The sequence below is a fragment of the Amphiura filiformis genome, chromosome 15 (genome assembly GCF_039555335.1).
Source record: "Amphiura filiformis chromosome 15, Afil_fr2py, whole genome shotgun sequence".
In the NCBI taxonomy this organism is placed as follows: domain Eukaryota; kingdom Metazoa; phylum Echinodermata; class Ophiuroidea; order Amphilepidida; family Amphiuridae; genus Amphiura; species Amphiura filiformis.
This window is the reverse complement of record NC_092642.1, coordinates 39,847,899-39,956,455: the sequence shown is the minus strand read 5'-3', so window position 1 is coordinate 39,956,455 and position 108,557 is coordinate 39,847,899. Positions and strand designations below refer to the sequence as shown.

Genomic DNA, 108,557 nt, shown 5'->3' with positions numbered 1-108,557 from the left:
CCCAATGCGCTATAGTTTTGAGAAAATGCAAAAATAGGCACAAAATTGGCCAGGGTGTAGTAATCTCTTAAGAACAGCATTGCTGTCTTTTTGCCAACATAACTTGAGCTGTTCATTATATTGTGCAAAGTTGTTTTTGTTCAACTTATACCAAATATGTACATGATCCTGTTAGGGACCTTTTAGAGATCAAGTGTTGCACAATCCATGCAACCAAATTGGATTGAACTAGCCTCAGGTTCAGCAAATTTATATGGTTTGTTTCAAACCATGTTCAACCACGGATCCTTTAAGAAAATGGTTGACTCATGCTGTGGATCTATGCTATCATTGCTATGCAAGTGTTTGATATTGCCAAAGACATTATAATAGACACAAGTTTCAATCCATGCAATTCTGGAAATTTACTATGCAATGTACTTGTAGATTTACAATGTATTTACTATGTAGTTAGCTCACTGTGTATTTTCATGTACATTGTAGGATAGTTTCTACTTAATTTCCCTCTGTTTATAATATTTCATATTATTTTTTTTAATATTTTCTTTTTAATATTTTTTTCAGTGGTTATAATATTTTTGTATTGTATCTGTGCCAGTTTACAGTATTAAACCCTATTGTACTGAAATAATACATTGCACATCAATGCTAAATTTAGTTTTTCATCCATATGTCAAAATCACTTCTACCTATAAACTAATTAGTTTCCTTAAAAACACTGAATAAGTTCATCAGATTTGTAGGTTAACATGGCTGAATAAATTTCTTTTGCACATGACTCACGATTCTCACCATCATGGTCGATAGACATCTTCAGAATGATGGTAGTTGATCCGCACTTACCCACCTGACTGATCCAAATACACCATCTACAGTCAGGATCCGGCAAATCGGAAGTGAGGATCAACCATCATCATTCTGACAATGTCTATTGACCATGAATGATAGACAAAACCGTCAATTGTGAGTAAAATTCTGGTTTTGTGCAAAACAAATTACATACCTGGCATTTGTAACACTCAGCATATGCCTTCCAATGTTCTTGAGGCATACACAGTCAGATACACTTGTTTGCAGAGAAGAACTGCACTTGTTAACATTTTGAGAGCATACACAGCATTATCATGGAGGTGGGATTCTGATTCGCTAATTAAGGTGTCTCACAATCATAATAACGGACCGATAGTCTGAATGGCCAATTACACATCAAATCATTGGTTGGCGCAGAACAATGTTAAGCTCTGCGTATGTTGCTCATTAACAGGGCGTTCGGTTCGATTAAAACAAGAGTGTTGTTCTTTTCTGAAAGCCTGGTGTACCTAGAAATTTGAGCATCTGTGTAGTGTACAATTTTTGTATCAATTAATTTTGTGAATCATACGATTTAATGTAATTTGCATTTTGCTTGCATACATGTATACATGTGTAAGTATCAATGAATTTTGTGAATCATATGGATTTATTTAATTTGATCGTTCCATGCATACATAATCATTCAAGACAAACAATTGATTTTGATTTTAATTGTGTAATTTTTCATCACAAAGACGATCATAGACCTCTTAATGACTACCAGATTCATATTGCTACCACCCCCAGAATTACATTGCTGCCCAGCTACATCAGTGGTACTCTGAGTACATGTGTGGGTACTGTAGAGAACACATTTTGGAACCACGTTTACAGTACACATACTGGCAGGCCTACTGGATAAGGTAAATTGCTGATAGCAATTGATAGGCAAAATTATATCACTCATACATAAATTCTAGACAGTTGATTGGTTGATTACCATTTATCATTTTTACCATCACCCTCTCTGTGTGATAGTCTTTACTATCATAGTGCTCTGCTGTAGTGCGCCTGCGCCAAGCCGTGCGCTGACTCTTGGACTCGCCGATTTAATTATGGGGTAATTTTAGTAATAGAATTTATGCTTGAGTGATATAAAACAAATACTGTCTTAAATTTGTGTAATGGTCGAAATATAATCACTCGGAGAAAGATGTATTGTTCCATTCCACTCGCCGTTCTGGCTCGTGGAATGGAACAATCCATCTTTCACCTCGTGGTTATATTTCGACTATCACACTCATAGACAGTTAATATTTGTATAATGATGCATCCTGGGAATGAAAAGAGCTAAACTTTGCCGTTGCGGGTGACAAATTTGATAGCATTTGAGCCCTTTTCATTTCCAGCATGCATCATGTTTGCCTAACGATTGCTATCAGCAATATATCTTATTGATACTGCACTGGTACCAGCGTTCGAAATAGGGCCGGTCAGCCGGCCATTGGCCTGTAACTTTTTGGATTGGCCGGTAACTTTTCTGACTGGCATCACAGTTGCTGGTCCGGCTGGCCGGTAACTTTTTAAGGTCAAGCTCGGCTGGCCTGTAACTTTTGGAGGCATATTTCGAACACTGACTGGTACTCTAGAGTAGCCACAAAGTAGCTGGGCAGCAGTGTACCACTGTTGTTTGCAGCAATAGGAGGAATCTGGTAGTGTAGTTAAATGGAACATTATATGAGTGTGAATCAAGCTGACTCAATCAGGTGAAGGAGGCAATTATGAAAATTGAGCATTATTTGTCATCAACTTGACCAGTAATCAAGCATGATATTCCTGGAATCTTTAAATCACTAGCCTAATGTCACAAGTGTCACCTTTTGTTTGTTTGTGTCATATTGAGGGATGAGTGACACAAAGACGTTTTCAACTCCATTTTGGCCATTCTGATAAAAATGAGTTTAGAGATGATGGTCCACATTTGCTTATGTAGTTAAGTCTATTTCACTGGCCATTAATTTCAATGGGGTGCTAAATGGAGTTACTTCTATGTGTTTATTGGAAAGTACTTGAGTTATTGAAAATTTTGATATCAAAATCTCATTTTTGCAAAAAAATGGAGTTACGACTTTGTGTCACCGACCCCTATATATATGAATTACATAGCCGACCGTGTAATTACATGTGGGATGGTGATGATTGTGTATGATCCATTGGTGCTGGATGTGAGCAGTCACTAGCACCCAAAGGGTATCCACTAATGTTCTTTATAAATGTGGTTTTGCAGTACTACAATGTACAGCTTCATGTAATTTAGGTATTTCCTCATTGTAATCTCATGTAAAAGTATATTAAAAGTGGTACACAGTACACAAGTCTATGCTAAGTAAGTAGAATTATCAACCATGCTAAATTTCTTTTGTACAACTAGTATCTACAAGCGAAATTGTTGGGACACTGTCTTGACGTTTTAAAGGCATGATGGATGTGAATAGTGAGCAAAGTGGAAAATTCTACTGTGTGTTTATAGGTGTGCCTCTGTCTCGCCCTCCAAGCAATGTTGGGGTAGACAATGTACAGTAAGCAAAAGAATTAAGGTACCAGTTGTGTTCACCCCTGTATATCCTAAATAAAGACAAATATGTCAAAATTAAACACAAGCAGCCGGTGCCTGTACTCTTAAGCACTGATTTAAGACCTTATGTATTGAAATTGGTTGAGGATTAAAGAAACGGTGATCCAAAACCCAATGAAGATACGAAATAAAAAGTTACACTTTTGTGTTCTAATCAACTAAAGCACAGCACTAGTTTTTTGTGCTAATCAATGAAAGCACAGCGCTAGTTCTCTTGTTCTCTTGCAATGTGGCAAACTGCAACTTTTAAATTTGCATCTTCCTTGGGATTTTGGATCATTGTGTCTTTATTTCTTGAACAATTTTAACAAATGAGGTCTTAAATTCAAGCTAAAAGATGCAGCTATTGGCTGCTGGTTCCAATTATGACATATCTGCCGTTGTTTAGGATATACAGGGGTGAACGTAACTGGTACCTTAATTACTTGGGCTTACTGTATAGCACTATCATCTGCCTCTCCATGCAGTCCTAGACATTGTTATAGGGGAGCACGAAATGTATGAAGTGTCTCAACTGTTTTTTGTGTATGATTTTAACTTTTGGTTCGCCTCAAATTCGGTAGTGACATCAATGCTTTTTTGTGGTTGCGCTGAAAGTTTGCCGACAAACATTCCTTGTATGTATGCGTATACTCTCGGCGCATTTAACTTTATGCACACAATGTGAAACTGCTACCAGCAAAATATGCACGTATGTAACTACCAAACTTGAGGCAAACCAATGTATAGGTAGCAAACAAAAGCCAAACTTGTCATATCCACACTTGGTGAGTCCTCAATTGTCTAGCTAGCATCAGATTCAGTACTGTTAATAATTAGATTGGGATGTTATTGTTTTCAACACATTTTTCTTGTACACTGTATTCATAAACCATGTGCCTCCAAGTTTTGACAATTGCAGTACAACCTTTTGTCAGTATGTTATTGTTAGAATATGTTTAGGGTCATTCAGGTCAGGCCTTGTAAGCAAATATGTTGGTAAAACAGAAGGAATTTTTTTAGCCAAGCTTGGATCCATTATAGTTTGCAATAATTACTGTATCACATTTGCTCTATTTAGGTGTACATGTATGATGTTTTGGGAAGAGGCTAATCTTGTGAGAGTCATGTACTTAAATGTGCACATCCATTTATCCATATATCAAAAGGATGCACTTGTTAGCTGCTACATGTGTCTTTTGTTTTACAAAATAGCTAGAAATACCGGACTCATCTCAAGTGGAGGTCACTTCAAATCATCCCCAAGTCACATGGTTTGGGAATGTTCTGTATCCTAAACCATGTGACTTGGAGATGATATTCCTACCTATTATAAGACACATGTAGCAGCCGACAAGTGCCCTTTTCATGTGCGTAAATGGTATAGCTCCTGAACTGTTATTTTGTTGATTAGTCAATTATAATTTGTATTGAATTTCTATAAACTCACGTTAGATTTTTAACAAATCTCCAATGTGTGTCAAAACCAAGTGATATTTACTCGCACAAAACAAATGCCAATCTTGGCATGGAACTCATAAAATCTGGTCCACTTTCCAGGGAGGTTGTTTTCCGGTTGGGAGTAGTCTCTTTTTCAGTCTTTAAAAAATCTATGCCATAACTCAGCATATATACAATGGAAGTGTCCTCACCTTGGTTTGTATGAGTTATACACTAAGCCAAAAATAAATTAAATATTTTTTACAAGGTCATATATCTTACAATCCTGTCCATCAAAATTAACCAAAATTACACACAGGATTACTTCAATACTCTACTCACATGACAGTAACCAAGCAGTTGTCCAACTGACACAACAGCAAAATGCACTGATATGGAACAGCTTCCTGGACCACATTCACAGTCAAATAATTGTCCAAGATCCTTGCACAGTTGATTATTCCCAAAGAGTAAGTGGAATAGTAGTGTGGAACAAGACATGTTTTTTAAAGAAAGTGTGTGGAAAGCAATGACGGTTTTGTAAATTATCATCTGTTCAACAATTCTCACAGATTTCTTGTGCTTGGTGCCAATTATTGGGCTGTGAATGTGGTCCAGGAAGCTGTTCCATATCAGTGCATTTTGCTGTTGTGTCAGTTGGACAACTGCTTGGCATGTGTTTAGAGTAGAGTATTGAGGCAATCCTGTGTGTAATTTTGGTTCCTTTTGATGGACAGGATTTTAAAATATGACCTTGTGAATAATTATAAGTTTTCTTTTTTGGCTTAGTGTATTTTTGCATTTCATATAGTTGACTGTAAATTACCATATGACATGTGAAGGATGCAGAACATGAGACTTTGTAGTTGAAAAGGAATGAATCTTATTAACAATTTTATTGACTCACATTTTGCAAGCTAGTCTTATAAATTCTAAGATGTTTGCAAAGGAACAGTTTCTACCTTGAATATTTGATTGACTCAAGATTTTTCTGAGTTGAGATATTTTATTTTGTCTTGTTGATACTGCACAAAATGCAGTCCCTCAAACAAGCAAGGCTACTCAACTACAATTTTAATGTGTGGTGTTGCCTATCATTTAAGGTGGCTGTGTACTCTCAGACATGCATGTAGTAAAAGTGCAATAACTTTGTAATTATTCGCATAAAACATATAAAAGTATACATTTTTATGAAGGCAAGACATCAATAAATCTTAATATAAATACAGATTTGGGGTAAAAACAACAATTTTGAAGAAAATCACAAAAAGTGAGTTTTTGGCAATATTTGTTAGGTACATCATAACAAAAAACACTCTTTCCAAAATATTTTATTTTGTTTTTAGCTCAATCTTGAGGCTCCATTCCAAAAACGTTTTTTTTATTTTTTGATATTGGCCTTATTTTTGAGATATTGACCATATAAGGCATCAAAATGAACTTTTGAAATTCAAAACGCCTATTTGCACAAAATGATGCCCAAAATCGGAAATAGACCAAAATATAAAAAATGAGAAAACCGTTTCTTGAGTCGATCATGCTTTTTACGATGATCATATTTGCTTACCTATAGATGCTGTATTTATTGAGTTATCGTGTACCTAAATCGTCATTTTACCGAGAAAATGAACATTGAAATAATGGCCGTTGAAGTTTAAAGTGGTCACATTTTGCACTTTCATCGAATCTCACAGGAGAATGCGACAGTTTTCGTTTTTGTAACTTATATTACGTGAACATCGGGTAAATCCACAGCCCCTTGAGAAGTTTGAGCGAAATCCATTCATAACTTGATATTTAAATCGGGGAAAGAACTTGAAAAACCCACATTTTATCAGCTAAAACGGAGCCATTTGACCACTAGGTTTTTGTGAAATCAGTGCTTCCGTGGTGTTTCCATAAGATGCGCCACGCATGCAGATAAGCGTCGCGTATGCGTCAGCGTATTTGTGCGTTAACAAATTGCGCGATACGCAACGCGATGAGTTGTTGGCGTGTGTACCTTGCTGGTACAACAAAGATTTTCTTTCCTTTTCAATTTCAAACACGAGTGGAATAGTGAAATAAAATCCTTAAAATATTGCAGTTGGAGTTTACAAATCTGGATTTTCATTCCTTGTATTTATAAAAAACATAACAAGGTACAAACATATCATAAAAACTCAATTTTGAGAAAGAAACAATGGCTAGAGTACACAGCTGCGTTAATAGAAATTGGATGATTTCATTGTCATTGTAAAAGAATTGAAAGCATTTGAATGATTAACATTGTATTCACATCACACTTACATGTAATCATGTTAAAGGAGTTGAAATGGGAAAAATGGTAAGAGGAACCATGGTAAGACCACATCTACATGTAATGTAGGAAGGGACTTTTGTTATTATTGTTAAAGATATAATAGAATTTTGTTTTAAAGTCTGCAATAATTATGGGTACCAGGGGATGAATTCCAAAATGGTCTGCCAAAAATCACTTGCCCCCTTTTGACTTGCCATAAAATCTTTGCACATACCAAATTTCAAACCTTAAAGTAAATCTAATTATGTGGCCGGGAGTAGTAAATTTGAACATTTTCATACTGTTTGCATTTTAAAAAACACCTTTTAGGGTATAATGTAAAAAGTCACATGAAATCACTTGCTCCCTTTCTACCTGCCAAAATGATTTCCTTCTCTTGCCTTAGACTTAGAAAAATGCTTGCCCCCTCCCAATATTCAACTCTAGAGGTACACATACACATAATTATTGCATAGCCCTACATCTAGGAAGAGATGTGGTTAAAAATAACACAAACAGATAATCCAGACTTGTTGAAGTGAATTAAAGATTTTAAGTTTTTAACCAGAAGTGTAAGTGATATATATTTTTTTTCAAAGTTTGATACTTGTGCAACTTCAAGAAATGGGCTTATTTAACTCAGCATTTATTAGCTATAAATGCGTCTGGCAAATAACTATTGGAACTACATAATTCGGTCACTAAAATCTATCATTTTATCATTTTGAATTTTTACACTAGTGAGGATCAAATGGCAGGTCACAAACTGCTTAATATTTTCAAAAAATCCATAAATTTTGATTCTCTTTTGAGAATAAAAATGTGGACTTCCATGTGTAACCACATTTTGGATATCAAAATCTGTGGTTATAATATGCTATTTAAAAACAATTCCTGAAACCATTTTTGTTTGAAGAGAAGTCATCATTCACATGACTTAATTTATAAAGATGGGATGAAAGTGGCTACTCATACAAATTTTGTAAAAGGAGCGAAAGTATTTGTTTTAAGATGATTAACATTGTATTCACTTGACTTGTATAAGGTGATTAATGATAATAAAGTATAAATTTGGCCTAAAATTCATATTTTGTGAGACTCATTATCATCATTGTATGTAGACTCTTTTAATTCTGAAGGGCACACATTGGTAAGGTTATCTGTGAACTTGACCAATAACTAAGAAAAGCATGGTCTATTCCAGCATACTGCGATAGTTTGATTACAAAAAATGCCATTTGTATTCTCTTCATTAGTGACTTGGTTTCAATTATTGCATTTCGGTAATCCAGCATTTTAGATAGGAATATGAATGGGTTAATTACTAAATTTTGAAATCCATACACCTCGGTCACCCCCTTATGGAAGACATGACCTTAACCCTAACCCTACCCACGTTTTTTTTGCTATCGGAAGGGAAAGAAGAAACAAAAAAGGAGAGAAGGTGAAGAAAGAAGTCACTTGCTACCCCGGGATTGAACCGGGACCCCTCCCATGCCATGCACACGATCACCCACATGTAGCTACCGAGGTTTGGCTGCCCTAGGCAGCAATTCCCTGGGTATATATGACTTGGGCTGATTGCGTCATCAAGTCACATGGAATGCATGCATGCAGAGTGGTCTTAATAGTGAGCTTTAGTGAGACTCAGTTGGGTTAGGGTTAATCTCCCACATAGATACAGTGGGTGTACATTTCAGATGTCATCCATTCAGGTAACCATTTGAAATTCATATTCCCTGATTGAGGGCATGTTTTCCATAGGGGGGTTATGGATTTCAACTGGAATAGCCCAATGGAGATTATCATCCATTCCATATTCATTTGAAGTACTGTAAAAGTAGAAAGTTTTGCGAGGTTTTTATTTTTGCGATTTGACATTAAATTGCAAAATAAAAGCTCGCGAAAATATCCTTTTGCAATTGAGATGCATTTCAATTAATGTAGATACCGTGAAATAAAACTCTTGTGCATTTTCTGAAACTATAAAATCACGAAAATATCTGCACGTAAAAATGTTTACTTTTACAGTAACCAGTACAGGTGCTACTGAGATTAGGCTTATTGACTCTACACTAAGAGGGTTGTGCATATGACGTATCACACAGTAAATATGGCGGATTACTCAAATGCATTCAACAAAAGCATGATTGCAATCTACCACGACAGTTTGTCTCACACAAAAAATGCACTACGATCAAATGGGTTGATGACAACATTTGATTGAATGGACTGCACTGCGCCAAAATACGGTGAAGGACACCGGTTCAAATCCTTTGTTTGGAGCCAATTAATAATTTCATGCACAACCTCGATGCAGTAGTTCTACAGAGAATGGCAGTTCTTTACATTTTGAGAGCATGCACAGCATATACACGAAAATGGGGTTCTGATTGGTTGATTCATTCATCTGAAAATCAAATCATAACAGACCGATAATATGATTGGCTAATTATGCGTCAAAACGTTGGTTGGCACAGATCGATGCTCTTGAAGGTTACACAAAGCTCTGTGTATGTTGTGCATTAACTAAGGCTGGCATTTTCGGTCGGGTAAACGGGTACCCGCCCGAGATTACATTACCCGGGTAGGAAATACCCTACCCGGGTACCGAAATTCAAAAAAAAAAAAAAAAAAATTTTTATTTTTTTTTTTTAAGTTTTTATTTTTCGGTTTTAGTGTCCCTGGACCTAGACCTAAATGCTAGGATCATTCATGGTTGACCTAAAAAAAAAAAAAAAAAAAAAAATTCAAGATATTTTGTATTTTTAATATAAAATTGATAATTTGTATTCATGTCATAGTCTATTAATGATTTCAAAATGCATTGAATTTGAATGCATTTTGAAATCATTAATAGAATATGACATAAAAAAAAATTATAAATTTTCATATTAAAAATACAAAATATCTTGAAATTTTTTTTTTTTTTTTAGGTCAACCATGAATGATCCTAGCATTTAGGTCTAGGTCCAGGACACTATAAAACCGAAAAAATAAAAACTTAAAAAAAATCATTAATAGAATATGACATGAATACAAAGTATCAATTTTCATATTAAAAATACAAAATATCTTGATTTTTTTTTTTTTTTTTTTTTTTTCAATTTCAGGTACCCGGTTACCTTGAAAAATGCGCCGGGTACCGGGTACAAAATTACCGAAAATGCCAGGCCTAGCATTAACAGGGCGCTCGCGTCAATCTGAGCAAGGGATTACCATTCTCTGAAACCAAATACAATTTTCTTTGCTTGAGCTCAGTTGTTTGGCTCAAAATTAAAAGGGGACATTACAATAAAAGCTAATATTTTATGGAAAATATTTTTATGGAAATGTTACCATATGGCTTTAATGAAAGTTTTTATCACTTGTTGGACTGATGTAAAAAGCACTCAATAACATACCAAGGATTCTGGTTTCAAATATGGAAGAAAATACAAAACGGTCTCAACTCAGTATGTGTATAAATTTATTCAGATCCTTCAAAATAATTTACAACTCCTCATCATGTCTAAGTTATGCAAAATATACACAATTAATTTGATGATGCATACATTAAAATATTTCAATCTAATTAAATTTGTTTCAAAGATTTACAAGTTTTATGTGCCACATTTAAGTCAAATTTTTGAAGAAAGTATTCAGCACAAATTATTGATTAAATTTTATACAGTGCATATCTATGACAATATGTTTACTTCTTCCCCAATTGAAAGTTTGCATATTGCATTGTTTCATGAACTAACACATGACATAAAATTGATTCAGTGTTATTTTCTTGGCATTAACACTAGCATCTGGCAGCATCTTTAAAATAAATCCTAGACACTGGTAACCTAACCCTAAGGCTTTCGTATTGCACTTTTCCTAAAATCCTGCCATTTGTGAATATATACATGCGCACATTTAGAAAAGGCACAATGACATATTTTATATTTTATTATCAATAATATATGTTCAGCAAAACTTTGAAAATGTGCCAATTTACAGTGTCAATGAAATTTAATAGTACAGTGATTTAAAAAAAAATGCAATTTCTGATTCATCAAAATGTTTTTGGTGTTGACCATTCTTAGGCAGTTCATTTTAACATGCAATTACCAAAATACCTTGAGATGATCAATCAAGCAAGCCTTTGTGGCCATTTGAGGATAACGTTTCTCTGATTTACAAATAGATCAAGAAGCATACATGTAGAAACCATTCAATCACCAAAATGGCTCCATTTTTGTATGTTCTGTCACCTAAAGACTCCACTTTTTCGTACTCTCACATATCAAGTTTAGCACTTGCAACATATTTTCTCATATGGCAACACCCAAAAGCCTCTTCTGTCTACATATATCACACTACATGACCACTTTCCCTGTGATATCATTTCTACATCTAAAGACTACCTCTGTTTAGTTACACCTATGTCTCATTGAATGCTTCATATACTCGCCTTTCAGGGGTGTAACTAAAACTTTAAGTGTTTTTTTTTGCACAGAACACACTTACAGACACAATGTCTGTTATGTTCAATGTGTATATTGCATTGGACATGACCTGCATCCAACAAGAGAGGAAATTCTATTATATATACATAGATACACATATTTATAGACTCTTAGATAAGAATATAAAATAGAAAGTACACTTAGAATAAGAATGCTTCAATAGAAGATATCAAAACAACATTACAAGTGGTTATAGTCCGTATACCTTCCTCGAGTCGGTCAAGTAAAATCAAAGTTCGAAATTTTCTCAAAAATTATTTTTTAGAAGAATCTAATCTGGCATGCTAGTTGGATTCCTTGCATCATTTCCTTTCTGAAAATGTATACATTTGTATGCTTCTCATCATTACATTTAGAGATACAATAAAAAACAATATCTAAATTACTGAGTCGAGGAAGGTATACAGACTATAGTGTAAGAATGCCTTAGATCCACAATAGCTGCCAGGTTTCTACATGTGGCAGCTTTTGCAAATATAAGCCTCGATATTAGAAAACCCTACCATCGCTGGGATTCAATGGGACTTTTTTTAAACTGAAGTAAAAGTCACTGATGCAACCATAAAGTGACTTCCATTCTATTTCATTTTCGATACAATATTACCACTTTCAGCATTGAAAATCATGTTGGTGAGGCGCTTTTGAATATGATTTTTACCTTGGTTTGTTCATCAAAAAGTAATGATGACCATGATATACCCAAGATTATACCTATAGGAAAAGGGAGATGACATGAGGTCAAACATAGAGATATTGCCTGTGTAAATATGACCAAAATCAGTAAATTAGCAACATGTGTTGATGGAATGAGGGAGTTTTGGAAAAGCACTCATTAAAATGTCATGTATCAAATAAGAAAATGGTACAATGTTTATATGTGACCAGATCTGAACCAATCGGGCTAAAATTTAGGAGAAAAAAAATGTAAAAAAAGATAAGAAAATGGTTATATAAAAGGTCCATAATTAACTTTGCAACAAAGTATCCAAGCAACCTGGGAATTCAACATTAATAAGTGTAGGTTCTGAGTAAATTAGTAATGGTAGTAACTCAATTTTCAAAATGTCTGACTTTGGCCTGATCAGATCACATATTATTATAATCATTTTATATACATCCTTATCTCTGTACCAGGTATTATGAGCCTGTGTATATGGAGTGGACTGTCATGATTGTCACAAGTTTAATGGAATAACAGACTGTATTGTAATCATATACAAGATAACCTATAACAAATATGAATGACAACATTGTGATACTGTATTTGGCAAACCATAAAATGGTCTGTGAGAACCATAATCTTTTAGTGCATCTTTAATTTCATTAATGTTATGTCAAATAAGTTTGAGCAGGAGACCTCACAACCCCATATAGCCACAACTTCCCACAAGCATAACGCTAAGGGAACCAAAATAGCGAACCTGTGTAGTGTTTCTCATCTCAAGTTGAGAGTAACACCATGTTGGATTTCATCATAGCAGATTTGAGTCAATGCATTTACGCCACACTTACGTGATTGTGATGCCAGCGTATGGACAAATCATGCTTCTACGCGTATACGCCTCATGGGATTATGTTTGTGCACGATTTGAATCTGCTACTAAGAAATCTAACGCGGTGTTACTCTCTTAACTTGACGAGGAGACTATAGAATACCTCCAATGAGGACCCAAAATCAAACGATAATTGATATCTTAAAGCATGGGCATCATAATAGATAACAAATGAAGATGTTCAGTGAGCAAGGGCATCAAAATAGAATATGCAGTGCTTATATTTTAGCAGGAGTAATTGACATAACATCAGTGCATCACACACATATTGCAATTAAGTCAAAATTAACTTAAAATCAAAGCTTACCAGGGCATATATATATATGTGATGCGATCAGGCAAAATCAGTCGGAACTCGGAAATATTGATTTTAAGATATAGCCAAACAAAAGAAATATTTCCTTTTGTTACATGTTGTTTTAGAAACTCTTTAATTGCTCATATCTTTGGAACTGGTTGTTCAATTTCAAAGGGGTTTTCTGCAAAATCCAGCTTTGTAAATGCTTTTTACTATCCTATAAGAAACTGAAAATTTGATATTTCCTAGTTCCAACTGATTTTGCTTGATTGCATCACATGTTTCCTTCCATGAATAATGTGCAAATGTGGCAGTCAATGCTCTTACTAGAATACAGGTATTAAATAAATGCAAGTCAAATACAAAATGTGCATTGAATTCAATTTCTTTTAATCAAAATACACCATTGTTGTATTTAATCATCCCTTTCATTTCAAAAGCCCCATCTGTCAGATCCTCACCCCCTGCCTTGCCAATGCCCAAACTGAACTTGCAATGTATGCAGTTTTCTATGAATATAGTCAAGAACCCCTCTCCCTGGCTACACTGAGACTGCGCAGTTGTTATGTGTCCAAATTGACCTTTTGACTTGATTTGTTGTTTTTAGAACTTAAGTGTGCGCCACTAGTTAGTCGCGCTATGTTGTGTAAGTTGCGTGAGAATGTTTTCATAAGTTTGGCACCTTATGAACTGTAATTTATTCAGTCGTCACTACGAGGCATAACACAAGTACATGCGCAGCGTAGATGACTGATGGGGTTCGTCTAATCGCCTCCCTTCATTTGCTAAAGCCTTGTTACCCATTACAATCACAGTCAACTTGTAGAGACAGCTATACAAGGAATTTCAATTGAATGAACGCAGCTTTCACAGCTGTATTTGATCCAACCGCGACCGTATTTCACATATTTCAAACTACAATTGGATACAATACTAAACAATCATGAGTGTGTTGGCATGGTTAGATTCACTTCCGCATTACGCACAAACACCCCCACGCGATGGTGTACATCACAGTGTACACAAGATATTGTCACGCTATGTTAGGCTGTGTTCATGTTCATTCAATTGAAATTTCCACTGTAAGTAAATGACCAGCTTTTTACCCTTATTGGGCTATTTCAGTTGAAATCCATACACCCTCTATGGAAGACATGACCTTAATCTTCTACACAGGGAGTGTGAATTTCAAATCGGGTTACCTGATTGTGTGACTCCATTTGAAATCTACACCCTGCGTGGGAGATTAAGGTCATGTCTTCCAAGTGTCATTTATGACAAATTCATCATTATTTTAAATTGCATTTTACATGTGTATATGGTTCTGTTTGACTTGCATTATGTTTCTGTGCTATGAGAAACTTTCTTGATGGACACTAATTTGTCCATAATATGTTTTTAATTTTTTTATTATTAGTAGTAGTAGTAGTAGTAGTAGTAGTAGTAGTAGTAGTAGTAGTAGTAGTAGTAGTAGTAGTAGTAGTAGTAGTGGCAGTAGTAACAGTAATGGCAAGGGTCTGGCAATGGGGTATGATTGTTTACAATGAAAAGGCACATAAAAGAATGAATTTATGAAGAAAAGTGGAATGAACTGTTGTTGGAATCAGTAATAGCTTTATATTTTAAATCCACAATATTTATAGGCAGTGTAACTTTCTTGTCCTTTTGTGCATCATGTGACTTGCTTGTTATTATACAATATTGTATCAATCATGACAAACTTTAATGACATGGCATTGACAATACAAATTGTAATTTAAAGTAGGCTATATACTACATAAATGTTCCAGAGAATACACCTGAATGGCTACCTGAATGGGTATTTCCATTTATAATCTACACCCCTGTGTGGGAGATCAAGGTTATGTCTTCTTTAGTATGGATTGACCCTTGGTAAAAAGCCTTTGCGAGTTCACCTGAGATGTCGTCATTTGACGTCAGTACGTGTCAGGCCGATGCGCACATTGTTTAGTGAACATTGTTACTGCGCATTGCAAGTTGGTGTGACATCAAATATGATGACAACATCTCAGATGTACTTGCAAAGACTTATGGGATTTACCGAAAAAGGTCAATTTCAATGCAATACAATATTGTGAACAATGTTTCCAAACGTGGGGTACATTTTATTGAACTTTTAACCCTTCGTAGCAACCGTACATAAAATTACGAATACCCAATACTAGACGTAACTTTACGAAGGGTCGTTGTAGTAAATCCCTTTTACTTACAAAGTGTACCATTCATAAGTAACTTTAGTGAAACGGAACTTATGACTTGTCGTAAGTTTCGAACGAATTAAAGACTTTACAAAGTTTCATAAAGTTTAGTGAAGTGGATCCCTGGCAATATATGGTTAAAAGCAATAACATGCTTTTGTGACATAAAAATTATATCATAGTTCCCTATCTAATCATTCAGTTGGCTGGCAAGCTACTACATCCGAACAGTCGAACACTGGAAAGCATACAATGATTGGAATGTCAAGATTGAATAGGAGTTGTAACGAGTCACCAACATTTCAGGCGAGTCATTTGGCCTAATTTTCAAGTTGTGTCCGAGTTACTCGAGTCTCTGAACAAATTCAATGGGTTAAGTCACTGAATATCACTCGAGTCTGTTACATCCATCTACCGTGAGTCACCTCGAGTCATGACTCATTGTATAACTCCATATTTTACATGGAGTCATAACCACTCATTACTACTTCATATTTTACTTCTAGTAACCTCGAGTCATGACTCATTACAACTCCATATTTTACATGGCGTCATAACCACTCATTACTACTTCATATTTTACTTCTAGTAACCTTGAGTCATGACTCATTACAACTCCATATTTTACATGGCGTCATAACCACTCATTACTACTTCATATTTTACTTCTAGTAACCTCGAGTCATGACTCATTACAACTCCATATTTTACATGGCGTCATAACCACTCATTACTACTTCATATTTTACTTCTAGTAACCTCGAGTCATGACTCATTACAACTCCATATTTTACATGGAGTCATAACCACTCATTACTACTTCATATTTTACTTCTAGTAACCTTGAGTCATGACTCATTACAACTCCATATTTATAAAGTGCTTAATTGACAGTGACATCTAATTTTTACTGAAAACCTTTTTTGGTAATTATGAAACTAAAGATTTGATTTTTTTCATTAGAAAATTACAGTTTCTGCAAGATATTCTTGTGAGAAGTAGCAGCACAAACAATATAAATGCCTTGAATTTTCCTTTCCACCTCTCCATCTTGAACCTACATAACATGATTGTCAATGTAAAATTGGGGATGTGCTTTTATAAAACAGTAAATTCTACAAAATTGAGCTAAGAGCCCAGGGCTAGGAGTATAGCCACATTTATAATATAATATCATAGTTGATTGTCATGCATGGAGACCAAAAAGTGTACCTGTATCATTGAACTAAAACCTAAAAATGAATAACAATTGGTGTCCTGAAGCTACAGGTAAATCAAGTATTTCTTGGCCAAACTGGAACATGCGTGTTGCGTCCATGTAGCGTACGAAGCGTGCACGCAATATAAGGCCTGTGTATGCTTTCTTTTGTACCACGCTTTATGCGTGTGTTTATTGTGGAGCCACTAGCGTTCATAGTGTTCGACCTTGGCCAAGAAGTACTTAATTTACCTGGGTCACAAAGGTCAGCACAGCCACATACAGTATGCAAAGCACTTTATCAGCATGATACACTATTGTTGCCATTTAAAATTTTCGGGTATAGTTGTACGTGCTGAGCGTTGTGTCAAAAGCGTGTGACCGGCTGCCTAGTAACCACATTATTATATTGCGTAGCATGATTGGTTTTTTCAAGTTGTGCGTAGTTTACAACATCATGTGTGTGGAATGCTTAAATTCAAATTCAAAAGAATTAAATATGTGACATGATCTGGTCCATGGAGGCCAAAGACGGCAAATGTGAAATTGAGATAAAGGCAAAAATGTGTACATCCATATCAAAAGGATGCACTTGTCGGCTGCTACATATGTGTCTCTTTTTACAGAATTAGCTAGAACAAATACCAGACTCATCTCAAGTGGAGGTGACTTAAAATCATCCCCAAGTCACATGGTTTGAGAATAGACCTAGAATATTTCTAAACCATGTGACTTGGGATGATTTGAAATGACCTTCACTTGAGATGAATCTGGTATATATTCCTAGCTATTAAGAGACACATGTAGCAGCAGACAAGTGCATCCTTTTGATATGGATGTACACAAATATGGAGGAAAAAACAATGAAATACATAAGAAAATACACATAAAAAACTTCAGAACGTTAGAACCAAGTATGTTAGACATTGTGTTTTCAGTATATGATAGCCTAATGTTTATAAGGTAATAATTGTAATAGCTCAATTTTCAAAAAATGTCTCCTTTGGCCTCCATGGACTAGATTGTCTCACACATATATGTGACCATCCACCACGAAGTGGTAGTAAAGTCGGCTCTAGATCATTTTCTGTTTATTGCAGATTTTGAAAGAATTCACTTTCAGCTTCAAAATGACACCTCATCGGACATCTGGAAGTGAAGTTATAGTTCATCAAAGGTCAAATTCCTAGTATATTCAACATAGAAATCCAGTTACTGTTTTTATTTCTATCTCAAAATGGAAAAGGCCGACTTTACAACCAGTTTGTGGTGGATGGACACATATGTAGCAACAATCGTGCACTGAAAACAACCTACCTGTAGGTACACATGTTTTACCTACACCACAAGTGATATGTAAATATGATCAGAATCTAAGATCTCTTTATCAATGTCTGTGTATGTACCACACAAAGGAGGATAACCTTATCACAACCTTTTAACTATCCATTATAACTCTAACCTGCACCATACCTCTAACCATGCTAACCCCACAGAAAAAGAGAAGAAGAATCAAGACTCACCCCCTTTTTTAGTCAAGCATGGGGTACTATTTTTAAGGTATTTGTGCTTTGCATGAAATGTATTCAGAGATAGTCACTGCTTGTGTGTGTGCGTGTGTGTGAGACACTCACCGACTAATGACTATTCATAATTTGAAACAATTTCATGGCGCAATGCACTGGTTGCGTAAAAAGAGCAACGCACAAGCGCATATTTATCATTAGATTTGAGGCAGAATCATTCTGGTTTGTTTCCCGCATGCTGTTGGCATGGATCTGAATACCCCAAACATTCCCCCATACCTTTCCGTAATAGCAGGACAATGCAGATTCTCTTGTTCCATTTCTATGGCTAACCCTACACAAATCCCTGTTTTTAATCTTTACAAAATTTTGCTTGTTGCACTACACATTCTTTTCTTCTGTAAAATTTTTTGTTCACACTTTACCTTTTTTTCCCTACATAAAGTGTAAATATCTGGATAAATATTTGTAATTATTAGCAAAATCTGTGACAAATAATTTGCCTCAATCAGTACCATACTTGACCTAATAAGTGCCCTGGTACTTAAGTCAGTTGTGGGGGGGCTTATTTAAATGTTTATGATCAAAACAAATGGATATTTCCATGCATAAACATTCAAATTGTTTTGTATCTGAAGTCAAAGTCATCATTATCCTTAATAACTGGATGGTTTAAGAAGGTAATTTCTTTACAATCCATTTGTCACTCGAAAAATTATGTAGGGCACTAAATAAGGTCAATTACAGTACTCTACATCAACTTACTTGGAAGTAGAAACTGTGGTATATGCAATCAGGGAATCAAAATTGCCACATAATATTGCACCATATAGAGAGTTACATATAACTCACGATGGTTTGCACTGTGCTAAATGAGTACATATTGCAAAATATATGCATTAAGCGATGAAAATAACAACCTGTTCTACAGGTGGACAGACCTTTCAAGTAGGGTCGGTCGGTCGGGCGAGGTTTTTTTTTTTCTTGAGGCTAAAATTAGCCTGAAACTTTACAAAATTTGAAATTTGAAAAAAAATTTAAAGATTTTTTGCAAACATATTTTCTAAAAATGTTCAGCCAAAATTAATAAAGTTTGGCCCAAAACAGCTAATTTTACATGATTTTTTGCAAAATTAAAAAAAAAAATCACAAAAATGCAAATTCGAGGTCGGTCGGGTCTGTAGAACAGGTTTTTTTCCGTCGCTTTAACATATTAATTTTCAATTATTAACTTTTTAATAACTGCATTATCTGCAACTCAAATTTGCATAGTGCATACTTGTTGTAGGCCATTTTGAACATACCTGATGAACTAATGCTAAATTTGAATACAAAAATAACAAACCTTTCATGCAAAATATTACAAAAAATGTACATCTCTATTTTTTACAATTCTTAGTTGTACTCTAATCACACATATTTGTGATTGTTCTCAATCATCCAGGTAGGGGATGAAATCAGAACTCGACTGGCAGTCGACCGCCAGTTCCGGGCGGCTCCATCTGGTAGCATGGAGCCAATTTCTAGTGCTCTAAACAATGGAACGCAGTTCAACTGCCGGTCAACCGGCGGTCAAGTTTTGATTTCATCCCCAGATAAACAATAAAATTAAATTATGAATCTGTTCATCTGGAGTTACTATTTTTATGCCACAACATTCCTAGGACCTATGATGCAGCAATCAGACAAGTACCTCAACGACTCTCCTGTGACCAGTGGCGTGCCAGAAATTTTTTCGGGGGGAGGGGGTAGACTGGATCCTTCAGTCTTTCAACAACTACGCACGGTCATCGGGTTGTGCTGTTGGTGAAGACTGAACTGTTCTATGCTCCAAATCAGGAGCAGTGAAAATGAATATTTAGTAGAATTTGATTACGCCACTGTTTCAGCGACTATGTATCTCATATCATGCTACTATGGGAATATAAAGACAAACGGAGCCCTGATCTGACACTTTTGAAACCCGACATTTGGCTGATTTGGCTAGCTTTGCTCGCTATACATAAAGCGGGCTTGAAAACAAATAGCTGAGTACCGACGCAGGGAATAAACCTTTCTTGCTTGCAATTTGGTAGCTGATGTTTAAAAAAAAAAATCTGTTGCGTCCGCCATTAGTGGTTTCTACAATTTTTCCATTTTTAAACCAAAATAATGAACTTGCACGATTTTTAGTCATCATGGTGAAACTTATGTGGATTTGTAACACATTGAGGCCATTGCACACCGACAGATCGCAATATTCAACTTGATTTTGAGAAGGAAAGATCGTCACAAAACCCCGCCAGAGCACACACGGGACCACACAGTCATGCAGTAGTGACATGCACCGACTATATGCACAGCACAGCTTCGGTATTCACGGTGGTCATGCATGCATGGTATAAAGCAATGTAAGTATAAAAGCTGAAGTTATTTCAATTATTTTCACGTAGGATATGCATCTTTTACACTAAAACAAGAGCAGTGTCGTGACTCATGACTGATTCAATATTGTAAATGTAATTTGTAGGCAGTCATGACATGACATGCATGACATTAATTTAGATTTACTGGTACCGGTACATGATTTACAATAACAAATACAATCATCATCATGCCCTAGGTACTCCTGCTTTTCATCATGTGTGATGTGTTGTGAATGTTTTCTCGGACACGGACAACGCGGGCGGACAACATGATGTTTGTTTGTTTGGTTAAGGTTGAAAAAATGACTCGTAATAACGACCAATGTGCTGTATTGATTAAATACAATAAACTAATTACATGTAGAATGGCATGCACGCGACTGCCACGAGCCCACGCAGTTGGGCTTAATCATGGGCGTAAGCAATGCTTAAATCAAATGCTAGTTGTGCGTTGCGTAATGCGTGACTGGCGACGCTAAATGTGAATTTATGTGAGAGTGACTGAGTTTGGACTTTATTGATGAGCGCAGTAACAAAAGCCGAATAATTTCCGCCTAAAAAGGCGCTGCGCCCAGCTGTGTATGCAATCCACGATAGACCATGATGAGTCCTGCTCCTGACTATAAAAAGACAGAAGTTTTTTCTGCATTGCGGATTTTCCGCGACAATCTCAGACTTCAGGAAGAAAAACGGAAAAAGCAGTTTTGCTAAAAAAAGAAAAAATGGAACTGAAAAAGCTTAAAAAAGAAAATTGAAAAAAAGGGAGTCTCCGCAATCATAACATTATGCCTTCACGAATCACATGGTTTTATTTAAAACAAACTCATATTGACCATAAAACAAATAAAACCGTCGGCTCTGAACACGCTGATATTCAAAATTCCCGCTTCAAGTCCAATGAGGTACGGTAATGGTTATTTGTGCTCAATTGTTGTCAGCCTTCATTGTCTGGGACGTCATTTGCACTCGACAAATTCAGCGCCCGGGAATTTTGAATATCGTGTGTTGAGAGACGGATGTTTTTATTCGTTTTTATGGTTATGGTCATGGTCACTATGAATTTGTTGAAATAAAACCATGTGATTCGTGCTTGATAATTATTTTTCTTACAAAGGCATTGTGATTACTGGAGACTTAAGTTAAGGTTGGTCTGAACCCTGGAATTATGGAAACTTTCGGGCCTCATAACTGCTAAATTGTTGGTCTAAAGTATATAAAAGTATACATATTTTGAATGGCAAAGACTTGATAAGTTCATCTGTGAGGTCAAATTTGGGCCAAAATGCTCATTTTGGCCCAAAACCTAAAAAACTGTTTTTTGGCCCACTTCTTTTCGTAAGCATCTGATCCTACCAAAAAATTCTTGGGCCAAATTTTTTTTAAATTAATTTTTAAAAACTAGATAAAAATATCTAGGAGCCAATTTTTTGGCCCAAGAATTTTTTTGGTAGGATCAGATGCACGAAAAAGAAGTGGGCCAAAAAACAGTTTTTCGGGATTTTGGGCCAAAAATGAGCATTTTGGCCCAAATTTGACCTCACAGATGAACTTATCAAGTCTTTGCCAAATTCTAAATATGTATACCGGTACTTTTACCTTACTTGGATTTATTTACCGGTACTTTTATATACTTTAGACCAACAATTTAGCAGAACTTTATGAGGCCCAAAAGTTTCCATAATTCCAGGGTTCAGACCAACCTTAAATACCGGTAATAAAAACAGTTTCAAAATTCAACATAATAAATTGTTAATAAACCATCGTTTCGCCCACATAGGTCCTATATTTGATCGTAAGGGTTTTTTTGTGAAAATTTTTTTATCGCAAAATTTACGAAGCGGGAAAAAGCGGAATTTGACATTTTGTAAAGCGGAAAATTTTGGGCTTTTTTTTTTATACATGTAGTTAGTCCTGACTCCCATCTCACACATGATGACCAGCTGATCATAGTTTAGCCTTTAAGGCATGAATGGGCAAAATGCCAAATTACAATATGTGTGTTACACTTCAAATGCACCACCATTGATCTCTTCAACACAACTCACATGCTATACACATCACATGTATATGGATGCAATGATCAAATAATTTGCGGCACTTTTATTTAAAAGGTGCGCAGTAAATCCGCAGTTTACTTTTGTGTGCAAATAAATGGTATGGTAAAACAATTTCCAACAAGAAGAGTCCTTAAAAAGGACAACGTTCCGCTAATGGCCTACTGGTATTGAAAATAAATATATCTTCTCTTTCTTGACTCATGGCAGTGAATTTCAATCATTTTGTAATATAATATACATTACTCCAGTCCATCCAGTACTATACAAGAACACTTTGATGCAAAGCATCAGTGGAGGGCGCTAACTAAGGGGCTGTGCAATAATTATGACCCCCCGGAGGGTAAAATTTCTAAACGGCTCGCCAAAAATCACTTGCCCCCCTCTCGGCCCGCCAAAAATTCTTTGCCCCCCCCCCTGCACATGCCACATTTTTGGGCTCCCAAATTGCAAACCTTAAATGGTCTAGATGTATGTTGCGAGCGCAGCTAGCAGGAAAATTTGCATATTTAAGCGTCTCCATACTGTTTTCTTAAGCCTTTTAGAGTGTTTTATTAAAAAGGCGCCCCATTAATTTCTTGCCCCCCCCCCCAATTTTACCCTCCCCAGGGCTCATAAGTATTGCACAGCCCCTAACTATATTATATTATATATACAGGTAGTAGTATTTCTAATAGATCGTAATAATTGGATAAAGCTTAGTAGTCGCCTGCTCCGCAGCCGACTGATGATGATGAGTATTTTAAAATCACATGAAATATTTTGTTTCGTTTGCTGCTAGTGTGTGCAGCATTAGTTGTGGAGAGTCACTGATTATTATTCCGAGAAAATAAAACTATTGGAACCAGTAATTGGCTCAGTTTTCTAAGTAGTTTAAAAATTGTTGGTTTTTTACATTTGCTCATGTAAAACTATGCACACATGGTATAACACGCAGTTTGCAATCCCAATTGAGCCCAGTTTTCAACTTGCTCTCCTATTAAATTGACAAAAGACAGATGAACAGATTCTCACCTTTCAGGTTTGCAAATGTATAAATGTATGCTATCTATGTCAACAATAGCCCAACAATTTCCCAACAAATGCTCTATGAGTGCAATATCTATAATAGCAAATCATGTGCAAAATGTTCACATTTTAATTGCAACTATCACATTGTCCTTATGCAAGTTATGTTATAAATATGATATCATTATTTTGTTATTAGATATTAGATCTTCAGTCAGTATTGCATTTTGTAAATAATACATTAAAATTAATAAACAGCAAAATTATTTCACTTGGTACCTATCTAGCTATGGGTAAATATATAGGTCATGAGAACTACTGGAGAGCTTTATGGGTTTTTTTAACTGGAGTATTTTCAATATATTGCTGCCTTCGCTTCAAAATAACTTGCCTGTAAGGTCATCAAGTTCAATGAATTGGGCTAGGTTCACTAGCTGATAGATTTAACACAAGTTTGTTAATATACTAGTAAGTTAAAATTATTACGCCCAGTGCATCGCCGGCAAAGACGGTTTACTCCTGCAGTATAATGTTTCAACACCTGAAGTAGTTCGATAAAATCCGCCAAATTATACCCATGTTAATCATTTCACACAAGCAGAAATGATTCATTGTGTACTTATGTAGTGTTTTTCAATACATTAATACATTTATTCAACAACATTTCAAAAAGAAACCAGCAGTTTTAAACTAGTTAGAAAACTGAGCCAATCACTGGCTCCAATAGTTTCATTTCTTGGATGCAAGGTCAGCAACTCTTCACAACTAACACTGCACACACACAGTACACTATTCAAATAGCTAATAACATATACATCTCTGTGCAAGAAACTGAGTAATATTTTAGATAGACTCTTCACTGATCTAGGGTGTTATGATTCCTAACTTTTCAAATGCTAGAAATATTTTAAGGTACTGTTCAGGAGGGTAGGGTGTAAGTGAACCAACAGTTCCTGCGGAACAAAAATATATTTTGAATTGGTACTTAGGCCTCCCATGTAACTCTGGGGCTAGGATTGCAGCATGGAGAAGCCCAAGTTCAGAAACCAGGAGGCAAAGCATGTTTGTTCTTGTAAAACGTTTCTCCAAATTAAGATATTGTTTCTTGAATTTTCCCAACTAGGTGATACCAGTGATGTCAACTTGATGTGAACTGTACAGGTGCAGCAACTGCTTTCAGGAGATGGTGGCTTTTAATCAGAATGTATAGTGATGAACTCAACAGTACTGGACAAGCTGGTATGTACTATGATTAACCAGGGACTGCCTTTTGAGGAGAGTAAGAGCATTGCTCTCTACTGCTCTCCTTAAATCTGATATAAGAGAGTGATGTTTGATTTTCATGCGTGTATTGGGGGGCTTTGGGGGCGGCCAAATTGAAGGGGTCAAGGGGCAGCGAAAGAAGGGCTGGCAAAAAGAATTGGTAAAGAAAAAAAAGGCGGAAAAAATTTAAAAAGTATAAAAAATTAGAAAAAATTACAAGTACTGGGGGTCACTTCCATTGTGGCCTGTACACCATCCGCGATAATAAAAAAATGCAAAAAGGGTAGTTTTTAGGTGGGTAGGCACGATACTGGCGTGTATCGTGTTTAGGTGTCAAAAACATGAAAAATTTGAAAAATGGTAGCAAAATTGCAATTGCTGATACGTTGAAATGAAATTTAAGGGTATGAAATTTGATGCAATGAATAAAATCCCTGTTTAGGCCCGCCTAATTTATGGTGTGAAACAGGTGCGTGTTACCTGTTTAGGGTATCGTTTTAGCCAAGGGTTAGATCCTTGTTTAGGGTGCTTTTCAAAAGTTGATTATCGCGGATGATGTACAGGCCACAATGGGAGTGACCCCCGGGCAAGTACTATACATCAAAATGTGTTGCTATTAGGGTGCTAGTGCTTATAATCCTTTTTTTTTTTGCTCTTCACTTTTTCAAACCACCGAAAAAAAAAAACTGAGGAAGGGACGGCAAAATTGAATTTTCTTCAGCCCCTCCCTCCGGAAGGAGCTCTCAAGTGACATGGAAAGAAAAAATAATCATTGGGCCCTACATACTATCCCTGACTTGGTAACTCGGGTCCAATCTGGTAATTTGGGTCCCGGACTTGGTAACTTGGAACCCGACTAAGTAACTCAGGCCCCCAAGATAGTAACTTCAAGTTCAAGCCCCAAGATACAGGGTTCAAAGGAAATAACTCCCCCCCCCTAAAATTACAAAACATTTCTTACCATAACTTGACATACATTTGGTTGATTTGAAAAATTTAAAAACCTGTGAATAGAAGAATCTTTTTGCTACCCTCCCAATTTTCTTCTTTTTGAAAATCATTTTTTGTTGGTCAAAAATTATCACATTTTCCAAAAATGATGCTTTCAGAAAAAGTTGCACTTTTCAACATCCTATACATGTAATGTACAAAAACGTTCTCGATATCAACGGGATCAATGTAAATTGTTAGTTAATTTGTCTTACAATTTATGTAACCGATTACTCAGTAACCCATGCAATCATCTTTCAGTATAAGACAATGATTCATTGACATGAATTTTGACATACATGTAAATGGGGTTTTCAGTTGGTGTTTCAAAAATGGTAAAATCACTATAGGAGTAGAAATAAGGTTTGCAGTGTGATGCTTATTTCTTTCTTTGGCTAGAAGAGATGAAAAATTTACTTGCAAATTGTAAACGGAAACAGTTGCAAAGATCTATAGCAACGGCTCTCTTGAATAAAGGCGTAATGACAAAGAAAAAATGCCAACAAAGATTGGAGGTTGGAAGTCAGCATTCAGGCAATTAACTGCATGCAGCCAATCTCCTGCCGCCACATCATGAGTGTTACACATTTATCCAAGAATGCCATCATTTAAAATCAAAATGCAAGATGCTTCAACTGACCCAATACAGCTAAATGTTGACCATTTTGGTCAAATTTATGCATGGAGAACTCATTTCTCCTTCATAGTGATTTTATCATTTTTGAACAACTGCTGATTAAAAACTTCAAAGAAAATCTCATTTTACGCCGAAATTAAGTTCAGCAAATCTTTGTTTTGCATTGAATGATGGTTGCATGGGAGCATGAAGGATCAGAGACAAAAATGTGAAGGACAAAACCAAGAATTAAATCAATCTTAACATTAATATCGAGAATGTTTTGTACATAATGTGGTAAAGTGCAACTTTTTCTGAAAGCATCATTTTTGGAAAATGTGTTTATTTTTGACCAAAAGTATTGTTTTTGCAAATGAAACAACATTGGCAGGGTTGACAAACAATTCCTCTATTCACAGCTTTTTGAATTTTCCAATTCAACAAAATAAATGTCAAGTTATGCAAAGAAATGTTTTGTAATTTTAAGGGGGGAGTTATTTCTTTTGAACCCTGTAGTATCTGACTTAGTGGCACGGGCCCCTAATTTATAGTCAGGCCTGAGCTATTAGCAGGTCCCAAGATATTTTTTTCTTTCCATGTCACTTTTGGGGGATCTGTAGGTTGTTAATTTTAAAATCTTGATAAGAAAAACATCTAAATATTTTCAATTGATATTTTGGTTATTTCTTTACAGATGAAATTTGAACTTATTGGAAGGAACCACTTGCAGCAACAAGCTAAAGCAAGAGACAGATCGAGATGAAGATATAGTGATGATGTGTTAAGTAAATGCTCCATAGCAATCACCTGTGCCATATAGAATGTCGGCGCTTCAACTAAGTTCAAGTGACTTTAACTATTGACAGAAAAAGACATTGTCAACATAATGGCTGTTACAGCCTACATGCAGGCCTACGCCTACCTATCAATTAGGTTTGGTGGACTAGCTAGCTGGTAGCCATCGCTTACTGATAATTTGATATTTTACCACAGTGGAACTCATAATTTATAATTATGCTAATGTGGACTACAATTAAGTCAACAAAGCCTGGACACAGTGGTAACTAGGCAAGTTAAAAAAGGCGAGTTAAAAAGAAAGGCGACTTAAAGAAAAGGCAAGTTACCCCCCCACCAGAGATTAGGGATTTTTTCAATTACTCCCATAAAGTAAGCTAAAGGCGAGGTACGACAAAGCCATGAAGTCCGAACGGCGAGTTACAACAACACAATCAAGTCGCTCATGAGTTATGACAACATTATCAAGATAGTTACAGCAATGCCGTTATATGATGACACTATGACAGGGAAATTGCTTTCACTAGTTGAGGTTCATGATGGTGAGAAAAAATCCATTTTACCCTAAATCAGATTGTAATCTTAACTTGCTGATAAGACTTGCCATAACTCGCTGATGGGACTTGCCGTAAATTTTAACTCATCGATGGGACTTGTCATAACTTGTCTGCTGGACTTGCCATAAAAGCTTAGCGCACCGGCGAGACTTCCCGTATTCTCTGCAGGGGCCAGGGGAGTAACTTATCTAACTCGCCATTTTCTTTCAATCTAACTCGCCCATTTTTAACTTGCCATTAATTAGCTGTCCCCTTAGGGACCGTTCACAAACACTTGTAAGGGGGGGCCTGATGCAAAAAGGGGAGGGGCCTGAATTTTTTTTACCCTCCTTAGGGGGCCCTGAAAAAAATGACCACAAATTTTCCTGGAAAAATTGAGTTTATATGCTTTTCTATGGGGTTGACCCATAATTTTCATGTCAAAAATGGGGGCCCTGAAATTTTCGAGGCCTGTAAAGGTGGGGCCCCGAAAAATTTTGCGATAATTTTTTTTGCATCAGGCCCCCCCTTACAAGTGTTTGTGAACGGTCCCTTACCCTGGTAGGCTACATGACTTTTGTATGTGCCCATTTTACAGACTGAATTATAATAATAAATAAATAATTAATAATAATAACCTAGTAGGTTAGACATGTACCTGTATGTATTAAACAGTGGACAATAATTAGACAATGTTAATTTTTAGTGATCCTAGCATACTCTTTTTATATCATTTTTAAGGGCTGGGGTATGAATATGAGCGTTTGGACAGTATTTATTTTGGGACATCAGAGCACATCAGACATATCGAATTGCACTCTGAATACAAAGAATGTCATTCTGATATCAAATAATTTTGATTTTTGAAATTAGCAATTTAATACACATTTTATGGCAAATCATTAAAATTGATATTTTTGATATTTAACAGTACTTGAAGTAAACTTTATAAATCTGATGATTTATACTTAAAGTGTATGTAGGTGGGATGAAAATCGACGATCAATTGAAAATTTGATTGACCTTTCATTATTGAAGATATGGATTTTTTTCCCAAAACACCAAAAAAATGAGGTCTTTTGGGGAAAAAATCCATATCTTCAATATGAAAGGTCAAAATTTTCAATTGACCGTAAACTTTTCCTTCCTGCTACATACACTTTAAGAATATATCATTAGATTTATATAATTTACTTCGAGGACTGTTATATATCAAAAATTTGAAAAAATATCAAATTTTTATAATTTGTCATAAAATATGTATTATATTGTGATTTTCAAAAATGAAAATTATTTGATATCAGAAAGACATGCTTCAGTATTCAGAATGCAATTCGATAGGTCTGAGGTGCTCTCATGTCCCACAAAAATACTGTCGAAACCCAATAAATGCTCATTTTAGATCCCTTAAGTAGATATCCACAAAAGAGGTTTATTCCCAAAATTTCAGTTGATTCCAATCTTGCATTTGTGAGGTATGCATGATTTTGTATACGACACTGATGCTAAGGCTATCTTAATTAAATCCTGTGTCTCAAAGCTTGTGAGAAATTGAAAACCTAATGCGGAATGCTGTGTTTTTTACTGTATTTTTTATGTGTCAGTACAGGATTTCGGACAAGCATTTTGTGCAAAATACAGTATATCCAATGTTGCAAATGTTGGAATAACAGACAAAAAAGTAACTGCTACAAACTATTATTCTTCTCTTTTATTATATTTGTACATTTGTCAGTACAATGTATATCAGTCAGTACAATGTATATCATGTATTATTGAAGTTGTAAATTGTGAAATGAATGTTTCTTGAATTGAATTGAATATATTCGTGTTCAAAAAATCAAAAACTTGAAATCAAATACTAATTTTGAGTTTTATTTTCGCCTTTTGTTTAAAAAATAAAGAGATAAAAAAAAAATTTTTTTGATTTTCAAAGAGGACTACGCGCACGATTTTACTAACGCAGCGGTAGCTTTGAGACACGGATGTAATTAAGATGGCCTTAGACATTATTTGTTTTAATTTTGTACTACAGCCTGTCTCAAAAAATTATCTCCTGTATCAATAAATTCAATTATGTATTTACTAGCGTCTCTCAAAAATAAGTTAACTAAGTAATCTGAATACCAGTTATTTCATGTTAAAAGCAGGGTTTTTTTATTGATTTTTATTTAAAATGCAAATTTTCTTAGTGTATTTTTCCAATTAAAATAAACTGATGCTTGTTTGAATCATATTGACCATATCAAGTTGTAATCCTTTTTTGTGTGTGCTTTGTGCACCATGTCAGTCATGTGATAAAAAAATAAAATGAAAAGAAGTATCATGTACCAGTATCTGTGTGCTTGTTTTCTTTTTTTGTTTAGTCCTTTAGGGACTTACTGGTATCAATATTAGGTGTATTTGTGGGTGATAATTTTCTCAACTAGCGCATTGGTGACAAGTAAGATATGTATATTATAGGGGCAAGGGCTACAACTACTGCACTGGAAATTTTATTTCAACACACTGAACACATACAACAGTTGTGGAGTAACAGTCAAAAATGAAGGAAAACCAATATTTGATCAATAAGTCAATAACTACTTTCCTAGAGTTCCTGAATTTTTAGTGCAGTAATTGTAGTCCTTGCCCCTATAATATACATATCTTGTCACCAATATGCACAATATTTTTTGAGAAAAATGCAAAAATAGGCACAAAATTGGCCAGGGGTGTAGACAGTATCCCCTTAAGAGGGAATCAAACATTATTAAAAAAAAACCTATAAACTTGTAAATATAAGATTTTATATAATTAAACGCGATTTTTCATCAAATGAATGTAAACATTTTGAGCCAAGCAACTGAGTAAACAGTTTCCATCAAAATCAGGTCTCTAGTCAAAATATTAATTGGTTTCTTTTGTGATGCGTTCACATTCACTGCTTGTACAAAAAAGGCATACCAGCAATTTTAAAAACATTTGTGTGCTTGCTGCTATGCCTTTTTTATGTACAAAAATAATAATTTTCATATAAGGCCGTGTAAAATTAATATTTTGGTTCTCGTCCCCTCCCTCCTCAATTTCTGGGATTTGTCAGATTTTTTTTTTTTTTTTTAGATTTTTCAATTTTTTTAGACTTTGGAATGATTTATGAAATCTTCATACATATAAATAAGTTTATTAGAGAACAAGCATCACTTCCAAGTCTTTTTGTGGTACTCTAGGGGTTTATCCCTCAGAATCTTACATTTGAAAAAAAAAAAAGGCCTCAACGATTCCTCGAGCACTGTTGGAGAAGACCGAAAACTACTGACAATGCTAATTTTACATTGGAAAAAAAAAAAACACCTCCCTCCCTCATCAATTCATGAAAATCCTCTGGACGAGAACCAAAACATTAATTTTATACGGCCTAAACAGTTTGGTTTTGGTAAAAAAAACCGTTAAAAGGGAGGATTCATAAATACTTTGGTGGGCGGGGGTGTTGGAACCTCGGACATCAAAAATTTTGATACCCCTAAAAAAGCGTGGATTTATTTATTTTTATTTCCCCTTTCATGGTCTAAACTTTTTTATTCCAACCCCCCCCTTCATGTCCTAAAAAGAACTCATTAGCCAAAAATTACGTTAGTGTTTTACACCCAAAGTGTGAAGTCATAAACTTTCTTGATATTTTGATCCCCTATTAAGAACTGAATTTTTGTTCCCCCTTTTTCGGACCCAAAATGTTTTTGATCCCCTATTTCCGCCCCAAGGTATTTATGAACACTTCCTAAAAACATTCAAATGTCTGATTTAATATAGGCCTATAAAGGTCATGAAAATGTGTTAAATTTATTAAAAACTCCACAATAGGCCTATAAACACTTTTTAAATGTCAAAATATTTTTTGTAAATTATTGATTTTATTAAAACGTTGAATGCCCATTATAAACCCGACATTCTGTCTCACTTTTAGCGGTTGCTTTAAAAGAAAGATCTTTTCAGGCACGAAGGAGGGGGGGGGGGGCAAAATTCTTTTGTTGAAAGTAGACAGCGTGATTTTTTGTTCTTGGTTTTGGGGGACTAATATGATACCCAATCAGTTAAAGTCGAGAGTCATGGCTTTTTGTGATCGAGTCTTTTATTTTTAACCAAAAAGTTAAAAGTAAGAAAAATATATGTTTATAAATGAAAAACGTGTTTCTGTGCCAAAATGAACATTAATAATAATAATGATCTGAAGAAGAATATTAAAGAATAACTTGGAATAATAATGATTCTGGCAATGAAAGTGAATAAATAACTTGAAACCATTCAAACTCGGCTGTTGCTTTCCAAAAATCTATAAAGTAGGCCTAGCCTAGGCCTACTGTCTGACTGTCTCAGTACCGCTACCCGCTGGCAGATGATAACATGATTGTCCAGACTTCGACAATATGCAAGCCATGACGCAAGCTCATTACTTATTCATGATATAGTCTCCTTAGCCGCCATGTAATTTAGCGCCATGAGCGGGATAAAACTGGCGGCGTTAGAGACTACGTCATATAAACAAGTGCATACTGCACAAACTCAAGCCCAAAATCTGGGCTTGGAGCGCTCCTGTTTTTTTCGTGTTTGGAATTCAGGCCTCGAATAAGGCAACGTGAAGGATTGTGGGTAAATAAAAGGCGCCGCCATTAGAGGCCAGATGGATTCAGGCTAGGGAGGGGGGGGGGGGGCAGAGCCTCCGACTGGGGGTAGGGGCATTTTCCCCATGCCCCCCCAATTAGTTCAGTGCCTGGTCAGTCAGCCTGATGATGCGTCTTGGATGAGACATGGTACCGTAGTCCAGATGAACACTTATAATTCATTTTATCATCTCCTATCACACAACTTTTGGTTGGTTTTGCTAGCAATATATATCATTAGAAGTGAAAAACAGAACAAGCTAAAACAAGGAAAACAAATATGTGACCCGTTCTGACAAAACCAGGAACAAGTTGCATTTTGACATTTCATGATTTGAATAAAAAATATAAGTGCGGGACAATAAGCTTTAAAATGATACCAAAATTATATACATAGCATCAATAATTTTCAAGATATATAATTTTGTAAATGATACCTTGATATTTTGCTATTCCGATTAATGGGCTAATTAGTTTCCTGCTTTACACAGGATTTAATAGGGATTATCATAGTTTAACTGTCAATTATTGATTAAATAAACCTCTTTCTAATAAGTACTTTCAAGGATCTGAAAGTCCATTAGTCCGGTCCCAAGGTCAAATACCATGAAATTAAGAATTCCATAATTTGATTTTTTTTTTATGGGAATGTCATCTTTAAAGGCCTATAACTCAAAAACATACCTGGCGGCTTGTTTCAGGATTTGTTGGAGCTGCCAGCTGGTCACATATGTGAAATTGTGTGGAGTTTTAAAGGGTTATGACATGGGAATAGTACAAGTGTCATCTGTTCTGATCTCTACTTGAAGAGAATTGATGTTTATCAGATATTTGACCTACGGACAAATAGTTATGTCTCTTACAGAAAATAACAAAATGGCCATGTGGCTGTTTTGTATGCTACAGTGGATGCATGTGTTGTAAACAGTTCACTATGGCATGGAATAGGGGATATTTTAGCGGCACTACATGTAATTGCTCTGAACATTTTTACGGTTTCATTAATTCCTGGTCTCAAACATTTTCTCAAGCTCTTAAATTCATGGTTCTCAATAAGTGTGAAAAACATGAAAATAAAACCTTTATTTCCCGCTATACAATATGGAGGATGGTCTAACTGGCAGCTTCACTACAACCCATACCCACCCACACACAGAGCACCCCCACACATGCCCCCCTTGGAGGAGGATCATGAACTTGAAAAATGCTTTCTTGGAAGAACTGCTTATTGTCAACAAAAGATACTAGTCCCAGGAATGTTTTCTCCTCAAAAGAATAGACATGGAGTGATATTATTGGGCTATTCCAATTGAAATCCACACACCCCCTATTGAAGACATGATCTCAATCTTTCACACAAGGAGTGTAGATTTCAAATGGAGTCACTCATTCAGACAACCCCATTTGAAATTCACACTCCCTGTGCGGAAGATTAAGGCCATGGTTTCCATAAAGTGTATGGATTTTAACTAGAAAAGCCCATTTTGAGACAATACTGATGCACTATGTTACACTAGAGAACTTATTTAACCCCATGAGAACTACCTGCCGATTGGCCAAAAATAAGTTTTCATTATCAATTGGACCATTAACCAAAGTTCTTGATATCTGATCCAGAAATTGCACTTACTTTGTGTACGTTTCAGCAACACTGTTGCCTTTGTCAACACTTGATGATGAGTGATTCCTACTGGCAACCGACGCTAGATGTATCTCCAGCGTAGGTCTTGGTGTTGCCAGTTGATTTTTCCATCTGGGGATTTTCTTGAACCCAGTTCTAGAAACTCATCAAAAATGTGTGAGAGTTGATACTGCCCCTCGTCTCTATTCATGGTGGTGCCCCTCCTCTTTCTAATTTCTATAGCCTCCTTTATCCAGCGTGTAAATCGTTCTTGTTCCGTGCCAATGATCTCAGCGTCCCCCTATCCAATAACATGATTTTTGTCCACTACGTGATCTGTTATTGCCGACTTGTTAACTGTTGTAAGAGATTCTTTTCTACCTGCCCTGGTGACTACTGTGCTGTTGACCTTCTCCACTTCCTTTCTGTGTTCTTCGAGCCGCGTTCCAAATTTTCTCCCAGTCTCCCCTATGTGCGACAGATCACAGTTCAAACAGGGGATCTTGTAAACAGCCTGGGTCAAGTTGTTGGGATCACGCTTGTCTTTTGGGTGAACCAGTTCTCTGCGGAGCGTGTTGTGTGGCTTCATTGCGGTTGAGACATTATATTAGTAGTCACCAGGGCAGGTAGAAAAGAATCTCTTACAACAGTTAACAAGTCGGCAATAACAGATCACGTAGTGGACAAAAATCATGTTATTGGATGGGGGGACGCTGAGATCATTGGCACGGAACAAGAACGATTTACACGCTGGATAAAGGAGGCTATAGAAATTAGAAAGAGGAGGGCACCACCATGAATAGAGACGAGGGGCAGTATCAACTCTCACACATTTTTGATGAGTTTCTAGAACTGGGTTCAAGAAAATCCCAGATGGGATATCAACTGGCAACACCAAGACCTACGCTGGAGATACATCTAGCGTCGGTTGCCAGTAGGAATCACTCATCATCAAGTGTTGACAAAGGCAACAGTGTTGCTGAAACGTACACAAAGAAAGTGCAATTTCTGGATCAGATATCAAGAACTTTGGTTAATGAGTTTACTCTACCGATCCTGATGAATTTGTTCAATCAATTTAACCAATAAGCAACATTGTTAGAATAATTATACCACACACAAAAAATTGGGGTGAATTATTTGCAAAGCTCCATTCTGATTGGTGATTGAAGTGAAGACATCATGTAATTGACCAATCAGAGGCAATGATAGATTGGCAGGTAGTGCTCAGGGGTTAAGGACTATCAAAGCAAGCCCTGTGATAAGTCCTTGACCGTCCTGTGTAGCAGCAACCTGACATACCTCTTTAGAATAGCATTTCAAGTCCTCTAGCATATAATCCAACCTTAACCCCCAGTTCCCTCATACACACACTTTGTGAAAATAAAAGAATGACTCCCTATGAAAGATAGAAAATAATTACTGCATGGTGGGAATTTCATTCTCCGAATCACTGGAATTATTTAGTCTTCTTCTGCTCATGACCGTCAATGTCCGTATCTTCTTCACCGACATTCTGTATTGCACATCGTTTTGGGAACCAACCTCTGACCCTGGAGTGACTGTTGCTATGATCATGACCTTCTGTTAGTACTATCTCACCGTACAACCAGTATCTACAAGAAAAACGTAATGACCAAATTAACCATTTTCATATTCAGTGTATTCAAAAATTACTTTAGAAAGTGTACCAGTAATTCAACTTGGGAACACCGTGCCCACTCTTGAAATTTGAGGTGAATCGAAAGGGAGAGTGTGACTTAGCAGTGTTTGCACTCAAATATTGAGACAAGTTATGATGACATACATAGAAGGGGTGACATTTCTGCCCCCTGTCCCCGGTAGGCTACCCAAAAACCTTTTGGTATATTTTCAGCCTTATCTCATAAGAACCATGATGATGGGACATATAAATACAATTATTGGCTTACTTGACTAATAGTAATTGAATAAGATCAACATATTAACATTAAAAAGTACAGATATCCAAAACTGGACAAAATTTGCTCCTGCCATCTGACCCGATTATGATTCCCTATTTGAAAAAAAAAAATCCCCTTGCAAAGAAAATGACAGCCGCTTAAGTCACAAATTGCCCACAGGTTTCTGAGGAAATTTCTACATGTACTTACTTTTTCCACCTTGTAACCATGATGATATCTCTCTCTGTGATTCTAATGCGTGGTTCATCTGACATTGGTATCCGTATACATGTACAGCACCCTTTGGTTATTGGGAACCATGATCCACTGTAGTCCTCTGTTGCAATATACTCAAGCTAAAATACAAGAGATAATTACCAATTAGGTGAGGAGACAAGAATGGGGTTTCATTTGTCGGAAGGACTGTGTACACTCCTCCACCGGCCAATTTTTTTTCCATCCTCCTCCCCCTAACATGATCACAGGACACCATCCAAGATCTATACATAGGATATTGGGTGAGCAAAATATCGTTGGTAGCGTAAAAATCAAAATTACTCTCGGTTTTACCATTTTACACTACGTATGAATCTACTTTTTGTCTTTGTAAATTTGACTGATTGGTTGATGGATATATTGGCACACCTCACCATTCACCAACCAATGTGAAGATTGTGTTAATACATAATTTTACATTGTGCTACATGTATGTAACACCTCGTATACCGTACAAATTCCATCTACAAGCATATGCCTCTAAATGAGGTTCTTTTTGACAAAAGAGACAAAAGGCAGACACCCTCCATGAAAGCATTATTTGTAGTTTGAGCAACTATATTACTGATACAGGCAGTTTTTTAGACCAATCTAGTATTATAATGTTTTTGTGGAGGGTATCTGCCATTCTTCACTTGCATAAAAAAAAACCATCATTTTGAGGTATATATGCTTGTAGACAGAATTCTTTGGTATCTTAGAAACAACGAAAGTACATAACAGTGGATGGGCTAGACCCATAAATCAGAGGTGTTTTAGAAGTGACAATTGCCATCTGACTCCCCAGTCTGACTCATCCAGTATAATACCAGTGTAAAAATTGTATGGGAATTGATTGAACAAATGTGACAAAATATTCAAGTTATCATTTTGCTCACCGTTCTCTGTTTCTTCACTTCTTTCTGAGCTATTTGCTCCCTCTGTAAGAAAAATAAATGTTACACTCATTAGAACAAAGGGTTTGATATCACAGTTCATCAATAATAAAGAATAAATCTGACTTATCTATGCATGCTTAAACAGCTTTCTGGCTTATAGGGTTTTAGTGAATGCTCTATGCTTGGGAGCCAACCTCAGCGCATCAAAATCATATCGTAACAAAGCTAACAACATGCGTTACTATCTTAAGAAACAATTTTATTCTGAATCTATTGCTAATAATGTACATAACTCAAAGAAATTATGGTCTACTCTTAAGAAACTTCTTCCTAACAAATCTTGTCCAACAACCTCAAGTGTTAAAACTGAGAATGGTTTTACATCATCACCTAAAGAATCCGCAAATGTTTTTAATGAGTACTTCACTTCAATCGGTACTCATCTTGCAGATAAATTTAATAATATTAATGATCTAAATAATAATTGTTCACCAAATGTATCTAAACCAAAGAGTAATTTCAACTTCAGTTACATTACTCCTGATTTTGTCTATGATCATATTTGTAAATTGCCTAATAATAAGTCACCGGTCTGGACAATTTCAGCGTTCAGCTGCTCAAATTAGCAGCTCCGTACAGTAAGTGCACTTTCCAAATGAGAGCAGTTAAACTTTGGAATAATCTTTCTGTTAGTATTTGTAATAACTTTGATAACATGAGTATTTTCCAACTTAAGAATGCTGCATTTGTAAAACCTGCCTTGAAATAATATTTTTGTAAAATGTTGTTATCACTGTACATGGTGATGTCATGTAAATTAGTTTTAATATATATTATCATTGTACAAATCTGCATCTCATATTTTGTTGTATTGTATTAATTATGGTATGTTTTACTATGTTGTTTTAACTATGTTATGTACTTGCAGGGCCTCCTTGGAAATCAGTGCTTTGTCATTGAAGGGGCTACCCTGCCTAAAGAAAGTTTAAATAAATAAATAAATCTTTATAGTGCGCTGCCAGAACCACAGGAAGTCGTTGATCACGGTGGCCAAGTCATTCCATAAAGCTTTGCAGGGCTCATTCCCAAATCATAAATGTTATCCTCAGTGGCATGTAGCAGCAGAAAATGGGAACCAAGCACGGTATGACCAAAAAAATCTTCATTTTATCAAAAACCTGTGAAGGTTTCATTTGAGGTGGGTACATGTATGTGTGTATGCATGCATCGGTGTACATTTGAGGACATTTGTAATTATGTGTCGGTCATTAGGTATTGTACCTGTGCATCGTTGTATTGCATGTGGGTTGTGGTGTGTCATCTGGGCATTAGTGGTATGTGCATATATGCTGTGTGTGGACTTGTTTACCTGCAACCGAAGACACACACAAGACTTTTAGCTCTTAAGCCATGGGCCTACCAGCAAACGAGCACCTCAATCGGTTTGCGGTAGGTCTGCAGTAGGGTGCAATTGCATGCCAAATACATTTGAGATACATCTGCTATTGTGCAGTAAATATATTGACCTCGGCAGGTAGACGTATTTCGTACTATATGTATCATACACAGCTATACACATGGACAAAAATCTGCCATTTTGGTCCACAGTTTGCAGATTATGTGGATTCTCTCCAATTCAGCAATACACAATGTTTGCAGTTACCATGCATAGGTAGGGGTGTGTGTGTGTGTGGGGGGGGGGTGTAGATATTAATGTGGGACTTCCATTCTCCTGGTGGATGTCAGAAGATGCAAATAGCGTTTTAAAAATGTTATATTTATTTAATTTTATGATTTCAGGGGTGTGATGCAAAGCTTGTGACATATCCTGAAAGTAGTAGAAAATCCTGAAAAACAGCATGAAATTGGGCTAAAATACCCCTAAAACGGGCTAAAAATCAACGAAATTGATGTGATTTATAAGTCGGCGTGTGTGTGTATATATATGTGGGGGTGTGTGTGAGAGAAATAGTTATTAATAGCAGGTAATCACTTACCACAAATCTGATCCTCTAAATAAAAAAAAAAAAAAAAAAAATACAACAGCTTTAGATTCATCCCAACTCATCAATTAAGATATCTAATTAATAACTACACTATAAAACAATCTATTTAATAACACAAGTGAACTTTTATACTCATGTGTATAAATATGTTGCCCTATGCTTATTATCAAGATACTTACTGTTAATGAGTACTGATCACATCCTTGCACCACAGGCCATGTGATACCATCTCCCTTCACTACCCCCTCCCATGTAAACACATGTCATAGATTCTACTTACTGTTAATGAGTACTGATCACATCCTTGCACCACAGGCCATGTGATACCATCTCCCTTCACCACCCCTTCCCATGTAAACACCTGTCATAGATTATACTTACTGTTAATGAGTACTGATCACATCCTTGCACCACAGGCCATGTAATACCATCTCCCTTCACTACCCCTTCCCAAGTAAACACCTGTCATAGATTCTACTTACTGTTAATGAGTACTGATCACATCCTTGCACCACAGGCCATGTGATACCACCTCCCTTCACTACCCCTTCCCATGTAAACACCTGTCATAGATTCTACTTACTGTTAATGAGTACTGATCACATCCTTGTACCACAGGCCATGTGATACCATCTCCCTTCACCACCCCTTCCCATGTAAACACCTGTCATAGATTCTACTTACTGTTAATGAGTACTGATCACATCCTTGCACCACAGGCCATGTGATACCATCTCACTTCACTACCCCTTCCCATGTAAACACCTGTCATAGATTCTACTTACTGTTAATGAGTACTGATCACATCCTTGTACCACAGGCCATGTGATACCACCTCCCTTCACTACCCCTTCCCAAGTAAACACCTGTCATAGATTCTACTTACTGTTAATGAGTACTGATCACATCCTTGCACCACAGGCCATGTGATACCACCTCCCTTCACCACCCCTTCCCATGTAAACACCTGTCATAGATTCTACTTACTGTTAATGAGTACTGATCACATCCTTGCACCACAGGCCATGTGATACCATCTCCCTTCACCACCCCTTCCCATGTAAACACCTGTCATAGATTCTACTTACTGTTAATGAGTACTGATCACATCCTTGTACCACAGGCCATGTAATACCATCTCCCTTCACTACCCCTTCCCATGTAAACACCTGTCATAGATTCTACTTACTGTTAATGAGTACTGATCACATCCTTGCACCACAGGCCATGTGATACCATCTCACTTCACTACCCCTTCCCATGTAAACACCTGTCATAGATTCTACTTACTGTTAATGAGTACTGATCACATCCTTGCACCACAGGCCATGTGATACCATCTCACTTCACTACCCCTTCCCATGTAAACACCTGTCATAGATTCTACTTACTGTTAATGAGTACTGATCACATCCTTCCACCACAGGCCATGTGATACCATCTCCCTTCACCACCCCTTCCCATGTAAACACCTGTCATAGATTCTACTTACTGTTAATGAGTACTGATCACATCCTTGCACCACAGGCCATGTAATACCATCTCCCTTCACCACCCCTTCCCATGTAAACACCTGTCATAGATTCTACTTACTGTTAATGAGTACTGATCACATCCTTGCACCACAGGCCATGTGATACCACCTCCCTTCACCGCCCCTTCCCATGTAAACACCTGTCATAGATTCTACTTACTGTTAATGAGTACTGATCACATCCTTGTACCACAGGCCATGTGATACCATCTCCCTACACTACCCCTTCCCATGTAAACACCTGTCATAGATTCTACTTACTGTTAATGAGTACTGATCACATCCTTGCACCACAGGCCATGTGATACCATCTCCCTTCACTACCCCTTCCCATGTAAACACCTGTCATAGATTCTACTTACTGTTAATGAGTACTGATCACATCCTTGCACCACAGGCCATGTAATACCATCTCCCTTCACTACCCCTTCCCATGTAAACACCTGTCATAGATTCTACTTACTGTTAATGAGTACTGATCACATCCTTGTACCACAGGCCATGTGATACCACCTCCCTTCACCACCCCTTCCCATGTAAACACCTGTCATAGATTCTACTTACTGTTAATGAGTACTGATCACATCCTTGCACCACAGGCCATGTGATACCATCTCCTACACTACCCCTTCCCATGTAAACACCTGTCATAGATTCTACTTACTGTTAATGAGTACTGATCACATCCTTGCACCACAGGCCATGTGTGATACCATCTCCCTTCACTACCCCTTCCCATGTAAACACCTGTCATAGATTCTACTTACTGTTAATGAGTACTGATCACATCCTTGCACCACAGGCCATGTGATACCATCTCCCTTCACCACCCCTTCCCATGTAAACACCTGTCATAGGTTCTACTTACTGTTAATGAGTACTGATCACATCCTTGCACCACAGGCCATGTGATACCATCTCCCTTCACTACCCCTTCCCAAGTAAACACCTGTCATAGATTCTACTTACTGTTAATGAGTACTGATCACATCCTTGCACCACAGGCCATGTGATACCATCTCCCTTCACTACCCCTTCCCATGTAAACACCTGTCATAGATTCTACTTACTGTTAATGAGTACTGATCACATCCTTGCACCACAGGCCATGTGATACCACCTCCCTTCACCACCCCTTCCCATGTAAACACCTGTCATAGATTCTACTTACTGTTAATGAGTACTGATCACATCCTTGCACCACAGGCCATGTGATACCATCTCCCTTCACTACCCCTTCCCATGTAAACACCTGTCATAGATTCTACTTACTGTTAATGAGTACTGATCACATCCGTGCACCACAGGCCATGTAATACCATCTCCCTACACTACCCCTTCCCATGTAAACACCTGTCATAGATTCTACTTACTGTTAATGAGTACTGATCACATCCTTGCACCACAGGCCATGTGATACCATCTCCCTTCACCACCCCTTCCCAAGTAAACACCTGTCATAGATTCTACTTACTGTTAATGAGTACCGATCACATCCTTGCACCACAGGCCATGTGATACCACCTCCCTTCACCAATCCTTCCCATGTAAACACCTGTCATAGATTCTACTTACTGTTAATGAGTACTGATCACATCCTTGCACCACAGGCCATGTGATACCATCTCCCTTCACTACCCCTTCCCATGTAAACACCTGTCATAGATTCTACTTACTGTTAATGAGTACTGATCACATCCTTGTACCACAGGCCATGTGATACCATCTCCCTTCACTACCCCTTCCCATGTAAACACCTGTCAGATTCTACTTACTGTTAATGAGTACTGATCACATCCGTGCACCACAGGCCATGTGATACCATCTCCCTTCACTACCCCTTCCCATGTAAACACCTGTCATAGATTCTACTTACTGTTAATGAGTACTGATCACATCCTTGTACCACAGGCCATGTGATACCACCTCCCTTCACCACCCCTTCCCATGTAAACACCTGTCATAGATTCTACTTACTGTTAATGAGTACTGATCACATCCTTGCACCACAGGCCATGTGATACCATCTCCCTTCACTACCCCTTCCCATGTAAACACCTGTCATAGATTCTACTTACTGTTAATGAGTACTGATCACATCCTTGCACCACAGGCCATGTGATACCACCTCCCTTCACCACCCCTTCCCATGTAAACACCTGTCATAGATTCTACTTACTGTTAATGAGTACTGATCACATCCTTGCACCACAGGCCATGTGATACCATCTCCCTTCACTACCCCTTCCCATGTAAACACCTGTCATAGATTCTACTTACTGTTAATGAGTACTGATCACATCCTTGCACCACAGGCCATGTGATACCATCTCCTTCACCACCCCTTCCCATGTAAACACCTGTCATAGATTCTACTTACTGTTAATGAGTACTGATCACATCCTTGCACCACAGGCCATGTGATACCACCTCCCTTCACCACCCCTTCCCATGTAAACACCTGTCATAGATTCTACTTACTGTTAATGAGTACTGATCACATCCTTGCACCACAGGCCATGTGATACCATCTCCCTTCACTACCCCTTCCCATGTAAACACCTGTCATAGATTCTACTTACTGTTAATGAGTACTGATCACATCCGTGCACCACAGGCCATGTAATACCATCTCCCTACACTACCCCTTCCCATGTAAACACCTGTCATAGATTCTACTTACTGTTAATGAGTACTGATCACATCCTTGCACCACAGGCCATGTGATACCATCTCCCTTCACCACCCCTTCCCAAGTAAACACCTGTCATAGATTCTACTTACTGTTAATGAGTACTGATCACATCCTTGCACCACAGGCCATGTGATACCACCTCCCTTCACCACCCCTTCCCATGTAAACACCTGTCATAGATTCTACTTACTGTTAATGAGTACTGATCACATCCTTGCACCACAGGCCATGTGATACCATCTCCCTTCACTACCCCTTCCCATGTAAACACCTGTCATAGATTCTACTTACTGTTAATGAGTACTGATCACATCCTTGTACCACAGGCCATGTGATACCATCTCTCTTCACTACCCCTTCCCATGTAAACACCTGTCAGATTCTACTTACTGTTAATGAGTACTGATCACATCCGTGCACCACAGGCCATGTGATACCATCTCCCTTCACTACCCCTTCCCATGTAAACACCTGTCATAGATTCTACTTACTGTTAATGAGTACTGATCACATCCTTGCACCACAGGCCATGTGATACCATCTCTCTTCACTACCCCTTCCCATGTAAACACCTGTCAGATTCTACTTACTGTTAATGAGTACTGATCACATCCTTGCACCACAGGCCATGTGATACCATCTCCCTTCACTACCCCTTCCCATGTAAACACCTGTCATAGATTCTACTTACTGTTAATGAGTACTGATCACATCCTTGCACCACAGGCCATGTGATACCATCTCCCTTCACTACCCCTTCCCATGTAAACACCTGTCATAGATTCTACTTACTGTTAATGAGTACTGATCACATCCTTGCACCACAGGCCATGTGATACCACCTCCCTTCACTACCCCTTCCCAAGTAAACACCTGTCATAGATTCTACTTACTGTTAATGAGTACTGATCACATCCTTGCACCACAGGCCATGTGATACCATCTCCCTTCACTACCCCTTCCCATGTAAACACCTGTCATAGATTCTACTTACTGTTAATCAGTACTGATCACATCCTTGCATCACAGGCCATGTAATACCATCTCCCTTCACTACCCCTTCCCATGTAAACACCTGTCATAGATTCTACTTACTGTTAATGAGTACTGATCACATCCTTGCACCACAGGCCATGTAATACCATCTCCCTTCACTACCCCTTCCCATGTAAACACCTGTCATAGATTCTACTTACTGTTAATGAGTACTGATCACATCCTTGTACCACAGGCCATGTAATACCATCTCCCTTCACCACCCCTTCCCATGTAAACACCTGTCATAGATTCTACTTACTGTTAATGAGTACTGATCACATCCTTGCACCACAGGCCATGTGATAACACCTCCCTTCACCGCCCTTCCCATGTAAACACCTGTCATAGATTCTACTTACTGTTAATGAGTACTGATCACATCCTTGTACCACAGGCCATGTGATACCATCTCCCTTCACGACCCCTTCCCAAGTAAACACCTGTCATAGATTCTACTTACTGTTAATGAGTACTGATCACATCCTTGCACCACAGGCCATGTAATACCATCTCCCTTCACTACCCCTTCCCATGTAAACACCTGTCATAGATTCTACTTACTGTTAATGAGTACTGATCACATCCTTGCACCACAGGCCATGTGATACCATCTCCCTTCACTACCCCTTCCCATGTAAACACCTGTCATATATTCTACTTACTGTTAATGAGTACTGATCACATCCTTGCACCACAGGCCATGTGATACCATCTCCCTTCACTACCCCTTCCCATGTAAACACCTGTCATAGATTCTACTTACTGTTAATGAGTACTGATCACATCCGTGCACCACAGGCCATGTAATACCATCTCCCTTCACCACCCCTTCCCATGTAAACACCTGTCATAGATTATACTTACTGTTAATGAGTACTGATCACATCCTTGCCCCACAGGCCATGTGATACCATCTCCCTTCACTACCCCTTCCCATGTAAACACCTGTCATAGATTCTACTTACTGTTAATGAGTACTGATCACATCCTTGCACCACAGGCCATGTGATACCATCTCCCTTCACTACCCCTTCCCATGTAAACACCTGTCATAGATTCTACTTACTGTTAATGAGCACTGATCACATCCTTGCACCACAGGCCATGTAATACCATCTCCCTTCACCACCCCTTCCCATGTAAACACATGTCATATATTCTACTTACTGTTAATGAGTACTGATCACATCCTTGCACCACAGGCCATGTGATACCATCTCCCTACACTACCCCTTCCCATGTAAACACCTGTCATAGATTCTACTTACTGTTAATGAGTACTGATCACATCCTTGCACCACAGGCCATGTGATACCATCTCCCTTCACCACCCCTTCCCATGTAAACACCTGTCATAGATTCTACTTACTGTTAATGAGTACTGATCACATCCTTGCACCACAGGCCATGTGATACCATCTCCCTTCACCACCCCTTCCCAGTAAACACCTGTCATAGATTCTACTTACTGTTAATGAGTACTGATCACATCCTTGCACCACAGGCCATGTGATACCACCTCCCTTCACTACCCCTTCCCATGTAAACACCTGTCATAGATTCTACTTACTGTTAATGAGTACTGATCACATCCTTGCACCACAGGCCATGTGATACCATCTCCCTTCACCCCCCCTTCCCATGTAAACACCTGTCATAGATTCTACTTACTGTTAATGAGTACTGATCACATCCTTGCACCACAGGCCATGTGATACCATCTCCCTTCACTACCCCTTCCCATGTAAACACCTGTCATAGGTTCTACTTACTGTTAATGAGTACTGATCACATCCTTGCACCACAGGCCATGTGATACCATCTCCCTCCACTACCCCTTCCCATGTAAACACCTGTCATAGATTCTACTTACTGTTAATGAGTACTGATCACATCCTTGCACCACAGGCCATGTGATACCATCTCCCTTCACTACCCCTTCCCATGTAAACACCTGTCATAGATTCTACTTACTGTTAATGAGTACTGATCACATCCTTCCACCACAGGCCATGTGATACCATCTCCCTTCACCACCCCTTCCCATGTAAACACCTGTCATAGATTCTACTTACTGTTAATGAGTACTGATCACATCCTTGCACCACAGGCCATGTGATACCATCTCCCTTCACCACCCCTTCCCATGTAAACACCTGTCATAGATTCTACTTACTGTTAATGAGTACTGATCACATCCTTGCACCACAGGCCATGTGATACCACCTCCCTTCACCCCCCCTTCCCATGTAAACACCTGTCATAGATTCTACTTACTGTTAATGAGTACTGATCACATCCTTGCACCACAGGCCATGTGATACCATCTCCCTCACTACCCCTTCCCATGTAAACACCTGTCATAGATTCTACTTACTGTTAATGAGTACTGATCACATCCTTGCACCACAGGCCATGTGATACCATCTCCCTTCACTACCCCTTCCCATGTAAACACCTGTCATAGATTCTACTTACTGTTAATGAGTACTGATCACATCCTTGCACCACAGGCCATGTGATACCATCTCCCTTCACTACCCCTTCCCATGTAAACACCTGTCATAGATTCTACTTACTGTTAATGAGTACTGATCACATCCATGTGATACCACAGGCCATGTGATACCATCTCCCTTCACTACCCCTTCCCATGTAAACACCTGTCATAGATTCTACTTACTGTTAATGAGTACTGATCACATCCTTGCACCACAGGCCATGTGATACCATCTCCCTTCACTACCCCTTCCCATGTAAACACCTGTCATAGATTCTACTTACTGTTAATGAGTACTGATCACATCCTTGCACCACAGGCCATGTGATACCATCTCCCTTCACTACCCCTTCCCATGTAAACACCTGTCATAGATTCTACTTACTGTTAATGAGTACTGATCACATCCTTGCACCACAGGCCATGTGATACCATCTCCCTTCACGACCCCTTCCCATGTAAACACCTGTCATAGATTCTACTTACTGTTAATGAGTACTGATCACATCCTTTGCCATGTGATACCATCTCCCTTCACCCATGTAAACACCTGTCATAGATTCTACTTACTGTTAATGAGTACTGATCACATCCTTGCACCACAGGCCATGTGATACCATCTCCCTTCACTACCCCTTCCCATGTAAACACCTGTCATAGATTCTACTTACTGTTAATGAGTACTGATCACATCCTTGCACCACAGGCCATGTGATACCATCTCCTTCACTACCCCTTCCCATGTAAACACCTGTCATAGATTCTACTTACTGTTAATGAGTACTGATCACATCCTTGCACCACAGGCCATGTGAGATACCATCTGCACCACAGGCCTTCATCTCTCCTACCCTTCCCATGTAAACACCTGTCATAGATTCTACTTACTGTTAATGAGTACTGATCACATCCTTGCACCACAGGCCATGTGATACCATCTCCCTTCACCACCCCTTCCCATGTACACCTGTCATAGATTCTACTTACTGTTAATGAGTACTGATCACATCCTTGCACCACAGGCCATGTGATACCATCTCCCTTCACTACCCCTTCCCATGTAAACACCTGTCATAGATTCTACTTACTGTTAATGAGTACTGATCACATCCTTGCACCACAGGCCATGTGATACCACCACCCCTTCCCTAAACACCCATAGATTCTACTTACTGTTAATGAGTACTGTGATCACATCCTTCCCATGTAACCCCTTCCCACCTGTCATAGATTCTACTTACTGTTAATGAGTACTGATCACATCCTTGCACCACACCACTACCCCTTCCCATGTAAACACCTGGATTCTACTTATGTGAGATACCATCCTTGCACCACAGGCCTGATACCATCTCCCTTCACTACCCCTTCCCATGTAAACACCTGTCATAGATTCTACTTACTGTTAATGAGTACTGATCACATCCTTGTACCACAGGCCATGTGATACCATCTCCCTTCTCCACCCCTTCCCATGTAAACACCTGTCATAGATTCTACTTACTGTTAATGAGTACTGATCACATCCTTGCACCACAGGCCATGTGATACCATCTCCCTTCACTACCCCTTCCCATGTAAACACCTGTCATAGATTCTACTTACTGTTAATGAGTACTGATCACATCCTTGCACCACAGGCCATGTGATACCACCTCCCTTCACCACCCCTTCCCATGTAAACACCTGTCATAGATTCTACTTACTGTTAATGAGTACTGATCACATCCTTGCACCACAGGCCATGTGATACCATCTCCCTTCACTACCCCTTCCCATGTAAACACCTGTCATAGATTCTACTTACTGTTAATGAGTACTGATCACATCCTTGCACCACAGGCCATGTGATACCATCTCCCTTCACTACCCCTTCCCATGTAAACACCTGTCATAGATTCTACTTACTGTTAATGAGTACTGATCACATCCTTGCACCACAGGCCATGTGATACCATCTCCCTTCACCACCCCTTCCCATGTAAACACCTGTCATAGATTCTACTTACTGTTAATGAGTACTGATCACATCCTTGCACCACAGGCCATGTGATACCACCTCCCTTCACCACCCCTTCATGTAATACCATCTCCCTTCACCACCCTCCATGTAAACACCTGTCATAGATTCTACTTACTGTTAATGAGTACTGATCACATCCTTGCACCACAGGCCATGTGATACCATCTCCCTTCACACCCCTTCCCATGTAAACACCTGTCATAGATTCTACTTACTGTTAATGAGTACTGATCACATGCACCACAGGCCATGTGATACCATCTCCCTTCACACCCCTTCCCATGTAAACACCTGTCATAGATTCTACTTACTGTTAATGAGTACTGATACCATGTGATACCATCCTCCCTTCACCACCCCTTCCCATGTAAACACCTGTCATAGATTCTACTTACTGTTAATGAGTACTGATCACATCCTTGCACCACAGGCCATGTGATACCATCTCCCTTCACTACCCCTTCCCATGTAAACACCTGTCATAGATTCTACTTACTGTTAATGAGTACTGATCACATCCTTGCACCACAGGCCATGTGATACCATCTCCCTTCACTACCCCTTCCCATGTAAACACCTGTCATAGATTCTACTTACTGTTAATGAGTACTGATCACATCCTTGCACCACAGGCCATGTGATACCATCTCCTTCTTCACCACCCCTTCCCATGTAAACACCTGTCATAGATTCTACTTACTGTTAATGAGTACTGATCACATCCTTGCACCACAGGCCATGTGATACCATCTCCCTTCACTACCCCTTCCCATGTAAACACCTGTCATAGATTCTACTTACTGTTAATGAGTACTGATCACATCCTTGCACCACAGGCCATGTGATACCATCTGGATACCATCCTTCACTACCCCTTCCCATGTAAACACCTGTCATAGATTCTACTTACTGTTAATGAGTACTGATCACATCCTGCACCACAGGCCATGTGATACCATCTCCCTTCACACCCCCTTCCCCGGTATACACACCTGTCATAGATTCTACTTACTGTTAATGAGTACTGATCACATCCTTGCACCACAGGCCATGTGATACCATCTCCCTTCACTACCCCTTCCCATGTAAACACCTGTCATAGATTCTACTTACTGTTAATGAGTACTGATCACATCCTTGCACCACAGGCCATGTGATACCATCTCCCTTCACTACCCCTTCCCATGTAAACACCTGTCATAGATTCTACTTACTGTGAGTAATGCACCACAGGCCATGTGATACCACATCCTTGTAAACACCTGTCATAGATTCTACTTACTGTGAGTACTGATCCATCCCTGCACCACAGGCCATGTGATACCACCTCCCTTCACCACCCCTTCCCATGTAAACACCTGTCATAGATTCTACTTACTGTTAATGAGTACTGATCACATCCTTGCACCACAGGCCATGTGATACCATCTCCCTTCACTACCCCTTCCCATGTAAACACCTGTCATAGATTCTACTTACTGTTAATGAGTACTGATCACATCCTTGTACCACAGGCCATGTGATACCATCTCCCTTCACTACCCCTTCCCATGTAAACACCTGTCAGATTCTACTTACTGTTAATGAGTACTGATCACATCCGTGCACCACAGGCCATGTGATACCATCTCCCTTCACTACCCCTTCCCATGTAAACACCTGTCATAGATTCTACTTACTGTTAATGAGTACTGATCACATCCTTGCACCACAGGCCATGTGATACCACCTCCTTCACTACCCCTTCCCAAGTAAACACCTGTCATAGATTCTACTTACTGTTAATGAGTACTGATCACATCCTTGCACCACAGGCCATGTGATACCACCTCCCTTCACCACCCCTTCCCAAGTAAACACCTGTCATAGATTCTACTTACTGTTAATGAGTACTGATCACATCCTTGCACCACAGGCCATGTGATACCATGTCCCTTCACTACCCCTTCCCATGTAAACACCTGTCATAGATTCTACTTACTGTTAATGAGTACTGATCACATCCTTGCACCACAGGCCATGTAATACCATCTCCCTTCACTACCCCTTCCCATGTAAACACCTGTCATAGATTCTACTTACTGTTAATGAGTACTGATCACATCCTTGCACCACAGGCCATGTAATACCATCTCCCTTCACTACCCCTTCCCATGTAAACACCTGTCATAGATTCTACTTACTGTTAATGAGTACTGATCACATCCTTGTACCACAGGCCATGTGATACCATCTCCCTTCACCACCCCTTCCCATGTAAACACCTGTCATAGATTCTACTTACTGTTAATGAGTACTGATCACATCCTTGTACCACAGGCCATGTAATACCATCTCCCTTCACTACCCCTTCCCATGTAAACACCTGTCATAGATTCTACTTACTGTTAATGAGTACTGATCACATCCTTGCACCACAGGCCATGTAATACCATCTCCCTTCACTACCCCTTCCCATGTAAACACCTGTCATAGATTCTACTTACTGTTAATGAGTACTGATCACATCCTTGTACCACAGGCCATGTGATACCACCTCCCTTCACCACCCCTTCCCATGTAAACACCTGTCATAGATTCTACTTACTGTTAATGAGTACTGATCACATCCTTGCACCACAGGCCATGTGATACCATCTCCCTTCACTACCCCTTCCCATGTAAACACCTGTCATAGATTCTACTTACTGTTAATGAGTACTGATCACATCCTTGCACCACAGGCCATGTGATACCATCTCCCTTCACTACCCCTTCCCATGTAAACACCTGTCATAGATTCTACTTACTGTTAATGAGTACTGATCACATCCTTGTACCACAGGCCATGTGATACCATCTCCCTTCACCACCCCTTCCCATGTAAACACCTGTCATAGATTCTACTTACTGTTAATGAGTACTGATCACATCCTTGCACCACAGGCCATGTGATACCACCTCCCTTCACCACCCCTTCCCATGTAAACACCTGTCATAGATTCTACTTACTGTTAATGAGTACTGATCACATCCTTGCACCACAGGCCATGTGATACCATCTCCCTTCACTACCCCTTCCCATGTAAACACCTGTCATAGATTCTACTTACTGTTAATGAGTACTGATCACATCCGTGCACCACAGGCCATGTAATACCATCTCCCTACACTACCCCTTCCCATGTAAACACCTGTCATAGATTCTACTTACTGTTAATGAGTACTGATCACATCCTTGCACCACAGGCCATGTGATACCATCTCCCTTCACTACCCCTTCCCATGTAAACACCTGTCATAGATTCTACTTACTGTTAATGAGTACTGATCACATCCTTGTACCACAGGCCATGTGATACCATCTCCCTTCACTACCCCTTCCCATGTAAACACCTGTCAGATTCTACTTACTGTTAATGAGTACTGATCACATCCGTGCACCACAGGCCATGTGATACCATCTCCCTTCACTACCCCTTCCCATGTAAACACCTGTCATAGATTCTACTTACTGTTAATGAGTACTGATCACATCCTTGCACCACAGGCCATGTGACTGATACATCCTTGCACCACAGGCCATGTGATCCCACCTCACTTCACTACCCCTTCCCAAGTAAACACCTGTCATAGATTCTACTTACTGTTAATGAGTACTGATCACATCCTTGCACCACAGGCCATGTGATACCATCTCCCTTCACTACCCCTTCCCATGTAAACACCTGTCATAGATTCTACTTACTGTTAATGAGTACTGATCACATCCTTGCACCACAGGCCATGTGATACCATCTCCCTACACTACCCCTTCCCATGTAAACACCTGTCATAGATTCTACTTACTGTTAATGAGTACTGATCACATCCTTGCACCACAGGCCATGTAATACCACCTCCCTTCACCACCCCTTCCCATGTAAACACCTGTCATAGATTCTACTTACTGTTAATGAGTACTGATCACATCCTTGCACCACAGGCCATGTGATACCATCTCCCTACACTACCCCTTCCCATGTAAACACCTGTCATAGATTCTACTTACTGTTAATGAGTACTGATCACATCCTTGCACCACAGGCCATGTGATACCATCTCCCTTCACTACCCCCTCCCATGTAAACACCTGTCATAGATTCTACTTACTGTTAATTAGTACTGATCACATCCTTGCACCACAGGCCATGTGATACCATCTCACTTCACTACCCCTTCCCATGTAAACACCTGTCATAGATTCTACTTACTGTTAATGAGTACTGATCACATCCTTGCACCACAGGCCATGTAATACCATCTCCTTCACCACCCCTTCCCATGTAAACACCTGTCATAGATTATACTTACTGTTAATGAGTACTGATCACATCCTTGCACCACAGGCCATGTGATACCATCTCCCTTCACTACCCCTTCCCATGTAAACACCTGTCATAGATTCTACTTACTGTTAATGAGTACTGATCACATCCTTGCCCCACAGGCCATGTGATACCATCTCCCTTCACCACCCCTTCCCATGTAAACACCTGTCGTAGATTCTACTTACTGTTAATGAGTACTGATCACATCCTTGTACCACAGGCCATGTAATACCATCTCCCTTCACTACCCCTTCCCATGTAAACACCTGTCGTAGATTCTACTTACTGTTAATGAGTACTGATCACATCCGTGCACCACAGGCCATGTAATACCACCTCCCTTCACCACCCCTTCCCATGTAAACACCTGTCATAGATTCTACTTACTGTTAATGAGTACTGATCACATCCTTGCACCACAGGCCATGTGATACCATCTCCCTTCACTACCCCTTCCCATGTAAACACCTGTCGTAGATTCTCCTTCACCCCCAAGTGGTATGGATACACATATTTCAGCCCTGTGGATTTATGTCTCACTCGAGCCTGGGGATAAAGCAAATACTAAATGAGCAAAGATGACACACCATAATGGAACATTTTTATCCAAATCTCATGTTCAAGCTGTGGAGGGCTCCAAAATAATATGTAACTGGACACTACGAATCAGCCGTAAACTCGGCCCGGTCAATTTTGTTTTATTTCGTGTTTAGAAAATATATATCATTTAAAGAGGAAGCCCCACCAGAGTAGTTCTTCTGGGGTGAACCAAACCTGCCTGGTTATCAAATTAATCAGTGACTAGGTTATTTCCGAATTTGACAGGTGCTAATTGATGCAATAACATTAAAACATCAATTAGCACCTGTCAAATTCATAGGTAACCTTTTCACTGATTAATTTGATAAACAGGCAGGTTCGGTTCACCTCTGGCGGGGCTTCCCCTTTAAGCTTTAAAATAGTATATCATTTGACTTCAAACGATATCCAGAAGCGGGGTTATGGTTTGTTGAACTCTGCTCCTTCAACAAAATGGTACCCTTTTTGGTTCTATATGTGTCTCGTTTTCCACTTTGCTGGTAATAAAGTCATAATTGGCGGTCATTTCAAATCATCCCCGAGTCAACGAGGTACAGGAATGTCCTCTCATTGTTAATTGTTGGTTATACATACCCAGCCAAAATACAATGCAATTGTAACGCACCACTTGAACAGGATTTAGCCAAAGCAAACAAAGACTAGAGCTATTTAATGGTTTTATATGTAGAAGATTATTATCCTTTTCAGCAATAGGATTATTGATTGGTTTAAACACTATCAAATGAGAAACATGTCGTGCCTAATTGAGACACCTATGAATACGACTTGCGGCAAATTTTGCACTGTATCTCAGAATACAATTTGCCGAGTTTACGGCTCATTCGTAGTGTCCACTCACATATTTGCTTGTCCTTGTCTGACTGACCAACAAAAATAATTATAGCTTTCTACCATGATTTCTGACAGGTTTTTTGTTTTATACATCTGACCCAATTAAAAGGTTCAATACACATTCTAAACAGCTATAGTTATAATTTAGCATCTGTCAAAGGCATACATTTTGCCCGTCCCAAGAACAAACTGCCCATTCAAAATGCTTAGGGATAGAGTGCCTATTACTCAATTGACAATTTGCTCTCATTGAAGATGGTAACATTATTATTATATGATCGCTAAGTATAGAAATTATAGAAAACAATCTATGCTTTAGTATAGGTACATACCTTCGCTACAATCCAACTTTCAATACCGGTTTCATTCTTCCATATAGACCTAATCTGTAAAACAATAATAGGAAAACTGATTATTTATAATTTATGTCATTTTTGTGATGAACAAAGGGAAATTCACTCATTACTTGATAATAAACATTAAACTGTTTCAATGGAACTGAATAGCATACCGTATTTCGTCAAATAAACGCCCCCGGGGGCGTTACATTTTCCCAAGGGGGGGGGGGGCGTTTATTCAAGGTCAATTTTAGAACGATAAAAAATGCTAAAATGATGAAATATGAACTAGAAACGCTTACTTCTGGCTCACTTCCGGGTTTCCAATCCAGATTTTCGCCAATTATTGACGCTATTATCGACCATGTGGGGAACTTGGTAAGCTTACTACACAAGATGGCATGGAAATATCTGCATTTTTGAACAATCTTGGTTGAAAAAAGTGGTGGGGGGGCGTTTATTTGAGGGGGGCGACTATTTGACGAAATATGGTAAACTTTTCAACTATATGTTGCTTCCACCTTGATTCATTATTTTGTTTTACATTATCATTATTTTGTTTCTTTTTTCATTATGAGAATAAATTCTTCTCAATCCATAATCCACAGAAAATGCTATTCTCTAATTACACCTGTTATTCAACATAAAAACAATATTTTGAATGAATGAATTTGCATGATGAAAGTATCAACCTTTTCTCACAGCTTTGTTTCTGTTTATAACCACCATTTACTAGTTGTCACAACACTGCTGATAGAGGGCATGCTTGTTGGTGCACCATTAAGTTTTGGCTTAATTGCTAAACATTAACAATAGCAGTTCTGTCACCAACAACAGAATAGCTACATAAAATGGTGATGTATTACAAAGTAGATTTATCCGAGACAGCTAATTCAGTGCTCAATACCAATTTTGGTAGAGCTATTTCATATCTAAATACACATTTTATTAGATTCCACAACACTTGTGTTTCATGCTAGGCGATCATCAGGTGAATGAACACACAATGAGGACCTTTCCAAATAAAAACTCCATAACCATTAGCAACAAAATAAAATAAAATTTTAATCTAAAAAAAAATTAATTAAATTAAATGTGTATTTGCGTGAGCATATATTTTTTTATTTTGTTGCTTGTGGTTAAAAAGGTTCTCATCGTGTGTTCATTCACCTGATCATGATGATTGATCGCCAAGCGTGAAACAGTGTTTTGTAATCTAATAAAATGTGTGTTTAAATATAAAATCATCATGTATATAGCGCAATTGCTAAGTAAGACAACTTCAATACACATCTCATTAGAGGACTATTTGTACGTGTGATATGATTGTCATGAAAATAGTAGTTTTCAGGGTGAATGCAGTATATTGTAATATATCAAGCCAAAAGCCATAGTTATTCGCCCTTTGCACGGATTCGCCATCTTGCCACCAAAACCAGGTTCTTCCTGCAAATGCATGTGCAAAAAGTACATTTTTATCCCTTGCGCTTTCCTAGCAATGCGCCAAAAGGCTTTTGCAAAGTGAACACAGTAATTAAAGCATGCATTTGACAGGCGTACGCACACACAACACACACTTTGTGGGTAGAACCTCGTTTTGAGATGACTGTGCAAGGGGTCAATACTATCCAACTCACCTGAGTATAAAATAGAAATAGTACGGCTAATGAGACACCTAAAGAGAATCCTAAACCTATGAAGGTAGCAAAGAGATGAGGGAAGCCATAGGGTAGTAAATACTCGTCCTCATCAAAATCCCGCACAATCTGGCGATATCGTCTCGCGATGAAAATGTGCTGCAAAGAAATAAAGGCAATTTGACAAAATTAAGTTGGTACCTATAAATCACCGCCCTTATTTTTCACAATCTGGCGATATCGTCTTGCGATGAAAATGTGCTGAAAAGAAGACAGATATTATTACTGTTTGCTCAGTATTTTTTGTGGGAGCTGAGAGTACATCAGACATCGAATTGCATTCTGAATACAAGGAATATCCTGATATCAAATAATTTTTTGAAATTTTATGGCAATTTATTAAAATTTGGTTAACAGTCCTCGAAGTAAACTTTATAAATCTAATGATAAGTACTTAAAATGTACATGTAACTAGGATGAAAAGCCACTGATCAATTGATAATTTTTGACCTTTCATATTGAAGATACCAGTATAAATTTTTTCCCCAAAAGACCTAAATTTTATTACCTTGTCATACGATAAGATTTCGCAATGAAAATGTGTTGGGAAAATAATCATAAAAAATCACACAAAGGTTAACAAATCTTTACAATAATCTTTTTTTGAAAACATAATTTGAACATTTTCTGAATTTTTTTAAAAACATTTCAGTCAAAATCAATGCATTTCAGCCAAAACAAGGACACTTTTTACTTGCATACAGGTAAAAATAATCCCCAAAACACAAAATGTCATATTTTCGTCACCTTACCTGGGAAGTGACCTGGCCTTACAGAAGAATTGTTTAGCAAAATTTCAGCCAATCAGTCAGGTAAGACCAGCAAATCTATTATTTTTTCTAAACCATATAAGTCAATAAAATACTTTGATCACCTTTGGAAAGCCTTTGTGCCATCTCTTCAATAGAAAACTTTCCAATTAACCCAGAGATTGTGTCTTGTTCACCGATAAATCACTGATATTGTGAATAACAAATAAATCAAGTCATAGAACAACAAGCTAAAGACACAGAACTTAGAACTCATTAGGAGCTGACCCCTACCTCCCTCTCTGTAATGTAAATGTGAAATATTGATTTTGAAAAATTTCAACCGATATTTTAATTATTTTTTTTTACAAATGAAATCAAGACTTTTTTACCCCTCCCCCTAACAAAAGGACTTTCGTTTAATATATATGACATCATTAACGTTTTTGGTTTGTTCCCTTCGAAACAGATACATATATACCATATTTACTCTATTAAACACCCCCGACATCGTCTGGTTAATAATTACATTGTACAGCAGAGACACTAAAATGAATACCCGGGATCGATACACGTGAATGTGCTATGCACGATTTGATATTCAGACGATAAATCTTTGGATACCCGGGTAGAAAATGATGAATATCTCCCGTAACTTTTTTATTCTAAAGCCATATTTTTATGCTTGCACTTGAATATATGTATTGAAAGGATATGATAGTCGTTAGCTTCGTATTGAGAAAGAACCGTGCGTATTGAGCTCAAAAACTGACAAAAATTCTGATTTTATATGTGCCGAACTATAGCACAGCGTAGGCCACTCGTGGAGGCAGTCTAAAAGCAGATGACCTCGGGGCGATGACACTGTGCCCCCCCCCCCCATCATTTTTCAAAGAAAGAGTGACAGAAATGGCCATGTCATGTAAGAATCGTATGTAAGCTTAACACTAGCATGTCATGACCGCGAAATTGCATGGACAAATCCTTTTCTCACTTACATTTCCATCCAATTCATCACCATATTTTTTAACTAAATAATCGCAATCTTGCATACTGATCTAATTTCGTAGTATTTTCCAATAATATGTGACATGATCTGATCAAGGGGAATGAGTCACATGTCAACCCTGGTCAAAAATGAGTTTTATACATGTTTCTAAAAAGGACATTTAGAGCTTTCAGAAACTGAAAACCCCATGTTGATACAACTTTTCTTTGCGAAGGTATGTCAGTTTATCAATCGCTGAAAACAATATAAAACAAAACACTTTCTTTCCTAATATCTCAAAATCAATATTAGCGACATCCGACTCATTCCCATTGATCGTGTCACATATGTGCTCCCTGTATATGAACCACCATGTTATATTTTCAAACCAGAAGTTGTGTTTCTTGAATTCCAGAAATTTGACATTTTTTCAAATATGCAACACCCTGAGCGTTTAATAGAGTAAAATATGGTAAATGCATAAAAATTGATCAAAGCAGCCTTGGATTACTTCATTTTGGTTTGGATGTACCTCTGGATCCTCAGTACAAAACTAACATGAAAATATGTCATATTTAATGAAAAAAAGACCCGAAAATTTACAAGTGGTCAGTACTTTAAATTATTTTCATCCAAATTGTTGCCAAATTTATAACAATAAAACTATGCATTTAACTTACAAGGTGGTACGATGACCGCACCAAACAATGGTATATTGTTGAAGTCTAGTGAGCATGTCAGTTTCTGGGTATAGTGGACAATCACACAAGCATACAAATCTTTGATCACTTGATTGATTTTAATGCCAAGGACTATTACACTAGGCACGCCCACAAGGAGGGCTTTTCAAATATATCAATTGAATACCTGAGTGGAAGAAGGGCCCAACTCCAATTTTTTACAAAAATGAGTTAGACCCAGCATTTTATTGCCAGCAGACTGATCTTCCTTGTGTGTCAAGGATGAGCCAAAATCCACTCTCCAAATAGTCTTCCACATACACTTAATCATGGTTTTCATGGAAGAAAGGCCCAACTCCATGGAGTTGGGCCCTTCTTCTACAAATATAGTGTTAAAGAGGAATTTTGTTCATCCATGAAATCTGCTTTTCACTACAATAAATTTTCTTGCCAACCTATTACATGAGTTCTACTTGTGCAATTAATGGTGATTATCTAATTTCTGTAGCTATATATAACACAGAACTGGTACTTGTGGTATTTAAGTGGAAGAAGGGCCCAACTCCAGCTCGTATTAAGACCTGTACCGTTGCCATGGAAACATCATATATAATTTCGAATGTATGTACTATTGTATGTTCATGTATTAAAGGTCCCCTGAAGATAAAAACATTCTGCCTATAAAACTTTTCCAAATATTAAGTTTTTTCTTAATATCTCAAAAACAGTTTTGATGGAGTTGGGCCCTTCTTCCACTCAGGTATTCAATTTCTTTCTATCTTATTGTTTTTATCAATAATCAATAAAGTTAATGAGCTAAAATGACTGGAGAATCTCATTAACATATCGTCACCTTCATAACCAAAGTGCCTAAGTCATTATTACATGTTTCTCATTTGCAATTTTGATTTTCTGAGTATTTAAATAAACCCATAATTAATAAAATTTCCAGCCGCATTCTTCATTAACTTGTGGAATTCATCTCTTTTGATTTTTTCAAAAGCTGACATCACCATGGGATTCCTTGACTCATTTCCTTTCCAAAATGTATAGTTTTATATACTTGGACATACAATTCAGAAATAATGATGCTCGAAAAGGTCCATGTTCTCCCATTACTCTGGCCTTAATAGCTCAGAAAAGCAAAGTTTGTGAAGAATGAACATATTTGTAACAAATACAGCAAGCAAAACTTGTGAAGCCCCCTGGCAAGTTTTAATCATGAAAAAAAGAAAGATAAATCTATCGTATTGTCTGTAATAAACGCTCCCCTTCTAATAAATGCCCCCTCCAATTTGTCAGCGAAAAATTGACAAAATGCAAACATTTCCATGCCATATTGTGTGAGTAAGCTTAAAACTTGAACTGCATCAGTCATGTCAGTGATGATCGCTAAATTGCATGGACAAAACCTATTATGTCTCAAACTTCCATCCATTTCATTGTCTTATTATGGTAGAATTTCGCTAATTTCATCAGATTCTTACAGGTGCACTTACGGGTGTAATTTTGTTGTACTTATCACGAAAAATGTCATTTTCCACATGATTCCATGGGCGCCATCATTTAGTATCTCATAAATCCTACCTTTCTAAAGGAGCACCATCGGGAAATTGAACCCAATTTTAAAGTTTTTTCAATGAAAATTCACTTCTAATAAATGCCCCCCTTTTGGAAAAATGCAACGCCCTCGGGTGTTTATTACAGGCAATACAGTATATAAATTGGGAGTAATGAAACCCTGAATACACAGTTTTTAAAAGGCTTTTGTGGTTTGTAATTGCTTTTTAAAAATAAATTTCAAATGACCTCAAATGACCCCTAGATGACATTTGACCTCACACCTGTTGACATCACACACGTATGTAATGTACCAAGTCCCATTGAAATCCATGTTGTCTGATACCCTTTGGTACAATGTATACTCTTACATTGTACATGTACTAGTCCCGGTACTAGTTTGGTTGTTGGTCTTGTGCTGCAGGCTGGCGCTCTCAATCACAGCACTGAGCCCATTCTCGGCACGACCAAACTTTTTTTGGCCTGAAAAAGAAATTTTTTGAAGGACAAATTCAGGAAAAGTCTGAAAAGGTCGACTTCTCCACTGCACCCTCAGCCTGTTAAGCAGTCCATATGATTTTACATTGTACAATTTTTAGGGCTTGCTGACTTGGACAATATATTTGTATTGAAGATGATTTATGTACAAGGCTGTACCAGCTCTTGAAAATCTAGCAACAAAAGATTGAAGCCTCCTACGTGTTCCAGCTGACTAAAAATGGACTGTACCTGAAAAACTGGCTCTGTAAGATGACATTCATTACACCCTTACAAAACCATAATGGCTGGTGGATTGTTAAACCATTTCAAGGTCATAGTATCAATTTTATCACAATAATCTGTCATAATTCTATTACAGCCACAAAACAGACTGTTTTTGGAAGATCTAGCTGTCGCCATGGATATTGGAAAGCATTTAGGAATTAATAATAAGTGATTTGGAAACTAGCGACTTGTGACAAAAGAATATCCCTGTTTTGCCACAAGGCATTTGAAGAAAAAAAAGGGAAAAACAGACTCAAATTCACAACAAGAGTCTTACCTATTTTCTGTCTTTTTTGACACTGACCTTGCTATTAATCTAGATCAACCAGGATCACAGAATACAGGGATAATAGGACAATTTACCACTTTATCCTGTAGTTGATAAGAATTCTGCAATCTCATTGGTCACCTTGGATAAAAATCTAAATTACCTGCGCATCCCTCATTAATATACAGGCAGATAATATTTCCGGTATTAATTGCGTAGTAATTACACGCATGCGCTTGTGTAACATGACTCAGCGATATCCTAAGACTTCACAAGATACTTCACGAGCGGCATGGCTGCACTGTTAAAAGGAAGATTTCAACAACTCTTCCTATACCTTTGTACAGGAGCCAACCGTTGTTAATCCGTGATGAATCCACACTTTTACTGTAGCGTACACGCGAACGCGAGCGAGACTACGCGTTGCTACGCGAGAGCGCGTAAAAATTCGTCATGCCTGGAACCTTTGTGCGTATGCAAGCTTACAAGTTGAATTCAGTATTTTCAGATAGCGGCTAAATTTTGCCGTTTTATTCTGTAGTTTTATTGATGATATTAACAAAGAAATCATCGAAGTTTTTGTAAGGCTTAGTGACAATGATTAACTGACATTTCCCCGTGAAATAATCGTGAATTATACGGTCTTTAGCTTCTTTTCGTTGTTGAAAGGGATTCAATCATGTTTCACCGTTGTTCATCACCGTTTAACAACTTCGCGTCGCAGCGTAGCGTCTGCGAGTTTACTTACCGCTCGGGCAGCTAAAGCTGCCCTCGCGAAGTAAACCACGCAGACGACGAGTTCGATATTTGTATGACGAATCCGATATGTTATGGTATCATGCGAAATAAGCCATTCAATATTATCATTATTAGGCTTTCTTAACTCCTAATAACCCTGAAAACATAATAATGAAGTTGATCGGTGATTACGTTTAAGCTGGAGAGTGGACTAATGGAAATGAAGGCAAAATATGCCAATGAGCTCATTAATATTCATAAATATGCAAATAAAATGACACAAAACTATTCAGCACATCAGGCCACCATATCCTATCACCGCACCAAGTTTGATATAATATTGGATGGCTGAGCATGATACCATAACATATCGGATGAGTCATAAAAATATCGGACGAGCCAACGGCGAGTTCGATATTTGTATGACGAATCCGATATGTTATGGTATCATGCGAAATAAGCCATCCAATATTATCATTATTAGGTTTTCTTAACTCCTAATAACCCTGAAAACATAATAATGAAGTTGATCGGTGATAGCGTTTAAGCTGGAGAGTGGATTAATGATTTTGCTTCCGCCCGGACAAACAAAGAAACAAACAAGGGAACAAACAAACAACCATGCATCTGGATGATAACATAAGCCCCACATATATGTTGGGGCCAACAAACAACCATCTGGATGATAACATAAGCCCCACATATATGTGGGGGCCAAAAATTGTTTATTTCAAATTATTTCTGATTGTGACACCCACCGACTTCAATTACAATTTTTCACAAGCTGGGTCAACAAAAGACTACTGCCGATTCCAGAAAAATACAGCACTAAGTTTTACCTAATATCCAAGATGACCACCATTTATGTGCCATGAGCAAGGTGTGTCATTTTTCTTTCGGCCCATTTATGCACTGTGAGCAGAGGAAGAGTTATCTGGCCCAAAGGTTTCAAAAGAAAAAACACAAGCACAAATCTGTCCCTTGTTTGTATTCATTTGACTCAGTATCATCCGCATAATATTTTGGCACTCATTTGGTTTTCAGAGCATTATATGAGAGTGATGAGTATTGGGTGTTTCTTCTCTTAGACCTTACTGAAAGACATTTAAAGACTTTTCTAGTACTATGTTGCAGGCATGTGATTAGGGAATTCCCAGAATGGAGGAAACTTGCGAAGCGGAACGAGTGTAGCGAGTGAAGCTGTCGCCCCTTACGGCCGGGGGTCCAGGGTCCCGCTTAAGGGCCCCTGGTGGGGTCCAGGGGCGAAGCCCCGGCGGGGTCGAGGGGCGGAGCCCCTGAAGCCAGAGGGCTTCTACACTGTAAAAACCCTATTGAGGCCCTCTCAGGAGAGCAATTTTACAGGGGAAAAAAAGACACATAAATGAAGACAAAATGTTTAATAAAAAAAAAAAAATACCACTTTTTAGTACAATGTGAGTGAAAATCAAATACTTAACCTCACTTATTACTTATTTGATGTTTTGTAGATTTGGTAATATGGTCCGTTAAAGCAATTCTTCCCTTGGATCCATAAGATATCATGTCCCCACACAGTGAGCAATAAGCTTTACCGGCGACAGCAATTTTTTTGATACCATTTTCCTCCACCGTACAGCTCAATTCGCGACCATCTTTAACATGTATTACTTTCACTTCGTGATCCAGCCAGCTCCAGCGGAACTTGTTTTTCAGATCTTTATCAACTACGCAGATGTTCGCGTCATTTTTCTGAAGCGTTTTCATCTTGATTTTGGTTCGATACCGATAAACAAATCCTGTCGATCACGCAATATCAGTTGTCAAAATTAAAGATGGCCGACATATGTCGATAGAATCATAGAATGCAAGCTTATCAGTGATTGGTTTATGACGTCAAAATGGACCAATCATAGAAATCGTTAGTAAAATTACAATAGCGTTTTTTTCGGTGTTGCCATACGAGCTATAAAACCATCTTTGGGCGACTTTTAAAATAGTAATTCATGAATAATCGGCAGTTTTTCCATTCATGTTCGCAGGAAAAACACATTGGGCGAATTTTTGCGTGTTTTTTTCAGCAGGTATTTGCCTTACGACTTGGCAACCACGGCGCACACGGCCGAAACAAGAAGTTCGTTAAAAAAGAGAGAGATGCTCTTTGCCAATGTTCAGGAGCTTAGAGGGGCCCTACCCCCCAAATGTCTCAACGGATTTACATTGATCTCAGGGGGGTCGGATTTTGGTCTCAAATCCGCGGATTTCCGCGAATCCGCGGAAAAATCACACGCCTGATCTTGGTTCATAACTGTGATTTTTCTGGACTGTATGCGTACATGACACCACAAATTTGGTCCATAAGTTTAATATATTGCGTGTCCTTGGTTTTTTTATTTACCCCAATTATTTCTGTACACATAACTACATATTATAACACTACAATAAGGTATATTGCTAATTGAGATTGATAGGCAAAAGTGATGCATGCTGGGAAGGAAAAGGGCTCAAATTCACGATCTCGGGTGACAAATTTTATAGCTTTTGCAGTCAGCCGGCAGGTCACGCACGCAGCGTTCGTTTTCTGAGTTCCACTCACTGCAGTGACCCCGGGACCGGCTCTGACTACGCAATGTAAACACATTACGGGTCTGGGAATATCTTTGAATCTTGTAAAAACTTGCATAAAAAAATGTCATTTCACGTGGTTTTTGGATAGAATGAAGTCTAATACTGCTCTCTGTTAGTTTAATTTTGAGAAAGATTGAAAAAAAAGTGTAGTTTCATTGTATTTTAAAAGCGACCATTTTTAATTTTAAAATGTACAAACTTGGTCGAACTAAATAACAATTTTTGTACTTTATATGCGACAAACCCTATTATCCTTTCATATCAGTAAACTGTGAAAGGTTTTACACATAAATATACTAAAGACGAAAGAAATTATAATTGTAAACGGTCAAACCCAGCAAAAATATTGGCACAGGTGATTTCAGACCTCGGTTAAAATTACGCCCGGCCGTTTTCCATGCAGTAAGGTCACGGGGTCAGGGGCACTGAGTGGGCGTCGGCTGAATAACGGCGTGTGATTGGTTGAGCCATAAAACAAAAATTCCCTGTAAAGGGAAGTCGCATTGAATTTATTTCTCTTTCTTTCATTACTGTATTAGGGATGCGCCATTACATTTCCAAGTAATTTTTTTTAGTAATATTTATTTTATATATTTTTTTAATTATTTAATATTAGGGATGCACAATGTAATAATAAGTTGTTTTTTCAATACAAAAACTTTTTTTCAGAAATAAAGACAACAAAGTAAATACACTGACACATATTAACTTTCAGTTTCTCTTATTACTGTTTTTTATTTGGAAATAATGAGAACTGACAATATCAAAATATAAAGTTAAACATACATGTATGTACAGAGTATAAATATAGACACCGAATAATAAATATAAAAATGTAAAAGATATATGAGAAAGACAAATACTTTGGCAAGGTAATGAGTTCTTTAGGCCAACAAAAAGAGTAAGTCTCAGAAGCTTGCAAAAAATTGAGACCCACCCCCCCCCCCTCAATCAACTAAGCAAAATGCTGAAATGATTTGACTAATTTGTTAACAAAAAAGTTTAAAAAAAACCCAATGTGCATGGCAGCTCTGAGACACTATTTTTTGGCCTGAGTTTCAAATGAGCTGTTGTTTGGACACCCTAGCAAAACTAAGATACTGTATTTACATTATATTTACATACTATACCAGTACTACATCTGCAAGTAGGACTAGTGTTAACATGGAAGTGGGGTTTTGATTGGTTAACTGCAATTCATCATCAAATCGGTACCTTATTCACCGATCAAGCTTAGCAACTTGTGACCTAGTTCTTTATACATGAATCAAAAGGAGCAGTCGGACACCACTGAAGGAATTTGTTGAACACTATATACTCATTGCAGTGAAGTTGTACTGTTACCACTATTTAAAAACTACATTTAATACATTTAATAATCTCAGGATGTTAACATGATTTGTCAATTACTGTTAGCACACACAACTGAACTTGTCTCTTCAGTTCAAATATGAAAGCACTTAATATGGTTTAACAACAACAGCTGCAAAGTTTACAATAAAAATTACAATATAATTTACTTTTCATAATTACAAAAAGTTGCAATGAAAGCACCATAAGGTTTTTTGTTGGACCAGTATCAGTTAGTTGAATAATACAATAGTTTGCAATGAAAGCACCACAAGTTTTTTGCTTGAACCATCATCAGTTGGCTGAACAACATACTAAATACAATTTTTCACCACATCCGTCATCGCAAATAATAACGGAGAAACAGAGAAAAAGTGATCCTGCCTGGGAATCAAACCCAGAACCTCGGGTTTACAAACCCGAGGTTCTGGGTTCTGATTCCGGTGGGATCACTTTTTCTGCTTGTCTTCATTATTTGTGACAGCGGACCTGGTGAAAATTTTTATTTATTTATAATTCCTGTCGATCGTGCCACTGTTTTTCCATATAACATGTACCGTATTCGTTCCATTAACCGCCCATACCTCCATAAGCGCCCACTCAGCGACTTTACTACACATGACCCTATATCAATATGTGCAGGATCCATGCATGCAACTACTCGTGTATCGATCACAGAACCATCAACACACAAAAGTCCATATTCTGGACCATTTTTTACATATGTAATTAATATGTAAACAATATAAAAAATAAGCGCCCACCCAAAATGACTGTAAAGCGCCCTGGGCGGTTAATGTAAAGAATACGGTATTACTTATTACACATACACACATCAGTTAATTACAAAAATACTTTACTTCAGTGGCCACAACAGTTTCAAAAGAAACTTTGATGTGAAACATAGTGACATCTACAGTTTGTCCACTTTGAAGAACAAATCAAATCTGTGGCATCTGGAGTCAATGCTTTGCGTCACACACACGCAGTATGTGACACATAAAGAACATAATGGGCTCAACAAGTACAAATCGCGCAGCATTTGGCGTGCGTTTACACATGCATTGCAGCGAAATAATTATTCTCATACCTCCAGTTTCCGAGATCTATTTGCATTGTACCTCTGAGTTGACGGACTATTATAGTGCAGCATTTTAAATATTTAGCTCCTCTTGCAGGCAAGAAATACAAGAATTACTTGTCAATGATAATTTGCAATAAAAAGTACTGGGTCATGAAAAACTGGAAAAATATTGCCTTTTTACTGGCATAAAGGCAATACTGAAACAAGACCATTTTACATAAATGTATCACAGTTAGGGAACAAACCAAAAGATCGATGACATCCTATAAACGTAACTAGTTTCGTTTCTCAGCCAACCCCCTCCCTCCCTGCCAGAAACGTAATAAAGAAATGTTGAAAATTTTGACTAATACCGTAATAATAATTAAACATTCTTCAGACCGATGTTTTTGTACAAACGTAATCAAGTATTTTTACCCCCTCCCCCCTAAACGAAACTAGTTTCCTTTATAGGACGTCATCGATCTTTTGGTTTCTTCCCTTAGTCATCATGGTCATCCTCAATATCAGATGAGAATAAAATTGTGCCTGCAGTTCCTACTTCTGAATCAGAACCAGATTCATCTTCAGAGGAACTGAGATCATCAGACATTTCATTGAGGTTGCCTGAGGCTGTTGCATCACTTGCCTGAGGTTGTGGAACATTCTCACAATTGATGCAAGTGCATCCAGGTCCACAAAAGGAACCAGCAAACTTGCATTTACATTTTCGATTCTTGCATCCTTTCTTACAACCACAGCCTCTTGTAAGAAAGGTGACATTCTGACGTATCTGTTGCAAATTTGCATCAGAATCCCATTCAACATGAATACCATCTTCATCCTCGATCCAACCATATTCTAGGATATTTGGGTACCTGAAATTAGATTCATATGCCTTTCCCCAAACATTTGAAACCCAACATGATCTTTTCCAATGAAATTTAAGCGCATCATCTGAGGGTAGCAATTCATCCTCATAAGTGCCTTCCCAGGTGGCTTGCCTTATTTCATTTAAAAATAATGAATGTTGTTCAGAAATAGAGATGCCATCTCCACCAAATGCTTTAAAAAGTTGTTCTGGTGTGTCATACGTATATAAACTGGCTCTTTTGGATTTAAAATAAACCGAGCCAACTAAACGATAAAACGACAAGAGTCCATTTTCCCAATGTTCTCTATCAGTTTCTTCAAGACTGCCTTCAATTAAGCCATTTTGCCCTCCTGTGGCATTAATAAAATTTCCATATTGGAAAAGAACATCATAAAACTTTGACTTGGATTGTCCATAGAAGGAAGATACAAAATCACAACCAGAACATATATATACAGTTTGAATTATGTTGCAGATACTTATGATATTTGGAATGGGTCCAGCAAGATCAGGGTCATGTTGAAAACAATCAACCAGTAAGTTCAAGTTTAAGTATTTAGATGGCTTCTGCTGGTATTCTATGTACACTTGCTTATTTTGGAATCTATGGAAAAGTGCAATTCCTAACATGCCAATATCTCTATCAAGTGATCTTACATGAACAGTTGGACATTTTGTGTCTTGAACATGAAGCCAAATTTGAGTGTCCGACTCCTCATGATTCGTTTGTAGAGCATATGGAAAAATGCCATCAACAGTGACACATTTGGTTATAACAGGATTCTGCCTTTTAAGAATGTGATGAAAACCTCCAGATACTATAAATACATTTATATAAACCAAACCATTTTTAAGAATAGGTTGAACAATACTTGGTAAGGTGTCAGCCAAATAGGTGCACAAGAGATGCTTATTCATACGAATTTTCAAAAATGAACCCCACTGTTTGGGGAGTGGCGTCTCATCACCAATTTCCAAATATTCAAGATCATCCACACCTGTATTATCACCATCGCGTCGTCTTTGCTCAAATAACTTTGGGGATCGACCCTGAGTTCCTGCTTGGTCAAACAAGACTCGCACATCAATATAACCATCTTTGTAAAATGGAAGAATAACATGCCTAACAATGTACAAAGCATATTCCTTAAAGGTTTTGAGTCCTTCTTCAGGAGCAAGATATATTATGTTCATTCCTTCAGCTACCAAACAAATATGACCTCTCTGATAGGAGATTGTTTCAGAAAGAATTTCTTTCTGTGAATATTTAGTTTGGAAAATATTATATACTGTGCTCTTTCTACCTTTTCTAGGTAACCCTTTTTCATTGCATATGGCACGCGGCGTTTCCAAAAATTGTGGTTGATTGATGTGCGGGATATTTTGACCTGTTCTTAATGCTGTAATCATTCTTTTGTAACATTTTGTGATCATTTTTTTGTCTTTTTCCAAATATGCATGTGTGCGGCTGGGTTTCTTCTTTGGTACAAAAGTCTTTAATCTCTTCTTTCTGATAGGAGCTTTTGAGACACTAGAATCTTTAATGATTCTTGTTGCGATGAAGTCCATGAATGACTTGTGTCCAATTTCATGATAATTCATGAGATCATATGAAATAGCTGGGGTTACTTCATTTTGGTTAAAGGCATGTTTTAGGTCAGGTGACACAATATTTTGGAACATGTGAGATTCCGAACATTTTTTGTAATACAAAACAATGTTGGCATGTTCCACCTGAATAATAGACACAGAAAAATCTCTTTGTGTGAGATTATTGGAGGTTGGTAGAACTTGCTTACAATAATTTTCAACCATTTCTGCCTGGTACTCAAGGGTTGATGCGATTAATCCTATATTCTGGGGAGTATGCCTTACAATAATTTTCTTAACCATTCTGTTGATAAGCATCTCATGTGCTTCATCAAAGGCAACACAAGAATAGTCAATCCCCCTGATATTTGAAACAAATGCACTGTTCTGAAAGTGAAGCAAAACATGTTCAGGTAGGGCGAACATTTGACCGAGATGAATTGGAAGCCACCGAGAATGATTTTGATGGTCAAAAGCATGAAAGAGTGAGCACATGTTTTTGATAGCAGCTTGTCGCCAATTCCACTGACCAGTTCTTATGGCAAGAAATAACTGAATATATGAAAAAACATCATTTTTCAAAAATCGGTCCCAAAATGCGAAAGTTTGATAACGGGAAGACATGACTTTACACCAATTCATGTACTCATTCCACAAACTTGGCATTAATTTCTTTTCCATTTCAGTTTGACTTTTTAAGAAACTGTCTATATTTGAAAAATCTCGATTGGCTTTTGATAAATTTGAAACAACATCAACAAGAATGGCCGAGATGTCATCATTCGATAGAGGGCATGTTGAATCTCCACTTGTATCGGAAGCCTGCCTGCATGTTAAAGAACTCTTGATCTGATATAAGTATATTGCTTCATAGACTTGCAGAATGAATCTGTGTGTATGTCTAAAATTTTGACAAGAACGAATATTAGAAACAGATGCCCCTTTATGTACAACCTTAGCAAGTTCTTTCAACCCCGCATCCCAAAACACTTTCATTATGATAGATTGAAAGTTTTTCAATACATGCCAGTCACCTACATATGGAATTACCCAGTCCATGGATCGGCCTTTCTCATATTTCACTTTCATAATGTATTCAAATGTTTTTAGATCCCCTATAATTATCAGATGATTGATTAATTTTGAAACACCAAAAGTACTATGCAACTCATTTAACACTTTTTTGATAGTATCAGTACAGTCTGCCTTCTCATTATGTAATTTCTAAGAATACAAAAGTTGATTTTCCTGATGGAGGTTTAGTTTTTTGATCTTCTGCTGCAAATTTGCACTTTATGGACGGCATATTAATAGATAGATCTCTATCAATTATTGTGTATCGTTCCAATATATAAATAAATAGCCTACACAGTAAATTTGCAGTAGCAATTTCCTCTACATGTGATCGATGAAATAGATTTAGCTTGATCTTACTTGGTAAGAATGTCTTAAAAGAGGTTCTTTACAAACCGAAGAGTTCTTACTGGAAAAATCCAAACCTCGATTGACTTTGGACAATCGACGATTGCTTTTTTTTGAACTCTTAATTTTGACTTTGGCAGTTGGATCAAAGTGAGTTGATAATGTATCTTCAAAGTCAAAAAAAGCATCTGTGTGTTTTGTATTGCAATCTGCCCATTTATTAAACACATCTGAACATGAAGATTCTAATGAAATCATCTCTTCTTCAAAAAGATCACTATCTAAAAGAAGATCAAAGTGACCCGCTTTTCCATCTGTATCAGGCGTGTTGAGAAGACAGACTGGCTTTGAATCTGGGAAGCAACCATTTGCAAATATTTCAACTAATTTATAATCCGAATCAATCACTTGGTAAACATGTATAGTATTTTTCATACAAAATGACGCTGTTATTATTTGCAAGGTACATGCATATTTTCCGGGTGCTCGAGTATCCCCAATACAGTGTTTGAAATTTTCATAAAATTGACCGGAATCTTTTTCTAAATAGAAAGAGCGAGTCTGTTCTGACAAATTACACAAAGCCTCCATATGTGTTTCTAATTGAAAAGTGATAGCACTTTGAATTTGATCAGCCAGCATTGTCTCAATTGATAGCAAATTCCCTTCTCCTGGAATGCCAAAGCAATTTCGTGGGGAATTTCTTAAACGTGATGTACTGTGAACTGCTATACACCTGTAAAAGCATCTTCCATCACCATAAATTTTAACAGGTGTGAAGCGCTCCATATTTGACAAAATTTCAGTTGGATACAGCAATTCCTTTTCCCCCTTCGGTTGTTGCGCCATCACTGACGTACCATGCCAACTTCTCTCTTTGCCACTTGATGACATAATTGCATATGGATTAAGGCAATCTATGTTATCAATACTTACAACTGTGAAAGCATTTTGATGGATACTTTTTAACTTCTGTTTGCCTTTATCCACAGCAATCATGTCCAAATACCTTTCAAGAGTTTCATTTGAGACACAGATCCCACCCCTATTGAATATGGAGACCAAACGGGTTGAATTTGAAAATCTTTTCAAAATATCAGCATGTATTATTTGCAATGGATAACTATATTCGTCATTGAGAACGAATTGTAAATTTAAAATGGCTATCATACGCCTTAAAAATCTCTTCCTGTTGTGATCTGCCTTCAAATCATCTTCTCCCATAGGAAGTTTGGTAAGTATATCCATGTCAAAATCATGTTTTACTTCCTTTTTCTCTGTGTCGTTTGAGGTAATCAAGAACATAGCATTCCACAAGTTACAGTCAATTTTATTTACAAGTTTATCGAAATCCAAGGCTCTTAATTCAAATGGATTTTCTTTGAAATGTTGGCACAATAATTTACCTTGAGCCAATAAACGTCTATTCAGATCTAAAGCAGCACAGTAAAGTGTAGATTTTTCATCATCAAAGCTAATATGCATACTTTCAGAATCACTCTCAATATCATTTGTATCATCAGCTGAATATTTCTTAACACTGCATTTGTAGAGTAACTTGTGAAGAACTGTTCTTAAATCAGATTTTGTGTACATCAACAGAGTACCTTGCTTTGTGGATTTTGTAACATGTATTTCTAAAAGATTTTCAAACCTGGCCATTAACTCTGACAAAAACTTCTTTTTTCCAACAGGGTTTATTTCACCTTCAGATTCACTACAATTTCCTTTCAATTTTGAAACATACTCATTATATACATTCATCAGTAAACAAGCATTGTCATTTTTGAACAGGTTACACAAATTGGCACATATTTGCAAAAGCGTTTTTTCACGCATAAAATCAGGTCCATTATCTGGTTTAATAGAAATCGGTTTTTCAAATTTATGCAAGAGATCATCAATGTGATTGATAAATAATTAACATATTTTGCATTAGAATGAAAGGTACACAATAGGATTTTTATGTTAGGTTTATACGGTGTTGAATTCAGCAACCATGATAATAAAATTAAGGTTTTTTAACAAGTTATGTTCATATGTTCTGCGTGTGGCAGGAATCACATCTACGGTGGGTTGTAAAGTTCCATAAAAATATGAACAATTTAAAATCGCAAACATTAAAAATGGTGATTTTAATTTTTGTTTATGACAGCAGCATTTATGTTAGGTCAAGATACTCTACAAATCCATAAAAAAAATTTAAAAAGCAAAAAAAAAAAAAAAATTTTTTAAAGATTTTATTTTTCCCAATTAAAAAAACAATTTTAAGATTTTTTCCCAATTAGGCCAAAAAAAAAAAGGTTCGTCTCAAAGCTTTGCGCGCGTTTGTAAAATCCCACGATTTGACAAAAAACGAATGCAGAAAAAATCGGCGATTTAAATGATGTGAATGAAGTCCAGGGAATCTACAAATCAGCACTTATGTTAGGTCAAGATACTCTACAAATTCGCAAAAAAAAATTAAAAAGTAAAATTGATTTTTTCCCAATTACATGATTTTTTTATAGATTTTTTTCCAATTTTTCTATTTTATTTTAAAGATTTTTTCCAAATTTAAATGATGTGAATGAAGTCCAGGGAATCTACAAATCAGCAAAAAAAATAAAAAAATAAAAAACCTAAAAATTTTTTATTATTTTTTTTTTTAGATTAAAAAAAATGTGACTTTTAATTTTTGTTAATGACAAAACAGCACTTATGTTAGGTCAAGATACTCTACAAATCCGCAAAAAAAAATTACAAAGTAAAAAAAAAAAAAAAAAATTTTAATTTTTTAGATTTTTTATTGTTTTTTTCCCAATTAAATGATTTTTTTATAGATTTTTTTCCAATTTTTCTATTTTATTTTAAAGATTTTTTCCAAATTTAAATGATGTGAATGAAGTCCAGGGAATCTACAAATCAGCAAAAAAATTAAAATTAAAAATCACAAAAAATTTTATTATTTTTTTTCTTAGTTAAAAAAAATGTGACTTAATTTTTGTTAATGACAACAGCACTTATGTTAGGTCAAAATACTCTACAAATCCGCAAAAAAAAAAGTAAAAAGTAAAAAAAAAAAATTCTAAATTTTTATAATTGTTTTTTTTTTATAATTTTTTAGATTTTTTTATTGATTTTTTCCCAATTTTTCTATTTTATTTTAAAGATTTTTTCCAAATTTAAATGATGTGAATGAAGTCCAGGGAATCTACAAATCAGCAAAAAAAAAAAAAATTAAAAATCATAAAATTTTTATTACTTTTTTTTCTTGGATTAAAAAAAAATGTGACTTAATTTTTGTTTATGACAACAGCACTTATGTTAGGTCAAGATACTCTACAAATCCGCAAAAAAAAATTAGAAAGTAAAAAAAAAAAATTTTTTTTTTTTAATTTTTTGATTTTTTATTGATTTTTCCCAATTACATGATTTTTTTCCAATTTTTCTATTTTATTTTAAAGATTTTTTCCAAATTTAAATGATGTGAATGAAGTCCAGGTAATCTACAAATCAGCAAAAAAAAAAAAAATTAAAAATCATAAAAATTTTATTATTTTTTTCTTGGATTTAAAAAAAAATGTGACTTTTAATTTTTGTTTATGACAACAGCACTTATGTTAGGTCAAGATACTCTACAAATCCGCAAAAAAAAAGTAAAAAGTAAAAAAAAAAATTTTTTTTTAAATTTTTAGATTTTTTATTGATTTTTTCCCAATTACATGATTTTTTTTCCAATTTTTCTATTTTATTTTAAAGATTTTTTCCAAATTTTAATGATGTGAATGAAGTCCAGGAATCTACAAATCAGCAAAAAAAAATAAATTAAAAATCACAAAAATTTTATTATTTTTTTCTTAGTTAAAAAAATGTGACTTAATTTTTGTTAATGACAACAGCACTTATGTTAGGTCAAGATACTCTACAAATCCGCAAAAAAAAAGTAAAAAGTAAAAAAAAAAAAAAATTCTCAATTTTTATAATTTTTTTTTATTTTTAATTTTTAGATTTTTTATTGATTTTTAAAGATTTTTTCCCAATTACATGATGTGAATGAAGTCCAGAGGCGCTACAAATCAGCTAAAAAAAATTTAAAAATCGGAAAATTTTAATTTTTTTTTTCTTAGATTCTTTAAGAAAAAAACAATCGTGATTTTTGTTAATGACAGCAGCACTTATGTTAGGTCAAGATACTCTACAAATCCAGAAAAAAAATTAAAAGCAAAAAAAAAAAAAAATTCTCAATTTTATAATTTTTTTTTAAAAAGATTTTTTCCCAATTTTTTGGCCTCCAAAATCGCGTATTCTTAGCGGCCTTAATTTATACATGTAGCTTTAAATTTCATATATCATAATGCTCACCTGCTGTCTTCTCTGCCTACGTCTTCGCTTCTTGATACGCTTGTTCCTTTTCTTCTTCTTCTTTCCTTTCTTCTTTTCTCTCACGTATACAGATCCTGTTGACACTGGTAGCTTCATCTTTGAAGGTCTGCACACAGGTGAAGAAGGTTGCACAGCTATCATCACTGGGATAGGTGTTGCTGGTGCGATGTCTAGTGGTGCAGACATGAGAGAAAAACCCATCTGAAAATAGCCGTCACCGCCGAAAACACGCATTGGCTTTATTTTACGCCGTCCTGGGGTTCTGAAAGCACGCCTCTTTTCCTTACGCACCTTTTCAGACTTCTCATTGACCTTTGTTTCTTCTAGCATCATCTTTCTTGGTTTCCGCTTCTTCTTTCTGTTCCTTTTTACCTTCTTTGGCTTCACATATTTCCATAAAGGCGGTACCATGCATGATGGATATGCAGACGGTGACCTGTATCTGGTCACTGCCAGATTAATGTCTTCAGCCAGGCAAAGGTACCCACGGTACTTCAAGTGCAGATTGTCTGTTGCCAAATCGCATTCCCGAACCCCACTACTGATAAACTTGAGTCCTTCCTCTGAGCACAAATTGCTCAACATGTAATTGTAGCTTCGAACATCGAAGTCACCTCTTACCAGCACCGCGGACACAAAAATATTCGCTGATGGAAACTTGAGTTTGACTGTTCTTACTAAATCTCGAAAATGGCGACGAAATGTTGTCAGTAGTCCGCAATTTGAAAGGCTATTAGTTCCTACATGTAAGATGACATTTTCTGGCAGTGGAAATAATGGTTTTTTTTTTTCAATAAACTTCCTAATAGATGTAACAGTTGCTCCAGGCTTTGGAAATACAAGATATCTATTTGAATAGAAATCCAAATCAGTCTGTAGAAATCTGGTTAACGAATCTCCATATACAAATGTGTCTGGGACTTCTTGATGATGGGGCGACACCCTGTTGGAAAATAGTACACAAAAACATGTATAAGATTAAAGTCATGAAGACATTGAAAAAACGGTTTCATTCAGCAAGTCTGCCCAGTCAAAAGTGGAAATTTTTGCGCTTTGCTTGCCAATTTTGAACTGTTTCTCTTGTTTTTAAATTTGTGATTAAAGTTTCCTTACATTGACCTATACACAAAAGGAATATATTCAGCAAGCATTGTTATTTTCGCAGTAGCAGCTTGGAATGCAAAAATAAATGTAGCATAAAAAAATTTCCACTTTTACAGTACAATATATTGGATCCAAAGTAAAGTGAACCCTGAGTGACTACAGGAGGCAAACTGGCAATTTCATTACTAAAATTTGAATGTACATTGTAACAATGTGTTGATGTCAGTTTGAATCAATAAACCAATCAACATACATATGTAACTTCAACTTGTAGCATGTGTTCTTGCATTTTTGTATTATAGTGTATATATTTTAATACGTCACAAGAGAAACAGGGAGTTGAGTATCAGCCCTGTTTAGAAAAAAAACCCACTAGTGTCAATGGAAGACATTATTACATACATGTAGGCCTACCGGTAGGACTCAATAAAACTATTCCAATTTACAACTCAACTTGAAATTGAATGTCCATTGTAATTTATAGGCCCCAAGGCGACAAGAAAAAAAAACGAAAGAAAAAAAAACCCTCCAGACCTGACCGACATGCCTAAAACTTACACCCTTAACATTTGTTGTACGTACGTATAAACTCGCCAAATTTCCAGGTCAACTCATTTTAAAACCCAAATATTTTCTGTTTTTGAACCATGTATCGAAACAATAGGTGCCCCAGAATTTGTACAAAATTTGATTCCCACTCCTCCGTTTTAACCTGCTTTAAAATACATGCCCCAGGGTCCCGTCCCCATAATTCCATTGATCAGGGGAAGGGCCTCCAATTCTTTGGGGCACTCATTTTCAAGGCCACTGGGCAACGAAACTGAATAAAAATATCCGTCTCTCTCAACACGCGATATACAAAATTCCTGGGCTCCGAAATTATCGAATGCAATGACGTCGTCCCAGTAAAACAATGAAAGTTGACAACAATTCAGCACAATTAATCATTACGTCATTTCGCACGTGAATTTTGACATCGCGTCAGGCCTCAAAATAAGCCAGAATTTCTGAGGGCCATTTGTAAAATGTTTGAGGGCCCATATTTGAACCTATGAACCCCACAAAAAAATGAGAAAAGTAGTAATTTTTTTGTGGGCCATTTGGGCCCGCCGAATGTATCTTTTGAGGGCCCTCACTGATTTTCAGGGGCCTAAGGGCCCTTGGTATTTCGAGGTCTGCATCGCGTGTTGAGAGCCGACTGTTTTTATGCATTTTTATGGTCAATATGAGTTTTAAATAAAACCATGTGATTCGTGCTTGATAATTATTTTTCCCAAGGCATAATGTTATGATTTAAAAATAAACCATCATGCCATAAGATTCTGCAGATGAAATTACTATAGAATTCAACCAGCAAAAAATGCCCCCCCCCCCATAATTCAGTTGGCGGTTGATGGTGTACGAATAACGAAAAGGCATCGTTGCATGTCACTGACACCCCTTATCCGACTCGCTGCACAAATCTCAAGCATGCAAGTACTTTGGGCAGCTACTGAAAATGCACGGTCCCCCGCATAACTTGGCGGTTGGGGGGTGTATGAAAGGCATTGTTGCATGTCACCGACACCCCCTTAATCCTACTCGCTGCACAAATCTCAAGCATGCAAGTACTTTGGGCAGCAGGCAGCTACTGAAAAATGCACCCCCCCCCCCATAATTCACTTGGCGGTTGGAGGGTGTACGAAAGGCATCGTTGCATGTCGCCGAAACCCCCTTAATCCAACTCACTGCACAAATCTCAAGTATGTGTCACTGACACTGTGAGTCTGTGTACGTGTACATGTATAGCTATAGCCATACAATCATGACAATAATTCCCTGATGTTACATACGGTAGAAATACTACAAATAGCAACATTCCGTCATTAAACATCACTGAATTAATATTATATTGTCAATAATGTAATGTCAGCTCAGTGCTCATGCATGTGCTGCATCTCACTGACTGGTCATGCTGGTCATGGTTTTGCATTGCACGACAATCACAAATTTCTCGCATACCGGTACCAATTTGTCATAGTAATTTCATAGTAAACACGTCATTAAAGTAAGCTTACGCTCCGAATTTTACCGAAGATCGGTGCAAATTGGTTGATTTTCTAACCCTCCACTTGATGTCAAAACTTTTATGAACCCTGACGAATTTGGTATCAATCGAAAGCTTGCACTTTCAACTCACCTATACAGTGCACAGTTTTCCGTAATTTTAATGCATAGGGTCAGGCCCAGCATTTCTGCTGGCTATCTACGCGAAAAGAGAATTTTCATACCGTATTTTCAACCGCCACAAACTACCACAAGTATTACGTAAAAGTACACAAATTTGGTATCAAATTGAAGCGAAAGAAATGTTTTTCTACTTACCACGCCATCTTGGTCCCGGTTTGACACGAAGACACTTCGTTTTAGCTCGGATAGCTGAGTGCGAACATCGGAAATCCTCGGGATTTTCCGGTACTCGCAAAATGAATAGCGCCATCATATTAGAAATTTGACATCCAGAGCTTGCACAGCGCGACCTGCCGGCTGACTGTTTGAGCCCTTTTCACAAAATCATAGTGTTCTAATTGCAATTAAACTGAATAACCTTGGGGAAAGGGTAAACAGTATACAATTTATCACACCTATATTCTGAAATAGGATCATTTATCACTGTCAATGTCTTTACAAGTAGTACAATTGGTATCCACCTACTGACAATGAACTCCTTCCGTTACTAATACTAACTCTGTTTTGGTCAAATTCTACATTGAATTCAATTATTTCTATAACTTTCCAGATGGGTAATTGTGCATTTCATAGCAATATCAGGGTCAAAGTACAATGTAGGGGTGAAAAATAGCAAATTTGGTATGCACAAAAAGAAGTCCAGTAAACCTAGCCTACGAGCATCAAATTCACCTGGCAATTTTCTGCAATTTGTTTGAATTAAATAACATGATTGGTATGATACTTTAAAATCCTTCGATTCTGTTTCTGGGTGTAAAGCCGTAGCCAGGGGGGTGGGTGTGCCAAGAGATTTTAAGACCAATTTTTTTTTTCTGTTAACTATTGAAAATTAGCCCTTTTTTGAAAAAAACATTCACAAAAGGTTGAAGATAGCCCTTTTGGAAGGAAATTTTTAAAAAAGGTCCACATTTGAGCCTACTGAGAGCAGGTCATTTTCCCCCCATTGGGGGAATATTTCCAGAGAGCACATTTTTTATCTTCAATTCGGGTAGGGGGGTTTTTCAAAAATTTAGTACGGGGATGTGCCACGCAGACTTTCGGATGCCGACTTTCTCTATACCTACTTTTTGCGGTTTTTGCCACCCAACAGTATACCAATTTTTCACAAAAAAACACACAAAATACCCTTGGGCACTTTAAGGGGCATTTTTGCCCAAATGCCACTGAACCCCCCCCCCCCTATCAATATACCAAAATTGCTGAAAAGGTAACCCAAAACCATGTCAAATCCGCGTATGACCCCCTATCATATAAGGGAGTAGTATTAGGGATGCCCACTGTCAATACAGTTGCCACTAGAACGATTTTTCATTTACTGTGTGCGTGCACTCACACACGTATTGTCTATGGAGAAACTGATCGATACAAGAAATCCCAGGCCTGTTAAATGGCGTACATACTTGTTTTGATCCAAATGTAGGCCTACATGTATATCAGGGTGTTTCAAGAAATTCCTGATTCCACCAGAAAACAATAACCAAACTTTTTCCTAATTGGTCAGTAAATAGAGAGGACCTTCCTTTATGAAGAGATCAACTTTTTTTAAAGAAAAATTTAATGAGATGAGAACTACAACAGGTTGAAGTGACACCATTCCGTGCATCAGGTGTTCAAACGCAATTATCTCCGAATTTGGAGTGATGCAAACTTACATAGTCATAAAATGTAACTATTTTTGAAGACAAAATGTACAGGATGTTAAGAAATTTAAGAATGTTTAAGCCTGCCGAAACCCATCTCAAATTATGCACTCCTGACCACCATGTCCATTTTAGATATGCTACATCATGGCTTCCATGCACATTGCTCAATGTAGTAAAGATAACCTTTGAGTTGGAGCAAATTTCTCAAAATTGGTAGTGATTAATGTTACCAAACTTATATCATGATGAAATATAATCATTTTTGAAGATAAAATGTGTTGACATTAAAAGATTGAACAATGTTTAAGACTGCCGCTATTCATTTGAAAAAAAAAAAAAGCACTTATTGTTCAGCTCCTCTATGGAGATATTTTCCATGGCAGCCATCTGTGATCATACTTGAGGTTCCACCAAACAAACCATGGGTTTTGAGGTCTTATATTTTTTGTTGTATGTCAACAAAATCGTTTAAATTTTCAGGATGATCTTATTTCATGTGGTTATAAGCAAATATAATGTTCCAGATAACGCTAGTTAATAAATACATTAAGAAAAAGCACCTTAAAATTGTACTTTCTGTTAGTACCGTATTCCATTTTGGGACTTAAAACTTTTTAACATGTTCTAGCAGCCCTATATAAAAGCGTGACACTCAAAAGGCCATATCTCTGGAATGAAACGTCCGATTAAAATTATTTAAACGCCAAAATGTTTCTTTCATCAATTCCCAGCCAATAAGTAAAGTCTGAATCAAAAAGTACTTCAATTTTTAGTGGACATGCCTAGTAGTATAGGGCCTACAGCCCAGAATTTTAAAGCTTTTTTGGTTCTCGCCGGATCTCTAAAAGTCTGTAACTACTCACCTTATATAATTGCACATAAATAGTATACAGAAAGACACCAGCCCCATGAAGACAGCCTAACGGCGCCACTATCAGAAAGTAGGTGAAATGAGCATGGTTTTTGTGACCGCAACATGTGTTGATCCACGGACAGTGATGGTCCATTTTCATCACACATCTGAGAAGAAATTATAAACATGACGGATGAATATGTATAACGTTATATACCAGGGCTAGAAAAAAATGTTTATTTCCTGGTATAAGCCAAATTTCACTCCAAAATCATAGCAATATTTCACCAAATAAATTTCTAATGTACACAAATGCAAATAAATGTTTTACATAGAGCACTTGAAAATTTCCAAATCCTAAAATTGTGTATATTATTTTTAAAAATGTGTTGGTTAGGCCCTAACTTTTTAAACTGTTTCTGGTTGTGTAAGCACCTAGAAGCATTTGCATTAGGCACTATATTAAATCTGTCTTTATTTATTATTACTATAAAACAACATTCAAGATTGATAAAAAAATTTTAATCTTAATATTCATGCAAGTCCATCAAAGGTCAACACCTTTTCAAATTTAACCACTAGAACATGTCTGACAACATCTGCTAGGTTTTGTAGTACTTAGCTCAAAGGAAATCAGTGGTGATTTAACAGGATCATACCATATTTGAATTCCTTTTTGTCATAAAGCACCCTTACCTTTGGCAATGTCTGCAATGGTGAGATCGCGGTGCCTTAAAACCCTGACAAACCCGACAAAACTGAAGATGCTGCTCATCCTCTTTATTAGCCTGCACACAAAAAGAAAGATTCAATGACTTGCATTCTATAGCATTCTACTATCAATAAGGCCAAGAAAAAAATGTTTGCTTGCCCTCAAATGAATTTTAACAATTGGGTCGGTCGATTTCTTTTTTTTTTTTCTTTTTTTTTTTAATTACAAGCAAACTCTACTGTTTGTATTTAATCAAGGCTCAAAATATGAAGAATCGGACAATGTTGGTGTCAAAATGAATCAACTAACATTACAAAACAACTAAAATGTTGAACACAAGCTCTAAAATGCATTTTTTTACATCTTCAAAATAAAAAAATTTAAAAAGAAAAAAACAACTTTTTCAGGAATTTCCAAAAATAGGGTCGGCATTCTTTTGTACAGTAAATAGAAAAAAACAACTTTCTTCTGATTTCCAAAATTAGGGTCGGTCGGTTGAGGGCAAGCAAACATCTTTTTTTTTGGCCTAAGGCAATGGACCCAATCAAGCAAAATCAGGAGAGTGTAGCTATTAAAGTTGTTTGCAAGTTATGAGCAGATTTCCCATTCAAATCCTTAATGTTCCTTTCTATCAATGTTTTCAACTTTGAACTTCACTTTGGTGTCACAGTTTGATGCCATTTAAAAAAAAAACCAAAAAAACTAAAGGTGATTAAAAGTTCGTTATCATTTGAAACTTGACGTTAATTTGCTTGATCGGATCACATGCGATTCATTTAAGCATCAGTGAATTAGCGGCACAAAGACGTATGTCCATTTAGCTGCTATACAAAAATGTATACGATTGACTGTAATATGCATGACAGTATGTACTTATGTACTACAAATTAAAGAGAACTCATAAAACATCTAACTGCTACATATATGTCTAACTGAAGGTATTTAGTTAAAACAATTTAGCTCTATTGGTGCAAAAGAATAGGTCTACATAATGGTTTCTGACATCGTTTTCATCTGACTTTCGGATAGTGTATGGCATGCTTTTTATTGACTTCGGAATGTCGTCTGCAGGACAGTTGGCAGGTCAGTCTGCGTTACCAGTGTAACCCAGGCCCGTCGGAAGCAAATTAAAAGTGGTACAGCCCACTTTGGGGGTCTGGGGTGAAACTCCCAGCGGGGTTTGAAGGGGCAGAGCCCCTCATGGGGGTTCAAGCCCAAGTACTTTTGAAAATGAAAAGTACAATTTCAACGGTAAGTTAATAGTACTAAACTTCAAAACTAGAACATTCAAAATAAAATTATCAACCATAAAACATGTTTACCAATTCATGATAAAACTCGATTGCAGTACACATGATACTAAATTCGTAAGTCACACCTCAAAAAAAAAAGTAAAATCAACCATTCAAAAATCACCGAAGTTATAAAGTTATCATATTTATACAATATTATACAAAATATTGAATGTTTATGAGAACAATGGTAAGAATATTTTCATGAGGTGAAATATGGACTGTTCCATTAAATGTTTGTTATTATTATTATTTCTTTAGGCTGAAAAGTGGTACGGTCATGGCCGTACCGGCCGTAGCGGTTCCGACGGGCCTGGTGTAACCTATACATTGTTAATACTACCAAGACTAATCTTAGATTTACTTACGAACTTCTTTTCTTACTTATTTGTATTAAAATTGTTTTTGTATCTGCACATTTTTTTTCTTCAAGGACTTTCCAAAAATTTTGAGGACTATTCAAAAGAATTAATTCCAGGACTTTCAAGGCCTTGAAAAGGCAATTTGATTTTCAAGCACTTTTTTGGCTTTTCAAGGTTCTGCACTCACCCTGAAACAAACATTCTCTCGGTCGGACATCTGGGAACATTGTCCCCTTTCAAGCGTGTGCATAGCAACCAGCTCGAGGAAGGGGAACTGCACATGCACACACTGATTTTACAAAGCCTTTTCCATTGTGTGACATCAGCCTGACCGAGAGAATACAACTCAGCAATGGACATACATCTTTGCGCCGCTGAACCATCAAATCATACAAACCACTGCATTTCACTAGACTTTATGTCTATTTCCATATTATTAAAATCAACATTTATAATACAAATATCCACTTACCGGCCTCCATCCTTTTGGAACAAACCCTGGTCCTTCAAACACAGCCCAGAAATAATTATACAAAATAAGAAAAATCCACTGTGACAATATAATAAAGTTGATAATACTCATGTAGCTGTTAGTTGTAGGTGGCCACATCACCAAGTCACAGTATATAGCTACCATTGTGATGTAAAATATCAAAAACAATGCCACCCATGGGCCCCAATGGCAAAGTCGTCTTAATGGTCCAAAACACATGATTATGCAGTGGGCACTGGGCAGAGAATGCCCAAATATTGATCTGAAGAATTGCGTGGAGTCGCACGTCAAGTCATCCAAATCCAAGGAACTGTTTCTGCTCAATCACATCAAATTCTTTATCCAACAAGAAGGTCACCACTGTAGTTGTGTCATCACTAGAATTGGAAAAAGAAAAAAGAAAGGAGTATTAGACATAAAGAAGCATTACACCAAGAATGTTAACTTTTAAAAACTACAATTTGTAAGAAAATTACCGCTTGTTAGGGAACAAACCAAAATATTAACAAAGCCAGAGGCTACTATAATTCATTTTAGTTTTGTTTCATAGCCTGCCTTGTCCCTCCCTGTCTATAAAGAAATCAGAAGCTGGTCAAAAAAACTCAAAATGAAATAACATCAAATGAAATTTTGTTAAAGCATCTATGTAATTGACAATAATAAGTTAATAACCCCTCCCTCCCTAATAAAAGAGGTTTCGTTCATTGGATATTATGGACTTCATGCTTCGATCATCAATCAATTCAGGTTGCTGTCACTTTTGCACACTGAGCATGTGTGCAATTGACCTTTTCGATAAATCCCATAATTCCTTATGGTTAGACCCAAGATATCGTCATTTGAGAACACACAATCGCCGGTCATTTCTAAAGATGCATTTATACTCAGCTCAATCGCTTTTGCAGAAACCTGAATCCATGCATGATCAGTGTACTAAATCGCCGTCGTATTTGCCTGCTGAGCATGCGCATGATTCGCTGTTTTTCAAAAGTGACACGTAGGCCTATATTGACAACCTCCTAAGCCGCCTGCATGCAGGATTGAGACTACGGCTTCCAGTGACATCTTCCACCTGCGTTTTCGTCCTTTCCCATCGCTACAGGGCTTGGTTGATTGCCTAAAGATAGTTGTTGTGGACGTTTAGGCCTTCGTACCTGCGCAGTGGAGCTTTTAGGTGGAGTGCAGTGTGCGCAGTACTGGCCCCACCCTTTACACTCGTGGTTCATCCGCCATGGCCTAGCAAGCTGGGACGGTGACGGCGAGGTCAGAGTTTCCCTCTCCTAGGCAGATTGCCATTCAAGACTAGAGAAGTCCGCCTCTCCTACAGTGGAGGAGATTCTATGCAGCCTTGAAGTCAGTTTAAGTTCAGAGCCCATTGCGCAGTACTGATGGAGAGACACTCCTCACTGATAAGGCCTAGCTATTATGAACCAATGGTCGGAACACTTCCAATCCCTCAGTGCCAACCATATAGTACAAGACACTGCACTCAACCGCATTCCTCAGCAGCCGATGAAAACAGAGACCTGTAAAGCAATTGAGCAGATGAAGATTGGAAAGGCAGGAGGAGTTGATGGCATACCCGCAGAGATATGGAAGCACGGAGACCGACACTGCACACCAAACTGCATGAACTCTTCTCTTGCTGTTGGAATCAAGGCAAGCTTCCCCAAGACCTAAGAGATGCAGTTATTATCACCTTGTACAAGAACAAAGGGGAAAGTCTGACTGCTCCAATTATAGGGGGATTACCCTGCTCTCCATCGCTGGAAAAGTCCTTGCACGGATCCTCTTGAATAGACTGGTAACCACCATTGCAGAGGAGCACCTCCCAAAAAGCCAATGTGGTTTTAGATCCAACAGAGGAACTACTGACATGGTGTTTGCTCTTCGCCAGCTCCAGGAGAAGTGTCCTGAACAAAACAAAGGACTTTTTGTCACTTTTGTGGATCTGACCAAGGCGTTTGATACTGTGAGCAGGAAAGGACTTTGGCAAATCATGGAACGCCTAGGCTGTCCCCCAAAGTTCCTCAACATGATCATCCAGCTCCATGAAAACCAGCTTGGTCAGGTTAGACTGAATAACGACCTCACAGAGCCCTTCCCCATTACCAATGGGGTGAAGCAGGGCTGTGTTCTTGCGCCAACTCTATTCAGTATCTTCTTCAGCATGATGCTCCATCAGGCCACTGTTGATCTTGATGATGATGACGGTATTTACATTCGTTATCGAACTGATGGTAGCCTGTTTAACCTGAGGCATCTACAGGCCCGTGCATCAAGACAATGGATCTGCTAGTTCGGGAGTTGTTGTTTGCTGATGATGCCGCTCTTGTTGCCCACACAGAAAGTTCCATGCAGCGCATCACATTCTGTTTCGCAGAGGCCACAAAACTCTTTGGACTTGAAGTCAGCCTGAAGAAGACTGAAGTGCTTCACCAGCCAGCACCCCACGATGTGTACAAACCTCCCACATCTTCATCGACAAGACAGAACTAAAATCAGTGCACCAATTCACCTACCTGGGATCTACTATTTCCTCTGATGCCAAGCTGGATAAAGAGATTGACAGCAGATTGGCCAAAGCAAACAGCGCCTTTGGCAGACTGTACAAACAAGTGTGGAACAACAAGCACCTGAAGAAAGCCACCAAAATCAGTGTATACAAAGCTGATGTGGTTCTGACCACCCTCCTGTACGGCTCTGAGTCATGGGTAACATACCGCAAGCATCTACGAATCCTTGAACGCTTTCATCAGACTGTCTCATCAAGCTGTCTCTGACTTTGAAGTTTCAAGAAGAACCCAGTTGGAAGACAAGAGAAAGCGGCGGAAAGAGAGCAGCAACAGGACCCCCACCACTGATCAGACTTTTACCTGCAGCTACTGCAGTCGGACCTGCCTATCCCGCAAGATCGGCCTATTTAGCCACCAGCGAGCCTGTAGCGGAAAACGTGGACAAAAGCCTTAAATCTTCGTTAGCGAAGTCAAGCCAAGAAGAAGAACTGTTTACACAATCATTGTGTAAACAATGATTAATTTACATATCATAGGCACAAAAGACCGTGTTCATGTAGTACAGGGAACCCATACCGTAGTAGCTCTGCACAAATAGGGCAGCACCAATACGAAAATGTCATACCAATAAATGATGTGTCTGTTTTGCCCGGTTTTTTAAGTTTGCATTGCGAACTAGTGTTCATGTACCGTTACTCAGCCAAACATGGCAGAGTAGGTCCCGGATCTTCGGTACATGTTCCTATCTCCTCAACGTTATACCTTTCCAACAAGGAAAGAGATACGAAAAGCGAACGTCTACAACTGACCTAGATTTACTAGTAGAATCATGTTGTACTACCAGCAGATGAACTACATGACGTCTAATAATACGGTCAGCATTTCCCGGTGTCAGATCATGGGATGATTTGTTAGCCATACTAGAATTTTGTTTTCAGTTTCAGATACATAAGAATCAGAAAGGGACCGTTGGACTTGGAGAATTTCTTCTCGACCCGTACACTGCTTATCACTTGCAGATATAGGTAGTGTATGTGCTTCGTCCGTGATTCGGAAGTCACGTAATTTCGTAAAGCCGTTGGTCCCGTGTACAGGAAGAGTCAAACCCTGTGCACGTATTGAGTGTCAGAGCTATTTCGAAAAGAAAAGGGGGACCATCCCCGGTTCTGATAATCTGCAATCAATCCTAGGTTCCAGGATCGTGCATAGGTAAAAAACTGTGCACGTTAAGCCCGTGCGACAATACTCAATTTGAGGTATGCACGTAATGACGTATATAGGAAGAAGAAGAAGAGTGTCACAATTTGCACAAATCCAGGTTATCTGACGTGTCGAATTAAAAATTTCAACATCGGATTATTCGTATACTACGTACAACAGTTACCTGAATTTTAACCTACAGTTAAAATGTGTTGCCCTTTACAGCATAACGATTATGCATTGTTAAATTTCACACATAAAACGTAGAAAACGATTAAAATTAAAGCTTACCATAGCCCAATGTTGTTTTTTTAGGAAAGGTCAAAGTGCAATGTGAGAATTGGCACTAGAAACACTATTTTCCTAAAGTAATGTTGTATTTATTTTTTTCTGTAGATATAAGCTAAATTTATTTTCATTAATTGGGTTTATAATTTAATGTAAAAAGTAGAAAAATGTATGAATTTAGCATGACTGAAATGAAATGATAATCTACTGCTTTAGAGATTGATTTATTTTCATTTTATAACGCTGACACGGTTCATTTGTTCGTACCTGGAGCCGTGTTTCTTCTCCAGTGAGTCACCATCCGAACACACCCGAAATAGCCAGCAGATAAATCCTCTATGTCTCTATCTAGGCCTACTGAGAAAGTGTTTCACAAATTGTACCGTTAAGATCACTCGCAGCAAACTTGCATATACCAGGCTACACATTTCAAAATATGAGATTTTTTTTCTTTCTAGCCTTCAAAGTTTAGGGCTGGCATTTCCTTCGGAGGGGGGGGGGGGTCATAAATATTTGGAAAGAAAAATAGGGGGGTCGGGGATCATAAAATTTATAATGACCCGATTGATTTCAATACAATTTTAGCCTGTTTGGGGGTAAGGTGTCATCGATGGTGGGGGTCATAAAATGTTAGTTGCCGAAATACTGTGGGGCCGACTTTGTAAATTTGCGACCCCTCCCCTTCCGAAGCAAATGCCAGCCCCCTAAATATACAAAACCTTTTCATGTTATTTCTGGCCTCATTTGTAGAACCTTTTTCTCCGCAATCCAAAGTAAGTAAGTAAGACAAACAGCAGAGGGGAGTAGGCCTACGGTGACTGAAAAGATCAGATGTGAAAATCTTTATAGGCTAGATCAATTGTGCACAAATTAATACAAATCAGAGTTTTAAGCTTTAATGCCAGAGTTGGCAGAGTATATGCACAACCAGCACAATGGCCAACTGGACTTCGGAAAAGTCTAGGGCAGGGGCTTCCCCTATCATTTGCAAAAAAGAAAGCAGAAAAAGAAGAAGGAAGAAAAAGAAAAGGAAGAAGGAAGACGAAGAACCAGGCAGTAGCGGCATCACTAGAATTGGGCTTAGGCCTATAGGGAAACAGATTGTGTGATCCCTTTCTTCTACACAAGATAGTAAATAGGGCGCACCATACCGTGATTATTATGGTACGCCCTATTTACTATCTTAGATACCCCGTATTATTGAAACATTATTGCACCAGATGGCTTCATTATGGCCTTCACTTGGTATTCTTTCGAACTTCTGAGGATGCAACGTGCTAACATCTCCCCTCAAAAAACCCCTCCTAATGCCCGGCTATTCGTGGGTAGTAGGCCTATACAAGTTACAGTCTGCCGCCTGGACAACCAATTCTTTAGAAATGCTTAGTCGCGCTAAAAGTCGATCGATACATGTAAAAATCAGCACAATTCAGAGATACACCTTTTTGCTATGAAATTAATTTTCTCGGTCAAATATAAAGCAATATTTTTTTTTCTTCAGTAATGTCAGTTAAAAACTTGGTGCTTGAATATACATTTTTTTAAATCCTGGTGTTAAAATTAAGCATCAAATTGTGTCTTTTAGTGTGATATTTTTGATTTTTATAGGCCTTGAATTCGCCTGCGAGCTTTTTACGGAATTCATGTTTTAGCGTCTCAAACTAACATAGTTTGCTAAAGAAAGATATTTCCCACCTCTGTAAAGCACATCGTGTGGGTCTATATGTTATAGTTTTGTCAGAATGTCCGTTTTTGTTTTACCCTTTTTCCATTTATGCTCCGAAAATGTCAAACTAAGTAAAAGTAGGCAATGGTGAGTACTTTTATCTCGAGAGCAACCAACAGAAATAGTCGATATTTCCTTTGTTGTTATCCAGGTCAATTTTTCATTGAAAGCAAATTGCCCGACCAGCGATTAAATCCCCAATTGGGTGTTCTGGTTAAACATGATCAGTAGGAGCGCTATAGGTCTGGGAATTTCTTTGCTATATTGAAGTTCTGGCAACACTATAGCCATGCCGGTATTCTATTAAACCCAGGGATATCGATCCAAAATGCTAGTACTAGCCTTTAGATTTCACGTGTTGATTTAGAAATTTTTCAGCCGACAGTGAAAGATGGTGAAATCAAAACGGAAATTCTGACAAAACTATGATATATAGCTCACGGTGATGTGCTTTAGAAAGTTGGGGAAAATCCTTCATTAGCGAACTATATTACTTTGAAAAGCTAAAAGGTTGATCAAGAAAAAGCTCGCGGGCCGAGCTGAAGCCTATAAAATCGAATATCTTACACTAAATGACTGAATTTCAGGCCTAAGTTTAACACCAGGATTTAAAAAAAAATCAGTATCAAGCATTATAGTTTTTCCAGCCATTTACTGAAAAAATGAAAATTATTGCTTTTCATTTGGCTGAGAAAAAAATTTTTACACTGAAAAGGTGTAACTCAAAATTTTGCTCATTTCAGAGCTATGTGAGACCCCGGATATCAAGAAAGGACGCACCGTTTTGCGCATGCGCATAGTAGTGATTTCCCGACTTTGAGCTAGTCTCCACAGCAGCCAGTTTGGTTCCGCTCCCTCCACACAAACAGTCTGCCAATGGCCACTTATAACGCCGTTTCTGATTGGCTACACGTATATAGCCGTAGAGCTGTGCATACGGGAACTTGATTGACCTCAGTCTAGCTGGCGAGATGGCGGGTCAAACTTGCTCATGAATAATAAAGTAGCCGTGTAGCCGATCGACCAATTGAAAGCTTTGTTTGACGTCAAGCTGGATGACGTCGGCAATGATTCGTTAGCGAATCTAAAAGGACCAGTTCGTGACCATTGGCAGACTGTTTGTGTGGAGGGAGCGTAACCAAACTGGCTGCGGAGGAGACTAACTTTGAGCATGCTCATTTCAGTGATATCTCGACTTTGCGCACGTAATTAATTAAGATGCGCATTTGAACGAATTCCCTAGTTTGCGCAGCCGAATTTCCGATTTTGAGCAGCGTGCGCAAACTGGGAATTTCTTTGATATGCGCATGCTCAAACAGCCGAATTTCCGAGTTTGAGCAGCCTGCGCAAACTAGGAATTTCCTTGAAATGAGCATGAACGTATGTATGGAGCGAAGTCAACACGTAAAACTAAATTGCATCATGATCACGGACGGTACAACTGTCAAAACGGAGGAAATTATTGCTCTGAAGATTTAATTTTGCTTTCTATCATCAGAATTGTATATTATTATTATTATTATTATTATTAATAGTATAGATTATTATTATTATTATTATTATTATTATTATTATTTATTATTATTATTGTTATAATTTTTTTATTATTCTTATTATTCTTCTTATTATTATTGTATTATTGTTATTATTATGAGTGTTATTAATATTATTATAAATATACTGTGGTTTTATTGTTGATATTAGCCGGACTATTTGTATTATAATAAAAGTCACATTGGAGAATTTAATTTGTTTATATAATTATTCTCTTTCTTCTGTTACTTATTGTATTTATAATGTATCTTTTATCTATTTTATAGGCTGTTTATTTATTTATTATCATAACATATTTTATCATTAATTGATTTATTATTATTTACTTAGTTGTTCATCTAACAAAATAAGTACCTTTTTGGGGGAACTATATTGGTTATAATAATAAAATAATGATAAACAATACAGGAAAGGATATCATAACAATTGTCCACTTGACAAGGTGATTAGCGCAATGTCACGTTATATAATAGGAACAATAGCTGAATGGCTAGGATATTGAATTCTTTGGTATTAATCATTGACTGGTGTGCTATTATTAATTGATGGAATCTGTATAATATATATAAAATCAATGGATTCTATAATTTAACCAGATTCTTATCATTGATAAAAAAACAAATTTAAAATCAGCCATCTTTCTTTTGTATGAAAATGTTTAATAAATCATAGACACGGTAACACCATGGCTGTCGAAAGGTTTAAAGTTTAAAATGAAATCACACTTCTAAGCCCCTATATCACTAAACTTGAATGTTTAACATGTTTGAGTATATTGAGGGATAGTGCTTATAGCACTAAGAAAAAAAGAAGGAAGGAAGGAAGGAAGGAAGAAACTTGCGGAATAAAAAAAAGATGGGTTCCCTGTCCATTCAGTCTTTCCGATATCCCGATTTTAGATGAAAAGAAAGGAAACAAACGAATCCGTCCTTCAAAATATAATAATTAGCCCGATTTTAGATGAAAAGAAAGGAAGAAAAACAAATGAAAGAAAGAAAATCAGTTCAAAACTGATTATTATTATATAATAACTCATAACATCCATGCTAAAAAAGACAAAACAATGTTTTGTTAAAACATATGGAATAAAATTAAAAGAAAGTCACTGAAAGAGAAAAAACAAATAAGAAAGAAATATAATTTTCTAATTTGCAAATTTGATAAATATATTGAGGGATAGTGTTTAGAATGAACGAAAAAAACACGCGAAAAAAGACAAAGCAATGTTTTGTCAAAAAATGTGGAATAAAAAGAAAGTCACTGAGAGAGAGAAAACAAATAAGAAAGAAATATAATTTAATTTTCTAATTTGAAAAAGAAAGTCACCCCTTTACAAACAAAAATCTTAATTAATTATCTAATTAAAGGATGCTATTATACAGTCTACAGCCTGACCATGCACACGGGATAAAACGACCAACTTATGTGCTTCCAAATCTGGGTATTTGATATACCCAGATATGGAAGACATATGTGGGAGCGTGAACAGGAAAAATAACGAGTTATGAAGTTTAAAATGAAATATATATATTATCACTAAACGCATTATATAATGCAATCACTTTGTAAACATGTTTGAATGCTGAACATACTTAAAAGTATATTGAAGGATAGTATTAAAAAGAAAAAAAAAAAAAACACCAAAAAGACAAAGCAATGTTTTGTTAAAAATGTGGACTAAAAGTAAAAGAAAGTCACTGAAAGAGAGAAAATAAATAAGAAAGAAATATATTTTATTTTTTTATTCGAAATGGATGCTATTATAGGGCATGCAGTCTACAGCCTGGCCATACACACGGCATAAAACGACACACTTCTATGCTTCCAAATCTGGGTATTTGGTATGCCCAGATATGGAAGACCTATGTGAGAGCGTGAACAGTAAAAATAACGAGTAAATATGATGTTTAAAATTAAATATATCGCTAAACTCATTATTGCAATCACTTATTTAACATGTTTAAATGTTGAACATGTTGTAGTGTAGAAAGAAAGAAAGAAAGAAAGAAAGAAAGAAAGAAAGAAAGAAAGAAAGAAAGAAAGAAAGAAAGAAAAAGAAAGAAAGAAAGAAAGAAAGAAAGAAAGAAAGAAAGAAAGAAAGAAAGAAAGAAAGAAAGAAAGAAAGAAAGAAAGAAAGAAAGAAAGAAAGAAAGAAAGAAAGAAAGAAAGAAAGAAAGAAATATATTTTATTTTCTTATTTGAAAAAGAAAGTCACTCCTTTACAAAGATCTTAATTAATTATCTAATTAAAGGATGCCATTATACAGTCTACAGCCTGACCATGCACACGGCATAAAACGACCAACTTCTGTGCTTCCATATCTGATATGGAAGACCTACGTATATATTATCCCTATAACGCCCCAGCAAACACAAAAACGTTTTAAATAAGTTATATTTTGGCTTTTGGTTTAGGTAAAAACGTTTTAATAACATTAAATTGTCGGGTTATATAAAGTTCATGGTAACGTTTTAAAACGTTTTGTATGAAAACACACTACAACAATATTTTTAAATGTTTTCTAAAAATGTTATTGTTAATTATTTTTGCCAACATTTTTGCCAAATATTGTGTCAATACTTAAATAACATTATGTTCAAATATTTGAACCCAGCAAACACAGAAATGTTCTTAAAATGTTTTTTCAAAACCTTTTAATAACATTTAAATGTCGGGTTATATAAAGGTCATGAAAACGTTTTAAAACGTTATTGAAAATATTTTGGGCAAACATTTTTCGAAAAATATTTTTTCAACCCCAAAATAACATTCTGTTTAGAATGTTTTGTATCAAGTTTTCAAGAATGTTTTAGAATGTTATTAAAACGTTTTTATACTTTATAATTTAAATGGCGTGATTGGGCATGTTTGAATGCTGAACATGTTGGAGTATAGTTTTTAGAAAGAATGAAAAAAAAACACGCAAAAAATTTTCCACCTAGAATTTGGAAGACATTTGCATACCCTACTCGAATTAACTTCCAAACTTTCCTCTTTGAAAAATGTATACGGGTCTGTAGGAAGCGGCCATATAATTATTTCCAATTTGCATGCAATGCAAGAATAAGAATTAATATACGAAACTAACTATAAACTGCACACAGGTGACAAATGGAGCAGAAACTGTGTCAAATTATGTCAATCACTGATTATATCTTGTCTCATATATGAGAACTGTTATATCAGGCTCAAATATCTAGTGGCCCGTCGGGTCAGCATTGTTGGAAGTTATACTGGCCCAATGCAAAATCCACTGGCGCAGGGCCACCGGACCACCGCTTAAATCTGTCCCTGCCAACGGGTGAAACTGATAATTGATAATTTAGTTATTATCAAATTTACATTCTAAAGTTATTATGTAGGCCTACAGGCGAATGCCATGTTGCATTCGTGACGTGAAAATACTGTTATTCAACAAAGAATTAGGCCTGGTTTATAAGCGCTTCGACCATGTTGACCGTGTCCAAACAGGGATTTCCCTTTTAATAAAGGAGCACCGCGCAATGCCGCATGTAGAATAGGCCTATCCATTTGTATATATTCAATATAGCTGTCAATCATCAGAATAGTTAGTACCCCTTTTCATAAATAAGTACATGATTAATATTATAATAAATATAATATAGGTGTGGTGTTTGCTAGAAATCAGTAATTTGCAAAGACAAAAAGACAATCAGGGGGTTACCAGCCTTTAATTTATGCAAAATTGAAAAAGAGAAAAAAGCAATCTTCCAAATCTGGATGTGTGAAATACTTCAAGTTCAAGTATAATTATATTCAATAGTGGTTATTAAGGGGAAAACAAATTGCACGAAAGAAGATAGAAACGCAGAAAGTACAAAAAAAGGCCTAAAATCTTAAATATCAGGGCGGCAAAGGGACAAGACTTCTCACGGGGGTGGGGGAGGGGCTGCCCGCCCTTGGCTACGCTACTGGTGCCTATAGTAGGCCTAGATGTAAAAAAACAGGAGTGTGCCTTGTTATGTAAATATAGGACCTGTATAATAGTTGATGAGGCGTTTGTGATGCCAGTTACATAGTGAGCTCAAAAGGTACTTTTCCGCATTATGCGCTCAACATCTATCATATGCGCACAACAATCAGCATGAGGCAGGGTTGAAAAACATTACACAATCGTAGGCCTACATTATGACTTCATCTCTTGACCCCAGGCTCTTGACAGCTTTATAAGAAAGAAAGAAAGAAATAAATAAAAGAAAGAAATAAAGAAATAAACTTAAGAAAGACACTTGGTGAAAGAATCTGAGCTTTTCACCAAATGACCCTATGTTTAAAAGTGGTGCAAGATATAGTGTTTAGCAGTGCAGTTTTCGAAATCTTAAATATCAGGGCGGCAAAGGGTCAAGACTTCTCACGGGGTGGGGGAGGGGCCTGCCCGCCCTTGGCTACGCTACTGGTGCCTATAGTAGGCATAGATATGTAAAAACCAGGAGTGTGCTTTGTTAGGTAAATATAGGACCTGTATAATATTGATGAGGCGTTTGTGATGCCAGTTACATAGGCAGGGTTGAAAAACATTACACGATCGTAGGCCTACATTATGACTTCATCTCTTGACCCCAGGCTCTTGACAGCTTTATAAGAAAGAAAGAAAGAAAGAAAGAAAGAAAAAACAATAAATAAAGAAATAAACTCAAGAAAGAAGGACACTTGGTGAAAGAATCAGAGGCTTTGAGCTTTTCACCAAATGACCCTATGTTTAAAAAATGTGGTGCAAGATACTAGTATAGTGTTTAGCAGTGCAGTTTTTGACACATTTATCCCATCGTATTGGAAGAGAGAATCAGGTATCACAGGAACAGGAAACAGGAAAAATAACGAATTCTGGAGTTTAAAATAAAATCAAAACCGGCCCTATATCACTAAACACGTTATTGTCGATCAATTCGTAAACATAATTAAATGCTAAACAAGAAAGATTTGAGATTTCCCTGTCTATTCCGGTGATTTCAAACATTAAGTTGACCGATTCCAATTGAAGCTTTGACATTGTTTAGACATTATAAATAATGTCAAAAATCCGCATGAGGCAGTGTTGAAAAACATTAAAACGATCGTAGGCCTACATTAATGACTTCATCTCTTGACCCCGGGCTCATGACAGTTGCACACCATTATCAAATTGAAGGAGAAAAAGAAAGATAGAAAGAAAGAGAAATAGAAAGAAAGAAAAAGAAATTTAAGAAAGAAAAACAGAAATTAAAGAAAGAAAGAAAAGAAATTTAACAAATAATCAAAGACAGAAATTAAAGAAAAGAAAGAAATGACCTTAATATGGAAAGAAACTTAAGAGAGAAGGACACTCGAGGAAAGAATTGGAGGATTTGAGCTTTTCACCAAAGGACACTGCATGTACCTACTAGGCTATATAGGCCTAATAATATATCGACTGAGCTGTAACCAATGACTGGGGAACTCACCACAGTGTGAGGAGGAGATGGTCCAGAACGCCGATGTAACCTGTTAATCTTAATTATGTCATGGCCCTGAAAAAACCCAAAATAGTATGTTTTAGACCATGGTCTAAATATGCACAACTTTGTTCCAATACGTACCGGTATGCTCCTTTAAGAAAGGACTCACAGGACAGGATATACTTATAGACTTTTAGCATTTCAAAACTTTAAAGAAGGACTCAAATCCTCTGAACATGCTGAAAGAGTCAGAGGATTTGAGCTTTTCACCAAATGACCCTATACTATAATGCACTCCTCAAAAGATTTAAAAGATCAGATGAAAAATTATCAGCATTTTTGAAAACAAAGGATATGATGATAATATTATTGATAATTGTGCTTGATCTTTCAAAAGGCAAAAGTAGCATTGGGCCTAAAAAGTAGGCCCTATAAGACTCGTGAACATGACATGACACTCGGCTAAGCAAACTTGACTTTCAGTACGTGCGTTTTTCACACAAGCACGATCCGAAATTATATGGTTATAATGATGCATCCTATCACACTAGCCTATACACAAATCGGATAATCCACTCAGTATTTTGAAATGAAATGCTCAAATAATATTAGTAATACAGATATCGATAATAACTCAAAAAAGCCTACATGACAAGGTATTAAAGTGAAATAACCCTTCTGGCTATTTTAGTCTGAATATGACATCTCTATATTTCACTATCCAACATTTAGGCCTATTTCATCAAAAGACTCTACCATCAACCTGTGAACCTCGGCATGCATAGATGTAGGCATAGGGAGTGGGGGTATTTGTGTGTAGGCCCAATATACTGGTCCCGGGATAGGGCCTTTATATATAATATATATCAAAATGAATCGATGCTCGCAAATGGTACTGTTTCTTGTTTTGTTTTTAAAGATTTTGTTCTAAACAAATTTGCCCTTTCGTTTAGTCTTTGAACGTCATCAGAGCTTTCAACATGGTTAAAATATACTAATTTATTTATTAAAAACGACTGCAAAAAGAGACTAGGTCGTGCGCAAACTAGGAAATTCCCATGAATGCGCAGATGCTCAAAACATAGATTTCCCGAGTTTGAGCATGATGCGCAAAACACAGATTTCCCGAGTTTGAGCATGATGCGCAAACTCAGGAAATCCCAAAAGGACGCAGCTTTTAAGAGCTGCGCATATCAAGGAATTGCTGGGTTTGAGCAGCTTTGGGATGCGCAAACTCATGATATCACCATTTCCCGCATGCGCATTTTTCTGCGTAAACTCATGAAATACGGTATATTACATACATGCATTTCAACACCAATTTCGATCGTTTGTATTGCCTCATTAAATGACTGAGTGAGCCTTGCAGAACAATAAGAATCGGTTGTGCAGGTAGCTGACTGGTTAAGGGTTGTGTTTAGCTATTTCAGGTGGGTAGGGGTAGAAAAAAGATTATTGCCATTTTGACCAAAACACGTGAGTATTTATGATTTGCCAAACAGAAACTAACAGAATAATACCTAAAAGTATCACTTTTTAATCATTTTGTCATAAATACGACTTTCCACCATTTACAATTATTTGTACCGGGGTGTGCCTGTTGTCAAGTCGATCAAGATTGTGATGTAACATTCCGTACAGAGGGTAATCAGTACGGCGTGAAAAGTATGGCTTCTATAAGGTTACAATAAGGGAACAAACCAAAAGATCGATGACGTCCAATAAACGTAACTAGTTTCGTTTCTCAGCCGACCCCCTCCCTCCATGCCAGAAACGTAATAATGAAATGTTGGAAATTTTGACATAATAATAATAATGACACATTCTTCAGACCGATGTTTTTGTACAAACGTAATCGAGTATTTTACCCCTACCCTTAAACGAAACTGGTTTCGTTTATAAGACGTTATCGATTTTTTGGTTTGTTCCCTAAAACAGGTAATAGGTATGAATGGCCGTGTAATCGATCTAGAGAAACCTGTCTCGCTGTCATCTTAAGCTGCATGGGTGTCTCAGAAAGATCCATACCGGGAAAGTTGAATTTTGTAGGTAGCATTGTTATCAGTCGTATTGTTTTGAGTTCTAAATATTACATATATTTAGCTTTCTTGGTAATTTAAGATTTTAAAGATCGAATGTTTCTAAAATAAATTACAGAATATTGCGTACAATGGTGAAGTTTAAGTTTTGACAATACAATCTATTATGAAAATAATAAATAACCGTTCAGCACAAAGTTATTTGGAAAAAGTTTTGCAGCTAATTTTGTTATGATCTATCGATTACTAGCATGCATGGTATAAAGGATTTGTTAAGCTTGATTGACCTAATACTGCATGTGTCGTCTTTGGCGGCAGTTTCGAAAATAATGATTGCGGTGTATGAGTTTCATCATTTGAAATGCCGGCAGAGATTGATTTAGGGGCCTATTATAAAAATATTATAGAGAAGATTCGTCCTTGTGCCACAGCATGTATTTATGTCCCTATTGGCAAACACTCAACTAGGAAAAGGTGAAGATTACATTTGCAGCAAGTTTTTCTTAAACAAGTTATACCCTCTATAAGAATTACATTTTTGGCGTAAAATTGATCGTAAAATTATTTTTTTTAAATTCAGCACAAATATCGGGACTAATATTGAAAACACATGAAAAAGGTCACTTAAATCAATATTAAGAATTATTCAGCGTTTCAAGCTCTACATTTGTGCCAAATTTGGTGTATCTCCTTTGACAACTGAATGATTTCTACACTATATTGCAAAGTACGTCTACGTCTGCGCGATAGTGATAAAGCAGGTCAATGTCTGCTGCTTATGAAGCCTGTGCTGTAAGTTACACACGTGCAATTTTTGTCCAGTTATAAGAATATCAATATCACGCCAAAACGAATCAAGTTTTTGAAATGAAAGTAACACAATAAGTAGGTGACATTTATGTCATTAGAGAGCTTGCGAAATGACGTTACTTTAACTTTAACTTTAACGTCTAGAGGATTATAGAGGATTATGTATTCAAAACCAAGGTGGTTTTGAATACATAATCCGCTTTAGGGCCTAATGCTCTAGACGTTAAAGTTAAAGTTAAAGTAACGTCATTTCGCAAGCTCTCTAATGTATTCCATGTACCGGTACTAAAATTAAATACACTGTTGATTAATTTTTCAAACACGGTATAGATCATTCTGGAACACCCTGTATCTTAGAACTGTCCTTCAACACAGGTGGTAGTATACGGTTATATTGTTCCGGTCCATTTATGACATAGCCATCCTCATTTTAATACATGATAATACAATAAAACATGAGATCGGTTTGAATGGTTGTGGAATCAAACTAGAGACCTGTTCCTTTGTCACCTTTATAGACCTGATAAATCAAGCGGAACGATTCTTGTCATATCGTTTTACAGAATTGGTCGTATTGCCAGCGCTGCAGTGTTAGTATTAACTTTGGGCTTCTTATGAATTGACTGTCAATATCTTACTAGGTATACATTAAACCTCAAACGGGAGAAAGAATCGCGCATACGCATGTTAGAACATTTTCAACAATGTTTTAAAATTGTACGTGTTTACATTAACATTGTACCCTAAATAACATGGACATTTGGGTGATATGTTGATGTAGTTACGGGCCATATTTAGTGCCGATTTGTCCCAATTTGCTTTTGACTTGCCTGGCAACACTCCATAAAATATGGCTAGTCGTGTGAAGACAAAGTTGAAGACCTATAAGGCCAAAAAAAAAAAGGGTTGTCTCAAAGCTGACGAGAAATTTAAAACAAATGCGAAATGCGATTTTTTTTTTTTTTTTTTTTTATTCCCGACTTTTTTCATGGTATTTTGTAGGCCCCGAAAATACGAAAATAATAAAAAAATATTAAAATATATATATATATTGCCTACCTGGCCCTCTGTTGATCAGATTAGGTCAGTTTAGATTGTCATGTAATTTGTGAACAACTCACTGAACTGCCGGCCCGGCGTGAGTCGAAGAAAAAGTGACAAAAATTTGACCATGAATTATGTTTTATAGTCAAAATATTCCACTAATTCAATAAATATAATGATATTTGGCCTAAACTTGAACTCATTTGAAATGAAATGTCAGTTTTTATTGAGTTTTTACACTCATCCATGTGCTTGCAATGCTGTTGAATTCTGCACTTTGGCGATATTGGAACTGCATTTTACATAAAGCAACATTTTTATAGTAAGTGCACTGCTTGGAAACTTTCTTAAAAAGCGAGATAGATGGTTTAGAATCACGGCGAGAAAATTTTGAGAAAAAAGTCTGACTCTCGCCGATTTTTTTCTGGAAAAACTATAAAAATTTTTTTTTTGAAATAAAAAAATTTCCGCATTTGTTTTTTGTCAAATCGTGGGATTTTACAAACGCGCGCGTCAGCTTTGAGACGAACCTTTTTTTTTTTTGGCCTAAGGAGTTATATTCGTTCTCAAATGGAATCATTATGAAGATCGTAAGTAAAAGTAATATAATAACATAGCGCTATTAGCTCGCCTATGAACCTTGATAGTTAACCGGATAAATAACTTCGGCAAAACTGACAAACTTGTACCAAAATTGGCGTTAACTCGTTACTGTCGAAAATGTACAAAATATGGCTTCCGTGAATCTGAAAATATTGATATTTCAAAATTGGTTAATTGTATTACCATAAATCGAACACGGACATGCAGGATGGTATCTCCAGAAGTCTTTTTGCCTAAAAAATGGAATTTTGTTGAATTTAGAGTAACAAAATAACATGCGCCAGACCAGGCCCGTAGCCAGCCCTCCGAGTTAGGGGGTTCGTTTTTGCAGATTTCTGTAGTAACTATTAACTGATGAGTAATGACCGCGTAGCGGGCGTCGCGCCGCGGAATCGCGGCGCAGGGGGTGTCTGAGGGGGATGTGCCCCCCTCAGAAATGGGAGAATTTTGAAAAATGAAGTCCCAATTGAAGGCATTTGGTGCACCATTTTTACATTATTATCAGAAATATATGGTTTCAATTTATTATTGCAAAGAGGCAAATTAGCGCGGTTAAAACAAGAAAAAGTTGCGAATCAGGCACTTGGGGTGTCTGAGCTTAGGGGTGATGTACCCCTCAGAATTTGATTTATGTTGAAAATGTAGTCCCAATTAAAGGCAGTGCACAATTTTTACCTTATATATGGATTCAATAATTATATTATAGCAAAGAGGCAAATTAGCGCGGTTAAAACAAGAAAAAGTTGCAAATCAGGCGTAGGGGTGTCTGAGCTGAGAATTTGAAGTATTTTGAAAAATGTAGTCCCAATATTGAAGGCATTCATTGGTGCACCATTTTGACATTATTATTAACATATGGGTTTAATATAAATTACAGTAAAGACGCAAAGTAGCGTGGTTAAAGCAAGAAAAAGTTGAAAATCAGGCGCAGGGGGTGTCTGAGGGGGATATTCCCCCTCAGAATTGGAAGAATTTTGAAAAACGAAGTCCCAATATGGATATATAAGAGAGAAATTAAAACAAGAACAATTTGCAAATCAGGTGCGTTATTTCATCACAAATATCAATTATCTTATTTTCCTATGTTATATCACTCCCTTCATCTCTGAACTAAGCTTTCTCGGTTTTTTTTTTTGCACACCAAATAATTTTATTCAAAAATAATAAGTCTTCAAATCTAGATAGATGAAACAAAGAGACAAATAATTACTCTGCTGTATTTATAGCATTAAATTAAGTCATCATTTATATTTTCCACATATAGGCCTACATAAACTAGGCGTCGGGGGGATTTTTCAAATCTTCCCACTAATCTGATCTAACATTAATTAGAAAAATTCGCGCGAAGCGCGAGAAAAATAATAATTTTTGTGCTAAAATGGCCATTTCAACCTTATTTCCCATGTTCTCCTTTTTTGTGTCAAAATTTTAGGGGGTTCGATCGAACCTCCTCGAACCCCCCCTGGCTACGGGCCTGCAGACAGTGGTCGACGAGACTGTAAAATCAGGTAGAAGTTTGTATGTTGACGAGCTTCGAACATGCCTTCGTCGCATTCCGAAGTCACAAATATCTATCATAATTCTTATTTCAAGGTCCTGTAAATACCTCAGCAAAAAGATAGGGTCATCGTCCAACACGGACTGCTCGAAAAGAGTTCACCTATAAAAAACTGCGTGGGCTGTTAATTACCGTTATGCGTCGTTATAATGTACAGGCATATTTGAAGAATTTCCTATCAACTAATAATATTAAGATTGCTAAAATATTAATCTAAAGACTTCAATCTTTCATGTGCACCATAAATTTTGCACCTGAGATAGATATTGCTAGGCAAAATTTCACAGCAAACATTGCAGTTTTCTCCCATTTCGGAGATATTTGAGACAATACAGCTCGACCCCTTAAAAACCCACTTTAAGAAATGGTCGGAAAATAACCCAAAAAAAATGTAAACTTGTTGCAAACCATTATGACTTTCATGTTGGTTTTATATATATCCCCCTTAGACATCCCTTCCGCCAACTCTTTAAAAAGTAAAAATCGGGGGTACTGAAATGTGTTTTAAATAATGGTTTAACCATAAACATTGTCGAAAAGTTGCACCAACTGGCTCCATTGAGGTTTTCATTTTCAAAACATTTTCTAACTTCTGGGAGGGGCATATCAGCTCATATCCATCCTCAGACACCCTACGTCGCTGACGCGACGAATTATAACCATATACATTGATCTACATCACCCCCTAACAAAATACCCTGGCGCCGCCCTGTTTATATTATTTGGAAAATAATGAGTAACCAAATTAAACTTTGACCGAAATCGTATACTAAGGCTTTAAGTTTGGAATACATTTTCACAAAATGCCAAAACTAGTCTGAAAGGATCCGTTATTAAACCGCATGCATGGGCTAATACATTTTATTGGGTGTGTCGGGAGATGGTGTCTAATATAAAATGTTATTTAAATGGCGGGTTTAAGGGGCTGAGTACACACTTAAAACTACGGGGTCAAAAAATGACCCAAACGGGGTCATTTTTGACCCCAGCATAGTTATCAACTAAACACCATACCACTAACGGGGTCATTTTGACCCCATTGGTCGGGGTCATTGCAATGACTACGTATTTGGGTCAAATAGTAACCCCATTGGGGTCAAAATATTACCACATTTCGGGGTCAAATGAAATGACCCCTTCAAAAGGGTTGCCTTATTGGGTTACTTAATGACCTCATTTCGGGGTCAAATGAAATGACCCATTTGAAAGGGTTGTTTTATAGGGTTACTCAATAACCACATTTAGGGGTTGTTTGGATTTTTTAGTAGGCCTATGGTCATGCTGGTCCCACCAGGACATAAGTGTGTTTCTGCACAGAGAAAGCATTACATAAACAGCAAACTGCAAAATGCATCTGTGTATCACACTCACACACAGTCAGTCATCGCCTATGACAGTTCACGTATTATAAGCTTACATGATATAAGCTTATAACAACTGCAGCCAAGACACCAGCCACGACAGCATGAAATTGAATGAATCTGCGTGCATAGACAAGGGTCTATGCATCCTTGCAGTCTCACTTTTCAACTAACTTTTCATATTCCATCATGCAGACAAGCACACACGACAATCCGCTGAGCTGCACAATCAGAACAAATATGGCGCTAATGTGACCACGTGAGCCGATGCACACCGTGTGTGCAAATAGTTCCGAAATGCAAGTCATTATAAAGTTGACAAATTGTGTAACTTCGGTCAAAAAATTGGTTTTATTTATTAATCAACAAACATTAATTGCAGCTCATGTTTAAACTCATTTATGAATTGAGATTTTCAAAGCGGAAGATTGAAACTGATATCAATGCGCGACGGTATCGGCAAAATGACCACTAAGTTTTTGACCACGTTCGTCGTGGCTAAAATGACCTCGTGAATGTGGTCAAATTAAAACAGTACAACCCCTTGAAGGGTCAAAACAACCCCAAACGTGGTCAATTCAAAATGACCACGGAAAATATAACCCCGTAGTTTTTAGTGTGTATGAGATGGGGCAAAATTTCGGAATTTCGTGACGTTCGTCAGATCAGCATGCACTTTGAAAATAGGAAGAGCTAAAGATATGGCTCTTAAAAAGTGGTACGCACTCAATCAGAAACTTTGAATGCCCCTGGGGTCAAAAGTTATAAACTAACAGTACAAAAACAACTGCGTGAAGATTTCTGGTTGACCAATGAATTACAAAGTAAGTTTATATTTGACCATCTGGGAGCCCATTCAAACTTTATGAGTATATATACCACTTTTAAGAGTTATATTTCAAAAATCCTCCCATTATCATGTATCAACATTGGTACTAGAACATTCCAAGTGCATCAGTTCTGACGAACATTACAAAATTGGTGTTTTCACAAGGGTGAAGAAAAATAGGGGGGTAGTTTGTTCAGTTCCCCCGAGTCTGATTTAGGTGTTTAAGGTGCGGTTTTAGCGTTTTACCCGAATTTCCCCGAATGACCAACAAAAGTGGGGGGCCATGGCCCCCTGCCCCACCCTTTGCGCACGCCACTGCACGTGTACACAGGCACTGCAGTCCGGGGCATCAGTTTTGGCCCCCTAAGACCATTGGCACCTGGGCCTGTGGCCACTCTGCCTAATGGTAATGCCTATATAATTCTAAATTGGACGAGTACCCAACAACAAAATTTATCTTCCATTCCATTCTGATTCCGTTTTAAGTGCCAAGCATGCTAGCAGAGCATGTTTGTTTATGTTGCCCAATCAACCAATTCTAATTCAAACATTTTTTGCTTTACACGAAACCATTGGAAAAAAAACATGAATAAGTTAGCAACATGGTTTGGTCTCTTTTTATTTATTTTTTGCCTTTTACTCAATTTTAAGTGACCGGATAGCAACATTTGCACAGTACTTGTGAGACCTGAGAGCACATCAGATAAACATTTCTGATATTTAAGTGTCCTCGACTACTAAATCTAATGATTATGTACTTCAAGTGTATGTAGCTGGGAAGCCAAATAAATGTCCATCATTTTAAAATTTTGATAATTCGTATTGAAGATATACATTTTTTCCCAAAATTGTTTATATGTCTTTTGGGAACAATGTATTAAAATCAAATCATTTATTTTGATATCAGAAAGACATCAACCGTATTTCCGTAACCATATGTTAAACAGATCGAATTTGCAACCACTCCAGTGGCGGCACCAGGATTTTTTCGGGGGCATGGGGGGGTATAGTGAATTTCGGCGGGGAGGGCAAAATCGGTCAATTTTGTGCAAAATTTCCGCAAAAGTGTAAATTTACGTAATTGTGGGGTTTTTGCCTTCAAACTGGGGGGGTAAGAAAAATATTGGGGTGGGGGAATGCCCCTTGCCCCCGTAGCGCCGCCTCTGCACTACACACAAACCCGACTGCGTATTACTGAATACGACTTCCTTCAATTCGTATAATTATGTGTATTAAATGTATACGATAATGCATTGCTATCATATCAAAAATGATGAGCTCAATGGAGCATTAAGTTTGATTTTTGCATTCACCCATATAACTACTCACTTTTGACAATGGGTGAACAAGGTGAATGAATTTGTATACGGTTTGCTGAGTTTCAATTAACATGATAAAGTTAAAGAATCAACGAAGCCCAGGGGTGTATCCATTTCAGTGACTTTGAATTGACAATGGAAGGCCGTAAATATATAAAAATGCGTTTAACAACAAGAGATGATGAAAATGATTCATATAAAATGACCGTAAAACTGAGCTAAAACTGCACTATACACTGTACATACTACCACCAACTATAAATAATATCAACAACCCGAGATCAACAACAACAATCTAACAAAGACGGTAATCCCTTCCACCTACTCTCTGCTCACCCCTTTTCTCTCATTGTCTGTCTGTCTGTCTGTCGGTGTGTCTGTCTGTCTGTGTGTCTGTCTGTCAGTGTTTCCTGCTTTCCTGTTTAACTGTTTAACTGTTGTTGTTGCACTGGAATGCTGGACTCCAGGATAGGCGAGAGATCATTCCATCATTTCATTCAAACCAGTCAGAAAATTGGCTGTCAGACAGAAATCTCAGCCTTCTTCACCTAAGGTTAGTAATCTGTGTGTTTGTGTGGGGGTGTCTGTGTGTCTGTCTTTATTCGTCTACTTGTGCTTACCTGCATGGACAAAGCTGTCAAGTTTCCTCCCTTTTCCCTATACGGCCCTATATGGCTGTGTCCTCTCATTGTCCTCAATCCGAAATATTGACAATTGCTAATTGGAGCATAATTTTTCAGATTTCCCCAGCTCAAAAATTCCAAGGGTGGTGGTCTATACAAGTGGCACCAGTGGAAATCTATAATAAGAATTCATTCAAAAGCGACAAGAATTGCATAAAACCATGAGAATAATTTCTATGAAAATTTTAAAACAGTGGGCATGCTTTCTCATGCAAAATAAGAAATACTAATTACCATGCGGAAACAACCTGTCACATTGTGTAAATTCTCTTCGCTTTTGAAAGAATTCTCATTTTAAATGTCCACTAGTGTAGAAATACCCAATTCCCAGCTAAGGGACGCACCATTAGACTTCAAGGGGGTGGGGAGGAAGTTTTTGGAAAAAAACTTCCCCCACTACACGAGCAAAAAAAAAACACTTTCCCTACCAACACACTAAAAAAAAAAAAAATCCTCACCAAACTGTATAAATGCATGAAAATTAAAAAAACAAAACTTTGCCGCCTTTGGCGGCGAAAAAGAAAATCTTGCCCCGACCCCAACTTCCTCCACCCCCCTTGAAGCCTAATACCCAATTACCCCCTTTTTTTATCCCATCCCTCAATAACATCCGATTTGCTGCTACTCAATAACCTTAATTTTTCGTATAGCTCCCTATAATCCCAGTTTATCAAATGACCTTAATTTTTGCGGTCTGCTATTCCATATTCCACATCTGACCACCTTCCACATCGACTTTTGTATACCAATGCAAGTGCAAAATTCACCCTATCTTCCCGCCCAATGCTCGAGAAACATCGTGTTACCCATCACTGTTCCTTCTGATCTCTCTCGTTCTCCCTTTCTCCGTACTTG

The 108,557-nt window shown here is 37.3% G+C and overlaps 2 protein-coding genes and 1 long non-coding RNA gene across 3 annotated transcripts; 2 read left to right on the top strand and 1 right to left on the bottom strand.

The window, feature by feature from the left end:
- Nucleotides 1-20,713: 20,713 nt before the first annotated feature.
- Nucleotides 20,714-28,903, top strand: LOC140171628 (uncharacterized). The gene is made up of 3 exons (XR_011861625.1): nt 20,714-20,810; nt 25,011-25,126; nt 27,451-28,903. It is a non-coding gene; the product is annotated as an uncharacterized lncRNA (long non-coding RNA).
- A 6,578-nt stretch (nt 28,904-35,481) lies between these two features.
- On the bottom strand, nt 35,482-88,779 carry LOC140171627 (palmitoyltransferase ZDHHC6-like). Its single transcript, XM_072194912.1, has 10 exons — nt 88,744-88,779; nt 84,716-85,113; nt 82,574-82,665; nt 81,888-82,044; nt 56,973-57,131; nt 55,330-55,383; nt 53,954-54,112; nt 37,422-37,463; nt 36,478-36,623; nt 35,482-35,961 (listed from the first exon to the last, which is right to left on the bottom strand). Exons 2-10 carry the CDS (start codon nt 84,953-84,955, stop codon nt 35,805-35,807), a joined length of 1,206 nt encoding a protein of 401 aa, XP_072051013.1. The 5' UTR covers nt 84,956-85,113; nt 88,744-88,779; the 3' UTR covers nt 35,482-35,804.
- Nucleotides 86,613-87,035, top strand: LOC140170950 (uncharacterized). Its single transcript, XM_072194144.1, has one exon. It carries the CDS (start codon nt 86,613-86,615, stop codon nt 87,033-87,035), a length of 423 nt encoding a protein of 140 aa, XP_072050245.1.
- Nucleotides 88,780-108,557: the final 19,778 nt, after the last annotated feature.

What these genes read in the sequence shown, in the direction of transcription:
- LOC140171627 (XM_072194912.1), bottom strand. Translation starts at nt 84,955, where the DNA reads ATGTGTTTTGGACCATTAAGACGACTTTGCCATTGGGGCCCATGGGTG. An exon ending in AAAGTTGGATTGTAGCGAAG is followed by an intron (nt 54,113 to 55,329) that starts GTATGTACCTAT and finishes CTTTATCCCCAG; the next exon opens with GCTCGAGTGAGACATAAATC. An exon ending in ATGGTTACAAGGTGGAAAAA is followed by an intron (nt 35,962 to 36,477) that starts GTAAGTACATGT and finishes TTTTTCTTGTAG; the next exon opens with ATACTGGTTGTACGGTGAGA.
- LOC140170950 (XM_072194144.1), top strand. Translation starts at nt 86,613, where the DNA reads ATGGTGTTTGCTCTTCGCCAGCTCCAGGAGAAGTGTCCTGAACAAAAC.